This window comes from Heterodontus francisci, chromosome 1, assembly GCF_036365525.1.
Source record: "Heterodontus francisci isolate sHetFra1 chromosome 1, sHetFra1.hap1, whole genome shotgun sequence".
Taxonomy (NCBI): Eukaryota; Metazoa; Chordata; class Chondrichthyes; order Heterodontiformes; family Heterodontidae; genus Heterodontus; species Heterodontus francisci.
Window position 1 is genome coordinate 195792071 of NC_090371.1, and position 119118 is coordinate 195911188.

At 42.3% G+C, this 119118-nt stretch overlaps 1 protein-coding gene across 1 annotated transcript; it reads left to right on the top strand.

The window, feature by feature from the left end:
• The first annotated feature begins 7380 nt into the window (after nt 1-7380).
• Nucleotides 7381-110188, top strand: LOC137374170 (probable ATP-dependent RNA helicase DDX60). Its single transcript, XM_068039960.1, has 37 exons — nt 7381-7763; nt 7883-7952; nt 9852-10041; nt 15922-16275; nt 17960-18073; nt 18258-18416; nt 22345-22500; nt 23982-24123; nt 25198-25356; nt 30443-30545; nt 31011-31126; nt 31446-31639; nt 32220-32475; nt 36073-36242; nt 37846-38004; nt 41364-41513; nt 48052-48171; nt 50535-50630; nt 52724-52839; nt 55230-55363; nt 56689-56798; nt 63242-63346; nt 63437-63565; nt 66849-66976; nt 71238-71396; nt 77100-77238; nt 77983-78135; nt 79631-79735; nt 85742-85942; nt 86900-87004; nt 90208-90361; nt 90971-91095; nt 92457-92604; nt 94311-94456; nt 105274-105425; nt 105526-105588; nt 109908-110188. Exons 1-37 carry the CDS (start codon nt 7538-7540, stop codon nt 110011-110013), a joined length of 5412 nt encoding a protein of 1803 aa, XP_067896061.1. The 5' UTR covers nt 7381-7537; the 3' UTR covers nt 110014-110188.
• Nucleotides 110189-119118: the final 8930 nt, after the last annotated feature.

Genomic DNA, 119118 nt, shown 5'->3' on the forward strand with positions numbered 1-119118 from the left:
TTGGAATTCATGTGTCTTCAGTGGGTTTTAGAGTTCCGTGAGAAAGAGTTGGGAGCAGACAGAAGAGGCTGTGGCGAGCCTGCCGGGAGAGGTCATTTCAATCCAAGAGCAAACAGCTTTCTGCAGGCTCTCAGTTCAAGCTGTACAATTCAGAAAAAAAAATTGACAAGCAGGTTAGTCATGTGACTAACTGGTTCGACCACATCTGTTTGTGGATTGTATTAGAACAGGGGATATCTCCTTTGTTCCAAACACTGTCTGTTAATATGCAAAAATGTCGTTCCAGCCAGGGGCCTGGCAACCCCTTGTCACAGGCCTTCCCTTCTTCTCAGCAACAATTTGAAACTTAATGTCCATGTGGCAAAATTAATATGCCTCATTCATGGCAGTTGGGGGCCTTCATGACAGGAGTATAATGTGGGAAAATGTGAAATTGTCCATTTTGGCAGGAAGAATAAAAAAGAAGCATATTATCTAAATAGTGAGAGATTGAAGAGCTCTGAGATGCAGAGGGATCTGGGTGTCCTAGTGCATGAATTGCAAAAGGTTAGTATGCAGATACAGCAAGTAATTAGGAAAGTTAATAGAATGTTATCATTTATTGCGAGGGGAATTGAATAAAAAAGTAGGGAGGTTGTGCTTCAGTTATACAGGGCATTGTTGAGACCACATCTGGAGTACTGTGTACAGTATTGGTCTCCTTATTTAAGGAAGGATGTAAATGCGTTGGAAGCAGTTCAGAGAAAGTTTACTAGACTAATACCTGGAATGAGCAGATTGTCTTATGAGGAAAGGTTGGACAGGCTAGGTTTGTATCCCTTGGACTTTAGAAGAGTTAGATGTGACTTGATTGAAACAAAAAAAAGATCCTGAGGGTTTTTGACAGGGTGGATGTGGAAAGGATGTTTCCCCTAAGGGAGAATCTAGAACCAGGGGTCACTATTTAAAAATAAGGGGTCGCCCATTTAAGACAGAGATGAGGAGAAATTTTTTCTCTCAGAGGGTCGTGAGTCTTTGGAACTCTTTACCTCAAAAGAAAGTGGAAGCAGAATCTATAAATATTTTTAAGGCAGACATAGATAGATTTCTTGAATAAGCAGGGGGCGAAATGTTATCAGGAGTAGGTGGGAATGTGGTGTTGAGGTTACAATCAGATCTTATTGAATGGTGGAGCAGGCCTGAGGGGACGAGTGGCCTACTCCTGCTCTTAATTCGTATGTTCATATATTCGTAGCAAATGGTTGCTTTCCAGACTAGAGGATGGTAGACAGTGGTGTTCCCCAAGAGTCAGTGCTGGGACCACTGCTTTTTTATGTATATATAAATGACTTGGATCTTGGAATACACAGTAGAATCTCAAAATTTGCTTATGACACCAAACTTGGAGGTGCAGCAAACAGTAAGGATGATATGAACCGCCTGCAACAGGACATAGATAGACTAGCGGAGTGGGCAGACAGGTGGCAGATGGAATTTAACACCAACAAATGTGAGGTGATGCATTTTGGCAGAAGGAATAGGGAGAGGCAATGTTTACTTAATAGCACAGTTCTAAAGAGTGCGCAGGAACAGAGGGACCTGGGGGTGTATGTGCATCGATCTTTGAAGGTGGCAGGACTTTTTGAGAGTTTGGTTAGTAAAGTATATGGGATTTGGGCTTCATAAATAGTGGCATTGAGTACAAAAGCAGGGAAATTATGCAGAACCTTTATAAAGGTCTGATTTGGCCCCAACTGAAGAAATGCATCCAGTCCTGGTCATCACACTTCAGGAAGGATGTGGGGGTCCTTGAGAGGGTGCAGAGGAGATTTATCAGAATGGTTCCAGGGATGGAGGATTTTAGTTACAAGGTTAGGTTGGTAAAGCTGGGTTTGTTCTCCTTAGGACAAAGAAGAGTGAGGAGAGATTTAATAGAAGTGTACAAGATTATGACAGGCTTAGTTAAGTTAGACAAGGAAAAGCTGTTCCCTTTAACAAATGGTACAAAGACTAGGGGACACAGATTGAAAGGTTTGGGCAAAAGGTGCAGGGGGAATAAGAGGAAGCACTTTTTCCCTCAAACTCGCTGCCCACAAGGGTGGTGGAAGCGGAGACAATCACTGACTTCAAGAGGAAGTTGGATGGCCACCTGAGAGAAATGGAGTTGCAGGGCCAAATGGATCGAGACGGGGAGTGGAACTGACTGCATAGTTTCGTGGAGAGCCAGCATGGACTCGATGGGCCAAATGGCTTCCTTCTGTGCCAAAATTGGCTCTATGGCTCTCTATCTGAGACTGTACAAGTACTGTCTACTTGGAATGCAGGGACCTCTCTCAAGTAGATAAGAAACCTTGGGATAAGGAGAAAATAAGACAGTGGTGAATTTACAGGGCACTATGTAATTATGTAAGGTTGGTAATAGCCACATGAATAAATATCTGATTGGTCAAGAAAAGCATGCACTGGGCATAATAGCCACAGGGATGAATATGATTGAAGACAGGGTCGGGTTAATTGGATAAGAGCCAGGATAAAGGAGACCCTCCTGGTCAGGTCTGCACAGTAGAAAGAACCAGAAACAAGAAAACAAAGAGAAAAGACAAGAGGGGGAGAGAGAGAAACAAAGAGAAAGGAAGAGAAGTTCAAAGACTAAAATCTGCAAGAGAAGATGTGTGCTCCCTGTCCAGGACTAATACAGGATGTATATAGCCATAAATCTCTGCCCGAGTTTATTGCCACAGTTTGCATGAAAAGTAATCAACTTGTTCTGACTTTGTCTCAATAAAGTAGCTTCACAACTGAACATTTGCCACTTCCAATCCCATTGTAAGTAACGAGTTAAATTATGATAAATTGACTCCTGAGTACAGTGTGGATGGACTGAGTGTGGGGAAGGATGTGTGTGGATGGACTGAGTGTGGGGAAGGATGTGTGTGGATGGAGTGAGTGAGGGGAGGGATGTGTGTGGATGGAATGAGTGAGGGGAGGGATGTGTGTGGATGAAATGAGTGATGGGTGGGATGTGTACAGATGCAGTGAGTGTGGGAAGGGATCTGTGTGAATGGAGTGAGTACAGAAATGTGTGCAGATGGAGTGAGTGTGAGGAAATGTGCAGATGGAGTGAGTGCAGGGAGAGATGGATGCGGATGGAGTGAGAGTAGGAAAGTCTGCAGATGGAACGAGTGCAAGGATGGAGGGCTGTGTGGGGTTAGAGTGAGTGTGGAGTGGAGTGAGGATGGGGCTGGAGGGAGTGTGGGGAGGAGGGAGCATGAGGATGGAGTGAGTGAAGGAATGGGGTAAGTGTGGGGATGGAACGAGTATGGGGATGGAGGGAGGGTGAGGATGGTGAGGCTGAGGATGGGGAGGCTGAGAATAGATAGAGGGTAAGGATGGAGGGAGTAAGAGGATGGAGTGATGGTGAGGATGGAGGAGTGTAAGGATGTAGTGAGGGTGAGGATGGAATGATAGAATGGAGTGAGTTGTGGGGATGGTGTGAGGATGGAGTGATGTGCAGGTGAGGAAGGAGGGTGTCAGAATGGAGGGAGGGTGAGGATGGAGTGAGGGTGAGGATGGAGTCAGGGTAGTGATAGAGTGAGTGTGAGGATAGAGAGAGTATGGGGATGGAGGGAGGATGGGGATGGAGTGAGGGTGAGGTTGGAGGGAGTGTATGGATGGATTGAGGGAGGGAATGGAGTGAATGTGAGGATGAAGGGAGGGTGAGGATGAAGGAGATGATGGAGTGAGGGTGAGGATGGAGGGACGGTGAGGGAGGAGAGAGGGTAAGGATGGAGTGAAGGTGAGGATGGGGGAAAGTTGAGGATAAAGGGAGTGTAGGAATGGTAGGAGTGTGGAGATGGAGTGAGGGTGCGGATGGAGGGATGGGAATGGAGTGAGTGTGAGGATGGAGGGAGGGTGAGAATGTAATGAGGGTGAGGATGGAGCGATGGGAATGGAATACGTGTGAGGATGGAGGGAGGGTGAGGATGGAGGGAATATGGGGATGGATGAAGGCTGAGGATGGAGTAAGGGTGACGATGGAGCGAGGGTGAAGATAGAGTAAGTGAAGATGGAGTGCGTGTGAGGATGGAGGGAGGGTGAGGATAGAGGGAATATGAGGATGAATGGAGGATGCTGATGGATGGAGGATGAGGATGGAATGAGGGTGAAGATGGAGTGAGGGTGAGGACAGAGTAAGTGTGAGGATGGAGGGAGTGTGTGGATGGAGGGAGGGTGAGGATGGAGGGAATATGGGGATGGATGGAGGATGAAGATGGAATGAGGGCGAAGATGGAATGAGGGTGAGGATAGAGTAAGTGTGAGGATAGAGGGAGTGTGGAAATGGAGTGCGGCTGGAGATGGAGTGAGTGTGAGGTTGTAGGGAGGGTGACAATGGAGGGAGGTTGAGGATGGAGTGAGGGTGAGAATAGAGTAAATGAGGATGGAGGGGGTGCGGAGCGTGGTGTTGGAGGGAGGGTGAGGATGGAGTGATGGTGAGGATGGGATGCTGGTGAGCTTGGAGTGTGGGTGAGGATGGAGGGAGGGTAGGGTTGGAGGGAGTGTGTAGATGGATTGACGGTGGGAATGGAGTGAGGGCGAGGACAGAGGAAGTGTCAGAATGGTGTGAGGGTAGGATAGAGGGAGGGTGAGCATGGAGGAAGGGTGAGGATGGATGGTGGGTGACAGAGGGAGGGTAGGGATGGAGGGTGTGTGGGGATGGTGTGAGGGTGAAGTTGGAGTGAGTGTGTAGATGGATTGAGGGGGGAATGGAGTGAAGGTGTGAATGGAGTAAGGGTGAGGGAGTGTTGGAATGGAGGGAGGGTGTGGATGGAGGGATGGGAATGGAGTGAGTGTGAGGATGGAGGGAAGGTGAGGAAGGAGTGAAGGAGAGGATGGACTGAGGGTGAGGATGAAATAAGTTTGAGGATGGAGCGTATGTGAGGATGTAGTGTGAAAATAGAGGGAGGGTGAGGAAAGAGGGGATGTGAGGATGGAGGAAGAGTGAAGGAGAGAGGATAAGGATGGAATGAGGGTCAGGATGGAGATGGGGGATAAAGGGAGTGTGGGAATGGCAGGAGTGAAGGGATGGCGTGAGGGTGGGGATGGAATGAGGATGAGGATAATGGGACGGAGAGAATGTGGAGATGGAATGAGGATGATGATGGAGGGATGGGAATAGTGTGAGGATGGAGGGTGGGTGAGGATGGAGGATGAGGATGGAGTGAGGGTGAAGATGGCATGAGGGCGAGGAGAGAATAAGCGTGAGGATGCAGGGTGGGTGAGGATGGAGGGAGTGATGTTAAGCATGAAAGAAGGGTGAGGCTGGAGGGAGGGTAGGGATGGAGGGAGTGGGAGAATGAAGTGAGTGTGGAAATGAAGTGAATGTGAGGATGGTGGGAGTGTGGGGATGGAGTGAGGGTGATGATCAAGTGAGGTTGAGGATGGAGGGAGAGTGATGATGGAGTGAGTGTGAGGAGGGGGAGGGTGAGCTTAGAGAAAAGGTAAGATGGAGGGAGGTTGAGGATGGAGAGATTTTGGAGATGGAGTGAGTGAGATGACCGAGGGAGGGGGAGGGTGGATGGAACATGGGGATGGATGGAGGATGAGTATGGAGTGTGACAATGGAGGGAGTGTGATAATGGAAGGAGTGTGGAGATGGAGTGTGGATGGGAATGCAATGAGTGTGAGGATGGAGTGAGAGTGAGGGTGGAGTGAGCGTGAAGAAGGAGTGAGGGTGAGGATTGAGTAAGTGTGAGGATGCAGGGAGGGTGAGGTTGGGGAGGGTAAGGATAGAGAGAAGGTAAGGACGGAGGGAGGGTGAGGGTGGAGGGATTGTGGAGATGGAGTGAGTGAGATGATCGAGGGAGTGTCAGGATGCAGTGAGGGTGAGCATGGAAGGAGAGTGAGGATGGAGTCGGGCGAGGATGTAGTGAAGGTGAGGATGGTGTGACGGTGAGGGAGTGAGGGTGAGGCTGGAGGGTGGGGATGGAGGGGGGACGGATGGAGGGAGGGTGAGCATGGACAGTTGCGGGGAAGGAGGGTGGGTGAGGATGGAGGGAAAGTAAGAATGGAAGGAGGGTGAGATGGAGTGATGAGGGAATGTAAGGATGGAGGGACGATGAGGATGGAGGGATGGGGAGGGTGTGGATGGAGGGATGCAGGGATGGAGGGAGGGTGAGGATGGTGGGTAGGATGGATGGAGGGTGAGGATGGTGGGTAGGATGGAGAAATGGAGAGAGGGTGAGGCTGGAGGGTAGGATGGAGGGAGGGCAAGGCTGGAGGGATGGTGAGATGGAGGGTGAGGATGGAGGGAGAGTGAGGATGGAGGGAGAGTGAGGATGGAGGGTGAGGATGGGTGGCGGGTGAAGATGGAGGGTGGGTGAAGATGGAGGGAGGATGAGGATGGAGGGAAGGTGAGGATGGAGGGGTGAGGAGGGAGGGTGAGGATGATGGAGAGAGGGTGAGGATGGAGGGTGGGGATGGAGGAACTGAGGGAGACGATGGATGGAGGGAGGGTGAGGATGGAGGGTGGGGATGGAGGAACTGAGGGAGGGAGAGGATGGATGGAAAGAGGGTGAGGATGGAGGGATTGAGGGAGGGAGAGGATGGATGGAGGGAGGGAGGGTGGGGATGGATGGAGGGTGGGGATGGAGGAACTGAGGGAGGGAGAGGATGGATGGAGGGAGGGTGAGGATGGAGGGATTGAGGGAGGGAGAGGATGGAGGGAGGGAGGGAGAGTGAGGATGGAGGGAGGGTGAGGATGGAGGGATGGTAAGGATGGAAGGAGGGTGAGATGGAGTGGAGGGAATGTAAGGATGGAGGGACGATGAGGATGGAGGGATGGGGAGGGTGTGGATGGAGGGATGCAGGGATGGAGGGAGGGTGAGGATGGTGGGTAGGATGGAGGGAGGGTGAGGATGGTGGGTAGGATGGAGAAATGGAGAGAGGGTGAGGCTGGAGGGTGGGATGGAGGGAGGGCGAGGCTGGAGGGAGAGATGGAGGGTGAGGATGGAGGGAAGGAGGATGGAGGGAAGGAGGATGGAGGGAAGGAGGATGGAGGGAGGGTGAGGATGGGTGGCGGGTGAAGATGGAGGGAGGATGAGGATGGAGGGAAGGTGAGGAGGGAGGGTGAGGATGAAGATGGAGGGAGGGTGAGGATGGAGGGTGGGGATGGAGGAACTGAGGGAGGGAGAGGATGGATGGAGGGAGGGTGAGGATAGAGGGTGGGGATTGGGGAACTGAGGGAGGGAGAGGATGGATGGAGGGAGGGTGAGGATGGAGGAACTGAGGGAGGGAGAGGATGGATGGAGAGAGGTTGAAAATTGAGGGAGGGAGGAACTGAGGGAGGGAGAGGATGGATGGAGGGATGCGGAGATGTTTTCTATGACGCTGCTGCGCACTCGGTCCTGCGCAGCCGCAATTTGGTCGAGAGAGAGTCGGAGGGCGAGGGCGGTGAGGACAGGAGCCGGCAGCCGAGAATCAGCAGCATTTTGCATCGGGAATCAGGAGCAGGGATCATTTCCCCGAGAATTTGTCGACAGGCGGCTGTGTTGCGGTGACGATGGCTTCAGGCGACGCTGACTTAATGGAGGGCAGCAGCGGCTTCAGCAGCGACTCGGAGGCCGAGAGCCTGGGCTCGGATGCACCAGGAGAGGAAGAGGAGGAGGTGGAGGTCGAGGAGGAGGAGGAGGCCTTCTCCGAGCTGTCGGAGGATGAGGAACCGATATCGGGGATGGAGGAGTCGGGCCCAGAGCCGGGGCCTGGGGTGGATTTGGAGCTGCCGCCTGGTAAGCGCTGGCCGCTTTGTGAAAGAATGAGATTTTCAGCACTGCGGGGAGGGAGGCTGCGGCGAGGGGAAGGTGTTTTATTTGATATTAAAATTGATTTTTCTTATTTCCTGGGGCAGATCTGCAGAAGCAGTTGAAATTTCTTAATGACATGTCGAACATTGTGCTCAGCAAACTTTCCAAGGCCGAGTGAGTAAACGTTTTCATTACGTGTTTATTAATTATCCCGGGGTGAATTAATCCTGTTGTCCAGTTGATTTTGTAAAACAGGGATATTTGCGAGAACAAGTAGTAAGATTATTCCAATTAAATAAACTCTCAAAATGGTATTTCTCCAAAATAAAAAAAAAACTCGCATATCCGGTGCTGAAATCTTCAGTCGAGGTGAAGTTACTCCTTGGGGTTGTTGGCAGTGAGGTCGCGCTGGCGGCCACATGTTTGGTTATCTGCTTTGTTAAAAAGGCTGCGATTGCTGACAACGCAACCACTAGGTGGTGCAGTACTTGCACATGGGCAGATGCAGGCTCATCAACTGGAATGTTAGTGTACACCAGGATTAAAAATGGCGCTGCTCAATTTATCACAGGAAAAGCTTATGGCTAGATCATTCTAGCAACAAAGTGACTCCTGACAACGCAGCGGCCCGCTGACGTCATCGGAGTGCGCCAAGCTGCACACATGCGCTGCTCCACCTTGCCAGGACTAAGTGGCGCATGTGTGGGATGACGGCACTGCGCAGCGCCAGTGTCGTCGTGTATTTGCGCCTGGTCCGTCTTCGCGCATGTGTGATAAAGAGTCATCAGATATCCAGCCCCCCCACTCAGCTGAAGGAAGCAGATGAATGGGAGACTGAGGCTGGAGCTCGATCCCCGTCACTTGCTCCCGCCCCACTAGCTGCTGTCCCCCTCGGTAACCCGCTTCCTCCAGCTGAGTGGGGGGCTGGATATCTGATGACTCTTTATCAAGCGTGCGCGAAGACGGACCAGGCGCAGATACACGACGGCACCGAAAGGTGCCTTTACTCTGTGGTCATTAATTAATCCAGTCACATTACACAACACGAAGTATAATATAACCTGCTGTCTGCTTGGTTCCAGAACATGCTGCACCAAGAAACTATCTTGAAAGGTTTTAAGGTTATACCCCCTTGTTTTGTCCCTTCCCACCAGAGGAAATAATTTCCCTCTTGTTTACCCTGTCAAATCATTTAATCATCTTAAACACCTCAATTACATCGCCCCATAATCAAGAGTTAAGGGAATTCATGCCTAGTCTATGCAATCTGTTCTCATAACCTTTTAACCTGTTTTCATTCTGGTGAATCTGTGCTGCACCCTTTCCAAGGCCAGTGTATCCTTCCTGAGGTGACACGGCCAGAATTGAAAGCGGTACTCTAAATGGGAGTCTAACAAGAGCTTTGTATAATTGTAACTTAACATTTACCCATTTGTGTCCCAGCCCTCCTGAGATACAGACCAATATGCCATTAACATTTTTTTGTACCTTTAGCTTTTAGTGTTTTCTATACTTAGAACCCATAATCTTTCTGTTGCTCGATAGTTCCTAGCTTCTGGTCATTCAGAAAATACTCTGATCTCTCTTTCTGAGGTCCAAAGAGAATGATCTCACATTTTAACTTCATCAGCCACACTTTTGCCATTCACAATGTCCCATTTCAACTTTCTGCTCCCAACTACATCTACACAGATTCCTGGGGGACACCACTAGTTGCATCTTGTCAGTTTGAATACATGCACATTATCCCTAATCCCTATCTCCTAACCATGTCAATAAGTTGCCTCCAATTTCATGCAGTCTAATTTTTACTAACCGTCTATTTTGTGGAACCTTATTGAATGCCGTCTGGAAGTCCATATAAATACTGTCCATGCATGCTTCCTTCTCTGCCACATTGGTTACCACCACAAAAAATTCCACCAGGTTGGTTTGGTATGACTTTATCTTAATAATTTTATGTTGGCTCTGACTTCAAACTTGTCCAAGCGCTCAGTCACTCTGTTCCTGGAGTTCACTAGATTTAAGTTATTTTACTTTGTTTGTAAAACTATTCATTGACTTTTCTTACAGGCGGACCAGCTTGCTACATGACTCAGTGGAGTCTGAATTCTTTGTGATCGATGGGGATTCATTAATGATTGAGCATGTACTAGACAGCACCTTTTGTGAGGGGCAGAATTTGCACTTTTTCTATTTGGTGGAACGATTTTTATTTGACATCACTCAAAAAGGAGCAAAATATGTAATTGTATTCTTCAAGGTATGTAACAATGATTCTTCACCAAGAGGGGAAAATTGCCATGTATTCAGCAAAAATTCATGTTTGTTAATATTTACTGAAATAAATTTCATTAGTATTCCTCCTTTATTGGGGGAAATTTTACATTGCTTTGTAATAGCTGTGATTAGATTAGATTGTATTGTAAAAACATACCACGGTGGTGCAAAGAACTATGTGAAGGCCAGTTGAATCTTGAGATCCTTCCAATTCAAGAAAGAGCTTGCATTTTTATAGCACCTCTCATAACTTTAAGACATCCCAAGCACTTCACTAAAAGTACTTTCTGAGCTACAGTCACTGTTGCCATGTAGGGAAATGCAGCAGCTCATTTGTGCACAGTCAGAACTCACAATCAGTCTGTTTTAGTGGTGATAGTCAGGATGCCAGGTAAACTTCCCTGCTCTTGAAATAGTACCATGGGATTGTTACATCCACCTGAGTGATTTAACATCTCATCAAACAACAGCACCTCCAGTAGTGCAATAATCCTTCAATACTACACTGAAATGTCAATTTGGATTATATGCTGAGTCATGGCTGAAACTATTGTAAAGCAAGTCAAGTTTACTCTTGTTAATTGATTTAATTGATTGCAACGAAGACCAATGAATCTGCAGTTGACTTTGTTTTTCCGCATTTTGGATATAGACACCAGTTTATTAGTGCTCCCTAGTGTCCTGTGACTCAATGATAGGGTGAACTGTGAGGCACAAACTTCTCAACACTCTGGAATAAACAATCGTCTGTCTCATGGTTGGGGGAAGGTAGGGGAAGACTTACTTGTTGGAGCCCTTTTAGCCTGTTTAGGACATCTATCATTATTATTGTAGTCCTTTTGTTTTACTTGGCTGAACTCCATTTGAGAAGGACGCGTTGCTCGGGTCTCCCTTGTGGATAGTGCTAAGCAGTGTTTACCATTTTCTTTTCATTCTCTAGCCTTTTATTTATGGTTCTCACCTTTTCACTGTCGAGGCCTGCTCGGGTCACAAACAAAAAACCCGACCCGAACCCGACAGAACCACATTGGGCCCGACCCGACCACCAGAATGTTCACTTTACCTACCTTCCCATTCCAAATCTGCAGGAAGCTGCAGCATGAGCGTGAAGATGTCATAGAGACGCTCACTACGCAGACTCAGAGTTTCCCTCCTTGACGTCCCAGACTCCCAGCTCAGGTAGCCGTTGCAACTTTTGACACTTGCCAGCAGAGCAAAATGCAATACTTACTGTGTGTGCCCGACCCGATCCTGAAAACCGGACCCAGAAGAGCGACCAAACCCGACACATCATCGGATTCGGGTCGGGTAGCAGGCCTTTTTTTCACTGCCTTCTTACTATTCTAGTACTCTGAATCTTTGCAATATTGTTTAGCCTCTACTACTATGTTTTTCCCCCCCAGAACTATCTGCCCTATTCGTTCACCCTATTAACATGTTTCTGCATTTGCTTAGATTAATCCTAGTGTTTCTCTCCATCTTTCATCCTGCAAGTTTTGTGGAGTTCGCCTTCCCTCTTCATTTCACTTTTCATTTGTTAATCTGTTTAAAGTCCCATTTGTTTAGTCTGAGTATGATGTTTTGTTTTAGAAATGTATTAATCCTGTGTACTCTGCATTATTCCCTTAAAGGTGCTTCATTTGTCCTTTACTGAAGTGCCATTGAGATTCTGATCTCATTCCATTTGCTTTAGTGGTTCTGTCATTTCCTTGAATTTATTAGTTTTTAATGTTGTATGTTTGACTCTCGGTCTTGAGGTATTTCTGATTTCCAGATCACATAGAACAGTACAGCACAGTACAGGCCCTTCGGCCCACGATGTTGTGCTGAACCTTTAACCTACTCTAGGATCAAACTACCTACATACCCTTCATACTACTATCATCCATGTACCCATCCAAGAGTCGCTTAAATGTCCCTAATGTATCTGCTTCTACTACCACCGCTGGCAGTGCATTCCACGCACCCACCACTCTCTGTGTAAAGAACCTACCTCTGACATCTCCCCGAAACCTTCCTCCAATCACCTTAAAATTATGCCCCCTGGTGATAGCCCTTTCCGCCCTGGAAAAAAGTCTCTGGCTATCCACTCTATCTATGCCTCTCATCATCTTGTACCGCTCTATCAAGTCACCTCTCATCCTTCTTCGCTCCAATGAGAAAAGCCCTAGCTCCCTCAATCTTTCTTCATGAGACATGCCCTCCAGTCCAGGCAGCATCCTGGTAAATCTCCTCTGCACTCTCTCTAAAGCTTCCACATCCACATGTTACACTCAGTTGCCTTTTGTAGTCATTTCCTATGATTGATATGACGATTTTTTATAGGTTGGCTGAGTCACGAACATAGTTTATGTGATTTAAGTCTCCCATTTTATGGATTTATGGCTACAGTTTTCTGCATGGCAATTTGGTCAATCTCAGCAATGTTGCTAGGATGGCTTTGAGCACAGATGATAATGCTATTGCACAGGGAGGATGGAAGAAAAATAGAATATTTTATTCCAGGCCAGGGAGCAGAATGTCCATTCTCCTTGGATGTGGAAGCTGGCTGGTCAGCCATCTTTCCCGGCCCTGATGGTTCAGGTAGACATGAAGGACTCCTGGAACCACTTGAAGCAGGGCGTTTTAGTGTTTGGACCAAAATTCCTCCTTCAGCCAACAACACATACATGTTAAATGTGATTTATATCTACTTTTTCTAATTGGTAATGATTTGTTGTGCATAAAATTCTTTCTCTTTCCTCAAATTTATGATGGGGAAAACAACTGAAAACTATTTTCTGTCCGAAATACCTGAGGTCTTCCACCAATGTTTTGCTGAGACTGCCCACCCCCATTGATTGCACTAGGTTTCTGCAATTTGCTGGAATTTCCGATTTGCCTTTGCGAATGGAACATCCATCTACTCATGCTGTTGGGGTTGGTGACTCGTTACTGTGAGGGTGCCCACTATCCGGGGTCCATTCATGGTCTGTGTATCTGTAGAGGCTGTGTGCGGGATTTTCTGGAAGCATGGGACAGTTGATGGCCGCAAATACGTCTGCAGTGTCGCTTGCACCTGCTTGTCTCCTGCAAGTTAGGCACCTCCCACTGACCCCGCAAATTATGGGCTCAGCACTGCAGGAAAGCAGTAAGTGCAGTGCCAGCATAGACATCAATGTGGTGGCATAAGGACTTTCAGCTCCTGTAAATGTGCTTATTTAAGGGTATACCGACAATCTACAAATGGTTGCTCGTGCTATCAAAGCTGTTGTATAAATGTTTTAGGGGTTTGTTTCTCAGTTCTTAATGAAACAAATGAAGTTTCCAGTGTGAAATACTCCAAATTGAATTTTATCAAGCTGTGCTAGACTGCTTTGAGGAAGAATACTTCTAACCTGTGCAGAACAAACTTTGAAAGGTTGGGTTGGCTGGCAACTTTAAAACTTAAATATTAAATTGTTTCAACATTAGCAAAAAGTTGCTGATTTTTTTCAGCTCACCGACAAAATGATATTAACATCTGGAGTTCTACACTTTTTTTTTCCCTGGCTAGCTAGTGATGTAAGATAGGCAAGTGTCATTTGGGTGTCTGAAAGAACTTGCATTTAAATAGTATATTCCACAACCTCAGGGTGTCAGTGTTTTAATTCCAATTAAGTACCTTTTGAAGTGCAGTCACTATTATAAGAAAAGTAGCTAATTGGTGCAGAGCAATGAAATAATTATCAGGTAATCTGTTTGTGATGTTTGTTGCCTGAAGGATGAATATTGACCAGGATGAGAACTGCTCTTCCTCAAATATTACTGTGGCATTTTTTGTCTCCATCTGAGAGAGCCTCTGTTTAGTGCCTCACCTGACGTTGTAGTCCTGCACTGAAGAGGTTAGCCGAGATGATGTGCTCATGTCTCTTGAGTGGGACTTGAACTCCAAACCACCTGACTCAAAGGTGAGAGTGCCACCTCTGAGTCAAGGCTGACACTCTAAATAGATCCTAGTCTCAAAGTCGTACCGCAGATTATGTGCCCGCATTCTGTGTTTTCTATGTTTAGAGTCAGAGTTATACAGCACAGAAACAGGCCCTTCAACCCATCGTGTCTGTGCCTGCCATCAAGCACTTATCTATTCTAATCCCGTTTTCCAGAACTTGGCCTGCAGCCTTGTAGGCTATGGCGTTTCAAGTGTTCATCTAAATACTTCTTAAATGTTGAGGGTTCCTGCCTCTAAAACTCCTTCAGGCAGTGTGTTCCAGATTCCAACCAGCCTCTGGGTGAAAACATTTTTCCTCAAATTCCCTCTAAACCTCCTGCCCCTTAACTTAAATCTATAGCCCCTGGGTTATTGACACTTCCGCTAAGGGAATGTTTCTTCCTGTCTACGCTATCTATGCCCCTCATAATTTTGTATACCTCTATCAGGTCTCCCCTCAGCCTTCTCTGCCTATCCAGTCTCTCTTCATAGCTGAAATGCTCCAGCCCAGGCAACATCCTGGTGAATCTCCTCTGCACCCTCTCCAGTGCAATCATATCCTTCCTATAGTGTGGCGACCAGAATTGTACACAGTACTTCAACTGTGGCCTAACTAGCGTTTTATACAGCTCGATCATAACCTCCCTGCTCTTATATTCTGTGCCTTGGCTAATAAAGGCAAGTATCCCATATGCCTTCCTAATCACCTTATCTGTCTGTGCTGCTGCCTTCCGTGATCTATGGAAAAGTACACCAAGGTCCCTCTGACCCTCTGTACTTCCTAGGGTCCTACCACCCATTGTATATTCCCTTGCCTTGTTAGTCCTCCCAAAATGCATCACCTCACTCTTCTCAGGATTAAATTCCATTTGCCACTACTCTGCCCATCTTACCAGCCCATCTATATTGTCCTGTAATCTAAGGCTTTCCTTCTCACTATTTACGACACCACCAATTTTTGTGTCATCTGTGAACTTACTGATCATACCTCCTATGTTCACGTCTAAATCATTAATGTACGCCACAAACTGCAAGGGTCCCAGCACCAATCCCTGTGGTACACCACTGGTCACAGGCTTCCATCGCAAAAACAACACTCGACCATTACCCTCTGCCTCCTGCCACTAAGCCAATTTTGGATCCACTTTGCCAAATTGCCCTGGATCCCATGGGCTCTTACCTTCTTAACCAATCTCCCATTCGGGACCTTAACAAAAGTCTTACCGAAGTCCATGTAGACTACATCAACTGCTTTACCCTCATCTACACACCTCCTCGAAAGACTCAGTCAAGTTTATAAGACTGTTTAGTGATAGTACAGTGAAGGGTGTACATAACAATCTGTGCCAGAAAAACGGAAACACAAATGCTTAAGTTTTATTTATGTGCATCCAGCTTTCCTGAAAGTTATTTATCTAGTGCTTCGTTAAACAATTTAAGCCAAACATCACAACATATAGAAGTAACAAAGGATTGGCCACTTGTATCTCCACTATTGATGAAGAAAAATTGGCAGAAAGACCAATACACTACTAAAAGCAGAATATCTGGTCATTTATCTCATTGCTATTTGTAAGACCTTGCTATGTCAAATTAACTGCCTACATGACAATAGCGGTTACACTTTAAAATTATTTAATTAACTGCAAGAGATGCCCTGAGGAGGTGAAAGGTGCTAAATAAATGCAAGTTCTTTGGTTCTTTCTTACACTATGTGGTGGCTGTGGGAAAAACTGGTGTCAGCGAAAGGAAAGCAATCTTCAGCTTCTGTGTAATGTGAAAAATTTCATAGACCAGGGACAATGGTCTTTAATTTGGAAAATGTACAGTCAGTAATTTTTGCAAAGGCCATGATTTATATCCAAACTGTAGCAAAGATGTACCTTTAAACCTAGCCCTTTTTTTTGTTTGCAGGATGCTGAGTGTATGTGGGCTAGGAGCTCCTACCATCTTTCTTTGCGAACTGCATTAATTCTTCATCTAAAGAACAACACAGATGTTCCAGTGTACACTGAATTCGCCAATTGCTTTTCTTCAAAATGGCAAGAATTTGTACAGGAAAAGTACCCCTATTTCATAATGATCAGTGATAAAGCAGTCACGTTAGCTGGCAGTAAGGGCATGTCCAGCTACCTGTTGAAGATCTTCATTTTTCACACACTGGGCAGTGAAATAAATGTTGCGATGACCTCTGGCATGCATTCCGATGTTCGCAGGGTTTACGGATACTACGTTAACAGTAAAACTGTTTCTACAAAATACAAAAAGGTGATAAATTCACTTTGTAAACTCTTGGCAATCTAGACTGCTCTTATTTTGTGCAAGGAGCTAATGGCTTTCTTTGCCACTTCGATCAAGACCATCTGATCATTTGCCTCTGCCACCTCCCCTCTTTCCCTAGTACATTAGTCCAAAGTTCCTCTCCTGTTTTGCTCCTGCCCCACCTCTCTAGCCCTGAACTTGCATCTTTCTTTAGTTTCTCTCCAAGCTCATCTTGTCCATGAGACCCATCTCCTGCTCCCCATATACCCACTAAATTGTTGACCACCCAACTTCCTTTCCTGGCTCCCATGTTAGCTGTCACTGTTAACAATTCTCCCTCCTCAGTTGTTGACCACCTCCCCTTCAAATCTGCCTCACCCTTCAAAAACGAACAACTCATAATCCCCTCTGTTCTTGCAAACTACTGGCCCATCTTCAACCTCCCTTTCCTCTTGAAAGTCCTTGAACGTTTTTTTATATCAGTTCTTAGGATGTGAGCATCGCTGGCTAGGCCAGCATTTATTGTCCATCCCTAGCTGCCCTTGTCACCTCCCAAATCCGAGCCCATCTTTCCCAGAACTCCATGTTTGAATCTCTCCAACCAGGTTTCCACCTTTGCTGCAGTACGAAAACAGCTCTTATCAAAGTCTCAAATGACATGCTGTATGAATGTAAGAAAAGGTAAGCTATCCCTCCTCGGCCTCTCTGCAGTCTTTGACACGGTTGACCACACCTTCCTCCTCCAACACCTCTACTCCCTCATCCCCAGCTGGATGGGACTGCACTTGCCTGGTCTTGTTCCTAGCCAGAGAATCTCCTGCAATAACTTCTTCCCACGCCCACCCCACCCTGCTCCCTCCCTACTATGTTTCATCTACATGCTGCCGCTCTTCCATCATCTGAAAACACATGGGCGGCCCATTGTTTAGCACAGCAGCCTCACAGCTCCAGCGACCCGGGTTCCATTCTGGGTACTGCCTGTGCGGAGTTTGCAAGTTCTCACCTGTGACCGCGTGGGATTTTGCCGGGTGTTCCAGTTTCCTCCCACAGCCAAAGACTTGCAGGTTGATGGGTAAATTGGCCATTGTAAATTGTCCTTAGTATATTTAGGTGGTAGGAGAATTGTGGGGATGTGGTAGGAATGTGGGATTAATGTAGGATTAGTATATAAATGGGTGGTTGATGGTCGGCACAGACACGGTGGGCCGAACGGCCTGTTTCAGTGCTGTATCTCTAAATAAATAAACAGCATCAGTTACCACAAGTTGCCAATGACACCCTGCTCTACCTCACCACCTAGCTTGACCACTTCTCTTGAACATCCCCTGATTTTAGTTGCTCCACCATTGGTGGCCATACCTTCAGCTGCCTAAGCCCTAACCTCTGGAATTCCCTCCAAACACCCCTTCACCTTTCTATCTCTCTTTCCTTTAAGGTGCTCTTTAAAACCTATCCCTTTGACCAAGCCTTTGAACATCTGCTCTAATGTCTCCTTATGTAGTTCCGTGTCAAATCTTGTTTTATAACACTCCTGCGAAACACCTTGTGATGGTCTATTATGTTAAAGGCGCTGTTGATGCAATACTTTACCTTTAAAAATGTTATTACTATTATTTATGATGTCATATTTCATCAATTTAAAATGATTTTAACAAAGTAAAATTGCTTAATCCTCTTCTTGCATTTTTAGAGCCAAAAAGTTATGGAATCTGCTCAGCGGGCTATTGTGTCATTTTTGTCTCAAAATCACACCAGTAAGCTGTTTCTTGGAGTTGACCAAAATAGCAAGTGCATCTCAGATGAGGTAGTGACTAATTTCTAAATTTTTGACAGTTGTTTGGTGGAAACTATTGCAAAGTAAAATAAATGAACAATTACAGGGTCCTGTAATGAAACCTGTAGCATCGATCCAAAATACAAAATAGATGGTTTCGTAGCAACATGTTTAATTTGTAAGCATCTAAGTTTCTGACTTTCTGCATTGTCAGGTGCAGCAGGAATTTGCTCAGCTACAGTGTTTGTGGCCAGATGGGTCAGATATAAGAAGGTCTGTCTGTGTAGTTTCTTGTTCAGTGGCTCTCAAGTGTTACATGCGCATGCTGAAAAATGGAGAAAACTATAAAGGAACTGAAACTACTAGCAGTGAGGTAAGTTATCCCTTTAGACTATTGGAGTGTACATTATATACTTCTATTTCTTTCAGTCATTGCAATAGATTACAATTTGCTTGTCTATACCTTTAGTCTCGAGTAGTGCCTGGATTTCTTTTGTAGCATGTGTTCTTGGATCCTCAAAGGGTGAAAGCATGGGCAGGTCAAAAGTTCGTTAAATGAATAAGAATGATGTATTATGCACAAACAATGAAAGAAATGAGTCAGTAAAGTTGAAAAATATTGATGTCGCTCTCCTTCTGTATGAATGATAACAACTCTTTTCTCGACAACCATCCAGGACCTTGACTTGAATGTCACATTTAATCTTTGCTGAGGGAATTAAGTGGGAATATGGTTGGAAAAGTTGGGATAAAAATGGGAATCCTAACAAATCTCACCTGCCAGTAATTTCAGTTATTTCAAAAGTTTATACTTGTCCACTGTTGAGATGATAAACTCAGTAGGCTGAAGAATAAAAACTGCAACCAAAGCCATGTAGATTATTAATGATTTGACAAGGCCTGCTCACTCTGTCACAAAGTCCTCCCTTGTCCAGCATCGGAGTAATGTGGCCAGACAGTTAATCATCCACACAGTAGTAGGCAGGGATGAAGCAACAACTCTTCTTATCATCTTTAAGATCAAAAAAATGTCCCATGGTGTTTCAGATGTGTGAGGAAAATGGATGTCCGACTCAAAAGAGGGAGATTGAGAGGGATGGTTTAAACCTCCGCCAAAGAGGTGGATTTGGAGGAAGTTTGTCCAGCAGGAAAGAGATGCAAGAATTTAGTGGAGGAGTTGGTGAGTGCCAGTTGACTAAAGAGACAGCTTCCAATGATGAAGCAAAGAAAAGGGGTGGATGTGACAAGGGCACATCAGTGGAATAGAGAGATCAGGGTGGAGGTTGGTACAGGGTTGAGTTTTTGGAGGTATGGGAGATGGTGACCATGGAAGGACAAGAATTTTAAATCCAAGGAACTGGGGGTCCAGGAGCCAGAGTTGGGCATTGAGCATGATGGTTGTTGGGAGGCGGTGGTTGTAAACGGAAAGTGGGATTTGGTATAGGACATGAGTTGTAGAGTTTTGTATGAGCTAGAATTCATGGATGATGGAAGCCCTCCAGGAGATTCTTGGAGTATATGGAGTCTGGAGAGGACAGAGTCTGCTGAGAATTTCAGCGACTGATGGTTTGAGGTAGCAGTGGAGGTGGGTTATGTTAAGTGGAGAGTTGAGCTTGAAAACAGAAATTTGTAAAATGTCCCTCAATCTGTCTAGCATCTGAAAACCTGGGTTAATTGAAGGTTGCAGGATGGAGCCATTTTTAAGGTGGATAATGTGATCAAGTAAGCTGCTAATTGACTGGTACTGCAAGATTAGTTGCTGAACTGGAATTGTTTAAACTTTAACTGAAGGTCAACCAGCTATCTGCTGTAGGCTGTTATTGAGTAGTTAATGGGCTGATAAGAGCTTGAGCAGTTTGTGAGGACTAGAAGGTTCACAGGATGAGCTATTACCACATTGGACTTGAATTTTGGTACAGAAATATAGGTAGGAACAAATGGCAACTGATGTGCAATGACAGTTTGGACAGCAGCTGGAGTCGTTTCACTGAGGTGTCTTCAAGTCCTCATTTTGCCTTGTCTACTACATTTAAAAAAAAAATGCAGCTAGAGTATGAAAATGATGCTGGGAAGTTATGCTATCCCATCATGTTCTTGTGACCATTATAGGAAATTGATCACTTTCTGATTATAGCATTAGCTAGCATCCTTTCCTCAGCCATCCTGTTTCAGCTCCGATCATTCTGTCTTCTTAAATGTTAGTATTCCTGTTGGAGCAAGATGCCTTAAGGAAGAACTGTATACAAGTTGTCATCTGAGTCACTTCATTCGGATGCTTCCTTTTTACTGCATTAATTGACATTTGTTCAGCCACCTATAATTTATACAAGATCTGGGACTAGTTTTCCTTTCTGTTCAGTTTCTCATTCTGTGTCAGTTATTAGTTCAAATCTAGTTGCATACTTAATAAGTTAGCATTTATCTAAATTTATTACTGTGACTTACTGCCATTTTTAAAAAAAGCAGTAGTTTGGGAAGGAAGTGCAACAGTGGGGTGTTTCTATCTGTAGAGGAGAACAATATTCCTGGGCCTCTGATTCACTAGATCACCTGAGCACAGCGAATATTAGAAAATCAGGCACAAACCTGTAAAAGAACCAGTTGAGTTTTTCCTTCTGTACTACGTCCACTTCTTTCCATACTTGGGTCCAGCGATCACTATTTTTTGCAAATACCTAATTAAATTGTTTTATTCTTCCTGCCAATTTTCTTCCCCGAAGATGTTGACTCAACCTATATGTAAGCTTTGACCACTGAATGTTGAGAGGCCATTCAACCACAGAGAGATGACAGCCTCTTCTGACCTGTCAACTCTGTTGCACATCAGGAGCAGAAAGACTGGTTGATTTCTTTCCTCTTTGTTAACCCAGAAATGCTGAGTCTAATAGTAGTGTTTCTTACTGTTGATTCAGCTGAGTAAAATTTACACATATGGAAGTTGCTGTTTCTGTCAGAGGAATACTTCAAACTTATTGCTTATACAGTCTACTATAATGCAGAATTTACCCTTTAATTTGAACCCAATGATCAGAATTCTAATGGTGCTTATCTATTTTTGAAATTTTTTGTGTCTTTTCCTTATATTGGCTCTAACTTCAGTTGCAAAGATGATTATTGAACCTAACTATCAGGCCAATGTTGGAATCTGATGGCATACTCTCTGGTTCTATGATTCATTGTTCAGTAGAAATTGTTGACTGGCCACTGGTATGGAAATGGCGAACTATTCTAGTGATGTGCTCTAATTTTAGTAGAAAACACCTCACATACACTTGTGTATATTTACTTAACAAACATTTACCAGCACTTAGCAACCAAGGGAGTAAAGTGCTCACAATGATCGCAAAACATTCATTTTTTGTCTTGCCATTTTAGCAGCAAATGTACAAAAGGGTTAATGTGCACATGTGTACGCTGTGCAAATAAATATTGCAATCTCCTGTTTACCAATATTGATTTTTCTTATTTACCAATCGGAAATGCAGTTAGTCACTTGTAGCTAATGTATTGGACAACACTGATCTAGACAAAGGTGATTTCTCATTTCCACGGATTAGTTTTGGTGGTGTTCTTGTGATCAATGTTTACAATCTGGTATTAGATTTTTTTTCCTTCCACAAGGAATGGCATACTGTACGTGTACTTGGATTAAGTCACACTTGTTGCATAAAATGTTGCTGAAAGATTGTTAGGACCTTGGTTATGATGCAAAACTCACTCACTCACTCACTTATGTACCAGAACTTAAAAAAATAATTAAGATCCTATAAGGAGTCCTATGAGTACAATACATGCAGATGGAAATGGTGACTCATGCATTGCACAGGACTGTTTTCATATTATAAATGTTTTAACCCTTACTGTGATTAGTATTGGATAATTTCAAATATTTGATTATATATGATTTGAAAGTAATCTGCTTTACTTTATTACATCTATATATAAATTTTGCATGCTGTCACACATGTTAAGCATAGATTGCTGTAAAGTCCAATATATGTTGTAAATGGAGTTGCAGATTGTGCACACAACCATCTCTTGATGGTACTTTCATCTACTACTCCATTCAGGGTGTTAATTTCTATGAACGTATGTTTTGTTCACTGATATCCTTGTACACAACTATGTACTCATGGTCTTGTAGCTTTGTTCTCACCATAATAGTTGCTGCTCAGCACGAACATTTTGTAGCTGCCATTATTTATATATAACTGGAATAAATAATTTTCAAACTCATACTATGCATGTAACTGTGTTTAATGTGTGCTGATTATTTTATGTTTGCACTTTGAATGTCACAGGCAAAGGATGAAAGCTTAACATTTCAAGAGGCAGCAGACATATGTCGAATATATTGTGCACACGTGGCCTTAATACTTCACTTACCATTGACCAAACGAGCCCAGAAGAAAGTTAATCTAAAATGGGTGAAACCAGCTTTAGATTTTCTACAGTTGGTGAGCACAAAGACATATTTAATAGATTTCAAAATTAGAAAATTATAGTAATAGTGGCATAGTTCTTGGTTGGCAGTTAAGTGCTTTGAGACCTCTTGTATTTGTGAAAGGTGGCATACAAATGTAAGTTTTTTTTCTACTGTCAGTATGAATTAGCCAAACCTTGTTTAACAATGGTCTATTTCCACTAAATTCTGTTTAAAAGATATAAGTTGACCCTATTTCAAATCGAAGCTGAATACTTTATGGCAATTGTCTATTGGCAGCAGATTCAAAATATGCACATTGATGGTAATTAAAGCCGTAGCTAAATGCTGTGTTTCACAATTGTGTACTAGGTCCAGATTCAGTTCCAGATGTATGCATTGACCTTGCATGTTTAAGCAAAACCCTACTTGCATCAAATTGCCAGTGTAAAATGTAAATGCTGGTACAAATCTATGCACTGGTCCTATCATGAATCTTAAGCCAAGCTCAGTTTATTAACAATTGTGCATTTGCACCAGATTCAGTTTAAAATGTTCACATTAGCCATATAAAGGTGGCTTCTGCCTGTTCTTGCCTGTCTAAGGTCCAAGATATTTTGAGATGTGGGCTTCATTTACATCCTTTGACAAGCTGCAGCCATTGGTTGGGGGATGGGTGCAGGGAAATCAACCTGCTTCCATTCTGAGCTATGTGGCAGGACCCCTGGTTATCTTGACCCTACCAAAAAATGTAGAAGTTTGCAGTGCTATTTTGTGATTGCCTTTAACTAATTTTGAAAAGGGATCTCCAACAGACCTTTAGCCCCTTATTAACATATATTCATAGGACCTTAATGCCTGATTTAAGCACCTGCCGGGCATATTTTTTTTTAAAAAGCACCGTGAATTTAGCAGTGGCGCCAACACTTGTACAGATTGGGTATAAACAGTCCCATTCCTAAATTGGTATACTTTGTGCCCATTTTATGCCAGAAAAACAGGAGCAACGCTTACAAATTTCTACCTCAATTTTTTGTGAACAGTACCACAGAGTCTTATTTGCATACTGTTGATGCCTGTAGTACCGTGTTCTAATTTAAAATGAGAAGGTAACCAAAATTGAGGACAAGGTGGTATTTCACCTGCAGGATCTAGGTTTAAATCCAGTCTAGTCTAATGGGTGAAAGTTGTCTCAGTCTGCTGGCTATAAGGGTCCTTTGTTTAGGAGAGTCAACCAGTTTCTCCTGAAAGCTGCCCCTAATTTAACAGTCTTCTTCAGAGATAATAAAATATCTGGTGAGCAATGGAAAAGTGTCATACTGATGCAGTGGGGTTGCTCTTTTGAGATTGGAGTTGTGTGGAGTAGAATAAAAGAAGGTTTAATGTGTATAGCTAGTGCTTGAAATGGTAAGTTCCATTTCCCAGAAGATGATCTTGGAAGAAAAATATTCACACTAAATTGGGAAACAATTGAGATATAAAACTTAATCCACATTTCTAAAAATTAATTTACAGCTGAAAATGAATGAACATTTTATTCTAAAGAACCTTGATGTCACAAAGAATTGGAGAAGTGATATGGCGCATTTATGTGACTTGAACGATAAACTACTTTTAACCAGAGTGGCTGTTTGCAGTAGAATAACAGATCACACAGGTAACATTTTTAAAAGGCAAATTACTATTTCACTTTCTTAACTTAGTTATTTTGGAAGTTTGGATTTTTTTTTAGTCTTTGGTGTTAGTAAGTACTGCTGGCAGGCTCCATAATTTATTTAATAAAAGCAAAATACTGCAGATGCTGGAAATCTGAAATAAAAACAAATGCTGGAAATACTCAGCAGGTCTGGCAGCATCGGTGGAGAGAGAAGCAGAGTTAACGTTTCAGGTCAGTGACCCTTCCTCAGGACCATAATTTGTCCATAACTTATTTTCTGTGCCTGAACTAGAACTCCATTATAACTTATCTCTTTCCTCCATTTTCCCTCTGAAGTTCCTGTTCCTTGTGCACTTATCCAGCCAGCAGAATGGGCCAAAAACACATTTCTAGACAGTTGCAAGATGTTTAAAAGCAGGGAAGTGGTCTTGCTGTCATTTTTGCCTTCCCTCTTTGTGTGGTAGCTCCTCATCTCATCTCTCTGTAGCCTATGCTGGCATGACTCAAGCTCTTGTCTCAACTGTTAAAGTGCCTTATGGTGTAAAATAACTTTTGCCATTTTAAGATTATAAAACCTGGGTAAGGAAAGCTCATCTAACCCATCAAGACAGATTCATCTACAGACCATTTACAATATATTCTGTCTAATATTCTGAGTCAGCTGTGTATAAATATCTTTGAGGATCAAGGAGCAATCAGGCAGAGCAATAGAATATTCTGTCCTCTGCAGCTGACATCCCACTCACCCCTGATAGCCAAATGGCATAGAAATATTATACTTGAATTTCTTTTTTGGAAAAGTGCTATAGGGCAAAATAATAAAATAATACTGTAAATGCTCGCTTAAATAGAATAGGATCACAGAAAGCGTACGGCACAGAAAGAGGTCACTTGGTCCATTGTGTCTGTGGTAATGGCAACCATTGTGTCATGCTGCTAACCAAATTACCCATTGGCATGCCCTCAATAATAGGATTTCTCTTCTGCACACTGAAGTAAAGCATTAATGTATTATTGTACCACCAAGTTAGACTTATTTTATCTTGCTGAATATTATCTGTTTTTATTAAACAGATTCCAGTTTTCAGTTGGGAGAGGAAATTGAAAAAGAATACAAGCAAATGTGGGACACTGTGTCCAGCTTAACCTCTGGCTGTGACATTGGAAATGCATTTCCTCTGCAAACTACTGCAAAAATAATGGTGCAAAAGGATGCCAGTCTGCTGGAAGAAGGTAATTGAAGTCTGAACTGACTTTTGTAGTATATATTCTGGTAGGCTTGATCCCAATAAAGATGTTTTGTGCTGAAAAATATTTCAAACAGAAAATTGCATTTTATTAAACCTTTACAGTGGGGAAAAATGCAACATTGACATTTAATCAGGAAAGAAGAGATCAGGAGGGATCACCAAAGGCTTGATTCATGAACTGGGCTTTAAGGAGGTTCTTTAAAAGTGGAGACGTTTTGTGAGAGAGCTTCTAATGTAGGACTGAGGCAGCTAAGGGCTCAGCCAAGAATGATGGGTTGGGGCTGGTGCAAATGGGTAGAAGATTGGAGTCTCAGAACTCTAGGGGGTATAGGGCTGGAAGAGATGGCAGATTTGGAGTTTAATAAGGCCAAGGATGGATTCATAGATGAGAACAAAAGTTTTGAATGTGTTAGATGGATGTGAAACCATGTAGGTCAGTTTAGGTTGGGGTGAATGAGATTTGATGCAGGACAGGATACATGTACCAGGATTTTGGATAAGTTGGAGAGTGGAGGATGTAAGGCCATCAAGGAGACCAATAAAGTAGTTCTTTTCAATTGCTTACTCAGTTTCCTTTTTAAATGATATATTCTTTGCTTTGATCGCTACTTTGTGGGAAAGCATTTTATGTTCTAATGGTGGGGCAGCGGCAGGCAAGTCTTGCTTTCCTCTCCCATTTATTCCTCCTCTATCAGAACTCTTTCATTAGCAGTTTTCCGCCTGTGGAAATAATCGTTCACTAGTCACCCTCTCAAAAACTTCGATAATTTAAAACACCTTTTATTAGATCTCATTAATTTTCTCTATTCCTGTGAAAATAGCACCAATTCGTCAAGCCTTTCTTTGTATTAAATGTTTATTCTCTGTATTCTAATTAATCTTCGCTGTATCCTTTCCATTAATTTAATTTTGTATAATAGGGTGCTTAGAACTACATGCAATACTTTCAACTAATATCTTGTCGAACATGAACATCACTTTTATATTCAGTACTCCTATACATAAAAAACTTAATGTCATTTACCATTTTTATGGATTGAGTGCACTGTATGGAGGTGAATTTCCATGGGGGTATCTCTACTTATCTACTTGTAATTTCAGCAGATGATCAAATAAATCTTACCCTTTAAGGAATGCTTTATTTCACTAATTGTTGACTGCCAAGTTTCCTTACATTACCACAGCAACTGCACATCAAAAGTACTTCATTGGTTGTGAAGTGCTTTCAGTGTCCTGAGCTCTGAAAGGCACTTTATAAATTCAAGGTTTTTTTTTGTCCTTTTGTTCTTTTTCACACTGGGAAGCGGGTGCTAGGTTTCACAATCGTATGAGGGTGGACTTAGGTTGAGGCAGGACTGAGATGGTGGTAGTGAGGTCTTCAGGGCATTTGAAGTGGAGGGTTACTGGATGTGATAGTACTGGGAGGAGGGTTGCAAGGTGCAAGGAGAAGGACTGTATTCACCAAGGAGAAGGACTTGGTGGATGATGAGCCTAGGGTAGATAGTCTCAGTCATCTCATTATCAAAAAGGAGGAGATGTTGGGTGTCTTGCAAAGCATTAAGGTAGATAAGTCCCCAGGGCATGATGGGATCTACCCCAGAATACTGAGGGAGGCAAGGGAAGAAATTGCTGGGGCCTTGACAGAAATCTTTGCATCCTCATTGGCTACAGGTGAGGTCCCAGAGGACTGGAGAAAAGCCAATGTTCTTTTGTTTAAGAAGGGTGGCAAGGATAATCCAGGAAATTATAGGCCAGTGAGCCTTACGTCAGTGGTAGGGAAATTATTAGAGAGGATTCTTCGGGACAGGATTTACTCCCATTTGGAAACAAATTGACTTATTAGCGAGAGGCAGCATGGTTTTGTGAAGGGGAGGTAGTGTCTCACTAATTTGATTGAGTTTTTTGAGGAAGTGACGAAGATGATTGATGAAGGAAGGGCAGTGGATGTTATCTATATGGACTTCAGTAAAGCCTTTGACAAGGTCCCTCATGGCAGACTGATACAAAAGGTGAAGTCACATGGGATCAGAGGTGAGCTGGCAAGATGGATACAGAACTGGCTCGGTCATAGAAGACAGAGGGTAGCAGTGGAAGGGTGCTTTTCTGAATGGAGGGATGTGACTAGTGGTGTTCCGCAGGGATCAGTGCTGGGACCTTTGCTGTTTGTAGTATATATAAATGATTTGGAGGAAAATGTAGCTGGTCTGATTAGTAAGTTTGCAGACGACACGAAGGTTGGTGGAGTTGCGGATAGTGATGAGGATTGTCAGAGGATACAGCAGGATATAGATCGGTTGGAGACTTGGGCGGAGAAATGGCAGATGGCGTTTAATCCGGACAATTCTGGGCAGTGTAGGCAGGTGCGTTGGCGAGGCAGTGCGGGCGGAGGTAAAAGAGTTCTCCTCGCTGGAATAGCTAAAATTTCGTTGATATTTGGCAAATCGTCAGGGTGGGGGAAAGAACGTCTCAACAGGCAAACCTAGAGAGAACATGGAGCGATCACCATTTAGCAGAGGGCAATGGACCTCTCAATCCCTGCGGATTACTGCCAAAGAGCTGTCTATAGTTAATAAAAGGGGAACGGCAGCCCTCGGGGAACATTTTTCAGAAGGCAGCAGAGGAAACGAGCAGTGAACGAAGAAAAGGGAACACTGAAAATCTTCCCCTAACCCTAAGGAAGGGGACACTGAGCGTCTTGAAAAAGAGGTGGGAAGTTCCAGGAAATTCCGCAGCACAACCAGTGCCTCAAATGTGAGGTAATGCATTTTGGAAGGTCTAATGCAGGTGGGAAGTATACAGTAAATGGCAGAACCCTTAGGAGTATTGACAGGCAGAGAGATCTGGGTGTACAGGTCCACAGGTCACTGAAAGTGGCAACGCAGGTGGATAAGGTAGTCAAGAAGGCATACGGCATGCTTGCCTTCATCGGTCGGGGCATAGAGTACAAAAATAGGCAAGTCATGTTGCAGCTGTACAGAACTTTAGTTAGGCCACACTTGGAATATTGCGTGCAATTCTGGTCGCCACACTACCAGAAGGACGTGGAGGCTTTGGAGAGGGTACAGAAGAGGTTTACCAGGATGTTGCCTGGTCTGGAGGGCATTAGCTATGAGGAGAGGTTGGATAAACTCAGATTGTTTTGACTGGAACGACGGAGGTGGAGGGGTGACATGATAGAGGTTTACAAAGTTATAAGCGGCATGGACAGAGTGGATAGTCAGAAGCTTTTTCCCAGGGTGGAAGAGTCAGTTACTAGGGTACATAGGTTTAAGGTGAGAGGGGCAAAGTTTAGAGGGGATGTGCGAGGCAAGTTCTTTACACAGAGGGTGGTGAGTGCCTGGAACTTGTTGCCGGGGGAGGTGGTGGAAGCAGGTACCATAGAGACGTTTAAGAGGCATCTTGACAAATACATGAATAGGATGGGAATAGAGGGATACGGACCCCGGAAGTGCAGAAGGTTTTAGTTTAGGCAGGCATCAAGATCGGCGCAGGCTTGGAGGGCCGAATGGCCTGTTCCTTTGCTGTGCTGTTCTTTGTTCTTTGTGCCATTAATTAAAAGCACACTGCTATGGATTTTGGCAGGGGAGGAAAAGCATGGGTGCTTGGCATGGAGGGGATGGGAGCAGTGAGAGCCAGCAGAGGGAGTGTGGCAGCAGAAAGTTTACATGCTCATGAGGATCTGTCACTTTGACGGGGAGGGGAAGCTTTAAGAGGTTTCCCAAACAATGAGTTTAAAACATCTGTATTTAAAATACAGCTGAGTATACAAACACCTTCCTTGTTGCTGCTATGACCAGGGAAATTTTAGGCCAAAGGATCTGGTCATGCTGACATGGGTGGGGTTGAATCACAGCAGGAGTCTGTTGGGGGTGGGAGGGGAGGGTCGTGATTTTTCCAGATTACCTCTGTAGTGAACGGGGAAACCTGTATATTATTTAAAATACTACTGAGCACATTCATTTTAAATACCATTTGATCTCCATGGGTTACCATTGGAGTCAAAGATGTGGTGTAGTCACTGAGCAAAGTGTGATTGGAGTGGAGGGGCTAATTGGATCAGACTGTGCACATGTAAATCAGTCCCCATTTTAAAGTCATACATCAATGTCCTTATTTTTATCTAATAATTTGATTTAATATTTTTTATAGTTAGATAGAAAAACATACAACCTTTTGGGAAGCAGAGAAGTAGAATTGGTTGGAGCATATGAGTTTCTGTGTAGCACAGCCTGAGAAGCTGGGAGAAACAAAACAGATACTGCAGCATCACCCTGGCAGGAGGTGTGTAGTTAGAATATGGCCAGCTTATGGACCAAGTATGGACTTGGGAATTTATAAGAAAGTTGACACAAAATGTAATAAAAATGTGACCGGGTTTTTTCTTGACAGGAACACAAGTTTTTTTTTTAATGATTTTGGATAGATTATAATGTATATTTCATCAGTGTTGGGAAAATCCTTTAACACGTCAGCAAATTTTCCCCTCTTCCAATCACCCAACATAATTTCCATCCACACGGTCATAGTGCCCCTTGAAAATGCATTTTCTCACTGCTTTAGAATATTTAAAAATGCTGAAGAACTTGCAGCAGGTTTCTTTGTGACTTTTAGCACTTGGCGAGGAGGGTTGGCTTTAAGCATGTGTCAGGTTGTGATGCGTCAGGAGCTGCTGTGGCAGAAGCTTGAGATGGTTCAAGTGTAAGAAGTTACAATGGGAAGGGAGTGGACAATAGGCTGAATTATGACATCTCCAAGGTGGGTTGCACTATGAAGAGGAGCGTGAGTGCTGCCTATCTTGGAGACGCAACTCGGAAGTTGGGGCAACGGCTCCACCTACCCTGGAAATTAAATTCGGAGGACTTATTGGTAAGTAAATTGAACTGATATGCTAGAGTGTGGCAGGCTTGATTGAAATAAATGTTGCTCAACAAGAGTTACATGCAAGCAAAATCTTTTTAATACATTATAAATTAGCATTTTTAAAAATGTTATGCCATGTTGGCATTTTTGAAAAACGATCCTAACAATTGGGCAGTGTCACTATTCTGTTCACTTTGTTTTACCAAAAGATCCATTGGAGGTTATTCCTGAAGTACATTTGATCCCAGTAAACATCCCTTTAGTTGAGGAATATGCTGGGGATATTTTAAAAGATCTCCCTATATTAAGCAGGTAAGTGTTATTTAAGTTCTATTATAAAACTTTCCTGTTTTATCTAGCATGTTGTAGTTAGGATTTGATCCTGGCTTTTGGCTTCTGTAGTTCAGTCAAGTATGAATATTATTGGATTCTGGTGATTTTAATTTCACCTTTGGAGGTGCAAACTGATGCACCACAAAGTTTGGATTAAAATCGGCCAGAAAATCATCTAAATAGAAATCTAAATTGTTTAAACCAAAACTTGCAGGCTTGTCCACAAATATTTCCACAAGTTATATAAACAGACCCATTTAGGTTTGTGTTGTATGTCTATTTATTTTGGAACAGTTTGAAATTTGTAGATAGCGTGGGAAAGTGGCATTGAGGTAGATGATCAGCCACACTCTAATTGAATGGCAGAGCAGGCTTGATGGGCTGAATGCCCTACACCTGCCCCTATGTTCCTATGCTCCTATGTTGCTTTTTTTTTAAATGCAGAGACAGTTCTGTGGTTACATCGCTGTCTGAAAACAAAACATTTGATAATCTTTTGGATTGGTCAACTGATAAACCACTCAGTGATGATTACGAAAGGACCCGAGCATCAACATTTGGTAAGACTTTTATTAATGGGTTTCTGCAAAATAATCTTGTTTAATTTCCTTAATCTCATTAAATCCACGAATAAGATCATCACTTGTAATGGTCATGTGGCTGTAAATGTTCAGTTTTAAATGCCAAATCCATATTCTGTTGAAGTTTGCACTGCAGCAACATGCGGCTTTTCCTTACTGGGTGCCTATTGTGCCTTTCTTAATTGTGTTTATGCATTATGTTGACAGCAAATTCTGAGCTATTGATCCTAACCGAATAAACTGTTGACAGAAAAATGTTCTGTTCTCACTTTATTCTTGTTGATTCATCTCTGCACAGGAGAAAAAACCAACGATCCCTTGGTAAGAAAACGCATGCTTAGAAGCTATCAGAAGCTTGTCCGATTTCATAGGTTCTATGGATCAACACTAGAAGGCAACATCACAAAGAATATTATCACCAGTGTACAAGGGTGTACAGCAGCAGCGCCAAAGCAGTCCAGTGTCATAAGCGGAAAAGGCAAAAAGTTACCTGTGAGTAACACGTGTGTTTTTTTAAAGTTCCTTTTTATTTTACTTATATTTTTATTTCATAGCTTAAGGAATGGCTGTTTTTTTAATAGATTGTTCCAACTTTAGTTTATTATATATTAGCCCAAGTGGAATTGTTTTCTTTTACAGAGCATTGTTGGTGAGTATCAAGCATTATTCTTTAGGTGTAGGAGGTAAGTTTTTCAATTTAGCTCTTCTGGCACAGAGCTTTGTTTGATAGGAAGGCATATTAGAAACCTGGGCATGTAGTCATGGCTTGCATGATTTTCTGGCCAATGTGGATGGAAAATCATGTGGGCTAAGCATCAGGCACTCTGACCTCTGCTACCAAATTTCAATTGTGCGAAGTTCTGGGAGCATTGAATCGCTAAATTTATTCCAATGTGCCATTGAGGTTCAAAGCAAAACACCCTTCAGATTTCACCAACAGTGAACCTAATTTTCCCAGTGGAATTTACTGATGCTTTCTTTAAGCTGTACTGTGATAAATGTTGAATGTGAGGACTGTTATTTTTCACTTTGTTAGAGTAAACTAAAAGTGGACTGAACATTAATTTCACAGCCTAAGAAGAAAGCTGACATCATTGCTGAAGAAAACATAAGGAAAAAGAAAGAGAAGGAGGATCAGAAACAAAGGGAACAATGGACTTTAATATCCAAAAGCATTATGAAAATGATTCAGGAAAACTTTGACCACGGAATTAAAAAGCTTGAGGAGTTTCTGAAGAAATGCTCAGGCGACTCTGTAAAGTTGATTGCAGAGATGGACGTACTTGAAAACTGCTTTAAAATCTGGGTAGAACACTGCCAAAGCACAGGTCTGAACAAGTTTTTTGTCTTTAAGCACAATTAATTGACAAATGAAGTCCTGCAAGAATAATCTGATTTTTATCAAATTTGTGTATTTTTCTTTGCTTCTACTTTCTTGTGAACACAGATAATTTCAGGAATGTAATTTGATTACCCTATATTTAGATAATAGTACCTAGCCTCAGCTAGTGGTGCCAATTTCCATTTAGCACTTGCACTTATAAGTATTTTAGATAAACCAGAGAAAGGTCTTGACACCTACTTCCAGTTTCTGATTTGGAAAGATGGTAACTAGAAACTACTTTTAATATCACCTGTAACTTTTTTGGTGTCCCCATAATGGCTGGAGCCTTCAAAGGACAACATGAATAGAAGGAGGGCTGAGGATAAATCTAGCAGTAATGGCATAGACTGGTAAGAGAAGACATTGCTGAAGATGGTCTTGTTATGATTGGATAGGTAAGATTGGAACCAGTTGAGCGCAGTTCCACTCAATGAAGGAGAACCTTTGGAGAGAATGGTGTGGTTGACCATGTCAAAGGCTACAGAGAGGTCAAGATGATTCAAACGCTTGGACTAGGGAGGCAATAAACTGTTCAAGGACTTTGCAGAGGGAAGGGAAGTTGGAAATAGGGCAGTAGTTTGCAAAGATAGAGAGAAGATGATATTTTGTTTTTAAATGTTTAAATGAAAGGGAGGTGGTCAGTACATGGGGGTTGGTAATTATTTATACTATCAGCTAATGTGGGTACCAGGAAGAGAAGTTAGATGGTCAGTGGGAATGCGGTCAAGAGAGCAGGAATTGGACCTTCTGGACAAGATGAACTTGGATAGGCCATGAGGGGAGATGGGAGAGAAGCTATAGAGGTAATGTTGGGGGAAATTTGTCTTGGTGGGCAAAGGGAAGAGGAGGGATGTGGCAGAGGAGGCTGAGTGGATGAGCTCAAACTTAACTCCATCAGTTCCTGAATGTAAGACCTAATGGAACAGGGGAAAGGTGTTTAAGGAATTGGTTTGGAGTGAAGCTGGGGATTATCTTTGCATGGCACTTGGTGAAATGCTCATTAGGAGTGCTGGTGCAGACACGATGGGCCGAATGGCCTCCTGTGCTGTAACAATTCTGTAATTCTGAGATTCCAGGACGATCCTGGAGTAGTGAACAGGTTTGTAGAGGAAAGCAAGGCCTGAAAGTGCTTGGTGTAGGCCCGTCGGATCTGGTGACGGATGGCTGAGTCAGTTACGTGCGAGATACTTTCAAATTTGTGCCCCTTGGACTTGAAGTAAAGATGGGGCTACATTGTGGGGATGTGGATGAGCATGGTTGGAGAGAGTAAGGATTTAGAAACATAGAAAATAGGTGCAGGAGTCGGCAATTTAGCCCTTAGGGCCCGCTCCGCCATTCAAAAAAGATCATGGCTGATCGTCTAATTCAGCACCCTGTTCCCGCTTTCTCCCCATATCCCTTGATCCCTTTGGCATTAAGCAAGATATCTGTCTCCTTCTTGAATATAATTAATGACTTGGCCTCCATTGCCTTCTGTGGTAGAGAATTCCACAGGTTCACCACCCTCTGACTGAAGAAAGTTCTCGTCATCTCGGTTCGAAATGGCATACCCCGTATCCTGAGACTGTGACCCCTGGTTCTGGATTCCCCAGCCATCGGGGACATCCTCCCTGCATCTAGCCTGTCCAGTCCTGTTAGAATTTTATAGGTTTCTATGAGATCCCTTCTCAATCTTCTAAACTCTAGTGAATATAGGCCTAGTCGATCCAATCTCTCCTCAATCCTGCCATCCCAGGAATCAGCCTCCATGGCAAGAACATCCTTCCTCAGATAAGGAGACCAAACTGCACAGAATGATCTAGATGTGGTCTCACCAAGGTCCTGTATAACTGCAGTAAGACATCCTTGCTCCTGTACTCAAATCCTCTTGCAATGAAGGCCAACATACCATTCGCCTTCCTAATTGCTTGCTGCACCTGAATCCTTCCTTTCAGCAACTGGTGTACAAGGACATCCAGGCCTCGTTGCACCTTACCCTTTCCCAATCTATCACCATTCAGATAATCTGCCTTCCTGATTTTACAACCAAAGTGGATAACCTCACATTTATTCACGGTATACTGCATCTGCCATGCATTTGCCCACTCACCCAACTGCTCACATTCCCCCCCAATTTTGTGTCGTCTGCAAACTTGGAAATGTTACATATAGTTCCCTCACCCAAATCATTAATATATATAATGTGAATAGCTGGGGCCCAAGCACTGATCACTGCGGTACCCCATGTGTCACTGCCTGCCACCTGGAAAAAGACCCGTTTATTCTTGCTCTCTGTTTCCTGTCTGTCAACCAATTCTCAATCCATGCCAGTGTATTACCCCCAATCCCATGTGCTTTAATTTTGCACACTAACCTCTTATGTGGGACCTTGTCAAAAGCCTTCTGAAAATCCAAATACACCACATCCACTGCTTCTCCCTTATCTATTCTATTAGTTAGATCCTCAAAAAAAATCCAGTAGATTTGTTAAGCATGATTTCCCTTTCGTAAATCCATGCTGACTTTGCCCAATCTCGTTTATGCTGTCCAGGTGTTCTGCTATCACATCCTTTATAATAGACTCTAGCATTTTCCCCACTACTGATGTAAGGCTAACTGGTTTGTAGTTCCCTGTTTTTTCTCCCTCCTTTTTTAAATTTTTCTGGGCCATGGGCTGCAATGTCAGAATGAGGGAGTGATCAGAGTGGTAATGGCAGAAGTATTGTCATGAATGGAGCACCAAAGGCTCAACCGTTGGGCGTTAGGAAGTGGAGCTGTAAATGACTCGAAGAGTCAGATGTAGAAGGAGGTAGGGTTAGCACAGGTTAGGGGTATTTAAGTGGCGAGGGGTACAAGGAAGTGATCAGAGATGGCTTTGTTTGTAATTGAGACGACAGAAGTAGAAGGGCCACGTAAGGTGGCATGGTTGCAGGGGTAGCTGTGAATATGGGTTAGTGTTTATATGGAGGGAGAGGTTAAGAAAGGTAGCAAAATAAGAACAGCGAGCAAGGTGAGCTGCGATGGAGATTGAAATCGGTGAGTTGTTCAGAGGCTGAGAAGAAAGGAGTGAGGATATCTGGGTGAGAAACACTGGTGAGACTAGGAGAGGGGTGTTGGAGAACCATGAATTTAAAGGAAATTTAAGGGGAAGAAGAAAGTGTGAGATGAATGGGGGTCCTTGTTAAGTTTCCTTGTGTAATGTTGTGCAGACATCATTATCTGATTTCATGTGCTTACTAATTCATCCATTAGCTATCTAACTTCTTGGATGTCTAGTGAATGTAATAAAGTTTCTTGAATAAAATCCATCACCATAAACTGTTGCATGCAAAAGCATACCATAGGTTTGAATGGAGGAATGAATTTATGTATAGCATGAAGTCAATTTTGCAATTTAATGCTCCACATCAATTCTTGATTTGTTTTTCTGTTATACGAAGCTCTGACAAGACTGCAAAATGATAACTTTACATGTCGGGGTAACTGTTTTAAACCCAGGAGCTGAATAAAGTGCTTGACAGATAAAAGTCAAAGATTGATCAGGTTATCTTTGTTTCTTCAGAAAGCACAAAGAGAAACAATGATATTGCAGGTCGAGTGATGAAAAGAATTCACAATATTTTGGATAAGTATGAGAAGACGATGGAGAAAAACCAACTGAAACAAATCGCGACTTACCTCAAAGAGCTTGGATTTGCCAAATTAGCACAATCTATCCCAGACATTGATCAGGTGAAATGAAATCATTTAAAATTTTATATTCTCTGTAATTTACCAATTTGGAACCGCTGACTTCGATCTGTTCTTTGCAAACAAGAAGAGGACACTGTCCACAAAATCATTGCAAGTGACCTGGAATCACTAGTGATTGTGATCCATTAGTTTTGATTTTCCATGGTTCTTGTTGTGCTGCCATGAACTTTTTATGTTTTGACCTAGCCATTGAATGAGGTTGAACTAATGATAGTGGCAGGAAGTTAACTGTTGGATAGTTCTTTGCATTCATCTATAATGTTTAATTTGTGGTGCTGCATAGAAGTATAACAAACATCTTAAAGATTCAGTTTGAATATTGGAGATGAAGGGGTGGGAGGAGAAGAGAGTGTGGTAAATATTTTCTTTTGTGTAAAAGCTAAGTTGTTTGGCACTTAAAAAAAAAAATCTGTATGTTGACTGCACCAATTTGTAATTATTCAAGCTTCAGTCAAAATTTAAAGCACCCTCAGATCAAGAACTACAGACTACAAGTTATATTGCATTTTGTGCATTTGAGAAACACAATACCAACACAAAGACTGGCTTGTAATCTGCAGATGACTTTAACAGCTGGCTAAAGTGGCATGCACTTTAGTACTAAAAGCCTTTACTGTTAAAGCTGCCTTGATGATCTAGTGGATAAAGCCAGCACTTGGTGCAATACTGAGCCAGGTTCAATTGATTATCTGCGCTGAGTCTGATGAGAGCAACAACTTAGATGCTTGACGGGGTGGGGTGGTTGGAGGGTGGAATACAATTGGGGTTCCTGCTCCTGATCAGTATTCACTGACTCTTGCCCAACAAGTGCGCTGACATGAACATTAGCTCAGGATCGAAGAAAACTCAGCTGTGATGTTGTCTGCTGCTACTCACTGTCCAGTTTCGGGAATTGGCTGAGTTATCGGGTTGTTGATGTCTGAAATCCTATCCTAGCAGAGAGAGAGTGCTAAAAGGAGGAGAGAAAGTTTGATTTTTCTACAGTGAATTTCACAGCTACATCATAAGAAATAGGGGCTGGAGTTGGCCTCTTGGCCCTTTGTGCCTGCTCTGCCATTCAATAAGAACATAGCTGATCTACCTCAATTCCACTTTCCCACATTATCCTCTAAAAATCTATCGACCTCTGTTTTGTATGCAGTCAATGACTGAGCATCCACAACTCTGGGGTAGAGAATTCCAAAGATATTCACAACCTGTTTGAGTGAAGAAATTTCTCCTCCTCCTAAGTGCTGGACCCCTTATTGTGAAATTGGACCCGTGTTCTAGATTTCCCCATCCAGGGCAAACATTTTATCAGCATCTACCCAGTCAAGTCCCTTAATAATTTGATGTTTCAATTAGATAACCTTTCATTGTTCTAAACTTCTGGGAATATAGGCCTAGTCTGCTCAATCTCTCCTCATAGGACAATCCCTTCACCCCAGGAACCAGCCCAGTGAACCTTCACTGCACTCCCTCTAGGGCAAGAATGCTCTTCCTTAGCTGAAGATTCAATGTGGCAGATAGTAATTTTAAACAATTTTCTTCATAATTACCTGGCTTAATAATAAAACCTAATTTTCTGTGCTTTTTAAAACAGAAACTGGCACGTGCTAAAAATTCGAAGAAAGAGGACATGCTTGCAGTTGGTGTTGAAGCTGCTCGTTTCCAGCTGAAATATATGGGTCCTTACTTGTTGCGAGATGAAAGGAATGATCCAGATCCCAGAGTTGCTCATTTCATACCGGACACATGGCAGGTAATTATAAAATATCACTATATAAATTTACAAGTATCATGTTATTCTTTAAGTCTATAAATTTTTGAATTAAACAGTACCTATAAGATGAGTTTAGTTTAGATTCAGCAATGAACTTTATTTTCGAAATTCAAAACCACTTTTTGTGTGGCAATCACTTCAATGCAAACACCTTGATAGTTATTGTGACAGAAATCAAGTACTTTTTTTTTCCAAGTTGTGGTTGGTTGCCTTTTAAATCCAACAACAATAGGGGCTTTAAAGCCAATTGTAATTAAAAATCTACCTCGCAGCCTAAATCAATACAGTACAATACAAGGACTGTTGAAACTATAGCCTCAAGGGGAACAGCCAAGCCAAATTCAAATGCACATGTATTTCAATTTATTCAGTTACTTTAAATCCTACTCTCAGTTTTTCAAATCCACAACCTTTGTGGGGGACATGCATGAGTTGAGTGGGTTTAAGTAGAGAAAATCTACATGGATCTTTCAAGACTTAAGTCAGACCAGTTCAGCTGCTTTGTCAGTGAAAAATGTAAGAAGGAATCACTATAGGTAAAATGTTGCATCGGAAGATACTAATCTAGTACACTGTTTGCAGTCCTTTATTACTTTCCTTTCTGGAGCTAGACAGTTGGGGCTGGATTTCCCTTTGGGATGGCTTCACTGTTTGAGATGTTTCAGGGCAGGACTCTGTTGCTGACCCATTTTTTAGGGTTAGGACTTATGGACTGATTTAGAGTTACAGTGCATGCTCCAGGTTTAGTGACACGGTAACGGAGACCACATACTACAACAACAACTTGTATAGCGCCTTTAAAGTAATAAAATGCACCAAGGCACTTCACAGGAGCATTATAAAACAAAATATGACATTGAGCCATGCAAGGCGATATTAAGTTAGATGGCCAAAAGCTTGGTCGAAGAGGTAGGTTTTAAGGAGTGTCTTAAAGGAGGAAAGAGAGGTGTAGAGAGGGTATTCCAGAGTTTGGGGCCTAAGCAACTGAAGGCGTGACCATCAATGGTGGAGCGATTAAAATCAGGGATGCACAAGAGGCCAGAATTAGAGGAGTGCAAATATCTCGGTGGGTTATGGGTTTGGAGGAGATTACAAATAGAGAGGGGCAAGGCCATTGGGGGGATTTGAAAACTAGGATGAGAATTTTAAAATAAAGACGTTGCTTGACGGGGAGCCAATGTAGGTCAGCCAGCACAGGGGTGATAGGGGAACGGGAATTGGTGTGAGTTAAGACACGGGCAGCAGAGTTTTGGATGACCTTAAGTTTTTGGAGAGTAGAATGTGAAAGATCAGCCAGGAGTGTGTTGGAATTGTCAAGTCTAGAGGTAAGGAAGGCATGAATGAGGGTTTCAGGAACAGCTGAGCTGAGACAGGGGTAAAGTTGGGGGTGCAATTATGCAGAGGTCAGAAGCTCATCTTGAGGTCAAATGACACCAAGGTTGTGAATAGACTGGCTTAATCTTAGACTGTTGCCAAGGAGAGGAATAGAGTCGGTAGGTAGAGAACGGAGCATTCAAACAGAACAGACAGCATCATGAAGAGGGGAAGGCGCCGTTTGAAACATAGAAAATAGGAGCAGAAGTAGGCCATTCGGCCCTTCAAGCCTGCTCCATCATTCATTATGATCATGGCTGATCATCCAACTCACCAACCTGTTCCCGTTTTCGCCACAACCCTTTGATCCCTTTAGACCCAAGAGCTATATCTAACTCCTTCTTGAAAACATATAATGTTTTGGCCTCAACTGCTTTCTGTGGTAGCGAATTCCACAGGCTCACCACTCTATGGGTGAAGAAATTAGAGGGGGCAGAAATGCTCAGACAGCTTTCAGAAATATTTTACATATGACTGAATGAACCGTACTTCATTTGGTGCAGTTATTTGGGAAGGAGAGAGGGAAAGGTGGCCAGAGCCAGGCCCTTTTCTTTTATTCTTTCATGGGATGTGGGCGTCGCTGACTAGGCCAGCATTTATTGCCCGTCCCTAATTCCCCTTGAGAAGGTGGTGGTGAGCTGCCTTCTTGAACCGCCTCAGTCCATGTGGGGTAGGTATACCCACAGTGCTGTTAGGAAGGGAGTTGCAGAATCTTGACCCAGGGACAGTGAAGGAATGGTGATGTAGTTCCAAGTCAGGATGGTGTGTGACTTGGAGGGGAACTTGCAGGTGGTGGTGTTCCCATACATTTGCTGCCCTTGTCCTTCTAGTTGGTAGAGGTCGCTGGTTTGGAAAGTGCTGTCTAAGGAGCCTTGGTGCGTTGCTGCAGTGCATCTTGTAGATGGTACACACTGCTGCCACTGTGCGTCGGTGGAGGGAGTAAATGCTTGTGAATGGGGTGCCAATCAAGCAGGCTGCTTTGTCCTGGGTGGTGTCGAGCTTCTTGAGTGTTGTTGGAGCTGCACCCATCCAGTCAAGTGGAGAGTGTTCCGTCACACACCTGACTTGTGAATGGTGGACAGGCTTTGGGGAGTCAGGAGATGAGTTACTTGCTGCAGGATTCCTAGCCTGTCACCTGTTCTTGTAGCCACGGTGTTTATATGGCTACTCCAGTTCAGTTTCTGGTCAATGGTAGCCCCTGGGATGTTGATAGTGGGGGATTCGGCAACGGGATGGCCATTGAATGTCAAAGGGAGATGGTTAGATTCTCTCTTGTTGGAGATGGTTATTGCCTGGCACTTGTGTGGGGCAAATGTTACTTGCCACTTATCAGCCCAAGCCTGGATGTTGTCCAGGTCTTGCTGCATTTCTACACGGACTGCTTCAGTATCTGAGGAGTCACGAATGGTGCTGTACATTGTGCAATCCTCAGCAAACATCCTCACTTCTGACCTTATGATTGAAGAAAGTCATTGATGAAGCAGCTGAAGTTGGTTAGGCCTAGGACACTACCCTGAGGAACTCCTCCAGTGATGTCCTGGAGCTCAGATGACTGACCTCCACCAATCTTCCTTTGTGTTAGATATGACTCCAACCAGCGGAGAGTTTTCCCCCTGATTCCCATTGACTCCAGTTTTGTTATTTCCCCTCCCCCTCATCTAGGCCATCTGTGGTCCTCCTGCCACTGACCCCCCAGCATTTACCCCTCTTCATCCCTTCTCTGGCTTTAGCTGAGGTTGTTGTATCAAAGGAAAGTTGGCCAGTTCTTCCATGCCATCAAAAGTTAGATGCACACTGCTAACAGGAAATGTGGGCAGCATATCCCTGACTTTTCTGCTGTGTGATATCCCCCTTTTGAGAGCACAGACTCATATAATCACCTTTTATGTGTACAATTCATATGTTACTGAACTAATTCTATAGAAGCTCTTAGTGTTATATTTATATCTGATGATAAATTGCAGCGAGAACTTCTAGATGCAGTGGACAATAATGAATCTGCAGTGATAGTTGCTCCAACCTCATCAGGAAAAACGTATGCCTCCTATTACTGCATGGAGAAAGTTCTACGAGACAGCGATGATGGTGTATTGGTGTACATTGCACCCACAAAGGTACAATTCATTTACATATGTTTAATAAATAAGCCCACTTTTGTGTATAAAAATTTAGGTGAAGTATAAAGGCCAATAGTACAGGATAACACCAAGAATAAACAGTGTAACTAGATGATTCTGTAATTCCACATTCCCAGGAGGGAAGTTTTGTTCAAAGGAATGTGGGTCAAAGATGGGTCCCCAGTTCTGTGACCCATGCTCATTGCTTGCGTGACTGCATACGAGGATTGCAGAATCATGGAATTACTCAATAGAAGTTAAATGGAAAATGTTGGTTAGATGATCTGGGGCTTGAATTTGAAAGACTGCACTTGATCCATTTAAAGGCCTGTGGTTTATAGGAGAAAGGATAAGGGTTCCATAATATGTTCAGTGACTGAGCATCTGCAGCTCTTTGGGATAGAGAATTCCAAAGATTCACAACCCTTTAAGTGGAAAAAGTTCTTCTCATCTCTCCTAAATGATTGATCCCTAGTTCTAGTCTTCCTAGCCAAAGAAGCATCCTCCCTGAATCTACCCTGTCAAGTCCCTTATGAATTTTGTATGTTTCAGTGAAATCACCTCTCATTCTTTTATATTCGAGGGAATGTCAACCTTGTCTACTCGATCACTCCTCATAGAACAGTACTCTCAGCCCAGGAATCAGTTGAATGAGCTTTTGTTGCAATCCCTATAAGACAAGTTTATCCTTCCTTGGGTAAGGAGATCAAAACTACATAGTACTTCAGCTGTGGTATCACCTAGGCTCGATATCATTACAATAAGACTTTTTTGTACTGCATTCCTTTTGTAATAAAGGATAGCATACTATTTTCTTTCCTAATTGATTGCTATGTTAACTCTGATTTATGTACAAGGTCACCAGATCCCTCTGGATGCAAGCATTTCCCAGTCTCTCTCAATATAGAAAGAAATTCTGCTTTTCAATCTTTTTTCCCTACCAATGTAGATAGCTTCATATTTCTCCATATAGAATGCTTACAGCACAGATGGATGCCATTTGGCCTTTCTTGTCCACACCAGCCCTCTGCAAGAGCAACTCACCTTGTCCCACTACCCTGCCCTTCCCCGTTGCCTTGTAAATTCTTTCTCTTCTGGTAATTATTCACTTCCCTTTTGAAAGCCGTGATTTAATTGTTTCCACCACAATTTCGGGCAGTGCATTCCAGATCCTAACCATTCGCTACGTAAAAAAGATTTTCCTCATGTTGCCTTTGGTTCTTTTGCCATTCACCTTAAATCAGTGTCCTCTGGTTCTCGATCCTTTCGCCAATGGGAGCAGCTTCTCCTTATATTCTCTGCAGACCCCTCATGATTTTGAACACCTCTATCAAATCTCCTAGCAATCTTCTCTACAGAGAACAGCCCCAGCTTCTCCAGTCTATCCACGTATCTGAAGTCCCTCGTCCCTGGAACCATTGTCGTAATTCTTTTCTGCACCCTTTCTAATGCCTTCACATCCTTCCTAAAGTGTGGTGGCCAGAATTGGGCACAATATTCCAGTTGAGGCCGCACCAGTGTTTTTTAAAGCTTCACCATAACTTCCTTGTTTTTGTACTCTGCCTGTATAAAACCCAGGATACTGCATGCCTTATTAACCACTTTCTCAACCTGCCCTGTCACATTGTGATTTGTGCACATACATCCCCCAGGTCCCTCTGCTCTTGCACCCCTTTTAGAAGTGCGTCCTTTATTTTTTGTTGCCACTCCTTGTTCCTACCAAAATGTATCACTTCGCACTTCTCTGCATTAAATTTCATCTGCCATGTATCCGTCCATTCCACCAGCCTGACTGTATCCTCTTGAAGTATATCGTTATCCTCCTCACAGTTCACAATACTTAATATTTTTGTGTTACCTGCAAATTTTGACATTGTGCCCTGCACACACAAGCCTAGGTCATTAATGTCGATCAAGAAAAGCAGTGGTCCTAGTGCAGACACTTGGAAAAACTACTCTATACGTTCTTCCAGTCCGAAAAACAACTATTCACTATGACTCTGTTTACTCAGCCAGCTTCTGTTCCTTCTGCCACATTCTTGCCCACTCATTTAACCTAGCTAAATTATTTTTCACCCCTTTATGTCCTCCTCAACTTACTTTCCCACCTAACTTTATATTGTCAGCAGACTTGGATCCATTACACTCCGGTCCCCTCGTCTAAGTCATTCATATAGATTGTAAATAGCTGAGACCCAAGCACTGAAGCATAGGGTTAGTTACAGTCTGCCAACCAGAAAGTGACCCGTTTATTCCTTTACTTTTCTGTCTGTTAACCAATCCTCAATCCATGCTAATATATTACCCCAATCTCATGAGTCCTAATTTTGTGTAATAACCTCTTCTGTGGCATCTTATCAAATGCTTTTGAGAGTCCAAATACCCTACAGCCATTGGCTCCCCCTTATCTATCCTGCTATCACAATCTTAAAATCTCAACAGATTTGTCAAACACTGTTTCCCTTTAATAAATCTGTGTTGACTCTGCCTAATCATATGATTTTTCTAAGTGCCTTGTTACCATGTCACTAATAATAGATTCTAGCATTTTCCTGCTGACTGTTGTCAGGCTAAGTAGTCTATAGATCCCTGCTTTATCGAATAGCAGGGTTACATTTGCTACCTTCCAATTGATGGGGACTGCTCTAGAATCTAGGGAATTCTGGAAGATCAAAACCAATACATCCTGTATCTTTGTAGCTACCTCTTTTAAAATCCTAGAGTGCTGGCCGTTGGGTCCCGGGGATTTGTCAATATCCTTATTAATTTCTCCCAGAACTATTTATTTACTAATACTAACTTCTTTATGTTCCTTATTCTCACTAGACCTTTGGTTCTCCACTAATTATGGAATGTTTTTTGTCTTTTTTAACTTGAGAGCGATTTTTAAAAAAAGTATTTGTTTAATGTCTCTGCCATTTCCATATTCCTCCATTATAATTGGACCTGTCTCAGTTTCTAAGAGGCCCATGTTTGCTTTCACTAATCTCTTCCTTTTTACATACCTATAGAACTTTTGCAATGTATTTTTATGACTCTTGCTAGCTTACTGTCATTCACCTTTTTGTTTATTAATTTCTTAGTCATCCTTTTGGAGGTTTTTAAAATTCAGCAATCATCAGGCTTACTACGGAGGCTTAAAGGAAGCTGCATAGGGATTAATGTAGTTGAATGGGCAAAGAAGTGGCCGATAAAATTCAGTGTCAGCAAATGTGAAGTGAAAGGTTTTGGTGTATATAAAACAAGGGGAAATCAGAGATGGGGGAGTCAGATTCAGAAGACTTTAATGACTGCCTCAAGGGGATAAACCCATAAAAAAGCTAATGGAATATTGGGTTTATGGGAAGAAGTATTAATGAGGTGAGATGTAATGGTGAATCTATATAACATCTTTAGTGGGATCACAATTCGAGTACTCTGCCGTTGTGGGATCAACCTTTATAGGGTCGGTGTACAGTCAATAGAGAGGTTACTTCACAGATTGACTGGGATGCTGCCTGATATGAGGAAATGCGAATGAATAGAAGGTTTAAAATTATGAAGGAATGGAATTAAATATCTAGCGTGCTGTATAATAGGCGATCAATGCAATAATGCTCATTTTATGTTAACGGCCATGATGAATTTCTATTCAAAATAAAAACAAAGTGCTGGAAATACTCAGCAGGTCTGGCAGAATCTATGGAGAGAGAAGCAGAGTTAATGTTTCAGTTCTGTGACCTTTCTTCAGAACTGGCAAAGGTTAGAAATGTAATTTGGGGTGGGGGGGTTGGCAGGGTTAAGAGAACAAAAGGGGAGGGTTCTTTTTTCCTCATCCCAGCTTCAGTTGCTTAAAACCTATTACATTTCTAACCTTTTCCGGTTCTGATGAAAGGTTACAGACCTGAAACCTTAACTCTGTTTCTCTCTCCACAGATGCTGCCACACGTGCTGAGTATTTCCAGCACTTTCTGTTTTTATTTCAGATTTCCAGTATCCACAGTATTTTGCTTTTATATGAATTTCTATCCCTTTGATTCTTATTAGGTGCAGTTTGACATATGCTAACAGCTCTGTTACCTTGCCCAAGTGACTATTACTTATGTGAGCTTACAGCAATTGTAGTCCTACAACTGCTGCCCCGGCTGCAATCAGCTAACTTGATATGATCAAAAATCAGTTTTAAAAAAAAAATCTCAATTCTATTGTAATGTATGCAACCATCAAACATTTCAAAAAAATGACCCTAATGTTAATGCAAATGCAATGAATGATGTTAGAAGTGCTTAGGAGATTAGAAACAATGAAAATCCCACTCAATATCTTTCACCTTTTGATCCTAAACCAGGATATTGAGACTTCTGCACATACTACATAATGCTTGTGAAATATATTAAGATACAAGAGCCCTGAATTTTCATATCCCAATCATCCATTGCAACTTTGGGAGATCAGCAGAATCTGCAAAGAAATAGCATAAATGGCCACTTTCAGCCATCTATGCTGGGGTTCCACAAATAATCCATCAAAATTATGACAGGTGATTGGCATAACCCCTGTGGAAATTCAGGACCAATGGATTTCACACCAAACTTATACTGTAACATAACAGACTTCACATTTGAAGATGCTGGAGAGTAGAAACTCAATTTGACTATATTCACATAGAAACTTTTAATTTGCTGTTACTACGTTTTTAATGTGTGCTATTTTTATTCAGATGTTAAAAATAGCGTGTACTGGAATGTTGTGTGAGTACTCGTGTGAATTTTGTGCATTGAAATTTATACCTTTTGAATCTGCTAACTGGAGGATAGAACTCAGTGATGTAGGACATGGATCATACTTTTCTGGACATTGAATCACACAACCACAATCAATCTCGGCTATCTCAGGGGAGCATATTAACTCTTGATACTGGGAGGGAACCCATGTAAGCTAAGAACCCTCACAGTTCCAAAACTGGAAATAGACTGTCAAAACAAAGTACAGAAGTTACATTGGAATGTTCAAACTAAATAGCACAGATTACTGAAGAAAATTATTCACAACTGTAAACTCATGCAGTGATAATAGCGAAGAGAATCTCAGACCCAGAGTTGCTAGCAGTTTAATTTAGCAAAAAAAAATTCACGCAAGACAGCAATCCTGACCAAAAAAAGACAGCCACTCTGATTCCATAATTACTGATGGATTCAGTACAATCCAATCGGCTTCACCAGTAGATGATTAACACAGTAACTGCAAAAAACAAATTGTATGAGTGGCCTTTTTTTTTCCCTTGCCAATTTTCAAGGGTCACTAGATAGTAGTCAGGAACCAAAACCTTAGTCGATCCTCATTTTCCCCATTCCTAACCCAAAGCCACCAAGGCCAATTGTAGCAGCTCCCCTACGACCCCCCCCCCCCCCCCCCCCCCCCCAACCACCACACCTTGACTGGCATCAGTTAACTCAGTACAGACTATAGATTTGAGTGTAGGGTATCCTCGTGCATGGCTCAACCACTAAATAAAGTCACTGAACCATTCGGGGAGGCTAGAATTTTTTCTTTAGGACAGCATTTCTGTGGAAAAAAAAAACTTGGTTTGAGGTAAGTTTGATCTTTTCACATTTTGCGAATATATTTTGAAAATCAAAAAGCATTTAATCAGTAATATCTCGCCATAACATTGCCTCTTTTTGGTTTCCCCTCAGTTGTGCAAACTCACCTTCTTAGAATCACTCATTAAGTTCTCATGTTGCAGAAATTGAGATTTGCCTATGATAAGAATGGAATACATTTCAAGGACACTTCTCATCACTGGTCAGCAATAGAAGCTCCTTGTTGCACTTGAGTCATGAGGCCAGTGCCATGAAGTTTATTTTCCATAAAGTATTATCCCTAATGTGTTTCTTAAAGCAAGAGTTTTTAAATGAGTGTTAAATCTTTTGAAAGGTGTATGTTAAATTTTGAGTGCTCCCAAAACACACTTGCTGGAATCAAATAGTTAGCACTCAGAATTCATGTAATTCCAAAAGAGTTGTAATGTGAAGATTATGCTCTAGTTGCCTTGATTTCAGTTAGTCTCAATTGGATACCTAACTTCAAAAAGACTACAATAGTTAATTTTGTGTCCAGAAAACACAGAGCTAATATCAAGTGCAGTTAAAGCACAGAGGGATAAGTTTAACTGAAGACAATGCAAAGGAAAATTGCGTGGGGTGTACACAAGTGACCAATTTACTACTGCCAGTTTTCTGCCGGGCAGGGAAAATAAAAATCTACCCCAGACGCATTGCCTCATTTCTCAGGAAATGGTTGACTGTTAAGCTGTGGCGCTCTTGGAACTGATCTGTTCTGTTGCCCAATGTTGTTCAGAAAATCAGAGTCAATCGTATATCATTTTACTGCTGCTTATATTCAATATAATAGGTAATTTCTGTCAGGGCCTCATGAATGTGGCTCATGTAAAAGGCCCTACAACCATATCTTGTTGCTTAACATTATTTTCACTGTTTTAACTTTGCATTTGAATTGCATCAAATTTCCATGAATTTCATATTTTAACAACTAGGCTCTTGTGAATCAAGTGGTCGCAACTGTTTATAACCGATTCACCAAGACTTTACCAGATGGAATGGTGGTATGTGGGGTTTTCACACGAGACTACCGGCAAGATGCTTTAAATTGTCAGGTATATTGTTTTATATTTATAGATAAGCTAGAATTTTACATGAAGTTATTTTATATTTTATTTTAGACTCTAAGTTGTATTCCAAGTCTTTAGCCTACTGTTCATCTTTGCTGACATTATGGCTCTTTGGCAGTTGTCAGGAGACATGAGTGTTGGTTTTTTCACTTGCACCACCTAATTTTCACTGGCTAGAGGAGGAAAATTGAAGTCCCTCCCCATCTGTAAATGTGCCTGATTTGTAGTATCATACATTTTAAGTGGCAGACCCAATGGTTTTAGAAGCTCCTGTTCATTGGGTTCTTCATTTTAGTATTTATTTGGGACATGTTTTTGCATACAATTTCCTGCAGTTTTGCTGGAGCACCCATTTAAATTGGGCATCCAAATAATTAAGTATCACTGAGGTTATGCAATATGTGTGTATATTTCAGCAACATCTTCATTGATGTTTGTTGTTTTTTTCCCCCCCATATCACTTGTTCTCATGGGCCTTTCTATCAATTGGTATGATTATTTCCACCACTCCTGGCATTAATCAATTTCTCAATTGGAAGTCCCTCTATCTGATATGTTAGGGAGTAGAGTTGAATCTGTGGAGGGATATCGGGTAGGTTACACTGTAGAAGAGATGCTCTGAGCCTACCTAATGGGAGCTGTGCAACTACATCTGCAGACAGGTGAAAAAACTTCCTTCAGCAGAGCAGAGTGCAAATGAAAGCACTTTTCCCAAAAGAAGCTGAGACAGTGAACCGAGTGACGAGATGAGTGAATACCAACTGCATTTCTTCAATCACAGTATATTGTGCTTTCGGTAGCATTGAATGAAAGAAGGCATTCCAGAATCAGCATTGCTGTGGCAAATGGGTGTCATACGGCCAGTGACCGTAGTCTGGAAATTACTTTTAGGGTTAATGCCTGTCTTAAAATAAGGAATTTAATCAGAGGACTGACATCAACAATAAATTCTAGCCTTTAGCGTCTAAATGTTGGCAAAATCTCTTTGAGTTAAAAAGTACTAGATAATTTTAATGCATTATAGCAGGGGTATTTATGAATTTTACAAGTTGCACAAGGGTTTCAAATACAATGGAATAAATGAAAAAGCTGAAGAGTTTGCTTGAGTTCGAAACTGCCTTTTACAATTAAAGTAAAATGTCCAACTTTAATCATCAAAGAGCAGGAGTTAATATTGCCACACAGTGGATTGTACTAGTTTATTTCCAAACTGAGGAAGAAATATGGCTGTGTACCTGGTGGGTGCCAAACATGTCCTTTTTTGGTTTAGTTTATCAACCAGATCTTTTGAGGACAGAGAGGAAGTGTGACCTAATGCTCAACACAATCAGGGCAGGGAGATATCAGGAATTAGGGCCAGAACGGGAAGAAGTAGAGCCCAGTTGGAGCACTTGGATGGGCATGTATGGGAGGGAGTGAAGGATGAGCTGGAATACATAAATCCAAGAGCAAAGCAAGGGATCATCAGAATGGAGATTATGCAGGTGCTGGAAGTCTGGATGATTTTTGGTCCCTAACCAAAGAGTGTTGAGGCTAATTGTAGAACTCCTACTTCTGCCCTGGCTAAAATCAGTTAATTTGGCACACAACAGGGATCAAATATAGAACCTTCCATCATTTATATTGCTCAGCTGCTCACCAGATAAACTCAGCCATTGGGAAAGCTTTATTTCGTATACTAACCTGAGGAGAGAAACGTCGAAAACAGGTGGAAGCCACTTCTGCCTGGGATCCCCGAGGTCAACAATTCCTGTGCCCCAATGCTGAAGAGCCTGCAGATCTAGAATTGGTTTGTTTAGTCACCAGTGGGTGTGACCGCACCCGTAGAGCCAAATCCTCCCTTGATCTTCGTCTGTGAAGAACTAGCCATCATCAACCACCTTCTGATATTAAAGGATATAGTAAGAACCAAACAGAATGGTTTGCACCATCTCTGATCCAAGCCCATAAAGGAAACGGGAGAGTGCATCTTGCAACCTTAAATCAGAGCATAACTTTTGTGGGTAGTTTGTTGCCAAACTCCTTTAAGCAAAACAATTTGCCATTTACAAAACTCTAGGCACAGTAAAAAAAAAAAAGTTGGCAAATACAACTTCCATGATTTAAAAACTCCAGAAATAAGACTGTAATGAAAGCTTGAGTAATTTGTAATTTTGCTGCCTGAGTGGTAACCTGGCGGAGTGGATTGCCTGACCGTTGTAGAACTTGCCCCATTTTCGTGCTGTTGATTTCAGGTTACCAGCCAGACAGTAATGTTCAAAATTACCCTCTTGATATCTGAGACTGAAAGATGTGTTTGTGTTGGGTCAAATCCAAATGTGTCTAATCCCAGTGTTTGTTTATTTCAGATTCTCATCACAGTTCCTCAGTGTTTAGAAATTCTCATCCTCACTGCTCAACGACAAGCCTGGGTGAAGAAGCTTAAATATGTAATTTTTGATGAGGTAAGATGGAACTTTAAATGTAGGGATTTGAAGAATGAAATGGCATTAACTTGGGAAGAAAAATACTAAATTCACAGGTAGTTTATGCAACACATCTCTGCTTGTGACCCCTTTGACTTAATGAGAGTAATGTGAGAAGGAAGCACGTGAACTCCATGAGAGAGGTCCTGCTCCAAAAAAAACTTAACAACTCAACAGTCATAATTCTCTTAACTTATTAAATATTATTTTACTGAATTGTATCATACTCAGCCAATAAGAACATAAGAACTAGGAGCAGGGGTAGGCAAGTCAGCCCCTCGAGCCTGCTCCGCCATTCATTACGATCATGGCTGATCTCATCTCTGCCTCAACCCCACTTTCCTGCCCGTTGTCCATAACCCTTCAACCCTTTACTAATTAAAAATCTGTCTATCTCCTCAAATTTACTCAATGTCCCGGCATCCACCGCACTCTGGGGTAGTGAATTCCACAAACTCCATCTGTCAAATTTTGGCTCATTCACCTAACCATATCCATTTGTAAATTTCTTATCTCTTTATTGCAACTTGCTATCCCACCTATTTTAGTGTCATCTGCAAATTTGGCCATAGTACCTTCTATCCCTGCATCCAAGTCATTAATATAGATTGTAAATAGTTGGGGCCCGAGGACCAAACCCTGTGGCACCCTACCAGTTACATCTTGCCAACCAGAAAAGGACCCATTTATCCCGACTCTCTGCTTTCTGTTGGTTAGCCAAACCTCAATCCAAGCTAATAAATTGCCCCTAACCCCATGTGATCTTACCTTGTGTATTAACCTTTTGTGTGGCACCTTATCAAATGCCTTCTGGAAGTCCAGATATACTACATCAAAGGATCCCCATTATCCACTTTTCTTGTTACATCTTCGAAGAACTCTAGCAAATTAGTCAAACACGATTTACCCTTGTGAGTACTATCCCTGGTCTTTGGTGAGTTAACAGATCTCAGCGAGGGTGACAGTGAGTTGGGAGGTATGTTTGTTCCTTTGTCCCTGGACTATGTTGTTGCTGCTGACTATCTAATAAACATTGCTGGAAGTGTCCGTTTGTATATCAGTTGATGGCATGATCAAATTTAGCTTTAATAATTTCTAGTCAAGTAATCGGCAGGCAATTATGTAGGCTTGCATATGAAGAATGGTTGCTTGGGTGAACAAGCAAAGAATCATTACTATTGTAACTCTAATCTTGGATTTGTTGCCGTCTTGAGGTGAGGAAGTAAGCAGCATTCTGTTTTAGAGGACAATCTTGGAAATGGCAATCGTGATAGTATTGCTTGAATATTTTTAATTAAATTCTGTTAGAACCTTTTTCTTTTACAGGTAGTTATGATTACATTTATTAGTGTTACAACCTGTGGGGTTAAAGTGGAATGGTTAAGTGAACCTAAGGTCATTTCAGGTAACTGCAACTTTGAATCAGGTAGTGATTCACTTTGAAGCAAAATTTCTGTTGCCTGAATTGACATTATAAAGCACAAGTTTTAGGAAACTGGTTTTCTGCTGATGGTCGTTTTCTTTATCGAATGTGATGCTAATGGATCGCTTAACCCCGATAATGAAATAAGGAAACTACATTTGCCAATATGTTGATGCTCTATTAAATGAAATACCATAATGATTGCTAGAGGAATGAGTGGGATAAGCAAAATAGAAAACACAGACTAATAAAGGTAACCTAATAATTCTTCCTTTGAACTCCAATGAAACAATTCTGATTGGAAAGAATAGAAACCTCTGAGAATTATAAAAATATATAATTAACTGTAACTGCCTAAAAAGATCATTGTTTTCTATTTATTAAATTGCACATTATGAAGCACAAGGTTTTTAAAAAAAAAAAGTTGACAAGTTGTTTGCCATCCAAATGGGACCATCCATCCAAGGCTAATTAAATATGTTTACAATAACTCAACTTCCAGGATCCTTCCTACTTGACCACCTTTTGAAATTCACACCTGTCTAATGTCTTGTAATTAAATAAACTTTCCAAGTTCTTGGTAGTAAAAATTATTTTTTTATAGTTTAATATCTTAATCTGAGTTAGTTACTCTATTATGTGTTCATAGGTCCACTGTCTTGGTGGAGAGATTGGCGCAGAAGTCTGGGAACATCTTCTAGTCATGATTCGTTGTCCATTCCTGGCTCTATCAGCAACAATCAGCAAACCAGAAGCTCTTGCCCAGTAACTGTTTAAAATATATTTTGCTTGTATTACTGTTTTACACATAACTGTATTTTGTTTCTTCGAGTAGCGCTATACTTAGCTGATTTATTATGCAGTTCCGAATGTTAAGTATGCTAATCTATCTGTGGACTTATTGGTACCTATTAATCCACCTGTGTTTTGTTGGGTTGAATTCTTCTCCATGTTGCCAAATATTGTACTATATCCTGCAATCCAGAAAGTAGTGAAATTCTACTGCTTTTAAGATGTGTGTTGCTGCACTTTGGAAAGTATGTGGAAAGAAATCACAGGGATTGTGTGTTTCTAAAGAAATATGATAGAGGAATTGTGATCTTCTCCCCATATTTTTAGACTGTTTCAGAAGCCGGAGTCATTCCCCTGAGAGCAGAGAGGTTAGGGGGAGATATAATAGGTGTTCAAAATTGAGGCGTTTTGATAACGTAATTTGGGGTAAGCTGTTTCCACTGGAAGGAGAGTCGGTAAACAGGGCACTAGTAAGATAATTGGCAAAAGAACCAGGGAGGGGATGAAGAGAATTTTTTTTATGCAGCAAATTATGTTGATCTGGAATGCATTGCTTGAGAGGATGATGGAAGCAGTTTCATTAGTAACTTTCAAAATGGAATTAGATAAATACTGGGGGAAAAGTGCAAGGCTGTGAGGAAAGAGAAGGGAAGTTGGACTAATTGGATAACTTTTCAAAGAGTCGGTACAGGCATGTTGGGCCAAATGGCTGTCTTCTGTGCTATATGATTCTTTAATTTGGGATGTTCTATCCCCACAATCTGATATCTGCCTACAAATTAGAGGAACAAAATTTGTTTTCAATGCTTTTTGCCCATGTTACATGTCCACTGCCACTGGTGAGCATGCTAACTGCACTTTTAACTAATTTGAATATAATCATACAAAAGTGAGAAGGAACAGATAAGAGATTCTATTCTGTGTGTTAAAAAAAAAATGCCTTGGCCACTAATGGCACTGCTATATCAGAAGTCAGCTGCATGAGGAACAGCTGTCGTGAAGCTAGGTCCTGCTATCACGGGTTGGAACACCAAATCCCTGAACCACCATGCTGGCCAGACCATTGCCAGTTTGTTAAAGGGTTAGAATACAGTCTGCGCAGATGTTTTTCTCCATCGGCCACCTAGTCTAATCCAGTTCATTACCTGTAGGGTTTTTTTAAAGTTTGATGTTGCTATCTTAGATTAGGATTCCCTTTAAATAACTGATCCAGTTAAATCTGACAGCACTACTGCATAGTCCAACATGTAACACCAACTGAATTTAATCATTGGAAATGGGGCTAATCATTTGAGGGTATCTAGTTGTCATGTCACCCATATCGTTGTTCTGGTGTGCTTGTCACTAGTTCATTAGGAAGACCTTTTCCCCCACCCTCACCTCCTGACAGGCCTTAATTCCATCTCTTCCTGCTTTCCCAATTTGCTCCCCATATCTAGTGTATTGATACCTATTGCTCACACGTGTTCAGCAGGGAAATTGCTGAACTCTGTTAAGAGGTGTCTTAACTAGATTACTAGCAGACTTGCTTCAGTGCCAGACAGACACTGGGTTAGCCCTTTGTTTTGATAGCATTCCTGTATTTGTGCTTTATTGGAAGGCCAGAAACTCTGGAATTCACACAACTGGGGAGGAAGAACTCTGATAGAAGCTATAACTGGCAGATAGTGAGTAGGTGAAGATTGGAGGCAGAAATGCAAGAAAGGGAAGATAAATGTGGTAGATGGAAGAGGAAAATTATGTCATTAGCATTTTCTGTGTATGCCAGCTGTGGCTCAGTTGGTAGCAGTCTTGCCTCTGATTCACAAGGTTCCAGGTTCAAATCCCAGTCTAGAGCTTGAGCACAGACATCAAGGCTGACCCTCCAGTGCAGTACTGAGGGAGCATTGCACTGTCGGAGGTACTGTCTTTCAGGTGAGACATTAAACTGAGGCCCCATCTGCTTGCTCGAATGGATGTAAAAGATTCCACAGCACTATTTTGAAGAAGAGCAGGGGAGTTATCCCCGGTGTCCTGGCCAATGTTTATACCTCAATCAAAATCACAAAAACAGATTATCTTGTCATTATCATATTGCTGTTCATTGGAGTTTGCTGTGTGTGTACTGGCTGCTGTGTTTAATGCATTACAACAGTGACAACACTTCAAAAAATACTTCATTGGTTCTAAAGCTTTTTGAGATGTCTGGTGGTTGTGAAAGACGCTATATAAATCCAGTGTTGTCTTCTGTCACCATGCCATTTCGGGGGTATGAAGGTCACCTGTGATTGCAGCAAGGGGCATTGAACCTTCTAAATGAGGGGAAGAAAGTAGGGAATGTTCTCAATAAATTTAACTGCTATCTGACTGTCTTTTTTTAATAGATGGCTTCAGTCAGTAAAGAATTACTGGCAGCGAATAGAGAAGACGTTGGAAAACCCTGTAAAAGTTACTGGTGGGAAAAAAAGGCAGCAAATGAAAATGCCAAGAGACCAAAAATCCTTCAAAGTTAGACTGGGTATGGATGGCCTTTTCAGTATCCCCTTTTATGCCACAACTGTGGCTGAAAACCCCTTTTAAACACTCTTGAACCTTATATTCTGTCGTCCACTTTTTTGACACAATTTTTTTTCTATTTGTCATGGGATGTGTGCATTGCTGGCAGTTATTTATTGCCCATCCCATTTTGGCTAAATGCCCTAAATGGGACCTATTTTCCTGTTCTTGCACATAGGTGTACTGGATTGTCAGGGTACTGCACATAGAGAGAAATTGGCAAGGAGTACACCTGTAAGGCAACCCACCCAATCTTCTGGCTGTGGCCAGGCGATCCAGTATGTCAGGCACAAGAACAAAGCTATCAGCCTGAGTATCATGTGGTTGATCACGATGTGTAATTTCTGTCAGTCTTGTCTTTCATGCTTAATGAAAGTAAAGGAGTTTGAATGTTGAGTTATTTAACATGAAAATCAGTTTTTTGAACATTTTTAGTTCATTGAGTTTCTTCAGGACTTTATAAGAACATAAGAAATGGGAGCAAGAGTAGCCCATGCAGCCTGTCGAGCCTGCACTGCCATTCAGTATGATCATGGCTGATCTTCGGCCTCAGTTCCACTTTTTCACCTGCTCCCCATATCCCTCGATTCCCTAAGAGACCAAAACTCTCTGTCAGCCTTAAATATATTCAACAAAGGAGCATCCACAACCCTCTGGGGTAGAAAATTCCATAAATTCACAAATCATTGAAGAAATGTCTCCTCATCTCAGTCCTAGGTGATCAGCCCCTTATCCTGAGATTCAGCCCCTGTATTCTAGATTTCCCAGCCCAGGGGAAGCAACCTTTGTGTCTACCCTGTCAAGTGCTCTCCGATCTGTCTGGAGGATAAATTACAGGCAGCAGTAACATTTTAAGTGGTTCGATGACTAGAAACAGCAAGAGTAAAGGTTGGTTATCTGAATCATAATACATGTTGCCTTCGAGCATTCTTACCTATGATCTTTATCATACATATACTGGTTTTATCATCTCAATCAAGCTTAAATGAGAGGGAAAAAGCTTCTACACATTAAAAAAAAAGATTATCACCACATGATAAAATTTGGCAACTATTTTATAATAAATAACTGCATATAGCCAAATTGTTATGGGGTGAGATCGCTCCTCAGGTGGTCTACTTGACGCTGGTCCTGATTTGGAACTGGTAGTTTGGGCTTTTTTTATAGTAGCAAGTGAGGTTCAGATTTCAGAATTAATTGAATCACTGGGATAATTGAGTTTCTGTTTGAGTCAGCATAACAGTTACTAAGATCACTTTAAAATTTGTTTCCAACATTTTCTTTTAGTGGTCTATGGAGAACGATACAATGACCTGGAAAAGTACGTGTGCAGTTCAGAAGGATCGGGGATTGACTTTGTTCCCTATCATCCCTGTGCTGCTTTAACCGTGAGCCATGTAAGTAGTTTAGTCATTTCAGTAGGAATTCCATAAAAATAATTTGCATGTAGCCGCTTTCACATCTGGATACATGCAAATAAAGACAGGAAAAAATCTCTCCGGTCCATCCAGCTGGTCCTGCACAATTAAGATACAGGGTGTCACAACATATACACTCTCCACCCCATCCAAAATTATGATCTCCTGGAACAGGCGAAAACTCAGATTAAAAATGCTGACCAATTTTGGGGGGAAATCTGGGATTCCCCCTCCTGCCCCCACCATAGCGAGTAAAACTAGTCCAGGAGGTCACCCTGGCCCTGATAATTCTATGCAGCGTCTATCTTTTGTACAAGGTTAAATCTGCCCTGTCCTGAAGCAGGTCCAGCTCTCGGAGCAATTCAGTAAATTGGTACCACTGTGTGAACTGGCAGTCTTATTCCAGAGGTGCAGTATTCTCTTGGCAAAGAACCACCTCCGAACATCTAACCTAGATCTGGCCTTGTACGACTTAAGATTGTGACCCCGGTCCTCGCTAACCTATTTAATTGGAACAAACTGTCAACTCGATCACAATCTATCTCCTATTCATTTTTAAACCTTAATCAGATCAACCCCCTAGTCTGCCCTTCTCTAAATTGCAGAGCTGCAGCTCTTTTAGCCTATCTTGATAACTAACTTGATGTCTTTAAACTGGGAACTAGTCTCCTTTTCATCCTTTCCAGAGCCTTAATCACACCATGTGAGGAGAGTAAAACTGGACACAGTATTCTATCTGATGCATGACTAAGGTCATGTACAAGGGAGAAATAGTGTGCTTTGTCTTATTGTCAGTCGTCCTATAAATGCACTACAACACCTCATTCACTTTAGTTATTGCTTCACAGCATTATTCATGAACTATACACTAGAATTCCCAGATTGCCCGCGCTCTATTTGCATTAATGTTTTCCCTGAAGGTTGTATGTATGCTCCCGCCCACACGCATAAAATTGCACTTTTCCAAATTAAATGTCAATTGCCAGTCATGAGTCCAATCCCCCCATGCATCAAGATCTGCCTGAAGCAGTTAAGCATCGTCTACAGTCTTGACTCTTGCACAAATCTTAGTATTATCTACAAATTTGCAGATCATGCTTCCAACATCTACATTGTAAGACTCTTAACAGGGGGTCTCACTTTCCTCTAAGGTCCTGTTCCTGTACTGAGTATCAATGGCACGAAACAGACTTTGGATACAATTTTTACTTTATATGGAATACCTTTGTTAACTCACCAAGCAATAGTATATACTTACAACACCAGTTGCTTAGTAGACCTGCGTACAGAAACGTGTTACCGAGTGGTCAGGTCCGCTGAACGATATCTTCTGCATGACTTGCTGTGACTGACCAAGTCACACTTCCTGGCTGCAGCAACAATGTCCTTGTGAGCTGTGGCTTTATATCCCTTTCTGACCCTGCTCCCTCGACATATAAGGTAATGTTTTGAACTGGTCATCCGATTGGCTTTCAGTGCCATATCAATCCCACCTTGGCTATGCAAGACCACCTACATGTGATCATGTCCTGCTCTCAGCAGGTTGAGTTCTTGGGTGCATACCATCCATGGATGTGATATCTGAATCTTGATAAGGCCAGAAGGAAACCATTCACACACATTTCAAAAGGCCATTGTACGTGAGAGTGGTTGTCGACAGGCTGTTTGATGTTCTAACAGCCCAAGCCACCACATCACTGGCATATCCTGACTTGTCTGTCTGTGTGTGTGTGTGTGTGTATATATGTGAGGGTCCTTGTTCAGTTATGCTATCTTTTATTTTTAAAAAGTCTAATATGAACCCCAGCGATGATGTCTACAGTCAGAATTCTCCTCCCTTCGTCCCGATGTCCTTCGCCTCCAAGTTTTTACCACCCGGTGAGCTCCATGTGTTGGTCCACACCACAACTGGATGCATTTTACTTATGATCAGAAATGCAGGAGATATTAACAAATGTCTCACAGCAGAACAGAAATTCAAGAGATATCCAAATGCCTCACAGCATCTCGATCATTAACAAAAATATAGAGCAACAGTTCCAACACTAACCCCTGCGGGATACTACCAGTGACCAGTCTCCAAACAGATCCAAATCCATCTACAACTACTTTCTGTTTCAGGCCTTCCAACTGGTTCTCAATCCAGTTCAGTATATTGCTACTAATATCAGAGGCTTTGATCTTGTAGAGAAGTCTCTTGTATGATGCCTTATCAAAAGCTTTTGAAGGTCTTAGTAGACGATGTCTACTGGGCTTCTCTAATCCACCAACTTAGTAACTTCTATTGGGTCTCCCTAATAAGTCCCTCCCTATACAAGCATTTCGTATATTGCATCCCTCAAGCACCTTTCCTATTACTGATGTCAAACTAATACTGTATTTACCTGGAATGCTGGATTCACTCAGCAGGTCTGGCAGCATCTGTGGAAAGAGCAGAGTTAACGTTTCGGGTCAGTGACCCTTCTTCGGAACGGAGCGTTCCGAAGAAGGGTCACTGACCCGAAACGTTAACTCTGCTTCTCTTTCCACAGATGCTGCCAGACCTGCTGAGTGAATCCAGCATTTCTTGTTTTTGTTTCAGATTTCCAGCATCCGCAGTATTTTGCTTTTATATTACTGTATTTACCTGGGTTCATCTTGTCACCTTTTTCAAAGATGTAGAGTACATTAGTCATCTTTCAGTCTACGGGAACCATCCCAGAGTGCAGTGAACTATTAAAAATATGACCTAGAGTCTCGCACAGCACGTGCCCCATCTCCCTGAGGAACCTTGGGTGGATGTCATCTGACTCAGATGCTGTATCTATTTTCAGGCTTTTAATTTTATTTTGGGATGTCCCAACGTGCTTCACAGCCAATTAATTACTTCTTGGAGTACAATCATCGTTTCTGTGGTAAACCTAGCAGCCAGTTAGCACGTGGCAAAGTATTTGAAATGGCAGTGAGAGAGAAAGAGAAGTGACCCGTTAACCTGCTTTACTATCACAGTTTAAGGAAAAATTGGTCATAATGCCGGGAGAATCACCCCTCCCACCCCGGCTCTTGGAAAAGCGTTATGGAATTATTTTACGTCTATGAGAAGGTTGACCGCCTTGATTCAGCGTCTCATCCAAAAGACAGGTGCAGCACTCGCTTAGTAGCACACTGAGGTGTTGTCCTTGTTGCATATTCAAGTGCTAGAGTACGGCTTATGCCCACAACCTTCTGATTTTACACAGCTGAGAGTTCTACCAATGAGCCCGCTGGGCTGTGTTGTCTCGAAATTTCTCGCCTTTACAGTTGCAGTGCTGTTAATCAAATGTATTTTTATGCTATTCTTGGGGGTGGTGGTGGTGCTTTGGGTAGTCCCTGGTTTGAGACCATTCCTTTCCAAGAGTTCAAAATAGTTGTAGTTCCCAAGCCTCTGTCAATACTACTGAAACTACCACTACGATGGAACAGCTTGAAATCAACCATCCTTTTAATTTCAACCCCCACTTTGTTGCATAGTGAAACATAGCCTGTGTTTGATGGTTTTAAGAAACAGCATGGCATGGAGGATCCATAGACACAAATTGCAACATTCAGTTCCATTGCTGCAATATGCCACACTGTTGCATTGCCCTGTATTTGTTTTTTCTTTCCCCCCACACCCCTAATGTTCCCTCCTCTGCTTTATGGTGTTGACTTTTGTTAGGCTGTTGTTTCTCAGTTGCTTGCAATGCTGCAGTGGTTCACTCAAGTGGGCTTGAGGTAAAATTGAGGTGTACGGGAGAAGTTGAAAGTTGGGACAGACCTTGGTCCAAATGGCTTTTTGTCTTTTCATAGATTTGTTGATAAATTACAACAAAGTATATCGAGAATTATATCAAACAGACCTCCAGGCACTGACCTAGGCATCGGATTCGGACATGACAAAGGCACACCCAGCCCAGAGGTCCTGCGGAGTCCTTCTCACTAACATCTGCGGACTTGTGCCAAAATTGTGAGCAATGTCCCATAAATTAGTCAAGCAACAGCCTAACACAATCATACTCATCCAATCGTACCTTGCAGCCAATATCCCAGACTCCTTTATCACCATCCCTGGGTATATCCTGTTCCATCAGCAGCACCCACATTTCAGCTGTAGTGCTGAAGACTTGTGTTCGAGAGCTAGTCATGCTGCTCTGATGCTGGCATCCACCCAGCAAAGTGGAAAATTGCCCAGATGTGGTGGCAAATGGTATGCAGTTGGGAGGCAGTCCTCAGTATTGACTCAAAACCCCATGAAGTCTATGGCATCAGGTCAAACATGGGCCAGGAAACCTGCTGCTAATTACTATCTACCACTGTCCTTCAACTGATGAACTAGTTAGTACTCTTCCATGTTGAACACCTCTTGGAGGAGCCACTGAGAGCAGCAAAGGCAAGAATGTACTCTGGGTGGGGAGCTTCAATGTCGCATCAACAGGAGTGGCTCAGTAGCACCACTACTGACCAAGCTGGCTGAGTCCAGAAGAACATAGCTGCAAGGCTGGACCTGTGGCAGGTGGTGAGAGAAGCAATACAAGGCAAAACCTACTTGAATTGTATTCCACTACAATCTGTAATCTCATTGTTCAGCATATTCTTCACTCTGCCATTAAGCTAGGGGACCAACCTGGTTCAGTAAGGAATGTAGAAGAGCATGTTTGAAGCAACGCCAGGTGTACATAAAAATGAGGTGCCAACTTGGCGAAGCTACAACACAGGATTTGCGCACATGCTAAACAGTGGAAGCGACATGTTATAGCGAGCTAGGAGGCCGGTTAGCTCAGTTGGCTAGATGGCTAGCGTGTGGTTCAGAACAACATCAACAACACAGGTTCAATTCCCGTTCCAGCTGAGGTAGACTTGGGGACCTGCCTCTTCGCCCTGCCCCATTGGTGGAATACGGATGTTAGTCTGTGATGCCGACACAACCAAAGTAGAAGCAGACGAGCTAAGCGATCCTACAACCAAGGATTCAGATCAAATCTCTGCAGTCCTGCCACATCTGGTCATGAAGGGTGGTGTACAAATAAATAGCTAAGAGGAGGAGGAGGCGGCTCCACAAATATCTCCATTCTCGATGATAGAGCCCAGCACCCGAGTGCAGAAGACAAGGTTGAAGTATTTGCAACCATCTTCAGCTAGAAGTGTCTCCTCCTGGGGTCCCCATCATCACACATACCAGTCTTCAGCCAGTTTGTTTCACTCCACAAGGAATGTAGATACAGCAAAGGCTCGCGGTCCCAACAACCATTCCAGCTGTAGTGCTGATGTCTTGTGCTGGAGAACTAGTCATGCTGTTCAAGTATAGCTACAATGCTGGGCATCTACCTGACAGTGGAAAATTGCCCAGGTAGATCCTGTCTGCAGAAAACAGGACAAATCTGATTCATCTAATTGCAGCTTCACCATCCTACTCTTAATCATCAGTAAAGTAGTGGAAGGGGTCATTGGTGTTATCAAGCAGCATTTACTCACCTGCAATCTGCTCAGTCCTGAGTTTGAGGCTCCTGCACTCATTACAGCCTTGGTCCAAAGGTGGCCGAGAGCGAAATTCCAGCTGTAAGGTCCGAGTGACCACCCTTGACATCAAGCCATTTGTGCGAGTGTGGCATCAAGGATCCTTAGTAAAATTGAAGACAGTGGGAATCGGGGAGAATTCTACTGGCTGGCTAGCACAAAAAAAATTATTGTTTTTGGAGGCCAGTTATCCCAGCTACTGTACTGCAACTAAAAGTTTGGGGTGTGAATTTCTACTTCAACAGAAAAGGAAATTTGGTGGGTTTGTTATTGCCCTTTTTTTTTACTGCTGCCAAAGTCAAATGTCACACTGTCAGTAACATTGGAGATTGACAGTATTTTAAACCATTTTCAAAAAATCTGAACCCCTGACGAGTGGAATAATAAAATCACTGAATGGATCATCTGGTTAATGAGATTACTTGGTTAACAGGATCAGATTTGAGGAATTGTATTTTTTTCTTATTTCTGTATAAATCTCTTGTGTCCCTTTTTGACATGAATTTGGACAAGTATGATGAACTGTTGGAAAATTCATATTAAATGCATATGTATTTTGCAGCTGTATAGTTAAATCGTGATGCTGTACTGAAGTTTACCTCAAAGAAAAGCGTATGTGGTTTCTGCCTCATACTTGTATTATACCTATTGAAATGTAAAGGTAATTTTTTTCAGTATGAACAAGTTAGCAGTTGCATCAGAAGGAGAGGTTGCATGTGCATTATGGTTTCTTGGCTTAGTGGAATAATTTGGTCGTTATCGGGTATGGCCATTGAATGGGAGGAAAATGACTACGAAACAAAGTTAATTTTGGGCATTTTTGCAATCCATGTTTTAGGTACTGTGAGTCAAAAGTAATTTCAACTGTTAATCAATAAATATAATAAATGACTGTTGTGTTTGGTTATTAGATTGAGACGTATGGTTTTCCTTCAGACCTCAGTCTCTCTCCTCCAGAGTGCCTCCGATTGTATGATACAATGGTGGAAACATGGACATCATGGCCTCGGGCACAGGTACTTTCACTGAAATTATTTACATTTATAACACTGATATCAGATTTAAATGTTCACTCTTGTGTCTGATGCCTTTGTCTTTTCTAAAAGGAGTTCAATCCTGAAGAATACATGTACTTTAAGGATAAAATTGTTATTAAAAAGACTGCCGTGAGGAAATATGAGGCTGAACTAAAACAAGAATTGGAGAAATGGATCACTTCAGGACAGAAAGATCAGGTATTAAATCATATTAACATTGTTATGTTTAACTAGTAAAGAACAGCAAAATAAAAACAAGAAATTAATCAATATTACTATCATACATATAAATATTTTTGGTGTACTTATCCATATTTTAACTCATACCAGCAGAATAGAAAGTAGTTATGGAAGTTCGATTTCGTGACTCCCCAAAACCTGTCCACCATCTACAAGGCAGAAGTCAGGAGTGTGATGGAATACTCTCCACTTGCCTTATGAATGCAGCTCAAACAACATTCAAGAAACTTGACTTGATTGGCACCCCATCCACCACCTTAAACAATCACTTCCTCCGCCACCGATGCACCCTGGCTGCAGTGTGTACTATTTACGAGATGCACTGCAGCCACTAGCTAAGGCCTTTAAGACAGCACCTCCCAAACCTGTAATCTCAGCCACTTAGAAGGGTAAGGCAGCAGGTGTATGAGTACTCCACCAAGTTCTCCTCCAAATCACACACCATCCTGACTTAGAAATATATCATTGTTCCTTCATCATGTCTGGGTCAAAAATCCTGGAACTCCCTACTTAACTTGGGAGTAAGTTCACGGGCGTCACCAACACTTTCTCAAGGGCAATAAATCCTGTGAATTTTTAAAAAAAAAATGAAGATGTGGCAAAAATTTGTTCTGATTTACTGCGGCAACCCAACAACAATCCCTGTCCCCTTGGATTGGATGGCTGGGTTGGCAGCCCTATCGTGCTACTACAGGTGGGTGCTAACCTGTAAAATTGTAAGCGATCCATCTCTGGAATTTAGGATGGGATCATGACCGTCCAATTGCCAGGGGGATAATTGTCCTGTCATATTCCTGTTGGCATGGTGCCACCTTAACAATTGAACAACTTCACTGGAGCATTATACAATAAACAGTAACAGTTAAACAGAATGGAGTAAGTCCTTGTGTTTCAAAGTCGTTAATAAACACGATGAATAGCTGAGGCCCCAACGTCTGTGGGACATCTCAAGTTGCATCCTGTCGCTTAGCCACTTTCCTATCCAGGTCAGTAATTTGCCTTTAATTCTATGAGCTTGAACTTTAGCTAGCATCTCTAATAAGGGACTTTATCAGATGCCTTCTGGAAGTTATATCAATAACACCCATAGATATTCCCCCGGAAACTACTTCGTCACCTCTTCAAAAGAATTCGATCAGGTTCATTAGATATGGCTTACCCGTTACAAATCCATGCTGGCGCTCTGATCAGCTGAAAATCTTCCAAGTATTCAGTCACTCTGTTACGTACAGGTGGTAAGGGGTGTGGGTGGGTCCCATGCTTTCACCTCCCAACTGACCGCAATTATATTTTATTTAAAATGATGAGTTAGCCCCTAAGTATTTTACTTGCCAAATAAGCAGGCAGTGACGGGTTTTTTTGTAGGTTTAAAACAGAAGATTATTTATTGAACAATATTCATTCCCCGAGATGTTCACACCACTCATGCACGCATTCACTCTCGCATGCACTCCCAAGAGAAGATAGATAGAAAGTAAAGGGTAAGAGTTCAAGGTGTGGTAGGTGTTTGTAGTTTACGGTAAACCTGTTGAATCTTCTAAGTAGGACAGTCTCTTTTAAAGGTGAAGGTCTGGGTTGTTTGTAGTCCTGAACTTGTTTAGATGTGTAGATTTCTGGTGGTTAATATTTCAGACTGGAGGTGGCGGTCACTTTCAGTTCTCTGCTGCACCAGATTAAAGTGCCGAATTAGCATCTGTGCTGCTTGTTTAGGCTTCCACAGCTCCTGGCTGGACTCCCTTCTGTGATGTTGCTGTGATCTCTCTCTGACTCCAGAGGGTTACCTTTTAAGGTCAAAATCCATCAAATTAGAGTTTCTGTTATTTGACACAAGGCCTTCTCCCCTGGTGTGACCACACAATGGACCAGGATGTGGAATCCATGGCTATCTATTAATGTTTGAATAGGTACTATTCTGTTATGGTGTGTCTACTTCACACCTTCTTTGTCTCAGAAGAAAACCATTCAATTTGGGAATGTCTCTTGATGGTTCCAGGATGGGTGTAGTCGACACCTCTTAGTCTGGAATGTATCCTTTTGTCTTTTCGAGTCAGAGAAACAGTTTGATTACACAGGCCAGGTCATCTGACCTTCGGCAGAAAGACCTGCTCAGGTTGGGAAAAAGAACCCGATTCAAACCACAGCGGACACGGGCCCGGCCCAAGTCCCTCCAATTTTGCCCTGAGCCCAGCCCAACCCCGACTCAACCCGAGCCCGACCCGACCGTCCCTTTACTTACCTTCCGACTCGGAACCTCCAGGAAGCTGCAGTGCATGCGTGATGACGTCATAGTGACGTCACTCGCTCACTGCGCAAACTCAGTTTCATCCCGGACTCCCAGCTCAGTTAAGTTTTTTTTTTTTTTTAAATTTCAGCACTTACCAGCAGAGCACTTACCGTGTGTGTCCGACCCGACCCGAACCCAACACGTGTCATCGGGTCCTGTCGGGTTCGGGTCGGATAGCAGACCTTTACTTCAGCGGCCATCTTGCAGCACATTGTTCACTTTTTTTAAAGGAGCCAATAATTTCAAAGAGTCCACATTGAATAAAGTTTATATCTTAAAAATAGGATAATATGTATGTCTTGTTCAGTGATGGCTATTCGCTGGTTCATTCCTCAGGGCAATGCCTTGACTAATCAGTATCAAGCTGCCTGGTTTAGATTTAGGACAGGGCTTGGCAGTTAACTGTCAGTCACCAAAGATTGGTGCATTCTCCATGGCAATGCCTCTACCAATCAGAGTTCACTTGCAAACCAATCAACACCCTCTTCTCATGCAGTATAAGTTGTTTTCCCTGCGTATTGTCCTGATGAGTGCAAGATGAAAAGCTTCGACAACATGTCTCTATTTTCAGCAATTCTCAAGTTCAGTTCTAGCAAACAACTGTGTTGTTTTCTTCATTACTGGAAGCCTAATTAGAGACCTAACTCCTGTTAAAGGAGTGATATTCAAAATTCCTTGTCAGGCACTTGTCCTGCTCAGGATTCTTCAGGGCCTCTGGCAACATAACATCAGTAAAACTTTTAGTATTACTCTGCTCTAATGCCCCTCAGTCACCTATACATCGACTGTACAGCTGTGTTTTTTTTTTAAATCCCATTTGATCTTCAGTTAATTAAAGGGTGTTATTACAAAATATCTAAATGTAAACTTGATTGAGTACTATTTATGATGCATTCTTTGTGCATGTATACAGTATGTGTCTAATTTCAATAATACTTCTGTCAACGTTATCTTAAGGCTGTGAAAGTGTTAGATAAGCTGAAACCAAGAAGTGTTGTGAATTCTACAGCAACTATGGTGAAGCAATTTCCCATGTTGGTTGAAGCCTTACAGAAAGAAAACCAGCTGCCAGCTTTGTTTTTCTCGTAAGTTTAAATTTTCTTGTAAGCTTTAATCTTTAGTTTAATATTTGCTATTGAATAAAGATTTTATCTACCCTATGCTGTTGTAAAACTTGAAGGTGTGGAGTTTCAGCCAGGGGTGCAATTGGTAGAATGCGCTGAACAGGTTTGCCACTGTAAAGTTGCGCAGAAATTTCGGTGTAAACCCATGAACATAAGCCCCACTATGTAAAGTCCCATGAATCAGTGCAATCGAGCAGTGTAATTGATTTTGTGACTGGAACAGATGAATTGGATTGCCAGGAAATGAGCCATTCTTCAACTTCTTAAACTATTGCAGGGCAGATAAATTGACTGATTTAATGCTATTAGTCTTACTTTTTAATTTATGTAAATTGACTTCAAGGGAAATTAGGGATGGGCAATAAATGTTGGCCTAGCCAGCGACGCCCACGTTCCATGAAAAAAAATCAAAAAAAATCACTGCTGTCTTCAATTAACTAATTACTGCAGCCGAGTAGGGTACACCTGTGTGGCTTCAATTGACTACTGATCACAGATCTTGTCTAGCAGATCAGTTGACTGAATGTGAACAGATTGCAGCCGGTGAAACATATCTTAAGCTTTAGTTGACTGCTTGTCACTGCATCAGGTTATTTACACTAGGTTCATACAACTGCAGGTGCCTTGGTGTTGAGAATCTGGGTGCAATGTAATGAACACCCCCGAGTGAATGGAAATTTGTCTTTCAACCCTGGGGTGTGGCCAATTTTGTAAGCAGGGGTTGCTTTGGAGGAATGGACTTATGAATCAGCATAAAAGATTGTGGATACTCCAGTGTAAAATCATTATGGGTGCATTTCGTTGATGCTTAAAATTTCATGCTCTTTGGTGATATTTCATTCCACCCAGATTCCACTATTTACCTGGGTTACTTGCAGTCAGGTTTCCATCCCTGCCACAGTACTGAAATGGCTTTTTACCAAAGTCACAAATGACATGTAACTGTGGCTAAGGTAAACTTTCCCCCTCGTCCTTTTCAACCTGTCAGCAGTTTTTGTCATGGGTGACCACACCATCCTCCTCCAACACCTTTCCACTGTCGTCCAGCTGGGTGGGATTGCTCTCACCTGGTTCCATTCTTAGCTATCTAATCAGACCCGGAGAATCACTTGCAATGACCTCTGTTCTCCTTTGCTATTGACTCTGCTGCCCCCCCCCCCCCCCCCAGCGATCTAGCCTTGGCCCCCCTCCTGTTTCTCATGTACTTACTGTGACATAATCGGAAAGCACAGCAATAGTTTTCACGTGTACGCTGACAACACCCAGCTGTACCTCACCACCACTTCTCTCGACGACTTCACTGTTGCTGAACTATCAGACTGCTCATCAGATATCCAGACTGGATGAGTAATAATTTCTACCAATTAAATATTGGCAATACTGAAGCCATCGTTTCCAGTCCCCGTTCCATGCTCCGTTCGCTAGCTACTGACTCCATCCCTCTCCCTGACGACGGTCTTAGATTAAACCAGTCTGTTCGCAACCTTGGTGTTACATTTGAACCTGAGATGAGCTTCTGACCTCTTAGTCATGCAATCTCTAAGATCACCTATTTCTACCTCCATGACATCGCCTGACTTCGCTCCTGTCTCAACTCATCTGCTGCTGCAACCCTCATTCATGTGTATGTTATCCCTCGACTTTCCTGGCTGGTCTCCCACATTCTACTCTCCATAAATTTGAGGTCATCCAAGACGCTGCTGCCCATGTCTTGACTCGCATCAGGTCCTATTCCCCTATTAATCCTGTGCATGTTGGCCTGTATTGGATCCTGGTCAAGCAACGTCTTGATTTTACAATTTTCATCATTGTTTTCAAGTCCCTCCACGCCCTTGCCCCTCCCTATATCTGTAATCTCCTCCAGCCCCACAACCCCCCTCCATATCTGCGTTGCTCTAATTCTAGTCATTTGAGCATCCCTGATTTTAATCACTCCGCCATTGGTGGCTGCACCTTTAGTTGCCTCGGCCCAAGGCTCTGGAATACCCTCCCTACACCTCTCCAGCTCGCTTTAATCCTTTAAGACGCTCCTTAAAACCTATCTCTTTGACCAAGCTTTTGGTCATCTGGATCTAATATCTCCTTATGTGGCTCGGTATTTTATTTTGTTTTGTAATGCTCCTGTGAAGTGCCTTAGGTCATTATATTACTTTAAAGGTGCTATATAAATATAACTTGTTGTGGAAGTCATGCAGAAACTCCAGACTGTTCTCAATATTTTCTACACCAAGTTGGTGTAAGGTTTTTAAAAAAAAAAGTTGAGTATGTGACTGGAAATGTATGAAACTACCTCTTGTAATTCACAAATATAAAAATGAAATTTTGCATTTGTTTTTTGCATGCTCGGCTATAGTCTTCCGTTGATTACAGTCGAGCCCTTTTATCATATACAGTTCACTCAATCATACATGGACACCATCCATTGTGCACAGTAGACTCGTTCATACTTGGGAACTATCCATTGTGTGCAATCATACGTGGGCATTATTCATCGTGTATAATCTAGTCATATTTGCACGTGGACACTACCCATTTGTCTGATCTACACGCACTCATATTTGGACATTGCCCATTGCGTACAATATAGTTATACCTGAGCATAAGCACTAATAACTGTGTGCAGTTCACTCATAATTTTGGATATTATATACAATCCACACACCCATACATGAACACTCTATTGTGTACAATATGATTGATCCATGGTTGGATGCTGTCATTTATAGACAGTCCAGTTAAACCTGTGCATGAATATAATCAACTAATTTTACACACAATTTCTTCAACCAATATAAAGTAGAATTAACAGGCATGGATGAATTTATTCCAAATTAAGCAAGTCTGTCTACTGATCATCAGGCTGTCTCTGATTTCTTAACCCTGCAAATAGGTTCACTGCACAGCAAAAAATGGTTGCTAATTGGCAATCATTCATTAACAAACTTGAGTGCGTGTGTGTATATTTTATATATTATTTTTATATAAAAGACAGGGCTAAAATGTGGCGAGTCGAAGCGACTTAGTAGTTGGCAGGAAAAAAGACAGAGGCGCAAGGGGAGAGCCAACTGTGCAACAGCCCCGACAAACAAATTTCTCTGCAGCACCTGTGGAAGAGCCTGTCACTCTAGAATTGGCCTTTATAGCCACTCCAGGCGCTGCTTCACAAACCACTGACCACCTCCAGGCGCGTATCCATTGTCTCTCGAGATAAGGAGGCCCAAAAGAAAGAAATATAATATATGTATATACACAAACACATATAGTATATATAAATATATAGTGTTTCTCACTTGAAATAAGGTCTGACTGCTTTAAAAGGGTGAAAGATGGACATGAGTAGCATGTAAAGGAATTTAGATGGGGTAAGGATGGTTGGAGAAAGGATGTCGTATCTTTATAGGCAAATAGAATAGTAATAAGGGAATATGGTTCCAGAAGCAAGATTCCAGACAGCAGGGGCATAATGGCTGAAAGATTAGACCTTGGCTGAGCAGAAAAGGTAAAGAATCTGGAGTAATCTTAACTCAGAAGAAAGGTGATTGTGCTCTGATTTGTAAAGCTAGCAAAGATTTCCCAATTAGGGATCTGCACAGTAGTTCAGATGACAGACGTAATGGAATGTGTGTACAATGATGCAGCCCAAGTGAGGACATGAGTCAGTCACTGTCAGTGAGCCAAGCATTCGTCATCTGTGATGAGGCTGTCGGGGAGGGAAATTTGTAGGTGAACTTAGATTTTACAGAGCAGAGGAGTAGCTGGGATTTTAACGGAATTGATGGAGGAAACTTACTGCATTGGAGGGTCATAGGGAATGTGGAGCAGCTGGGTGATTTTTGACCCCAAGGGTAGGCAAGCATTGAATGATGGGATTGAGGCTGCTGTCTGGGGAGGGACAGTATTATTTATCTCAGTGGGAATGCTAAGTATCCCCTGATTATAGCGGAGACTGACCTTAATTAAGTCTAGGACAGGCAGCATGCTGGGAGTTGGGGCTCAACTTTGAGAGGAGAATTACCATTTAAATATTACAAAATAGAAAGAATGTGCTAGCTGAAGTGAAAAGAGATAAATTTAATTTGTGGACCTCAACCCACACAATGTTGAAAATGTCGATGCATATAAGTTGAGACAAATTAGTAAATTTTTTCTTGTTTGACTCCACACAAATGAAATACCTACATATTGTTTTATTTTATATCATACTCTTTCCTTTTCATTGTAGATTTAGTGTTTCCGTAGTTGAACGTTTAGCCAAAGAAACGTTCCTGCATGTTACTAACAAGGAGCAGATGAAAAGAGGATCAGATGATGCAAAAAAACGAATTGAATTTGAAAACAAGCTTCGAAAATTATCAAAGCGTGCTGGAAAAAAGCAACCTTCGTAAGTATCATTGTTCACTTCATGTTAGTATTTTCAAGTTTAATCTGATAAATTTATCCTTATTCATTAGGGGAGACATCTAAATACATTGCAGATGGGAGAGCTCACACAATCTCAGCACTAAAGAGTGCGGGACAACCCGAGGAGTGATTGGAGGGAGGCGGTGGTGTAGTGGTAATGTCTCTGGACAAGTGATCCAGAGGTCCGGTTTAATGTCCTGGGGAACAAGAGTTCAAAGTCCACTATGGCAGCTGGTGGAATTTAAATTCAGTGATTTAATAAAATATATAAAATAATGAAAGTTAGTTTCATGGCACCATTATGGAGACTATCATTGATTGTCGTAAAAACCCATCTGGTTCATTAATGTCCTTCAGGGAAGGAAATCTGCCGTCCATACCTGGTCTGGCCTACATGTGACTCCAGACCCACAGCAATGTGGTTGACTCTTAACTGCCCTGTGAAATAGCCTAGGGCAATTAGGGATGGACAGCAAATGCTGTGATAGAATTAAATTAAATCTAAACTGCCCAGATGAAAACTAACTGGATTGGGTGCAACATTGTTTTAATATTTCGTCTCACTTTGTATTCCATTGAAGTCAAGGCAAAGTAAAATTGGGTGGGGTGGGAAAGCGGCATGTTGATGAGAACTGAGTGAAAGAAACAATCCCTGTGCCAGAACAGACCAGCCCTGAGGCAGAACCAACATTTGAGCTCGGGCCTTATTCACGAGACTGCTGAGCAGCAGATGTCTGCTGTACATCCCCAGGCAGCTGGCTGGAGGTGACTTTCAAATTTGGGCTGCCTATTCATGTGTGTGTGTTGTTACAACCGACCACTCCAGTCAAAGCCCCCAATCAAAATATAAGATTCTGATTGTGGTGGGAGAAACTCATTGTTAATTCAATCCCTCCCTCCACAGATCGCGTAACATATCATTTTAAGCTTTCCAAATTAAAGAAGGACCCAGCCAAATTGTACCATCTATTAACCCCCAAATAAGGCTAACGAAACCAGGTGTCTTTAAATCAACAAATTAACTGTTTAATTAGAAAAACTAAATTCTTAAACACTATGAAGACACTACTAACACTAAGGTTTCTTGGAGGCACCCAAGATCACGTCGTTGGCACCAGCTGGACCTCATCATCACAAGGTGAGCTTCTTTAAACAGCATTTAAATCACGCGCAGCTTCCACAGTGCGGACTGCGACACCGACCACTCCCTGGTGTGCAGCAAGGTTAGACTCAAACCAAAGAAGCTGCATCACTCCAAGCAGAAGGGCTGCCCGCGCATCAACACCAGCAGAATTTCTCATCCACAGCTGTTACACAAGTTTCTAAATTCACTTGAAAAAGCCCTTCAAAACACTCCCACAGGGGATGCAGAGACCAAGTGGGCCCACATCAGAGACGCCATCTATGACTCAGCAATGACCACCTATGGCAAATGTGTGAGGCAGAATGCAGATTGGTTTCATTCTCACTTTGAAGAGCTGGAACCTGTCATAGCCGCTAAGTGCATTGCACCGCTGAACTATAAGAAAGCCCCCAGCGAGTTAACATCCGTAGCACTTAAAGCAGCCAGAAGCGCTTCACAAAGAACAGCCAGGTGCTGCGCAAATGACTACTGGCAACACCTATGCTGTCATATTCAGCTGGCCTCTAAAACCAGAAACATCAGAGGAATGTATGATGGCATTAAGAGAGCTTTTGGGCCAACCATCAAGAAGATCGCTCCCCCCCCCCCCCTCCCCCCTCAAATCATTAAATCAGGGGACACAATCACTGACCAACGCAAGCAAATGGACAGCTGGGTGGAGCACTACCTAGAACTGTACTCCAGGGAAAATGTTTTCATTGCCCTCAGTGCAGCCCAGTCTCTGCCAGTCATGGATGAGCTGGACGTACAGCCAACAAAATCGGAACTCAGTGATGTCATTGATTCTCTAGCCAGCGGAAAAGCCCCTGGGAAGGACGGCATTACCCCTGAAAAAATCGAGTGCCAAGCGTGCTATACTTTCAGCACTCTACGAACTGCTTTGCCTGTGCCTGTGCTGGGACGAGGGAGCAGTTCCACAAGACATGCGTGATGCCAATATCATCATCCTCTATAAGAACAAGGGTGACCATGGTGACTGCAACAACTACCGTGGAATCACCCTGCTCAGCATTGTGGGGAAAGTCTTTGCTCGAGTTGTTTCAAACAGGCTGCAGAAGCTGGCTGAGCATGTCTACCCTGAGGCACAGTGTGGCTTTCGAGCAGAGAGATCCACCATTGACATGCTGTTCTCCCTTCGCCAGCTACAGGAGAAATGTTGCGAACAACAGATGCCCCTCTACGTTGCTTTCATTGATTTCACTGCTCTACGGCAGCGAGGCCTGGACAACGTATGTCAGCCAAGAGTGACGTCTCAATTCATTCCATCTTAGCTGCCTCCGGAGAGTCCTTGGCATCAGGTGGCAGGACCGTATCTCCAACACAGAAGTCCTCGAGGCGGCTAACATCCCCAGCATATACACCCTACTGAGCCAGCGGCGCTTGAGATGGCTTGGCCATGTGAGCCGCATGAAAGATGGCAGGATCCCCAAGGACACATTGTATAGCGAGCTCGCCACTGGTACCAGACCCACCGGCCGTCCATGTCTCCGCTTTAAAGATGTCTGCAAACGCGACATGAAGTCCTGTGACATTGATCACAAGTCGTGGGAGTCAGTTGCCAGTGATCGCCAGAGCTGGCGGGCAGCCATAAAGGCGGGGCTAAAGTGTGGCGAGTCGAAGAGACTTGGCAGTTGGCAGGAAAAAAAGACAGAAGCGCAAGGAGAGAGCCAACTGTGTAACAGCCCCGACAACCAATTTTATCTGTAGCACCTGTGGAAGAATCTGTCACTCTAGAATTGGCCTTTATAGCCACTCCAGGCGCTGCTTCACAAACCACTGACCACCTCCAGGTGCTTACCCATTGTCTCGAGACAAGGAGGCCAAAGAAGAAGAACTAAGACATAAACAACGTTTAAAATAGAAAAAAATTAGAGTCCTTGCAAATTTACAGTCCAATGTTGCTTTAAGTTCTCCGATGGGGGAAAAACGGTTCCTCAACAGTAGTACAGTCAGTAGTCTAGTTCCATTAGTAAGTGATGCTTCCTTCTCCAGCGATGAATTTCAACAATGAACAACTTGCAAACACTTTCAAAGAATCAATCTGACTTTAGCGTTTTTGAGGGATAAAAGATTGTCACAGTCTAAATTCCCTTCCTTCAGTTTAAATTATCAGAGATCTCTGTTTTGGCTTGACTTTTTTAGAATTTTGAGAGGTAATAAATAAACAGATTAAATTCTCTTCCTTCAGTTTAAATGGTCTGTTTCCCCTTTCAGGTGCTAACACACAGCTGTCTCTCTGTCCCCAGCTAGAACAGTCTGTTTTCAACTAAAAGGCCAATTCAAAAGATAATTGCAACATTGTATATCCGGTCCTTGGTCCCTGAATGGCTGTTGCCGGGTAACAGGATGCATTCTTTGAAGCTGCTTGCATCTAACGGCAACCAAAATGCACTTTCTCTAACTCCTGAAGCCTGCTGCTGCTTAAAGCAGTACTGCTCCTTTGCTGTCTTAAAGACACACCGCATATTTCCCAGAGGAAAAAAAAAGGCAGGATCATGACCATGTGTATATAAATATTTAAATTATGTAAATAAATTGAGATTTATTCATTTAAGCCACAGTCCGAATCTGGAATCGTTGCAATAAAAAGCAGAGGGAAGCAATCAAACAAGAGGCCAGCCGATTGGGAGGGAAGGAAAGGGTTGATTGCTTGTCGGCTGATAGGCTTTGGCACTGCAGTGGAGCTTGGTACTGGGTGCATTCAGAACAGCCTGATTGAGTCTATATACAAACTGATTTCAGGTGCTGACCTGGTTACTACTTTTCTGCCTTCGCCAGTATGTCTGATAGTGCACTTACAGTACGTAATAAGCGAGGTGCCCTACCCCACTCACCAGATTGGATGCTTAGGTGCACTTGTGCATTTGAAAAACTGGCGCAGTGCCGTCCAATTTCTAGGCCAGTGAATTGAACCCAAATTTAGATTGAGAGATGTGTAACGATCTGACTAGTATCCCTTTTAATGAAGAAACTATTAATTCTGTAAAATACTTTCTGCTTGAGTATTGTCCCTATCTCTCTCTTCCCTTTTTCTCCAAAAAGTGATGAATCATTCTTGTATATCATTCCATGGACATAATCAGCCTTTTAGTCTGGTCTCCAGCCCTTATACCATTCAAACTTGCCTCTGGTAGCCACTTATATTGGGCAGACAGCACTAACCGTTTACCATTTCCACTGAAATTGGGTACAAAGGCACTGTTTATAACACAGCCAGCATGCTAACTATTTTGGGCAAATCAGTGAGCTTTCCGCACCTCGTTAAAGTGCGATTAAATACTATTGCATTTTAACGAGGTGTGGAAAGCTCATCTGAATCAAAGTGCTGTGTCCTTCCAACATGAACACCACAAGGGTTTCATTACCATTCTGCATGTAACTTTTGAGAAAGGCACAGTGCCAATGATCAGTTGGTCTCCTTGGTGGTCAGCGCAATGAACAGAGGTCTCCATAGGAGCTACATCAGATGTTAGGCAGTTTTCTGTTGTCAGCCATCTTTAGCCTAACAGCCAGCAGCTAAAGAGCTGTATGCTGAAAACTTTTTGGCTTTGAAAAGCAAGGAGCCTAGACCAGATTTAAGTACAAGAAGCCAAACTAGCTACTGACACTGTTTTTATTTGACACTTAACACTTTTACTGTCCAGTGCAGAAAATCGCGTTATCTACAGCAGGCCTGCTATAATTGTTGGGGGTTGATGTCTCATACAAGTTTTGCTGATTATTTGACGACAAAATGCGTCTTAGCTGAGTTCCTTTATGTTGTTCTGACTTTTATATAGTTCCAAATTATATGGCATTTACAATAGCGTAGTGGTTATGTTAATGGACTAGTATCCAAAAGCCTGCACAAATTTAGATTCTGTTAATTAAATAAATCTGCAATTTAAAAAAACATCAGTAATGTAACTGCTGAATTGTTGTAAAAATCCATCCGGTTCGCTAATGTCTTTTTACAAAAGAAAATCTGACCTTACCCTGTTTATATACCTGTATGTGACTCCAGACCCACAGCATTGTGGTTGACTCTTAACTGCCCATTAAAAAAAAACACTCAGTTATACCAACCCATTCCATAGACTGCAACTATTCGAGGAAGCTGCTCACCACCACTTTTTGAGGACAGTTGGGGATATCCAATAAATTCTGACCTTGCCAAAGGCACCCATATTCTTGGAATGAAAAAGAAGTACACAATTACAGGTTAACTGGAACACTATCATGAGCAGAACCTTGACTAGTTTTGCCCTTCCGTAGCCTACCTGCAGTAAACCAATCTTGAGGGTGTACACCACTGCGCTAGCTCAGATCAAAAGACAGTTACAGAGACAGGTTATTCAGCCCATCTTCGTTCATCTCGAAAAACGCTACATTTTTCTCAATGCAGAATCTGTTTTTTTGACAAATGATTCCAAGGATTTTTGTCTCCATTATTCGATTGAAAATCGCAGTGTATCCATAGTTTTCCTAAGTACTTCTCAGTCATGGCTTATATTTCAACCACCGTATTGTGTTGCATAAAATGGTTACTTCTGGTTGCAGTGATCCAAAGGAATCCCATGTTTCTGACAACATGGTCATGAAAGAAACTGAGCAAGAAATGCTACACCAGAAACTTCAGGAAATGCGAAAGATTCCAGCAGACTGCACCTATGCAGTGGAAAGTGCTGCAGACCGTAAGGTACAAAGCAAATGTTCCCTTGTGCTATTAAACGATATTCAATTTGGTTTAACTGTCCACAAGCTGTTGTATTTACTGAATATTGGTTACAGTTTGTTCACTCTTGATTTGCTTCCTCACTGTTGTCACTGATGGTGGTTTCAAAGAAAGACTTGTAGCATTTTGTCACATGTCTCAGAAATGTCCCAAAGCAAAATGAGGTGCCTGTTATATATATTGTATAGGCAAGCAAGAGAGACAACTTGCATACAGAAAGATTCCACAAAGAGCAGCAAGTTAAATGCGAAATGATCAGATAGCTGTTTTGATGGTTATGCTCTATAAACGACAAAGGTTTGAAAATTGGAGGATAAAAAGGTGTGTTATGTGATTGACCAAACCGTATTCTATTTCCAATAGTTTCAAGTTTAGTGTAAATATAGAAAGAAACTATATTTTAGTCAGACTCCTTAGTATTTTGGGGCCCAAAGAGAAACTATAGGTAATTGGATAAGTTTAAAACAGCATTCCTAATTCAAAATGATAGAAAAACTGGATTTTTATCAAAGAATAATAAAATACAAGACTAAATCCAAGAAGGTGAGATACAAAAACTGTCTTTTTGAGGGAAAAATGTTTTCTGCTAAAAATTGGTAAAACAGGCTTGAATAATTCTGTGTTCGATTGTGTTAAAAACCTTTCTGTGGTATAGTGTAGAATTTGTATTCCTAAATGATGCTCAACCAATTCTTTAAATATCACTAGATTCTGGATACAATCTTTCAGCGATTGCAACTGGTGAAAACTGCAAATCAACTACGTTTTTATTTGGAAAGAGGCATTGGATTTCATCACGCTTCACTGAACAGTAAAGGAAGACAAGCTGTGGAGATGCTCTTCAGACTTGGATTTGCCAGGGTCAGTGTTAATGTTTATAGATTGAGTGGCCTAGTGAAGGTGTGGTTCACAATTTGAATAAGATATCAAGAGGTTTCATTGAAAATTTTAATGCTATTTGGTGTCCTTTTGCAGTCAGAAATAAAATTAATAAGAATTTTGTGGTCTCATAAATGTGCGGAGTAGGAGAGGCTGTGATGGAAAAATTGTGTATATAACTAGTGATGACCATTATTGATTCTTTTAGATATATAGAGAATTGAAAAAAAAGCAACCTGTTAGGCTGCCGTAGCATATCTGTAATTCAGCAATGTGTTTTCCTTTTTTATTTGGCATTTAACTTTATTTGGTAGGGGTTGGGGGGGTGTGATGGTGAGGAGGTCAGTTTATGATTAAGGTTAGTCCTGCATTGTCAGTCAGCTGTCTGGTGCACGTGGTTTTATTCGGTGCTCTTGTTGCTGATGATCCACCTGGATACCAAGACCAGTAGGGCCATGGGAACCCTGTCTCCACCCTTCTTTGCCACTAACCTTGTTTGGAGCAGGCAGAGACTCCCCATTATAACGTACCTTTTATGGGTTCTGGCCTAATTTGCTGCACTAACACATGTAGGACAGACCTATGGAGAGTGTATGCTGGGAAGGTCTACAGTTATCAGCAACACAGTTTTCACCTCTGTTTCTAAACTGTGTTGTTCATAACGTATTGACATTGCTGGTAATGAGAGATGAAAACTTTTCATGATGTTTATTTGGAAGTGTGCTGAAGTTGCACTGAAATAGTTAAACCTTCTCCAGTCCATCACGAGTCACTGTCCTCCATTAGGATCAGAATCAACAGCTCATGCAAGGAATTCTGACATTGGTTGGTATTGCAGCCATATTCTTATCAACAAGGCGCTATATACATTTTCTATTTACGTTAAAGATATCAATTGGCAGTCATAGACATTTGAAATTGTTATTAAAGTCGGTCCTTTCTGAACCAACTAGGTGACAATATGAATTTTCATTCGTTTACCAATACTGAGCTGATTAGCAGATTGTTATTCTCACAGATCAAGTCACCTTTTTTTCTGTAACGTGACAAGCATTTGTATCTTTCAGTTTTTTTTATTGTTTGGTATTGGGCAGATGAAAATAATGAATTAGGTCAACTTGTTTTCTGTTTTTTATCCTTGTGGCTGCTTGATCCATGGTGAAAATGAAAGGAGTGTGAATTATTTTTGAAAAACGTTTGTAATGAATAATTCTCGGTCATTTTACAATTAAATACTCTAGGTTCTGCCATGAAAAGCTGTGTTATATAAATTATTATAAATAAAAAAGGGGAACATTTACTAAAGAATTGAATACTTGGAGTGCCTGATCGTGGAATTGACTGATTTTAGTACAATCATTATACTCCGAAAATCCAACAGTCATGCAAAGCTCAGACTTATAGATTCAGTCTTGTGTTCCAAATGAACTTTGTTATTGAGATTACACTTAAATTAAGTAATTTTATCTTTCTGTAGGTTGTGACTGCTACTGGAACTCTTGCTTTGGGAATTAACATGCCATGCAAAACTGTTGTCTTTCTTGATGATTCTGTATTTCTGGATGCCTTACAATACAGACAGGTACCCACATTGCATCCTTTATTGGGGTCAATTTTTTAATAACGTGGTGGAGTTTGCTGTTTCTAAATGATCTTCTCATTTCCTAATTAAAGTAATTTCTGCTGTCAACAAAAATGAGATTTTTTTTTGAAAGCTACTGTAGCTATTTTTAGTGTCATAGAAGGAGGCCAATTCAGCTTGTTGATCCTGTTAGACCATTGAATTAGATCATGACTATGCATCAACTCCATTTTCCTGCTTTTGCTCCACATCATTATAGGAAGGATGTGGAAGCTTTGGAAAGGGTGCAGAGGAGATTTACTAGGATGTTGCCTGGTATGGAGGGAAGGTCTTACGAGGAAAGGCTGAGGGACTTGAGGTTGTTTTCGTTAGAGAGAAGGAGGAGGAGAGGTGACTTAATAGAGACATATAAGATAATCAGAGGGTTAGATAGGGTGGATAGTGAGAGTCTTTTTCCTCGGATGGTGATGGCAAACACAAGGGGACATAGCTTTAAGTTATGGGGTGATAGATATAGGACAGATGTTAGAGGTAGTTTCTTTACTCAGAGAGTAGTAGGGGCGTGGAACGCCCTGCCTGCAGCGGTAGTAGACTCGCCAACTTTAAGGGCATTTAAGTGGTCATTGGATAGACATATGGATGAAAATGGAATAGTTTAGGTCAGATGGTTTCACAGGTCGGCGCAACATCGAGGGCCGAAGGGCCTGTACTGCGCTGTAATGTTCTATGTTCTATCCCTTAATACTCTTTCCTAACAAAAATCTATTGAACTCAATCTTGAAAATTTCATTTGACAGCATCTTATCTGATACTTTATCAAATATTTTTTGAAAATTCATATACACTTGCATGACATTACCTTTACTAGTACAATCCATTATTTCTTAGTTTTATTAAATTTATCATATAGGACTGGGCTTTTACAATCCGGGTTGAATTTTACAGACCCTGCCCAATGTCTGGGATTGTGGCGGGGGGCCAGAAAATGCTTCCGGCAGAGGGCTGCCACGCACCCCGCACCTTGAGGGCTCAGCCTGATATTGCCAACGGCAGTGAGGCCTCGTGGCAGCCCACTCAGCGACGGGACCACCATTAACATTTGTAAATAAATTTATATCATTAATTAATTACCCTTGCGCTCTCGCTGGCTGTCTTGGTGCGATATTCGTGCCACTGGCCAGCACTCACCTGCCTTCGGAGCCCTGCCTGGGGAACCGAGGCGGAACACTGGTGGGGAGCGGGGAGGAGATAAGTTTCTCAGTGTGGGGGTGTGGTGGGAGTGGGGTCAAAGTCATATCTTGGTGTAGGGGCTGGTGGGAAAGGTTATAGTGTAAAGTTTATGCACTTTGTGGGGAGTGGGGGAGGAAGGTCAGGTGAACAAGGTAAGTGTTTTGGTGGTGGGGGTGGGGAAGAGGGCAAGTAATTACTTCTATGGTTATGGGGGGGGGGGTGGGAGAGGAGCAAGATAAATTTATTTTTTGCAGTTAATTTATTTTTAAATATTTAAATTGAACGGCAGGGCTCGAAGCCCTTTAAAAATTGGGTCAATGTCTGCGCACCGGCAGCTGATGCCATTGCCCGGGACGGACAGCTGGCCCTCTCCAGGTCATCTGTGGGGGGGGGTGGGTGGGGCGCCATTGTTTTCTTCGGTGAGAGTATAAATTGCTGTCCCACGTTAACCCATGTCTTTCTAGGTCAGCATGAATTTTATCCTATGTTATGATCTCTAGAAACTCACTTATTAGTAATGTTATCCTCACTGGTTTATCTCTCTCCTTCCTTGAACAGTAGTGCTATATTGGCAGCCCTTCAGTGCTTTGGTATAACTTTCATATCCAAGGATGTTTGAATGATAATAGTCAGACCCTCTGCTGTTTCCTCTGTGAATTCCCTCAGCATTCTCGGGTCTATACAATCAGGATCCAGTGTCTTTTCCACGGAGTTCCACTATTTTATTTTCAATATAAACTCCTTGTTTCCTGTTAAATTTGCTCCACCTGTTCTGTGCAAACCAGATCAAGTATTATATTTTCTTTTGCATTATTAGCCCTAGATTTGTTCTGCTTGTTTTTGTAAGTCTCCTTTTAATTTCTGTGGTCATCAAGGGAACTTGAGCTTTTGCTGAACCTCCTTTACGTGTTAAAGTATGTTTAATTTGTACTTTAATCATCATACTGTCTTACTTGCCAGTTTATCTGGGTGAATTCCCTTTTTATCTCTTAGTTTTAGTTTTAGAGATACAGCACTGAAACAGGCCCTTCGGCCCACCGAGTCTGTGCCGACCATCAACCACCCATTTATACTAATCCTACACTAATACCATATTCCTACCACATCCCCACCTGTCCCTATATTTCCCTACCACCTACTTATACTAGTGGCAATTTATAATGGCCAATTTACCTACCAACCTGCAAGTCTTTTGGCTTGTGGGAGGAAACCGGAGCACCCGGAGAAAACCCACGCAGACGCAGGGAGAACTTGCAAACTCCACACAGGCAGTACCCAGAATTGAACCTGGGTCGCTGGAGCTGTGAGGCTGCGGTGCTAACCACTGCGCCACTGTGCCACCCAAATTCTCTCTCAAATTACTTCTAGGCAAATAACTTTGGCTTTGACAATTCTCTCTCCTTTTTAGGAAAAGGATTTGTCACTCATGCAGGACGTTCATTTATCAAATAGTAACTTAAATGGACGCCCCTGTATATGCCATGTTTAAAGTATTCCATGTGTAACAGGGAAGGCTAAATAACTTTTGATTATAAGTGCAACAATATAAGATGACCAATGTTATAATGCATTGAGTACTATTTGATTTTGAAGTGATAAGTCTGGGTTAGAGGAGGTGCTGAACAGAAGCAATGTACTTTCTTACATGAAGAGATGGAGAGCCAGAAGTAGATTCAACCTTGGCCATTCTCAGGTGGTCTCCACGGCCTGGTTTTAAGAGTGAATTTGGCAGGGGCCTGGAATTGAGCTGTTTACCCCTTGCTTGAGCAAGAGATATACATAGTAATGAGACTTAGGAGAGAGAGGGATGGAAAATAATCTCAAAAAAAGCAGAACTCAGTAATGTGGTCCTGTACCACTAAACCGGAAACTTGCATACGAGCATATGAATTAGCTGCAGGAGTAGGCCACTCGGCCCCTCGAGCCTGCTCCGCCATTCCATAAGTTCATAGCTGAACTGATTTCTCCACATAACCACCTATCCCTGATAGCCTTCCACCCCGTTGCTTAGCAAGAATCTATCAACCTCTGCCTTAAACATATTCAAAGACTCTGCTTGCACTGCCTTTTGAGGAAGAGAGTTCCATAGACTCTCGACCCTCTGAGAGAAAAAATTTCTCCTCATTTCTGTTTTAAATGGGCAGTCCCCTTATTTTTAAACAGTGACCCCAAGTTCTAGATTCTCCCACAGGGGGAAACGTCCTTTCCACATCTACCCTGTCAAGACCCCTCAGGATCTTTTATGTTTCAATCAAGTCACCTCTTCCACTTCTAAATTCCAGCAGATACAAGCCTAGCCTGTCCAATCTTTCGTCATAAGACAGCCTGCCCACTCCAGGTATTAGTCTAGTTAACCTTCTCTGTATTGCCTCCAATGCATTTACATCCTTCCTTAAATAAGACCAGTACTATACACAGTACTCCAGATGTGGTCTCACCGATGCCCTGTATAGCTGAAGCATAACCTCCTTATCTTTGTGTTCAATTCCCCTATTCCCCTCGCGATAAACGATAACATTTTATTAACTTTCCTAATTACGTGCTGTACCTGCATACTAACCTTTTGTGATTCATGCACTAGGACACCCAGATCCCTCTGCATCTCAGAGCTCTGCATTAGATAATATGCTTCTTTGCTATTCTTCCTGCCAAAATGGACAACTTCGCATTTTCCAACATTATACTCCATCTGCCAGATTTTTGCCCACTCATTTAACCTATCTATATCCTTTTGTAGCCCCTTTATGTTCTCTTCACAACCTACTTTCCTACCTAGCTTTGTGTCGTCAGCAAATTTAGCAACCATACCTTCTGTCCCTTCATTTAAGTCATTTATATAAATTGTAAAAAGTTCAGGCCCCAGCACACATCCCTGTAGCACACCACTCGTTACATCTTGCCAACCAGAAAATGACTCATTTATGCCAACTCTCTGTTTCCTGTTGGCTAACCAATCTTCTATCCATGTCAATACGTTACCCCCTACACCATGAGCTTTTATTTTTTGCAATAACCTTTGATGTGGCACCTTATCAAATGCCTTCTGGAAATCTAAGTGCAATACATCCACTGGTTCCCCTTCATCCACAGCACATGTAACTCCCTCAAAGAACTCCAATAAATTGATTAAACATGATTTCCCTTTAACAAAACCATGTTGACTCTGCCTGTTTACCTTGAATTTTTCTAAGTGCCCTGCTATAATGTCTTTAATAATAGCTTCTAACATTTTCCCTAAGACAGATGTTCAGCTAACTGGCCTGTAGTTTCCTGCTTTCTGTCACCCTTTTTGAATAAAGGAGCTACATTCGCTATTTTCCAGTCTAGCGGAAACTTTCCTGAATCTAAGGAATTTTGGAAAATTAAAACTAACGCATCAACTATCTCACTAGCCACTTCTTTTAACACCCAAGGATGAAGTCCATCAGGACCTGGGGACTTTTCAACTTGCAGCTCCAACCATTTGTGCAGTATCACTTCCCTGGTGATTGTAATTTTCTTGAGTTCCTTCCTCCCTTCCATTTCCTGACTTACTGCTAATTCTGGGATGTTACTTGTATCCTCAATAGTGAAGACCGATGCAAAGTACCTGTTCAATATGGGCGGCACAGTGGTTAGCACCTCAGCCTCACAGCTCCAGCGACCCGGGTTCAATTCTGGGTACTGCCTGTGTGGAGTTTGCAAGGTCTCGATGTGTCTGGGTGGGTTTTCACCGGGTACTTCGGTTTCCTCCCACCACCAAAGACTTGCAGGTTGATAGGTAAATTGGCCATTATAAATTGCCCCTAGTATAGGTAGGTGGTAGGGGAATATAGGGACAAGTGGGGATGTGGTAGCAATATGGGATTAGTATAGGATTAGTATAAATGGGTGGTTGATGGTCGGCACAGACTCGGTGGGCCGAAGGGCCTGTTTCAGTGCTGTATCTCTAAATAAAAAATAAATAAATTCATCTGCCATCTCCTTATCCATTATTAGTTCCCCAGACTCACTTTCTATAGAACCAACTTTCACTTTATCTAAAGAAACTCTTACTATCTGTCTTTATGTTTCTAGCTAGCTTTCTCTTGTACTCTAATTGGACCTTCCTGATCAATCTTTTAGTCAGTCTTTGCTGTTTTTTATATTCTGTGCAATCTTCTGACCTGCCACCCATCTTTGCGCAATTATATGCATTTTCTTTAAGTTTGATACTATCTTTAACTGTTTTAGTTAACCACGAATGGCGGGTGTCCCCCTTGGAATTTTTCTTTCTTGTTGGAATATATATCTATTCTGTGTATTCTGAAATATCCCCTTAAATATCTGCCATTGCATCTCTATTACTTATCCTTTAACCTAATTTGCCAGTTTACTTTAGCTAACTCTGCTTTCACACCCTCATAATTGCCCATATTTGAGTTTGAAATGCTGGTCTTAGACGCACTCTTCTCCCTCACACTGAATGTAAAATTCAATCATATTATGATCGCTGCTACCTAGGGGTGCCTTAACTATGAAGTCATTAATTAATCCTATCTCATTGCACTATACCAGGTCTAGTATAGCCTCCTTTCTGGTTGGCTCTAAAACATGCTGTTCCAAGAAATTATCCGGAAAACATTCTACGTACTTCTCAACTAGGCTACCTCTGCCCATCTGAGTGCTGTGTTTAATTTGTTGAAACAATCTATGTAATAAAGTATAGTTTTTCTACAAATGATTACTGCATTGATGCCAGTATGATGACACAAACCTAAATTTGTAAAGCTGATTTTGCATCTGTTCTCTTTCCAGATGTCTGGACGAGCTGGAAGACGAGGTTTTGATTTGATTGGTAATGTGGTCTTTTACAGTGTCCCAATGCCCAAAGTACAGAGACTGCTCAAAGCAAGCGTTCCCCTACTTAGTGGTCAGTTCCCTCTATCTATCTCTCTTGTTCTTCGTCTTATGCTGCTGGTTGCTAAAGCTGAGGACAGGATGGATGCCAAAGCCAAGGTATTTAATTATCTGGGATGCCTTGTCACTGCAATATTATTTAGAAATATATAAAGTTGTATTTTTACTTTTCAGCAGTAACTTTTTTTTACTAATATCGTTAGAAATATGCATCATTGTTATAAAATTGCTGAAATTCATCAAAGTAATGCATTATAAGAACAATTAAAATTCATAGTTACTGTATCTGGCCAGAACTTGATGACTGCGTGACCCGGGGATCATTGATCTAATAGAGTTTTAAAACACATATTTCCCATTCCATTCTTAATATGGAATCCCTGATCCAAGTGCAAAACTTGAAAAATCAAAATTGAGTATAAATATTCATCAGATACCTAGATCTTAATCTGCAGCATTTTACCGAGAGGTATGGTAACCTTTGGATATCTAGTGCACTACCCTTGTATTTGGTGTTTTCTGGTTATATTAGATTTGTAATATATCTGAGCAGTAACCTAAGTAGTTTTATTTACTTTCTGGTTTAAAAGTTAAGTTTTTATAGATTTTTCATTAGGGGTTATTGTTCAGGACAAATATCAAAAACAGATTATGCATGACCTGTTACAGAATTAAGAGGGAAATAAAGGCAAGGTAAAAAGGATAAAATAGAAAAATTTGACATTTTGCTGCTCCTGCTGCTGTTGCATTCAAAAGTGACAAAACCACTGAGGTGTCCTTTTATTAAATTTAAACAGGAAAAAGTTGGCATTGTTTCACACAAGATCACTTCCTTGATGCTCCCCTTCCCCTTAATTTTGGCTTTCAATTATTTATTTCAATGAGGCTCGGACTATTTATCATGGGAGCTGTTAAAATAAAACTTTGACTCAAGGTATTTCAGTGTATCTGCACAGAATAATATTTAGCTCATCTAAACCTGTGAAATATGCTTAAGTATAGTGAGTGCATTTTGACATTATGAATAATCACTGAAAAACTTATTTCTCCCCTTAGGCTTTGTCGCTGCTACAGCATTCTATGTTGTGTTATAATAGGCAGAAGAAACAATTGGTATTGAAACTGTACTTCCTGTTCTGTTTACAGTTTCTTCTCAAAGAGGTAAGATTTAAGGCTGTCTTGTCAAAAGTCTCAACAGATAAGATTAAGCAAGCCAACACAGACCAAGGATAGAATTGAATACCTTTCTCGTTTGTTTGGTTCAACCACTCATATTTGATGGAGCTATTGAGGGATCTTATGAATTTTGAAGTAAAAATTGGTGAAAATGTGTTTTAAAATTGGTTAAACATATATATAAAAAATCTTTAACAAAAACAAGAAATGCTGGAATCACTCAGCAGGTCTGGCAGCATCTGTGGAAAGAGAAGCAGAGTTAACGTTTCGGGTCCGTGACCCTTCTTCGGAACTGAAAAAATCTTTAAATCTTTAAAAAATCTTTGCTGTTTTAAAAAAAAATCAAAAACATGTTCCTGAGGTCACTTACAGAGGGATTCCCCAGTCATCCTGTCAATGCAAGAGCAAGAAAATGTTTTCTTCGTCAAAATATTTCTGTCTTTGAGCTTGTAGACACATTGTACTTGTAGTAACATAAATCATGTTAGTTTGACATTTGAATAGACTTCCCCTTGTCTTCACCTTCCGTGCCACTAGCCTCCACAATCAACAGATGAACCTGAGCCATTTCTACCACCTCCACTGCGATGCCACCACCAAATACATCTTCCACTCCCATCATCTTTTAGCATTCTAAAGGGACCATTCCTTCCATGACGCCCTGGTCCACAGAAAATGCTGGAAATATTCAGGTCAGGCAGCATCTGTGTAGAGAGAAACAGAGTTAACATTTCAGGTTAAGGTCTTTTGTCAGAATTGGACAAAGTTAGAGATGTAACAGATTTTTAGCAAGTACAGAGGTGGGGGTGGGGGTGAAAACAGAAGGGAAGATTTTTGATAGGGTAGAAGGCAGGTGAGATTAAATGGCAAAAGGCATGATGGTGCAAGGGAAAATTTGATGAGATAAGGACACAAGAAAGGTCTAGAAGAGGTGTAAATGTGAAATAGTCGAATCATCTCGAACAGCTGCCTTCCAAAAGAATGGGGGCAGAGATTGTGATCTGAAATTGTTGAACTCAGTGTTGAGACTGGAAGACTATAAAGTTCCTTAATCAAAAGATGAGATGCTGTTCCTCGAGCTTATGTTGAAAGTCATTGTAACAGTGTAGGAGGCAGAGGACAGACAGGTCATAGTGGGGTGAAGAATACATTTGCCAGGTGAAAATGGGAGGTGGAATTACTGCCACGGGAAGACCCATCAAAAAACCTGACACCCTTCTCTAAATAGATTTTTTTTAGAAATTAATAATTTAAGTACAGGAAATGACCACTAAATACAGTAAACCCCATCTACCGGCCTCTCCATTTTTTTAATTCTTTAAAATATGTCTAATTGCTTTGCTGTGGTATCTGAATATTTTGCTCGCATCACATTTGTCAATCCGTTCTGTAATCTTAAAAACCTCAGGTACGTTATTTCAAAGCTTCCCCTTTTTCAAAGTGTATAATTCCAGCTTCTGTAGCCATTCTTCAACACTATTTTTGATTCAGTTTTATATTCTTGTCTTGTTTAGGCTGTAGAAATGAAGATATTTTATCGTTTTTAACAATAACGTTGACAACACCCAGCTAGCTCTACTTCTCCGCAACCTCTCTCAACTCCTCCGCTGTTTCTAAATTATCGGACTGCTTGCCCCACATCCAGTACTGTGTGAGCAGAAATTTCCTCCAATTAAATATTGGAAAGACTGAAACCATTGTCTTCGGTCCTGATTACAAACTCAGTTCTCTCACTACTAACTCCATCCCTCTCCCTGGCAACTGTCTGAGGCTGAACCAGAATATTCGTGACCTTGGTAACAGATTTGACCCCAAACTCAGCACCATCACTAAGAACGCCTATTTCCAACTTCATAGCTTCGCCTCTGCCTCAGCTCAGCTGTTGCTGAAACCTTCATTCATGCCTTTGTTACCTCTAGACTTAACTATCCCAATGCATTCCTGGCCAGCCTCCCACATTCTACCCTTTGTAAACTTAAAGTTCATCTAAAACTCTGCTGCCCGCAACCTTACTTGCACCAAGTCCTGTTTGCCCATCACCCCTGTGTTCGCTGACCTGCACTGGTTCCCATTTAAGCAAAACCTTGAATTTAAAATCCTCATCCTTGTTTTCAAGTCCCGCCCTACCTCTATAATCTCCTGCATCCCCACAGTGGCGCAGTGGTTAGCACCGCAGCCTCACAGCTCCAGTGTCCCGGGTTCAATTCTGGGTACTGCCTGTGTGGAGTTTGCAAGTTCTCCCTGTGTCTGCGTGGGTTTTCGCCGGGTGCTCCGGTTTCCTCCCACAGCCAAAGACTTGCAGGTTGATAGGTAAATTGGCCATTATAAATTGCCCCTAGTATAGGTAGGTGGTAGGGGAATATAGAGACAGGTGGGGATGTGGTAGGAATATGGGATTAGTATAGGATTTGTATAAATGGGTGGTTGATGGTTGGCACAGACTCAGTGGGCCGAAGGGCCTGTTTCAGTGCTGTATCTCTTAAAAAAAAAAAAAAAAAAAATTTTTAAAAACCCTCCCAAGGTGGCTGAGCTCATCTAATTCTGGCCACTTGAGCATCCCCAATTTTAATTGCTCAACCATTGGTGACTGTGCCTTCAGCTGCCTACGCCCTAAGCTCTGGAATTCTCCTCTTAAGCCTCTTGCCCTCTCTCTCTCTATTTCTTCCTTTTAAGACGTTCCTTAAAACCTATCTCTTTGATCAAGGTTTTGGTCATCTGCTGTAATATCGCCTTACGTGGCTTGGTGTCAAATGTTGCTTTATAAAACTCCTATGACGTACACTGGGACTTCTGTATGGTAACGACACTATATAAATACACATTAAAGAACAATGAGAAGACAGCTAGGGAAAACAATACAGACCACACTGGGTGCTCCGTGTATAGCTATGCCACACTGATTGAAATCTTTTGAGACTCATAAAGCAGCAGGATGTCAGAGTTATGTGCTTGTTAGTTCTCTTTTTAAAGTCATTAAAAGCTAAAGAGGAATAATTTTAAAATCTGCATATGTTAAGGAGTAAAAATTGAGGTCATCTGTAAAATGAATTTGAAGTATATTAGAATGCCATTATTTCTTTTTTTTTATCTATTTCCACTAACCCAAGTTGAGAATAGTATAATTCATGATTATCGTAATGTTATACCCCTGATGTCTTTTGTTATAAGTAACAACTTGATTTTTGCAGGGTTTTGTGGATCTAGATGGGACACCACAAGGATTTGCAGAACTGGTGACCCATTTACAGCATCATGAACCGGCCAATTTTGTCTTTGTTAGTTTCCTGGTAAAAGGTCTATTTCACAAGATTTGCTCTCAGCCTGAGAAATCAGCAGGAAAAGGTAAGATCTTGACTTTAAGCCAATGTTTAACATCCATGGTCTGAATCTTAATAAATCTGTCATGTCTTGTGCTGGATAACTACTCTATTTTAAGAGGATTACTTGTTTTTCCAACAATGCCACTGCAATAATTTAAGTTTGTTTGAACATTGGCACAGTGGCAGAAAAAGTAAGAGCAACAATACACTGCACTGTGGCAATAGGAATACAAGGTCAATCTTGCACATTTCTGCGTGGTTGTTCTGCAAATTACCTTCCAATGAGGTGAAGTGAAAATCAGACAGTGAGTCATTCCCATGTTGCTGTTGTGTGCTGCCAGGTGCTCAGTGCAGACTGGCATTGGTAGAAGCCCAGGAACAGGTCACTCATCAACCCTCTGGGGCATAGTTGGTGCATGTCTTGGGAAGATGGTAATGACAGTAGGTTTGGTAGCCTTACAGGATTAACAGAAATGGTTACTGCTGTTTGGATTTATTGATCACCAATGTTTGTAAAAGTTTGTGGTTTGTTTTAGCAGGATTTGGTACTGTATAGCATCAAGTGAGAATAAAAGGTTTTATTAACCTTTCAGAATATTGATGGTGTGTATGTATGTTAATATTTTGACAGGTTCAACCCGCTTTTCTGATGAAGTGATGGAGTCTTTACTTTTGGTATTAGCGAATCTCTTTGGACGGATGCATCTTCCGTCATGTTCTACTGAAAAGGAGTGGACTACACTCCATCAGTCAAAGGTATGCAAGAGTGAAATAATTGGGGATTTTATGGGGATTAACATTTTGAACATTTCAACATTAAATATGAAAAACAAAAATCATGAAACTGAATTTATGAATAGAATGAAATAGTTTGTATTTTCACAAATCTGTCTGGCTTTTCAGTCTGTTCCATCCAAGATATCGGTTTGCTCTGTCTGTATTTCCATTGTGGTATCTGTGGCCACCCTATTCTGTATTCCCATAGTAGTTCCTATGGCTGTCCTCGTACCATGTTATTAGATACCACTTAGGATATCCTCAATTTTTTTACAAAGAAAGTTTACTTTTTTTTTAGCATAAGTTGATTTGGAAAGTATTGGTTGGTGCTGTGGTTTATTGCACTGGCCTCTTACCTGCATTTAAATCTAGTCCTGATCAGATGAAACTCTGCTGCTGGCTGTTCATTGTTATCATAAGCCAACTTCCAGTGGGCGTGTGACCATAGCACAATGCTGCCCTTGCTTGCTGTTAAATTGGCAATCTCCCATTGATGGACCATCGGATGTCCAGTGTGACAAATGAATGTCATATTTATATGATCTGCTGAATTTAGGTAGAGGAATGCTATTGGCTGTTGTGAAGTTGGGACCTTTACTGAACATTTAACTGTGGTATTCTTGACTTCAGAGTGCTTGATACTGACGTGTTAGCTCAAAATGGGAAGTGTACTATTTTCAGCAAAAACATACTTTGTCATTATCAGCACAAGCAATCACCTTTATAAAAAAAAAATTGTGGACTGCAGTAAAGAATTTGCAACAAATTTTGCAGTTTATTACAATAAAACAGATTCTACTTACAGAATACTGAATGGAAAGAAAATTCAGTATGTAAGACAGGTATAATGAAAGTTTACGATTCCGTTTGATCATGTATATGAAGTTTTGAAGTTGCCCTGCAACTTTCCCACTCTGGCATAAGTGAGTACTGTTTGCAAACTGGCACAAACTAAGTGCAAATAAACAAAAGTAATTGTATATTCTGGAAAATGTATTTGATAAACTTATTTCTCTGAACTGAGAGATTGAATAAGTAAGAAATAAAAGCCCTTGGAACTTGATCTTCCTAATATACAATCCCAAAGTGAACCTGTTTCAACCCTTTTACATTATTGCTTTTGTGATTCGGATTGCAGCTGTATCCCAGTTCTCCATGTTCATATTGTTAAAACTGGCTATGGCAGAATCATAGACCCACATTTCAGTGGGTATACAATACAGTCATCAGGATAAGAGAGCTGATACCAGCAGTGCACACAGATTTCACTCTGGGGGGTGCAGATTACAGAAACACCTTTTGATTACTGAAAATGTATTACAGCAGGCTTTATATTCTAGGTATTCCTGGAGGATCTTCCAGAAGAGTTTGCAGATGCAGTCAATGAATACAACAGAACTGTCCAGGAGATCTTTGGATGCTTTCTTCTTTCTGCTTCGAATCAAGCTGATATGGTGGAAGAATGCCATCTTCCTTTATCAAGAACATGTAAAGAAATGATTGAGCTCTTTTTGAATATTTTAGTTTAATTTACAAAGTGGTGTGTAATATTTAAGCCTCTAAACATGTTAAAGAAGTAGAATTTGAGATATGGTAGTCTAGTTACTGGTCTGGTAATGTGTGGGCTAGTGCCATCAAAAAATCCAACTGGTTCTCATGTCCTTCAGGGACTGAAACTTTCTTCCCTTCACTTGTCTGGCTTGCACATAACACTCTGTTGGTGACTCTTAATGCACTTTGAAGTGACCTAGCAAACCTTTCATTTGGTTCTAGAAGAAGGTCCACCACTAATGAGCAATAAATATCCACATCTTGAGAATAATTTAAAAAAAAACAACTGATGTAAAACCAATTGAAACCTCAGTGGCTCCTACCCACAATTGAACAAATGGGTCAAGGATAAACAGCAACGACTGAAAGATCTGGGAGCAAGTTGCTTGGTTAGCCTATTGGCTGAAGTATAGTTTGGAAAGCAAGGGAAAAATAAAATAACTTTCTTGAATACAGTAAATAGGGGTGATTTTGATTTTGGGTGATAGGGTAAAATGGGTATTATCAATTCAGCAGTCCATTAATACATCTCTCCTGATTTTTTTGGAAAAATCTGGAGAGATTTATAATGGGCAGCTGAATCGATTATTTCCCATAGTCAAAACTATCAGTGTGCTTGCCTTCCTTCATAGAATCAAACAGTGCAGAAAGATGCCCTTTGTTCTGTTGTGACAGTGCCAGCTGTTTCAAAGAGCTGCCTTAGCCCCACTCCACTGCATTTTGCCCATGGCCCTGCAAATGTTTACCTTTCAAATATATATGCAATTCTCTTTTCAGCATCCTTTCAGAGATTGCATTCCAGATTATAACTAGCTGGGTTAAAAAAAATCTCATCTCCCCTCTGGTTCTTTTGCTAATTGCCTTAAATCTGTATCCTCTGGTTACTTGACCCTTCTGCCACTACAAACAGTATCTCCTTACTTACTATCAAAACCCTTCATAACTTTGAACACCTCTCTATTAAATCCCCCTTTCACAATCTCTGCTCTAAGGAGAATAATCCCAGCTTCTTTAGCACCCCCCCCTCCCCCATAACAGAAATACCTCATCCCTGGTACCATTTCAGTAAAGATCTTCTGCACCCTCTAAGACCTTGACATCCTTCATAAGGTGTAGTACCCAGAATTGGATACAATATTCCAACTGAGGTCTAAACAATAATTTATAAAGGTTTAGCATAACTTCCTTGCTTTTGTCCACCGTTCCTCTATTTATAAAGCCAAGGATCCTACATTCTTAACAGCCGTATCAACTTGTTCTCCGCCTTTAAGGATTTGTGTATGTGAACCCTTGAGCCTCTGTATCTGAACCCCGCTTTTAAAAATATACCATTTAGTGTATATTGCCACTTCTCATTCTCCCTTCCAAAATATGTCACGTCACACTTCTTATTAAACATAGTGCGTGAGGTGCATATTAGAGTTTTGAAAATTTGCCTTTCTGCACTGTCCTCCCTTTTTAAAAAAAAACTACACAAGCACTGCTTAGTCTCACTGTTTGAAAATTAAACACTAGTTGAAAATGGTGCATACCGGAGACATAAACCCAAGAACTCAAATCCTCTGACTTTCAGAGTAATTATTGTGCAATTTATAAACAGCTGAGCAATACTAATCATCATTGACTTCCCTCCTCCTCCCTAGCTTTTGAACGTGTTCAGACTCTTCAGACTTCTAAATTTGAAGCAGAGTTGACTGCACCTGGAAATCATCCAACAGCTGTATCTCCATTTGCATGTTTATCTGGGATTACCAATCTGGATCTGTTCAAGACATACAATGTGGACAATGTAAGTTCCTCCTTTGTTACGTATAGCATTATATTTATTTATAACTGCAAAAACTTGGGTTTATATTGCGCCTTTGAAATAGTAAGATGTATAGAGAGGTTTCAGGAAGTATTCCCAGAGCTTGATTGGGACTTAAAAGGGCCAGGCGCCCACTTATAATCATAGAAAGTTTAAGGCACAGAAAGAGGCCACTTGGCCCATCATGTCTGTGCCGACCGAAAAATGATCCACCTATTCTAATCCCACCTTCCAGTATTTGGTCCGTAGCCCTCCAGATTACGGCACTTGAGGTGCATATCCACATTCCTTTTGAATGAGTTGAGGGTCTCTGCCTCAACTACCCGGAGACAGACAGAGAGAGAGAGGAGCACAGCGGGAGCGGAGGTTTAAAAAATGCGCCAAAAGCCCAGAGTTGGAGACCGGAGACAGACAGAGAGAGAGGAACATGGTGGGAACGGAGTTTTAAAAGTGCGCCAAAAGCCCAGAGTTGGAGACCAGAGACAGACGGAGCGAGAGAGAGAGAGGAGCACAGCGGGAGCGGAGGTTTAAAAAATGCGCCTGGAGACCGGAGACAGACAGAGTGAGAGAGGGGAGCACGACGGGAGCAGCAGGAGCGGAGCAGGGAAAAATCGAAAAGTGATATCAGTGTGACATCACAATCAATAGAGTGAGCAGGGAAACAGACGCTGGGGTGCGTATACAGGTAAGCTTTTAATTTAATTTAAATCAAACAGCATCAAACATCACAGGCAAGCAGGTAGCTGATTGGTTTGGGAAGAAGCTACCTATTTGGTGAGTATCTGGTAAGTGATTAAGGTCCATCCTAATCCTAACATTTAAAATAGTAAAGGAACTAGTGGTAAGCTCAATAAAATATATTTTATAAAAAAAAAGAAAATAAATAAGTGAATAAAATAATTAAGTAGTTAATTAAAACACATTAAGGATGGGCTGGGCAGGTGATGTGTCAGGGCTGCAGCTTGTGGAAGCTCTTGGATGCCAGTGTGATGCAGGGCAAACACTTCTACAGTAAGTGTTTGCGGCTCGAAGAGCTTTGGCTCAGAGTCATTGAACTGGAGTCTGTGCTGCAGACACTGCGACACATCAGAGAGGGGGAAAGTTACCTGGAATTTTGTACCAGGAGGCGGTCACACCCCTTAGTATAGGGTCTTCTGATTTGGTCAGTGGACAGGGACAGGAGAATGTGGCTGCAGCTGAGGCGGGTAAGGGGATCCAGAGTGCAGGAGCCTCAGCCTTTGCGATTGTCCAACAGGTTTGAGGTTCGTTCAGCTTGTTTGGATGACAGTGGGGGCGGCAGGGTGGATGAGCAATCTGACTATGGCACCATGGTACAGGAAGCCATTCAAGTGGAGGGAGAAAAAAGGAATGTAGTGGTAGTAGGGGACGGTATAGTTAGGGGGATTGACACTGTTCTCTACAGCAAAGAGCGAGAGTCCAGACGGCTGTGTTGCCTGCCTGGTGCCAGGGATCGGGACATCTGCTCAGGGCTGGAGAGGAATTTACAGTGGGAGGGGGAGGATCCAGTCAGCGTGGTCCATGTAGGTACCAACGACAGGCAGGAGCTGCATAACTAGGGAAGTAGAGTGAATAGTGGGGGCAAGGGATCAAATTTAGGAAGATATGGTAAATCAAGCAGAGACAAGGCAAGAGAGAAAGGTCTTAATATGGGAAATGATAAACAGACTGTGACAGGAAGGGGCAGAGTGTACAAATCTTAGAGTAAATCAACAGATAAGGCTTGAGGTTACAAAAATAATAAAAGGACACAACTAAAGGCTCTATATCTGAATGCATGTAGCATTCGAAACAAAACAGATGAACTGAGAGTGCAAATAGAAAAAAATAAGTACGATCTGATAGCCATTACAGAGACATGGCTGCAGGATGACATAGATTGGGATCTGAATATTGAAGGGTACATGGCATTTAGGAAGGACAAGAATCTAGGAAAAGGTGGAGGGGTAGCTCTGTTAATTAATGATGGTATTAGCGCAATAGAGAGGGATGACCTAAGTTCAGGAGACCAGGATGTAGAAGCAGTTTGGGTAGAGATGAGAAATCATAAAGGCAAGAAATCACTTGTGGGAGAGGTGTACAGGCCACCTAACATTAACCACACTAGGATGGGTTATAAAGGAAAAAATAATGGCAGCTTGTCAGAAAGTTACAGTGATAATTTTGAGGGATTTTAACTTACATATAGACTGGAAAAATCAGATGGGCAGAGGTAGTCTAGATGAGGAATACATAGAATGTTTTCGGGATAATTTCTTTGAACAATATGTTCTGGAGCCAACCAAAGAGCAGGCTATACTTGACCTGGTATTATGCAGCGAGATAGGATTAATTAATGACCTCATAGTCAAGGCACCCCGAGGTAGCAGCGATCATAATATGATTGAATTTTACATTCAGTTTGAGGGAGAGGAGAGTGGGTCCAAGACTAGTATTTTAAACTCAAATAAGGGCAATTATGAGGGCATGAAAGCAGAGCTAGCTAATGTGAACTGGCAAATTAGATTAAGGGATAGGTCAATAGAGATGCAGTGGCAGACATTTCAGGGGATATTTCAGAATACACTGAATAGATACATTTCAACGAGAAAGAAAAATTCCAGTGGTGGGACCCGCCATCCGTGGTTAACTAAAACTGTTAAAGATAGTATCATACCTAAAGAAAAAGTCTACAATTGCTCCAAGGTGGGAGGCAGGTCAGAAGATTGAACAGAATATAAAAAACAGCAAAGAATGACTAAAAGATTGATGAAGATAAAATTAGAGTATGAGAGAAAGCTAGCTGGAAATATAAAGACAGATAGAAAGAAAAAAAGTTAACAGTGAGCATTGGTCCTGTAAAAAGTGAGTCTGGGGAATTAATGGATAGTAAGGAGATGGCAGATGAATTGAACAAATATTTTGCATTGGTCTTCACTATTGAAGATACAAGTATCTTGTATTAGCTGCAAGTCAGGAAATGGAAGGGAGGGAGGAACTCAAGAAAATTACAATCACCAAGGAAGTGATACTGCACAAATTGTTGGAGCTGCAAGCTGACAAGTCCCCGGGTCCTGATGGACTTCATCCTAGGGTGTTAAAAGAAGTGACTAGTGAGATAGTTGATGCGTTAGTTTTAATTTTCCAAAATTTCCTGAATTCGGGGAAGATTCCGTTATATTGGAAAATAGCAAATGTAACTCCTTTATTCAAAAAGGGAGGGAGACAGAAAGCAGGAAATTACAGGCCAGTTAGCTTAACATCTGTCTTAGGGAAAATGATGGAAGCTATTTTTAAAGATGGTATAGCAGGGCATTTAGAAAAACTCTAGGTAAACAGGCAGAGTCAACATGGTTTTGTTAAAGGGAAGTCATGTTTAACCAATTTATTGGAGTTCTTTGAGGGAGTTGCATGTGCTGTGGATGAAGGGGAACCTGTGGACGTATTGTCCTTAGATTTTCAGAAGGCATTTGATAAGGTGCCACATCAAAGGTTATTGCAGAAAATGAAAGCTCATAGTGTAGGGGGTAACGTATTGGCATGGATAGAAGATTGGTTAGTCAACAGGAAACAGAGTTGGCATAAATGGGTCATTTTCTGGTTGGCAAGATGTAACGAGTGGCGTGCTACAGGGATGTGTGCTGGGGCCTGAACTTTTTACAATTTATATAAATGACTTAAATGAAGGGACCAAAAGTATGGTTGCTAAATTTGCTGATGACACAATGATAGGTAGGAAAGTAACTTATGAACCGGACATAAGGAGGCTACAAAAGGGATATAGATAGGTTAAGTGAGTGGGCAAAGACCTGGCAAATGGTGTATAATGTGGGAAAGTGTGAAATTGTCCATTTTGGATGGAAGAATAAACAAGAAGCATATTATCTAAATGGTGAGAGATTGCAGAGCTCTGAGATGCAGAGGGATCTGGGTGTCCTAGTGCATGAATCGCAAAAGGTTAGTATGCAAGTACAGCACTTAATTAGGAAAGCGAATAGAATGTTATCGTTTATCGAGAGGGGAATTGAATACAAAAGTAGGGCGGTTATGCTTCAGCTATACAGGGCATTGGTGAGACCACATCTGGAGTACTGTGTACAGTACTGGTCTCCTCATTTAAGGAAGGATGTAAATACATTGGAGGCTGTACAGAGAAAGTTTACTAGACTAATACCTGGAATGGGCGGGCTGTCTTGTGAGGAAAGATTGGACAGGCTCGGCTTGTATCCGCTGGAATTTAGAAGAATAAGAGGTGATTGAAACATGCAAGATCCTGAGGTGTCTTTGACAAGGTGGATGTGTAAAGGATGTTTCCCCTTGTGGGAGAATCTAGAACTAGGGGTCAATGTTTAAAAATGGGGGGTCACCCATTTCTGACAGAGTCTTTGGAATTCTCTTCCTCAAAAGGCGGTGGAGGCAGAGTCTTTGAATATTTTTAAGGCAGAGGTAGATAGATTCTTGATAAGCAAGGGCGTGGAAGGTAATCGGGGCTAGGTGGAAATGTGGAGAAATCAATTCAGCCATGAACATACTGAATGGCGGTGCAAGGCTGAAGGGCCGAGTGGCCTACTCCTGCTCCTAATATGTATGTTTGTACCCTTGCAGAAAGTGAGTTCCAGACCCCCAGCACCCTCTGGGTGAAAAAGTTTTTCCTCATCTCCCTTCTAATTTTTCTACCAGTCACTTTAAATCTATGCGCCTCATCACTGACCTCTCTGCTAAGGTCCTCCACTCTATCCAGGTCCCTCAGTATTAAGTACATTTCAATCAGATGTCCGCTCAGCCTTCTTTGTTCCTAGGAGAACAACCCCATCCTATCCAATCTTTCCTCATAGCTGCATTTTTCCAGTCCTGGCAACATCTTCGTAAATCTCCTCTGTACCTTCTCTAGTGCAGTTACATCCTTTCTGTAATGAGGTGATCAGCACTACACACAGTACTCAAGTTGTGGCTTAACCAATGAGGTATACAGTTCCAGCATAACCTCTCTGCTCTTGCATTCTATACCTTGGCTAATTAAGGAAAGGATTCCATATGCCTTCTTAACCACCTTATCGACCTGTCCTGCTACTGTCGGTTCTGTGGACATTCACTCCAAGCTCCCTCACTTCCTCTACACTTCTCAGTATTTTCCCATTAATCATGTATTCCTTTGCCTTGTTTGACCTCCCAGATGCATCAACTCTCACTTCTCCAGGTTGAATTCCATTTGCCACTTTTCTGCCCATCTGACCAGGCCATCAATATCTTCCTGCAGCCTACAGCTATCCTCCTCGCTATCTACCACACAGCCAATCTTTGAGTCATCTGCAAACTTCTTGATCACGCCCCCTACATTTACATCTAAATCGTTAATATATACCACAAAAAGCAGGGGTCCCAGTACTGAGCACTGCTGAACGCCACTGGAAACAGCCCTCCAGTCGCTAAATCAGCCGTCAACAATTACTCTTTGTTTCCTGCCACTGAGCCAATTTTGTATCCACCTTGCTGCATTTCCCTGGATCCCATGGAATCTTTTTTTAACCAGTCTGCCATGTGGGACCTTGTCAAAAGCCTTGCTAAAATCCATGTATAAGCATGATAATTTTGAATAACCTTTGCTCTTGCAGTCTCTGGAAGTATTCTTGACTGTTTTGGGTGTGTTGTGGTAAATTCTTGGATTTGGCAGGGAGTGTTGCTGTAGCCTTAAAGGGAGGGCAGAGGATATGATGATTTGCCCACACCCAGCTGCAGTTGCATTGCCTCTGGGTCTGCAACACGACAGGCAAATGAAGCAGAGGGTATGGAGAAGGCAGGCTCAGCACGATTCCCTCTGCAGCTTGGAGCTAGATGCCAGCATCTCTGTGTGAATGCTCCCCAACATTCTCCTGTCTGCTGCTCCGTCAAGGTTCTCACCTGCATCTTCTGCAGCAGAACTTGTCTACAACCTCATCCTCTGGTGAGCTGGCACACAAATTATCCTTCCCTCCCCCCCCCAAACAGGTTTGCAAACGATTCACCACATGCAGATCTCCACTCTAGCCTGTAAGGTATGTGCAGTTTTATTTTGTTTGTTCATGAGGTGTGAGCATCGCTGGCAAGGCTAGCATTTGTTTCCAAACCCTAATTGTCCTTGAGAAGGTGGTGGTGAGCTGCTGCCTTGAACCGCTGCAATCCATTTGGTGTGGGTACATCAACAGTGCTGTTAGGAAGGGAGTTCCGGGATTATGACCCAGTGACAGTGCAGAAACGATGATATAGTTCTAAGTCGGGATGGTGTGTGACTTAGAGGGGAGCTTGCAGGTAGTGGTCCCATGCATCTGCTGCCCTTATCCTTCAAGGTAATAGAGGTCGCGGGTTTGGAAGGTGCTGTCGAAGGAGCTTTTGCAAGTTGTGAAGTGCATCTTGTAGATGGTCCATACTGCTGCCACTGCGCCTGCAGTGGGTGGAGTGAATGTTTAAGATGGTGGATGGGGTGCTAATTAAATGGGCTGCTTTGTCTTGGATAGTACTGAGCTTCTTGAGTATTGTTGGAGCTGCGCTCATCCAGGCAACTGGAGAGTATTCCATCACACTCCTGACTTGTGCCTTGTAGATGGTGGCTTTGGTGAGTCAGGAGATGAGCTGCTTGCCACAGAATTCCCAGCCTCTGACCTGCTCTTGTAGCGACAGTATTTTTATATGGCTGATCCATTTTAGTTTCTTGTCACTGGTAACCCCCAGGATGTTGATGGATTCAGCAATGGTAATGCCTTTGAGCGTCAAGGGAAGATGGTTAGATTCTTTCTTGGAGATGGTCATTGTCTGGCACTTGTGTGGTATAAATGTTACTTGCCACTTATCAGTCCAAGCCTGGATGTTGTCCAGTTCTTGCTTCATGTGGGCACAGTCTGCTTCAGTATCTGAGGAGTTGGGAATGGTACTAAACACTGCAGTCATCAGCAAACATCCCTTCTTCTGACCTTATGATGGAGAGAAGGTCATTGATGAAACAGCTGAAGATGTTTGGGCCTAGGGCACTGCGCTGAGGACCTGCTGCAGTGTTTTTTAGTTTTAGTTTTAGAGATACAGCACTGAAACAGGCCCTTCGGCCCACCGAGTCTGTGCTGACCATCAACCACCCATTTATACCAATCCTACACTAATCCCATATTCCTACCACATCCCTACCTGTTCCTATATTTCCGTACCACCTACCTATACTAGGGGCAATTTATAATGGCCAATTAACCTATCAACCTGCAGGTCTTTGGCATGTGGGAGGAAACCGGAGCACCCAGAGGAAACCCACGCAGACACAGGAAGAACTTGCAAACTCCACACAGGCAGTACCCAGAATTGAACCCGGGTCGCTGGAGCTGTGAGGCTGCGGTGCGATATGCTTTGGCTGAGATGATTGCCTCCAAAAACCATAACCATCTTTTTTTGTACTAGGTATGACTCCAACCAGTGGAGAGTTTTCCATTGATTCCAATTTTGCTAGGGCTCCTTGATGCCACACATGGTCAAATGTTGCCTTGATGTCAAGGGCAGTCACTTTCACCTCATTGAAGTTCCCCACCCAGAGTACTTTCTGTGCCTTTGCCACTCTGTTCTTCCAAGTGGTGTTCAACATGGAGGAGTACAGATTTGTCAGCTGAGGCAAGTTGGTAATCACCAGGAGGTTTCTTTGCCCATGTTTGACCTGATGCCATGAGACTTCGTGGAGTGCAGAGTCAATGTTGAGGACTCCCAGCGCTCCCCCCCCCCCGCAACTGTATATCACTGTGCTGCCACCTCTGGTGGGTCTGTCCTGTGGGTGGATCAGCACATAACCAAGGGTGGTGATGGAATCTGGGACATTGGCTGTGGAGTACAATTCTGTGAGTATGACCATTTCAGGCTGCAAGTTGACTAGTCTGTGGGACAGCCTTCCCAAATTTGGCACAAAAGTCTCCAGATCTTAGTGAGGAGGACTTTTCAGGGTTGACTGGACAGGGTGTGCCATTTGTTGTTTCTGGTGCCTAGGTCAATGCTGAGTGGTCTGTCCAGTTTTATTCTTAATTGACTGTAGCAGTTTGAAAGAACTGAGTGGCTTGCTAGACCGTTTCAGAGGGCAGTTAAGAGTCAACCACATTACTGTGAGTCTGGAGACACATGTCGACCTGACCAGGTAAGGGTGGCGGGTTTCCTTCCCTGAAGGACATTAGTGAACCAGTATCAGAACTGGTGACTGAGTGTCAGATCCAGTGATTGGGCCTCTTCATCAGTGGAGTGGAGTGGTGTTACTCTCTCCTCATGGGGCTGCTGTGGCAATTCTTGGGTGTCTGAAAGCAGAAAATCAGAAGGTTGAGGTGTGGAAGGCAACAGGTCCATGACCATGCCATCTGAAGCTTTGCTCATCATGCCAGATAGCAGGATGAGGATGAGCTGAAAGTTGAGAAGGAGCATAAGGCCATCATCCTCAATATTCTCAGTGATGCAGGGTGCCATGGGCTCCTTTGCAGCCAACTCCGTGGTACCGAGATGATCTCCATAGGGCTCAGGCGATGCAGATGTCCTTGTTTCCACACACTTTCCCTCCCCCACCCCCCTCGCCCCACCTCTGCCCAGTTCAGTTCTCTTCCCTTCTATTGTGTGCTGCCTCGATCTGGAAGGGGGGGTGGAATTGTTAATGTGGTGCACAGTGTTTGGGTGATGTGCCTGCTAGAGCTGAATAGCTGAAGATATGTGTAAGCACCAGGAGTTGGGCGTGAGGCTGCTCTCATTGGAATGTGAGAGAGTTGGGGTATCTGCATGTTAGGCATGTCTTGAGTTCTAGGGACATAAGGGTGAGTGATGGGGGTATAGCGCAGTAAGAAATAGGTAGGAGATGTCATGTGAATATGCATTCACTGACCTTGACCATCCATGTGAGGGCATTAGACCTCTTGTGGATGTTCTGCGAGATCCTCTGATTCAGACACCAGAAACTGACTTCCCTGACCACCTGCTTCCAATTCCTTCTAATAGTGGTCCTTGAGGGCCTCCTGGCATCAGATCTCTTTCCCCCCCCCCCCCCACCGCCACGTGGAACCACAGCCCTTATCCATGTCCATCTCTAAGACCTACAATGATGTATCTGTGTCCCTAAAGTCCTCTCTGCTCTGGTGTTCTATTTGTATTGTTTACAGTTGCAGCAATAGTATTCACAGCAGCAGTCTCCTTTAATTCAGTCCAGCTTCCTTTAAGAGGGTCAGGCTTGCTTTAAGAATAGAAGGCTGGCTGCACTACATGCAATAAGCACAATCTGCTTGGCTCCCTGTTGAGTACTGAGGCAGCTACCAGCACGTAGCCCTCTTGGCCCAACACTGCAATCAGGTTAATGAGGCTGCAGCACCAAATTTGCATGCTGCCTACCTCCGCCTCAGTGGGCATGGACAGGTCGCGAATCAGGACCCCTGATACCCAAAAATCAGTGCAGGCCAAATTCTAGCCCCTGGAATCGAGGCACTAGATGGAGTTGAGATACAGATCAACTATGGTCTCATTGAAAAGCAGAACAGACTGGAGGGGTTGAATGGCCTTCTGCTGTTCCTATGTTTGTAGATGGCTGAAGGCATGGCAGCCAATGGTGGGGGAAGTAAGTAGGGGTGCTTAGGAGGGCAGAGTTGGAGGGTTTTAGGAGGAAGTTACAGAGATAGGTAGGGGCGAGGCCATGGAGGGATTTGAACTTGAGGGTGAGAATTTTAAATTTTATGTATTGCCAGATTGGGGGCTAGGGAGCGTATGGCGGTGATGAGTGAATGAGATTTGGTACCCCTTAGGATATGAGCAGTGGAGTTTTGGATGAGCTCAAATTATGGAGGATGGAAGATGGGAGGCCTGGGTACCATATGTTTCAGTCTGAGACAATAGGGCGAGGGGTAGGACGAAGACGTTTTTTTAACTGTCCAGTTGCATTATTAATCACTCTTGACCTGGTTTATCTCTATTATCTTAGTTTCTTAGTGTGGATTGAAGGTCATGCTGATTTTCAGCTCTGGAATCTTTGCTGGCTGCAGGGTCCTAAGTGAATGACAGCATTTCAGTTCATAGTATTATTTCAACAGTACAAAGTTGTCTGAAGTTTAGCACAAATTTGAAACCCTTCATAACAGATGAAAGGTTCCTGCACTTCTAAGCATTTTAAACATGTCTAACTAAAGTGCTGATGAAAGGAATATGTTGCTTGAATATAACAAGTTAGTTGATGTGGATCAAGAAAACACACTCAGCTCACCAGAAAAGCGCTCAGTTCAGGAATTCTTACATCAGTGCTGAGCGAATTTCCACAAGGTCCTCAAGGAGGGCTCAGATTTAAGCAGTAATCTGTTTGCACGTCAATATAGTACCTGATCTGGGTGGAATAATAACATATGAACATTAAAGATCCAAGCTTGCACTGTTTGTCAGTTTTTGCATGTATTGTGAACAAATGCAGCAGACAATGCAAATTTAAAAGAAATGGGAATTTCATAATTGGCTGGGAAGAATAGTCTGGAAACTGAGAATTGAAGCAGAAATGTTGATAGATTTACTTTCTTTTGAAAAAGAAAGGCACCAGAAAGAATATTAAAATATTAAAACAAAAGCAAGCAGTCATGTAACCATGTTATTTAGCAGTTTAATTTTTTCATGGGGTTGTGGGGAGGAAGAGAGAGGGAAAGTTGAGTTCAGGTGACAATTGTGATGGAAAATATTTGTATGTTGTGAATATATTGTCTCTTGATTTCATGTTTGAATAAAATTGACCTCAAATGTCCAGTTATCAGTTAGAAAACAACCAATATCCCATAACCTGTTGGAATTTGCCATTCCAGATTGCTTTGCGCACACTTGAACTTAGCTCAAGCAACATCCCTGTGTTAAATTTGATAAAATATGACCAGCGAGGCAGGAGAATGCCGCTGAATGCTTACGCCCTGGACTTCTACAAACACGGTTCATTAAAGGCTTTGTTAAATGACAACATGTAAGTTGAGCTGCAGTCCAACTTGTACCATGAGATGCCAACATGGAAAAATTAATTAAATCAATTTAATGTTTCATTCTTATCTTCCTTTTCCTTTTAGGTTGCATTTGGGGGATGCCTACAATGTCCTTAATGATTTCCAACTAACTCTTGGTTCAATCAGGTATGAACAAAAATCAGTTCTTGGTTTGTTGTTTGATATTTTGGCACATTACATGGGGTAATATTATAAATCCAAACTGCCAGAAGAGAGATTCATGCAATTGCATCACATATCGATTTTCTAACAAATAATTTTAATGTTTGTGAGATTAGGCATATGTTGTGCACAATGATCCAGAATATGTTGATGATTTGGAGGGTGGTTAGAATCTGCAACACACTGCCTGAAGGGGTGGTAGAGACAGGAACCCTCAACATTTAAGAAGTATTTAGATGAGCACTTGACACCCCATAGCATACAAGGCTACGGGCCAAGTGCTGGAAAATGGGATTAGAATAGATAGGTGCTTCATGGCAGGCACGGACATGATGGGCCGAAGGGCCTGTTTCTGTGCTGTATGAGAGGCTCTCCACTGGCCATATTGGAAAATGACCCTTATATATAAAACAATACCTGAACTCCTGCTTGATGGGAGCACAGATTTAATATGATCTGGATGTTGGTGCCACTGATTAGCAGTGCTTTCAGTTTTCTGACAATCTTAAAAGCTAGAAATAACAATTTGGATGGGCTGACTTGCCAGTCCTTGATCTAAACTCCTATTGAGTGACAATCTAGATATTTTGGAACTCTGCTTCTCTCTCCATAGATGCTGCCAGACCTGCTGAGTACTTCTAGCATTTCTTGTTTTTAATTTCAGATTTCCAGCATCTGCAGTATTTTGCTTTTATTTTAGATATTTTGGAGCTTGTATATGACTGGACTTTGTTATATTTACCTCACAAAAGAAATGTGATAAAGTGGCATTCTTTGCTTCAAACAAATTAGATTGTAATGAATAATTTATTTTCCCTATCTGTGCTTGCCATGTTGCATTCTCTTGTCATAAACAATGAGGCAACCATTAACATATGACTCTGTTTTATGTTGCTAAAACAGCCTTACTGGCCTAAAAATGATACACCCCCTGCAACCATAATATTGTGCCATACTAGTATCAGCACTTTTAGAATTTTTTTTTAAAGGAATGATCAACGTTTGCCAATGTACTTATAAACAACCAACTATAGTACTAGTGGTGTGCTGCCATGTGCTCTCCAGTCCTGCGTCCCATCATTTTCATCTTCTCGTCCACATCAGCTCCTTCCTCGTTACTCTTCAGTATTCCTGCTGCAAAGAGGAATTACCTTGCAGTGTAGCCATAGCTCAGTCTCTGAGCTCTGTTGATCATATGCCATTACAAGTGACTGTCAATTTTATGTTGTTTTATATAACTATAAATTTATTGTCACATTGCTTAAATGAATGACTATGAGAGAACCAGAGGTACTGGGCTGGAATTAGCGGAGGTGGCAGGGGCCATCCATCGGGGCCGAAAGCTTGGGGGGCTGCGGGGGGAAGGGTGTGTGATGCTGCTTTGTCAGGAGGGCCGCATTTTGTGGCAGCAGTCAGTGAAGCCAATCCAAGATTGAGTTACGGCTACATGGCAAGCTAATTTCTCTTTGCTGTAGGAATACTCTGAGTAATGAGGAAGGAGCTGATGTGGATGAGAAGGTGAAAATGATGGGAATGCAGACCCTGATAGCACATGGCAGCACACTACAAGTACTACAGTTCGTTGTTTATAAGCACATTGCCAATTAAATGGCTCCCGCCGGAGCTGCCTTCCCTATTGAGGACAGCGGCAGGCCCCCAAGAGCTGCTGGCCCAATCAGAGGACCAGCAGTCTCGCAGCGCCACTGGAGGATGAAGGCACGCTGATGGCTGTGCGCCCTCGAAGTCATGTATGTGGGATCGAGTGGTGCTAGGACCTGTCAGGCGGGCCCCAGCTAGGGTTTGGAGGGTGGATGGTGGTGCGGGGCTGCTGAAGGCAGCCGGCACTTGGCTGTGGGATGGCCATTGCCACTAGGCGGCCCCTCTGTGGGCTAAAGAGTGCCCAAAAAGGAGACCTGACCCCACTTCCCCAGAGCCCACTGGGAGGCCGCCAGGGTTTACATGGCAGTCTTCCCACTCAGCGGTGTGGCCCCCAACTGCTGGTAAAATGCCAGCGGAGGTGGGAGGAAGCCCTTAATTGGCCACTTACGTGACTCAATTGGACGGTGGGCAGGCCATCTGTCAGCTTTCCCGCCATTGGCGAAATGGAGTGACAGCGGGAAGATGTCAGGCATGCCACCCAATACATTCCCATGCCATTTTTTGAGCCTTCTCGCCTCGCAGCCCAATCCCAAAAGGGCTGGTAAAATTCAACCCTATGTTTCAGATCAATGACCTTTCATCAGAACTGGGAAAAGTTAAAAATGTAATAGATTTTTAAACAAGTGAAAAGTGGGGAGGGTGGAAAAAGAGCAAAAGGGAAGGTCTGTGATAAGTTGGAAGATAGGAGAGAATAAATGACAAAAGATTTGGTGGTGCAGGGCCAAAGGGTGTGGTAATGGGAGAAGTAAAGAAACAAAAGATATGTCTAGACGAGGTGTGAATGGCAGAATGATGAACAGTTGCTGTCTAGAAAGCAAAACCAAGAGTAAAACCAAAATCTGCAAAGAAAAAGGAAACAATATGGGGGCTGAGATTACGATCTGAAATTGTTGAAGTCAGAGTCCAAAAGGCTGTAAAGTGCTCAATGGAAAGATGAGATGGTGTTCCTCGAGCTTGTATTGAGCTTCATTGGAACTCTGCAGGAGGCCGAGGACAGAGAAGTCAGCATGAGAGTAAGGTGGAGAATTAAAATGATGGGTGACTGGAAGTTTGGGGTCGTGCTTGCAGACTGAATGCAGATCTTCCGCAAAGCGGTCACCCAATCTGTGTTTGATCTTCCTGGTGTGGAGCAGCCTGCATTGTGAGCAGAGAATGCAGTATACTAAATTGAAAGAAGCACGTGTAAATTACTGCTTCACTTGGAAGGAGTATTTGGGGCCTAGGATGGTGAGTAGAGAGGAGATAAAAAGGCAGGCTTTGCATCTCCTGTGTTTGCATGGAAAGATGTGGGAAGGGGAGGAGGTATAGGGGGTGAATGAGGAGTGGATCAGGATGTCGGTGAGGGACGGTCTCTTTTGGAAGGGGAGGGGAGTAGAAGTGTTTGGCATCACACTGGAGGTGGTGGAAATGGTGGAGGATGATCCATTGAATGTAGGGGCTGATGGGGTGGAAGGTGAACATACGAACTAGGAACGGGAGTAGGCCATTCGGCTCCCGGGGCTGATCCCCCATTTCATAAGATCATGACTGATCTCTTTGTGGGCTTGTCTTCACTGTCCTGCCTACCCCCGATACCTTTTGACTTCTTTGTTTGTCAAGAACCTGTCTACCTCTGCCTTAAAAACATTCAATGACCCTGCCTCCACTGCTCTCCAGGGAAGAGAGTTCCACAGACTCACCACCCTCAGAGAAAAAATTTCTCCTCATCTCTGTCCTAAATGGGAGACCCCTTATTTTTAAACTGTGCCTCCTAGTTTTGGTCTCTCCCACAAAGGGAAACATCCTTTCCACATCCACCATGTCAGGTCCCCTCAGGATCTTATATGTTTCAATCAGCTCATCTCATATCTTTCTAAATTCCAATGAATACAGACCCAACCTGTCCTAAATGTCCTCATCAGATAACCCTCTCGCCCCAGGAAAACCCTATCGTGGCTCTGGGAGGGAAGGGAGGGGTGAGAGCAGAAGTGCGGGAAATGGGATGGAAACAGCCCAGGATCCTGTCAACTACGGTGGGGGCGGTGGGAGGGGGAATCCTTGGTTGAGAGAAAAAAGAAGATATGTCAGTAGCGTTTGCATGGAAAATTGCATTGTCCGAACAGATGTGATGGAGAAACTGGGAGAATGGAATGGAGTCCTTACAAAAGCGGGGTGGGAGGTAGCTGTGGGAGTCAATGGGCTTATAGTGAACATTCATTGATAGCCTACCCCCTGAAAAGGTGACAGAAGTCAAGGAAGAGTCTGAGATGGACCATGTGAAGATGAGAAAAGGGAGGAAATTGGAAGCAGAGTTGAAGTTTTCCAGTTCACGGTGAGAACAGGAAACAGCATCATTACAGTCATTGTTCTCATGGATTTATTAAATTCTTTGGAAACCAACAGCGATGGAGGTCTGAGAAAACATTTTATTTTGTTTAGGGTTTGTGAGTAAGCCCCCCCCCCCCAAAAAAACTTTATTAAGACTATCAAATTTGGCATATAACTTGTAAAATTTGAAGTCCACCATTTTCATCACCTGTCAATTCCCATTGTTTTGCACATTCTTTGAGAAAATTGAGTATGATACGTCACGTGCTGGATTAAAGTTGCTGTTTTCAAACTACCTTTTCTATTTCTTTTCCTAGCACCTCTCTCAAGGAACTGTGCAACAACAAAGAAGATCTCGTCGTTTTGGCTTTTGAACAACTGAAAGATACATTTTATCAAAAATTCGAAAAGATAAAAAGTTAATATCAATGCAGTTGGATAAAAACTGTCATCCACACATGCTCTGTGGATTCTTGCTCCTGAATGTAGCGGAGTGAATACATGACAAAAACAAGTTGTGAAGGGCGTATGAAAATTTTAGAAAACTTACAGCCCAATGATGTCAACGAAAAATAAAATTAAAAAGTAGATAATTTAATGTATTGTGTTGAAATTTAATTGCACTATGTACAAACTATTAAAGATGGCCAGCATTATAGGGAAATAACTTTTAACGCAAAACTTCATCTGTGACCTCTGCACTGGAATTAGTCACAACATTTACCCCCATTCTCTCCCTATAAATATTTTGGTTAAAGCTGTGCTGCTTTGATAGAAAGCACCAATCATGTTCATTACAGTCCCACCTGGAACCCTGATATTTCAGTTGAAACAATTGGGGAATTGATTATTTTTTGAGGTAGCACATGGAAGTGCCAATATACTGTGCCATAAAGTGATGTAACTTTTGTTTGCACCTATGATTTCCCACATGCAGAATTTCTGACCTTGTCCATGAAAACAGCTGGAGCAAAAACCAAACAGTTCTGATGGAGGGATAATTGGAGAAGTCATCCTTACCACACCTTCCATTGACCAGTTTCAATTACATTGAGTGTGTTTCATCCTCCCTCTTCGTCATATCTGGGTTTTGTAATAAGGCCGTCTAGCGCACTGTGACAGAGTTGTTTCATCCCTGTAATTCTCCATATTTAAAAATTCTACAATTTTCATGACACTGGTGATGGGTTAGTAGTGCGTGAAAGCTAGGTCCTTCCCCACACAGACATTATTAAAAAAAAACCTGAAGGCAAATGGCCTTTAACTGCTCTCAACATACCTCCTAATAGCTGGAATAAGAGCAGCATTGTCAGAAGGTCTTCTTAAAAATACACATCTAAGTTTCTTTGTTCTTTATGGACAGAAAAGTAAGTGGAGTTGAAAGCAACTTCGATCTAGGAGAAAAAAAAGTGATGTCTAAACCATTTAAGAGGTATTTTACACCTTATCATGTTTTAAGTTTCTGATATGTTTTTAATATTTTAAAGTGATTTCAATAGTAACGACTGAGTAATTGCGAAAGATCTTTAGCTTTTTAATAAAATATATAACAAAGCATCTTTTTTTAAACAATATTTTGCTCAAATAAAGATGTTTTTAAAACAAAAAAACTGGATATATTTGCTTAATTGTGACATCCCATTTGCCTTTGGCTCATTGCAAACCAAGTGCTTCTTTCTCAAAAACTGCTAATAAATGACATCCTTCCACGAACTGTCCACTGACTCCAATATCAGATTAACCTGTCACCATTCAATATAGGTGTATAGTATAGGTGGTGTTAACTGGATTTAGGGTCATCCCATTTCTTTGCAGCCTAGTTTATATCCAGTAGCCTGAGCTAGGCACAAAAACTGTTAACTACTTGCTTTACCACTACTGTTCATGCAAGGGTCAAAAAATAACTTCAGATATATCATTGAAAAAATCAAATCAGGCAAAAAAAGCTGGGTGCAATAGTTGACCAAAAATCAAAATTATGACACTGATTAAAAAATGGTACAAATATTAAGGTCTAAAACTAGATGTACAAATCCAGATAGTGCAATGTGCTGAGACCATATGTGAAGTACTATTATGTTCACTTTAGTTACGAAAAAGTGGAACAGTGTTATTCTTTGACCCCTATTCAGTGAACAAACGACATATATTCGTGAAGTAGAAAGAAGTTTTCAAATAATAGAGGAACTGAAGTAGATAGAGAAAGCGTTTATGGAAAGAAAACATTGGAAAACTAGGAATAACATTGTAGCTTACTCTTTAAAAAATTGAATAAATAATGGGTGTGCATGCATGTGTTTTGCCGTTTGCTACTTATTCAATGTATGAAGCTTAAAAGGACACACCGTGTGGCCTATTGATGTATACATATGTCTCAGATTGACAGGATATGAAAGATGTCAGCTGGCCACGCAGTGACTTGGGGATGGAAGATCAACTGGTTGGATTGATTTGCTGTTTCGTCTTTCTGCTGGATAGGTTTTGGGGAAATTGTGATGAGTACACCCATGGAAATGGTATTACAGATGGATAGTGCTGCATGTGGCCTTTTATTGTTGTACACCAGCACCATTGTGCCATTTTCAATTTTTAGTATTCTAAATGACTAGTCTTGCTATAATGCAGAAAAATCAAAATGGCTAATTAATATATGCTTCTCTTGGGCCTTGTTTATACATTGAAAACAATTAACCTGTGAAGGGTCAAGGCCAATAGTGCAAAACACAATTAAGGTTGAAAAGAATTGGACATGAAATAAATTAGGAAAACTTGGATTTTAGGTTAAAAGATAGATGGCAGGCTGGGGGAGGGGATAAGTTTTCCACAGTTTTGAGATCCTGGGAAAGGGATTTCAAGTTGGAGGTTAAGAGCACCGATGGCATGAAATTCAGTGGTAGTTGATGAATGTAAAGTGGAATAGTCACAGGAGACCAAAATAGTGACTGATTAGCAAGGTCATTCATGATTTTAAAGGAAAAACGTGGAATTCAGTCTCCTAAATGTCAGTGGAAAATCCTAAACTTCCATGTAGAATTATTCAGTTACAACATTTCAGGTCATTGGTTTATAAACGAATAGAATTGCTGTGTGATCTCCAGAACACTGGTTAAAATCCTGGAATTCCACATAATAAAATTGACATTTGACTTGGTCATCATAAATCAGTGACTTCAGGAAACAACTTGCAAAGCACCTTTATTGTAATAAAACATCCCATGGCATTTCACAAGGGCATTCTAAAACAAAACATATCACCAAGACAAATGACTTATTGGGACAGGTGACCAAACGCTTGGTCAGAGGTAGGTTGTAACCAGTGTCTTAAAGGATGAATGCAAGGTGCAGAGGGGTTTAGCGAGGAAATGCCTGAGCTTGGGGCTCAGGCAGCTGAAAGAATAGCCAGCAATGGTGGAGCAATTAAAATCGGAGATGCTCAGGCCAGCATTAGAGGAGTGCAGATATTGAGGGTTGTAGGCAATGTTCCCTCTAAGCTATGTAGACCTTGTTCTGAGATGAATGTATGTTCGCAGCTACTCAAAAAAGTTTAAAGATGACGTGCACTGAATAAAGCGGGCTGCACTCAACTAAATTTTAAGGGGAGCATTGGTTGTAGGGCTGGAGGAGATTACAGAGAACGGAGGGGCGGTGAGTGAATGGGATTTTGTGCAAGTAAGGACACAGGGCTGAATTTTATCAGCCCCTTGACACTGGGTTGTGGCGGGGAGGTCCATAAAATGCTAGCGAGAATGCCTGTCTCAACCCACAACGCTGAGAAGGCCTCGTTGCGGCCCCCTCGCCACCAAGTGGTGGGGCCTTCATTATAATATTAAATGAGGCTAATTAACATTCAAATTAACTTACCTGCTGACGGCTGCCATCCCACGCCGATTTTACAGCTTACCAGACGCGACTCATGCCTTTGGAAAATTCCGAGGTGAGGCACTGATGGGGAAGGGGGAGAAATAAAATTATCGGGGGGGGGGGTGGAATTGGGGGAAACATTAGTGCTCGCAGGGATGGTGGGAAGGGGTTGAGGGTCAAAGAAAACAAATTTCGGGGAGGAAAGTTTGAGACCAATAAAGGTCTTTCCTAGGGGAAGAGTGCAATTTATATATAGATTATCCATTGGGGTGGGAGTGGTGTGAGACGGTTTTGAATTTGAATTAAAATGTTATTTTTATTTCCCGGAGAACAAGATCTTTAAATATTTAAATGTCTCTGAAGGGCTTGTAGCCCTTTAAAATTGCGCCAGGGGCGTGGCGCGCTGATAAAATTCAGCCCAGAGTTTGGGATGACATCAGTTTTGTGGAGGGTAGAATATGGGAGGCCACCGGCAGTGCATTGGAATCGTCAAGTTCAGAGGTAGCAAAGGCATAGATGAAGGTTTCAGCAGTAGATAAGCTTAGGCATGGACGAAGTAGGGCAATGTTAGAGGTGGAAACCTATGGGTTTGCTGTGACTTGGATAAAAGATTGATGGAATCCCAGAGAAATTATAATCAATGAAAACAGCAGTTTAAGATGTTTTCCCCCGGGCTTCTGCCGAAGTCGTACCAAAGTTATGATGGGAGAGTAGGATAATCCCCATGGAAATTCAGAATCAAAATTCTCTTGATACTTGGTTCTTGCTGTGTGTAAATTGGCTAAAACTGTTGTTCACTTATGATACAATAACTATATTTCAAAGTCTTTACAGACAACTTAATATGAAAAATGCAAAATAAATCAAGTCCTTTATTTTCATTCAGAATTTTTTTTCATATACAAGTACCATTTTATAGAATGGGCTTTTCCCAATACTGTTTTCTTATACAAGTGACTTAGCAAAAGTTTCCACAAGCAGACTGTGCTCTCAATAATCTGAAACCTATGCCTTTCATTGTGTTATACTGAGTTATACTGAGCCCTTTCCTATCCTGAGTGGTGTGAAACAGGGCTGTGTTCTCGCACCCACACTTTTTGGGATTTTCTTCTCCCTGCTGCTTTCACATGCGTTCAAATCCTCTGAAGAAGGAATTTTCCTCCACACAAGATCAGGGGGCAGGTTGTTCAACCTTGCCCGTCTAAGAGCGAAGTCCAAAGTACGGAAAGTCCTCATCAGAGAACTCCTCTTTGCTGACGATGCTGCTTTAACATCTCACACTGAAGAATGCCTGCAGAGTCTCATCGACAGGTTTGCGTCTGCCTGCAATGAATTTGGCCTAACCATCAGCCTCAAGAAAACGAACATCATGGGGCAGGATGTCAGAAATGCTCCATCCATCAATATTGGCGACCACGCTCTGGAAGTGGTTCAAGAGTTCACCTACCTAGGCTCAACTATCACCAGTAACCTGTCTCTAGATGCAGAAATCAACAAGCGCATGGGTAAGGCTTCCACTGCTATGTTCAGACTGGCCAAGAGAGTGTGGGAAAATGGCGCACTGACACGGAACACAAAAGTCCGAGTGTATCAGGCCTGTGTCCTCAGTACCTTGCTCTACGGCAGCGAGGCCTGGACAACGTATGCCAGCCAAGAGCGACGTCTCAATTCATTCCATCTTCGCTGCCTTCGGAGAATACTTGGCATCAGGTGGCAGGACTATATCTCCAACACAGAAGTCCTTGAAGCGGCCAACATCCCCAGCTTATACACACTACTGAGTCAGCGGCGCTTGAGATGGCTTGGCCATGTGAGCCGCATGGAAGATGGCAGGATCCCCAAAGACACATTGTACAGCGAGCTCGCCACTGGTATCAGACCCACCGGCCGTCCATGTCTCCGTTATAAAGACGTCTGCAAACGCGACATGAAATCGTGTGACATTGATCACAAGTCGTGGGAGTCAGTTGCCAGCATTCGCCAGAGCTGGCGGGCAGCCATAAAGACAGGGCTAAATTGTGGCGAGTCGAAGAGACTTAGTAGTTGGCAGGAAAAAAGACAGAGGCGCAAGGGGAGAGCCAACTGTGCAACAGCCCCAACAAACAAATTTCTCTGCAGCACCTGTGGAAGAGCCTGTCACTCCAGAATTGGCCTTTATAGCCACTCCAGGCGCTGCTTCACAAACCACTGACCACCTCCAGGCGCGTATCCATTGTCTCTCGAGATAAGGAGGCCCAAAAGAAAACTGAGTTAAAATAGCATATGGCTGACTGAACCAGACTGAGGATTCCGATTAGGTACCCTCTGAATCAGAAGGCAGAAAATATCAAAATACTGGACTCACTTTGTACAGGCTGCGAAACTACACATTTAGTTACAAAAGATAGGCATACAGATTTTATGGTAAGAATAATGATGAGGCTAAAAGTGGTCCCTGTTATTATGGAACAAATGAGACAGCAACTTCTGACGTGCAAATATGTGGAGTTAAATGTGGAAATCCAGAAGTTGCTATCAGAGATATTCCATTCCTCCACAGAGAATGCTGTTGTAGTCTTCACTGATTGCATTGGTTTCAATTCCAAGACTATGATATGAAGTTGGGGTACTTGCCCATTGGTTCCCCACTAAAGATGCCAGAAAAGGTTTGGTGCAGTCAGGAGTAAGTGAATTTTTAACAACATGTTAAGTGATAATTACTGCCAAACAACCTCTCTGGCCCCAAAAAATCAATTTTACAAGTGTGGAGTCTCATTGCTTCAGAAAATTAGTGTTGGACTTATTAAAAAAATATTTTATTTTACTTTTTCTGACTGCCTCACTTAAAGCCTTCATTTTAAGTCATTCTACTATTAACGAAGCCAGCCAGGTTTCCCAAGCATTGGGAAATTTGGCTACTTAAGAGAGGTGAGACGGGCTGAATCCATGAGCCAAGTGCCTTTACAGCAATGCTTGTGGGCCAATAAGAGTAGGAGTAGGTTCCCCCCACAGTCCAACAAGCTAACCAGTAAACCCCCACCTCTCTTTCCCCTCCACCCCACAATCGGACCATCTTGACACTATCTGACACCACCCCTACCCCCCACCATGGAAATCCAGACCCCCACAATTTCACTCCCCCAAGTAATATTTGCTTGTGACACAGATCTGGGAATTTTCTCTATACAGGATTTACATTGGAGAGACATTAAACAAATTGTGTTTCTAATGAGTCTAAACCAAAATATTAACTCACTTAGTTCCAGTGAAAGGCTTAGCACCTTATAAATAAAACTGTGACTATTGTTTGGGTAACCATACATCCTTGGATGAGGTACTGTGGGGACATGGACAAGTTGGCAGATGAAGTTCAATGCAGAGAAATGTAAAGTGATTCATTTTGGTAGGAAGAACATGGAGAGACAATATAAAATAAAGGATACAACTCTAAAAGGGGTGCAGGAGCAGAGGGACCTGGCTGTATATTTGCATAAGTCATTGAAGGTGGCAGGACCAGTTGAGAGAGCAGTTATTAAAGTATACAGTATCCTGGGCTTTATTAATAGGGGCATAGAATACAAGAGCAAGGAAGTGATGTTGAACTTGTATAAGACACTAGTTTGGCCTCAGCTGGAGTATTGCGTCCAGTTCTGGGCACCGTACTTTAGGAAAGATGTGAGGGCATTGGAGCGAGTACAGAAATGATTCACGAGAATGGTTCCAGGAATGAGAAATTTTAGTTATGAAGATAGATTGGAGAAATTAGGACTGTTTTCCTTGGAAAGGCTGAGAGGGGATTTGATAGGGGTATTCAGAATCATGAGGGGTCTGGACCGAGTAGATAAACTGTTCCCACCCTTGAAAGGATCGAGAACGAGAGGGCACAGATTTAAAGTATTTGGTAAAGAGAAGGAAAAGTGACATAAGGAAAAACTTCCAAGTGGTTAAGGTCTAGAATGCAATGCCGGAGAGTGTGGTGGAGGCAGGTTCAATCGAAGCATTCAAAAGGGAATTTGATTGTTCTATGAAAAGGAAGAATGTGCAGGGTTACAGGAAGAAAGCAGGGGAACGGAACTGAGTGAATTGCTCTTTGACAGCCTGTGCAGACACAATGGGCTGAATGGCCTCCTTCTGCACTGTAACAATTCTGTAATTCTGTCCCTGGGCAATGTCCCTGGAAGAGCCACTGGTTCATGAAACTGTCCCCTGAATGAATGACCTATTACTGGTTGCACGGGTTCAAATCAGAAGCCGTGAGAAAGAATAGTGCTCATTGTTCTTCACACTGACAGCTACCCAGACTCCTTGTGGGTTCTTGAGCAGAGACTTGCTATCATCAGGCACCTGACCCAGCATGGTGCACTTCAGAGGGCAAGCAAAGTGAGGCTCTTCAACCAATCAGATTGAAGAATCATCACTAAGCCACCCAGGCCTGAATTTTAGTGTGGAGATGAGTTTGACATGGGGCTGGAGAGGTGGGTTGCTGTTGAGATTGGGAAGCCTGGAAGAATGTTTTTTCTCGAATGACCTGCAGAACTTAACTGCAGGGCTCCTTCCAGATGTCAAACTCATCTCCAGACTAAAATTCAGGCCTGGGTGGCTCAGTGATGATTCTTCAATCTGATTGGTTGAAGAGCCTCACTTTGCTTGCCCTCTGGAGTGCACCATGCTGGGTCAGGTGCCTGATGATAGCAAGTCTCTGCTCAAGAGCCTACAAGGAGCCTGGGCAGCTGTCAGTGTGAAGAACAATGAGCACTATTCCTTCTCTGCTGACCACACAGTCCAGGCCAATATGTACAAACTAGAATGGCAAATTCTTGAAATATAACTTTGGTGATATATTCCAATACATTGAATTCCATGTTAATCAATGTTGCGTCAGATCACTGAGAGATTCTTCTGTTTTATACATTTAACCCTGAAAATAAAAGGAATCTCTCCAAAGATTTCCTTAGTAGTCAACTTTGACAAACTTGCCGGTCACGTGCAATTGACAAAGCTCGCTACTGAGTCAACGGAGTGATCGAAGATCATCGTAAAAACAATGGACTATGTATTGAGGGGCTAGTTTGACACATTAGGCTGGATCTTCCTCCACTGTCCTGCCCAGATTTGGCAAGATGGTGTAAATAGCAGTTAAACAGGACATTGATGGCACCGCACCCTGTCCTCTATTTCCCTCCTGTCTGCCACCCTCTGGGATCACTTAGTGAAAGGTGGCAGTAATGGCCACCACTTCCACAGTAATGGTGGAAACCACTTCTTCCCTCAAATTGGCATTAGTGCCTGCCAGCTGTTACCAAGGCAGTTAAAAACTGTGAACTATTTTAGTCTTTGGGACTCTTATGCCCCTTTAATTGATGCTTCGGATCCACTGGGAGTCCCACCTGCCCTGCACTCCCAGGAAAATGTGTCGGGGTTGCAGCAGAAGAGATCCGGCCTCCTCACCATCCCAGTGCAGAGAGGGAAATATTTTGAGCACAAAAATATGCCACAAACAGCAAATGAATGAATAACCAGATATTGGCCCTGTCTTTCTGGTGCAATAAGGAGTCTCTAATGACTGCAATCTGAGTTAGGATCCCAGAGAGCTTGCGTCTCAGCCTTACACATAAATATGCAGAACTGGCTATTGGGGACACTTCCTCTGCCAGCCTCAAATATGGCCAGAAGACAAAATAAGCTAGG

Bases quoted from the DNA above. Each gene is read 5' to 3' on its own strand.
- LOC137374170 (XM_068039960.1), top strand. From the start codon at position 7,538: ATGGCTTCAGGCGACGCTGACTTAATGGAGGGCAGCAGCGGCTTCAGC. The intron at 18,074-18,257 runs GTAGTGACTAAT...CTGCATTGTCAG, and splicing joins GCAAGTGCATCTCAGATGAG to GTGCAGCAGGAATTTGCTCA. The intron at 90,362-90,970 runs GTAAGATCTTGA...ATATTTTGACAG, and splicing joins TGAGAAATCAGCAGGAAAAG to GTTCAACCCGCTTTTCTGAT.